A 144,179-nucleotide genomic window follows, 5' to 3' on the forward strand; every position below is an offset into this window, starting at 1 on the left:
GCCACAGCCACAGCACAGCCACAGCACAGCCACAGCTACAGCCACAGCCACAGCCACAGCACAGCCACAGCCACAGCCACAGCCACAGCCACAGCCACAGCCACAGCCACAGCACAGCCACAGCTACAGCACAGCCACAGCCACAGCACAGCCACAGCACAGCCACAGCACAGCCACAGCCACAGCCACAGCACAGCCACAGCACAGCCACAGCACAGCCACAGCCACAGCCACAGCACAGCCACAGCCACAGCACAGCCACAGCCACAGGCACAGCCACAGCCACAGCCACAGCTACAGCACAGCCACAGCCACAGCACAGCCACAGCTACAGCCACAGCCACAGCCACAGCACAGCCACAGCACAGCCACAGCACAGCCACAGCCACAGCACAGCCACAGCACAGCCACAGCTACAGCACAGCCACAGCACAGCCACAGCCACAGCACAGCCACAGCACAGCCACAGCACAGCCACAGCCACAGCACAGCCACAGCACAGCCACAGCACAGCCACAGCCACAGCCACAGCACAACCACAGCCACAGCCACAGCCACAGCACAGCCACAGCCACAGCACAGCCACAGCCACAGCACAGCCACAGCCACAGCCACAGCCACGGCCACAGCCACAGCCACAGCTACAGCACAGCCACAGCCACAGCCACAGGCACAGCCACAGCCACAGCCACAGCACAGCCACAGCCACAGCCACAGCACAGCCACAGCACAGCCACAGCACAGCCACAGCCACAGCACAGCCACAGCCACAGCCACAGCACAGCCACAGCCACAGCCACAGCCACAGCACAGCCACAGCCACAGCCACAGCTACAGCACAGCCACAGCACAGCCACAGCCACAGCACAGCCACAGCACAGCCACAGCCTGGGACCCCTCTCACCACCTATGTCCACGCTGGCTCCAGTACAATACAGAAAAAACAGCCATGTGGTCTCTGTTACTCGATTATCAAACTCCCATTTCTACTCTCCCACATAAACAGCACTGATGGTCTGGGGCTGTTTCATCACAGGAGCCTGAAGAAGTCCCAGGGTAACAGAGACTCAGACATCCACCCTTTCAAGGATTATTCTTCCATTTAATGTGGGATCTTAACACAAGTACATTATATACACACACGTCTTGTTTCTTCTACCAAGCCATCAAATTACTGCCTTGATAGGTGTGGAGCCTTCCCAGTTCAAATAATTGCACTATCATGGATTATAACAAACATTTATCAAGGAATTTTATTTTTAAATGGTAACTTTGCATACTTTTAAGCCGGCCAAAAGGCATAATCTTTATACTCTCTGTAAATGTGAACAATTTTCTGTGTGAGTTTTATCTTGTGGCATTATCTGCATAAGAAAACTTGAATATTTAACATTTGATGGGCTTGCATGGAGGCTACCAGGACCATCTTGCTCAGACTGACAATAATGAATGTCTGTATTGGCAATTTTCAGAATTAGTCCACCCCCTACAATGTCCTGGTGTAAATGAATGGCCTGACCAAGGTTCCAGTGTGGATCCATGGGGGTGAGAGGACACTCCCACGTTTGCCTCAGCATGCAGCTCTGAGAACAGCTGCCTAGAAGAGATCAGACCAGCTTTCCTAACTTTACAAACCTTGTCTTGATATCCTCCTATTGCTGAGGGTGATAAGGAAACGCATACCAAACCCCCTGGAGAACAGAGAGGGAGGTGAGGAGTGTCATTAAATCAAAGAACTCTCCAGGATCCTCTCTAGGACTGGCTGATAGTTTTCAGCCTCAGCAGTCTCTGTTGATTCACTTGCTCCCCCAGCTGAGTTTTCAGATTACTCAAAACCCCTTCAGGTCAGCAGAGTTCCTCTGCTGGTCATGTTCTGTAGTCTTGGACGAATGCTTGGTTGACTATCCCAGTTGACCATCCTCATTTTAGAATAAAGTCAGTTAATTCAATCTGAAGGTGAAAAATCCCCTTGTGCCCTAACTCCCTGATTCTGTGAATACCCTGAGGATTTGTTTCTTATCCTTCAGAGATAACTGCATTTAAATAAATCACTGAACAGGAATAAAATTTGCTTATGATGCAGTTCCAGGGGGTTTTCTTAACCCACTGCAGACTGGCTGTTCTGCTTCCTGAGAAATGTGCAGGTATTGTAACAATTGAGAGATCTTCTATTAGAAAGGGAACATCATCCAGGTATCTTCAGTAGGCAGTTGGCACATCTTTGAAAGTGAACCTGGTTTTGTTTGCATTAGCCCAATACTGATGCTACTGAACAGGGGGCTGATTCTTGTCCAACTTCAAAAACCATTGAAGATCAGCTGAAAACAAGGTTGAAACAAGAGAGAGTGAGCTGTGATGTGAACTGATAACTGTGGAACAGTGAGGAGCTGCTCCTAAAACAAAATGTAATTAAGTAAATTTGGCTATTTGTGTTTCTGAGAATGTGTTTTATCGAGGGCTAGGTTGGTTGTATTTTTTTGATCCTGAAATCTTTCCCTTTCCTGTTGCATTTATGTCTTTTGTTCTTTTTTTTCTGCAGGTGCAGAATTTGTTAAGAGGTGTTCAGAGGTGAATAATGTTATATAGAGAAAAGTCCTGTGGCATTTCCAAGCCAGGTATCTGTCATATCTGTCACATGCCTCAATAACTCCAGCCTTCTGCCTTGCCATGATTTTAAATGCACTATATTTATTAAATGAACAAACAATCACAAATACTGGAAATGTTTTGGAGAAGAATGTGTTGAGGACCTTTTCCTTTTCCTCTGTCAAATGCTTCCGGTGGGTTAATAACTCCATCTACAGTTCATCACTGAAATAGTTCCAGAAGTACTGGAAATATGTATATAAATACCTGATCCAAGTCCCTAATAAGATACAGCCCAGCTTCTGTTCATGTTTTAAGCAATGGGCAGTGAGGAGGATGCAGCAGTGTGAGGGTAAAAGTGCCCAGTTTTGGTGAGCTTTGCTGAAGCTGCTTTTCAGAGGCACCATGTAGGAGCTGTTCATACACAGCTGCAGCTGTTCTGCAGAGGTTTTGGGGCAGCCTGGTTTGGCTTTGGAGACTTCAGGGCCTTCAGGCCCATGGGAATGGGCTAATGGGCTTTCTCCAGGGGAATATGAACTCCCTGAGCCCCTACTCAGGATGGCAAGAGGTGCACAGGTCTCATCCCAGAGCCCAGGGGCAAAGCTGGAGGGGGAAAAAAGTGTGAAAGAAGCTCTGCTCAGCTGCAGACAGACACATATCTGTCTTCTCCATGCCCTGAGAGACCAGACAAGCTGGTTTCTCTCTGGCAAGGCCTCCTTCTCACCAGCCAGCTCAGGACACACTGAAGGCACTTGTCCGAGCTTGAGGCATTGATACAGCTCCAGGCACTGGGGTCCAGTGGAAGATGAGCTCCAGAGGATCTGAAAAGGGTCAGGGATGTTCCCATCGTACAGAAAAATCAATTTTCACTGATTATTCTTCTGTTTCTGCTGGTGTTACTTGTGGCAATAGAGCTGGGTAGCAGTAAACAAGCATTCAGTCCTTGTGCATGAGCTACAAAGACAGCCTGTGTTGAGTACTTTCATGTCAGTGTGCTCAGCTGTTTGTGACCTGCTTTGCCCTTACAAAACAGGCACATTAAAAATTACTATTGTCTATTAGTCTAAAATAAAGGGGCAATGGCAATGAACTCCAAAAAGGAGCTTAACTACCAATCAGTTATCATGACAGAGGTTATAAACCTTGTGGGCATCAGTTTTAACATGCATGTCCACATGTGGGCAGAGGAATTGAAACAGCTCTGCTTTCAGAGCTTTCACTTCTTCTTGGGAAGCTGTAGGGGCTCTGTGCTTCTGTGATTATTACTTTCTAGGAATTTAAATAGGCATTCTGGTGTATTCATTACTTCACATTCCCACATAATGCTTTTAAAAAAAATTATCAGCCATAAATTTGTTTACAACAGGTTTATCTGGTAAGTTGCTTTAAAAAAAAAAAAAAAAAAAAAAACCAAAAAAAACCCCAAAAAAACCTGTTAAAAAAAATAAGAAAATAAAGACAGAAATAAAAATAATTGTTTTCTAAGCCCAAAAAGTAAGTAGGAAAAAGAACCAGGGTATCATGGTACTCACAGTATTTTCAGCATGTTACAAATATAAATGTATTTTCTGGCACAGTAGAACTCTGATATATGAACCATATTGTAGGCGTGGAGGTTAGATTCCTGCAAAAACCATGATCCAATGCCTTTCATCTTTGTCACTGGTGAATTCTGACTGTGGCACCATCTTCTTCCTGTGTGATTGTCATTCCACACTGTTTTCTGGCACCTTTTACAAAATCTTCTGTCAAAATAACTCTAAAAACAGTATTTGAGCTAGGCATTTAAGAAAATAATGTGGTTTATTCTCAGTGATCACGATAGCTAAACATTTCTTTGTGAATCAATTTTTTCCTAGTGATATTTGTTCTTGAAATCCTTGGAGATGATATTCTAGTGACATCTGTTAACACTGCCACACTTAACATGTAATTGGGAAGGGAGAAATAAGAGAAAACAGAAAACAAAAGCCCATGCCAATCTAAATGTGCTTGAAAGGTGCCAGATTGATAACTCTGGAGAGTTGAGTCCTCTGTTTATCCTCTGAATTAGTGCAGCAAAATCAATGGCAGCATAAACTCTCTCCTGTCACCCTGAAATGTCTGGTGCTGGCTGGGCTGTGAGCGCAGCGTGGCTGTTTCCCCGCAGCAGGGATGGGAAGGCTGCTGTCCCGAGCTGGAGGGACTGCACTGAGAACCCCAAACTCATCCCAAACCACTTCCTGGCCCCATCCATCCCAGCTCAAACTTCAGGTTGCACTTCACAGCTCTGGCATAGATCACAAATGGTGATTTTGAATTAAAAGGCTTGGTGGTGCATTTCCAGTCTCTTAACTCTGTAATCCCCTGGTGTGTTTTATTTAATGCACAAACTGCCTGTGGCATGACAGAGCCAGAGGCATTACAATCTATCATGTCAAGCCTTCATACATTAGCAGCACTTGTTAGCACCCCCTGGCACAGTGCAGGGAAGAGCTCTGAGTTATGCTAATGATCCATGGCTAATGGGGCACGGGGGGAGCTCTGGACCCACCTTTCAGGATGTGTCAGGGTGCGCGCAGGCTTGGCACCGCAACGCGCTCTAATGCGTCTTCAGAGCACCTTATCTTGTATGCTCTGCTTTAATTGAGATTAAATGGCTTTGAAGGTCCAAACACAATTTCAAGGACAATGCAATATCTCATATTCTCAGTGAAAGGTTTTTAATGTATTTCCTTAAAGCCAAGACAAATATACCATACAAATACATTACACCAGGCTGATGTTAAAGGTCTGTCTCAAACTTGGAGGAGCCAATACGGTTTGAATTTAAAACACAGCTTAGTATTGCCAAGGCAGAGGCTGGGACAGGGTGGCAGAATTGCAGAGGAACTCGGGCTCTGCAAGAGCACCAAAGTAACAACAGAAGCTACATTTTTTAAAGGAAAGTAGAAGAGCCTGGATGCTGTGGAAATTCGGATAGAATTTGCTCCAGGGAAGGCTTGTGAGAGTATTCTTCTGGGAGTACATACTCTGAATTCTTTGCACAATGTCAAGGCACAAGTAAAACCATCCTGAAAATTTGGGATAGTTTGTCCCCCTTGTCTTTACAGCATTGCTGTAATAGTGGTTTAAGGAAACTTAAACTGATGTCATGTGAAAAGAGAAATAACAAAAAGGAGACTTAGCCTCCTCCCCTTTTTATGTAGGTTCAGTTTAATACTTAGCATTTTCTTTAGTTGCAAACTTGTTCTCTCTGCCTTGCTTCAGTGATGATATAAAGGTGCTGCAGTACCTTGGAAGATGTTGCTGCATTCCAATAATGATAACTGTGTAGTTTCATGACCCTCCTGAGCTTACATTTGAGGCCTCATTGGAAAATCTGCCATCATTTCACAAGGATATGAAGTCTAATACTGCCAATTTTGTGAATTATTCATTAGTCTGAAGGAAAAAGAAGCAACAAAGACACAGGCAGCTTCTTTTTATTTATGGTTTTACTACTCTTCATATTTTTTTAGTGAAGGGAATACAATTCTTCCATCTTTTCCACAACAACAACAACAGAAAAAAAAAAATAAAATGTGTATGCTTGAAAAGTTGGGATTTCTGGGAATACATTTTCCTTCTTTAGCTAGCATTTTAACATAAGGTAAAACATTTTTTTGACAAGGTAAGTAGAGTAAACAAAGATCAGTGAGAAAGCAGAAATTATTGAAGTACTGGAAAAACTGCTGCAGGCTACTTTTTCACACATTGCTGCTCAAGTCAGGATTATGCTATGACAGTTCTAACTCTCCTGCTGACATCCTTATAGACTCTATTACATTATTTACTTCTTGTAAAATAACATTCTATTACAGCTCCTTCATGTCCTGCTGCTAGTCTAAGTTCAAGAGGAAGAAATTCTGCTCTCCTCACTTCCAGCTCGTTAATACAGCTCTGAGGAGATCATTATTAAACAGACTGATCTGCAGCCCCTATTTCATGCCCCATTTTCTATTGCACTAACAACTGTATTTCCAGAGTGCTGGTCTTCACTTACATCAGCAGCACAGGTAAAATGTGTCTGGAAGGAGCAAGTGAAGCATCCCCACCCTGTGCTGAGGATGTAATGTCATTTTTATGTCCCTAAGGGGGAAAGCTTTCAGATATTTCTCTTGCTCTTCCACTGCAGAGAAAAGTGAAGTCAGACATGCAGTCATACCTGATTCCAAAAGGAAAATAGTAGATTTTCAGCAGGGTTGCAGGAACATCTGTGGACAAAACAGAGTTAACAGCAGACAGGTTGTTCAAACACCCTCTGAAAAACAGCTCAGGTCTCTTTTTCAGTGTCAGGAGATATTCAAACACATATCATTGAGTCCCACGTCAGGATTCTGCTGAAACTTGTTTGCTGGGAAGACATTTAGGACCTAGAAAATTAATTTACCTGTCTCTGAATTATCACTCTAAGCCAAGTTAGGAGTGCCACTAGCAAAATATTCCCTCAATCTGACAGAATGCTCCCAAAGCACCAGCCTTTGAAAAGTCCTGCTTTCATCAGTGCCCGAAATCACCCTGGCAAGTCAATCACCAGCCCTGCTCCTTGCAGAGGGATTCTTGAAAGCAGCACTCAGCACTTGAAGGACTGGCATCAAACCAGACAGCAGTGGCCACACGCTTTGAGATGGTCAGGGGACAGGCAGCCCCTGGCACTGCTCACACAGCTCTGAGCAGTGCACTCCACCAGCCTGCTAAACCTGCTTGAACACCCCCAACGAAACAGAGGTAGCATTTCAGCACTAATGATACAGGAAATGTGATAATTTTCTAATTATTCAGCCCTTGAGAAGAGATTGGTGCTAAATTTCCCAGCAAAAAAAAAAAATCATATGTGCTCTTTCTTGAAGGCAAACAGTGAAACTACTGGAGAATCAGCGCTGGATAGAAAGCGAATTAATGGAGCCCCATTCCTTCAACTTTCCAAGCTGAGTTTATTTTCTTTAAAAAGCAGCAGTATTTCCTTATGGAGGTGGTGGGTCCTGATAAGAGCAAAGCATTTGGCCACTGATCCCTGAACTGGCTGTGTGGGAATTAAGGGTGACTTTTGCTGCTTGCCCCTGTGTGAACCAGGACTTGAGCCACTGTCTCCAGCATTTTCACAGTTTGCTGTTCAGTCATGCACTGAAATCAGGGAAGAATTTGCATACCAGAGTGTGCTGTGGCAGAAGCTGCTGATTGTTAACTCTGTGTCATGGCAATGGACATGGCTAATTAAATATATCATTCCTCAGGGCAAGGTTCTGTGATATCTTCCACAGAGGCAAGAGGTGAAAGTGGCAGGAGGTCCAATTTAAAAGGTGCAGTTACTAATTCTACCAGAGCAATCAAACAGGATAGATAATTGATATTTCTTTCATTTATGGGGATATTGGTCAATCTAAAAGAATTATTTTGATTCTTGGTGCCCTTTGATTTCCTGATAATTTGTTCTACAGCCTTGGGGGGTTGGACTGTGGATGGGTCCCACAGGCACTGCGATTGCACTCAGTTGTTACTGGCAAAGGGAAAATCGGGTTGTTCACTAGTGCTGCAAAATTTCACGTCCCTTAGGCATGAGAGATGATCCCCTTCTTCATCCTCTTACTCCTCTATCTCCCCACCCTGACCTGCTTTTTCTATAAGAAGTGTTGATTATTCCCTGGAAAACATGTTTTCAAGGAATTTCAATAAAAATACCATGAATATCTGACCAGCTGTTGAAGTCATTTAGATCAAGTGCCTGTGGAATGTTTTTAAGACTCGGTGTCCTAGCTCAGTTTGTTAGGACTGCTAATTCAATCTTTGAACCAGGGAGTCATTATATTTATCTGTTTGCATTTGGTTTTTACAGACCACCAATTACTGTTATCAAAATATGTCAGATTAACTGTGTTCTAGGAAAGCAGATAATTTCTGTGTAGACTGGTAAATATCCGATTATAAATGAAGCTACCTTTTATTTATTGCAAAGGCTAGCACATTCATCAGCATTCCTAATTAAAATTTAACAATTAATAAGCAGTGGCAAACCCAGTACGAAGGTCAGTAGCAACCTAAGCAAACTTATCAAAAATGCAAAGGGGTTTAGAGTTTTTAAAAAGTTCATTCTGTCCTTAATTAACAGATCTAATTACAGCTCTGCCATAGCAAAATGCAAAATGATCTCTTCAAAAGACAAGGAGTCAAAGGTTTAATAGTGCAGATAACCTTCTTCTTCAGTACACACCGACCCAAGTGTAGAAGAGAATTTTACCAAGCAGTCAACAGAGTTGATTGGACGGCTTTGAGAGAAATTTAAGCTAAGCAATACATAGAAATCCCCAAACAACAAAGGAATTGAGAGGAAATAAAAACTCTCTTGTGTCTTGGGATTTGAAATAACACCAAGTCAAGACTTTGGGTAATCTCCTTTCTTAGCAAGTTGTCAATGTATTTATTCCATGACCTTTGCTGGTTAGTTTTGAATAACACTTTCTGTTCTATGGACTGCATGTGTTTAATTATCACCTCATTCAACAAAAATGGACAGTGCAAAAATCAAGGATAATCTAGCAGAGCAGGGCTAAATACAATTGAGAAAAACACTTAAAATTCTTGCAGTTAATATTCAACATTTAGGCACTGAAGGGCAATTTCCCAAGTTTTACTGAAGGGTTTAGATGTACATTACTTCTTCAAGAAGTCCAAGAAAAAACCGGAGTGTTCTGCTCTGAGTTTTGCAGGAAGAGGCTGGAAATGAACAGAACTGGGTTCATCAGTAAGCGAATTAAATCTTCCTGGCTGATTTATGTGGGCAAGGGTCATTACACGTGGGTAATAGAAAGTGGCTGATAGAAAAACTAGACTGCTTAAAATTAATAATACATGGCTGAAGTGAATTGTTACTATTCATCTTTACGTTTGGATTAGCAGAAGGAGCACAGGTATGAGAGGCAAGATCTCTTCAGGGAAACCTGACCTGCGTGAATCTCCTCAGTGTTCCCTTTCATACCCTGCCAGTGGCAGAGGCAGTGCAGCCCCATGAGCACAGGTGGATCAAGGAGAAGCAGTGGAATCACAGTAATTATCTTGGAGAGGCTCAAAAACACAGGAGCCATATTCATCTTGTGCTGGAATTGAAGTGCAGCATAGCAAATTTTTCAACCAAATGGCTCATTAAATGCAACATGAAAACAGAGAGGCTGTTCTGAGCAATCTCCATGAATTGGCCTCTAGCTTTACCATGGCACGATTATGACCTGAATTAATTTGCTATGGCATGATCATTTCCTCTTGGCTGTAGGAGGGAAAAAAACTAAGCCTGCTGAGTCTGATGAGCATTTTAAGACTTCTCTTTAATTCCTTTTCTTAAAAAGAATATCACCTTCTGTTTTTAAAGTGCCTGGCTTGAACTGATGGGCATCATCACCCATCAATAACATCAATAACCAATAACATCAATAACCAAGGTGGTCTCGTGCCACTCCAGTGCTGCAGAGTTGGAAGCAGAAATGGTGAGGCTTCTAAATGTCACAAACACACTCTTTCTCTACTCAAAGGAGCCAAACATCCTCTGTGGCTGTGACATGACCCCTACCTCACCTTTAAAGGGGTGCTCTGTCTAAAATGTGGGTGCTCAAGAACAGCTTTGTCTGATATTTGTTCCTTCCCTGCCTCTGTACAGCAGAAGAAACCGGTCCTGATACTTTGCTTAAAAACACAGACAAGCAGCAAACACCACATTATCACATTCCTCTCTTTGGTGGCACTTGCTTTAAGATAAGAAATGAACATAATTACTTGTGTTCTGCTGATGGGAAGTGAGCCATCAGAGGCAGGCATTATTACTGTTACTGCTGTTATTATTACCCAAGTAGCAGGAAGTGTGGTGCCATAAAAACTCTTCTAAGCAGTCACTCCCTCTTACAGACCATTAAAGGTTCACTTCACACTTACATCTCTTTCTTCAAGACTCAATCCTGAATCATTAATTTTGCACTTGGCATTCCTAAAAGAAAGCTTTTTTTGAAGCAAAACCTTCTCTTGATGTCTGAGTGCACCCTGAAGACGTTAATCACCAGAGACATACACTCGAGACAAAAAGGTTCCTTGGATTTACTGAAACTTGAAAGCAGCAAGATGCAAAGATTTTTGGTTTCTTTGGTTTGTTTTCCAGCACCATACAGTGTCCAAGCTTTAGAAAATATCCTTTTCTGACAGCAAAGAGCAGTTGTTAAAATAATGTGTGACCCAAGACACTCTGAAAGTGTGACAGATCAGATTGGAAACCAAACCAAACCCTTCCTCACCTCCCTTGCCAAAGTGTCACTTTACAGATCAACGGGCTCTAAAGTAAAGAACTTATGGAGGGACTCCACAGTAAGGGAAAGTACAATCTTTTTGTTGTGCAGGTATGATACCTCTAATGGAGAGAGATTTTTTTGATGCTACCTATTTCTATAATTTTCATTTTCCTTTTCTTCTCCCTTTCTTTCTCTTTTTCATTTTTCCTGCTTTGCCTTTTCCCTCTTCTGTCTGTTTAAAGAGATTTTTTGCTGTCAGTGATTCAGTACAACTCAAAACAAATTCAGGAATTTTAAAATGTCCCTTAATATATTGTTTGGAAGAGACACCCCTCCCCTGCATGCAGATCTCCTTCCCAAAAAGGTTCCTCACTTTCTTTTAAGAATACCACAGCACTGTGAAAGTAAGTGATTGCTAATTTTGGGGTTTCTGTGAAGCTTTTTCTTCTTTTCCTACCCCAGCACAAGTCCTTCCTTAATTAAAGAAAACACATGAAGCAAACGATGAATTAACAAATGGGGAGCAGCCATGTCAGATATTCTCAGGCTCAGAAATCCTGAATATCTCATGCATTATTGCCCTCTAGTGTTACTTCAGAATCCATGGAGAAGATTCTTCTGTGAAATTGAACAACTACTGCACGTTCCAAAGGGACAGGGCCAGAGCTGGCCCTGAGAAGAAGTGGCCATGCATCATAAAAGAGGCATTTTGCAGTCCCTTGATTTATCCAAGGGCTTTACTGAGAGCCAGTGCTTGGAATAGTTGTATCCATACAAAGGGAATGGGCGGAGCACAGGGATCTTTGCTCTCCACATCTCTATTTGTATTCCACCAAGGACACCCCTGATGCCCCATGGACATTTTGATCTAATCCCAGTTCTCCTGTGGCCAAAAGTTTTTCAGGGAGTTTAAAATGTTTGGTTTAGCAACGGACCAATAAAAATAAAATACATGGCAGTGTAAGTTCAGAACAACATTGCTGTAGAATGGCATGAACAAATTGAAATGTGACCTGTTACAAAAGGGTAAATTAACAGATTTTTTAAATCCTCTCCAATCTCACATTAGCTGTTCAGAAAAGTTCTCTGAACTTCCTGAAAGTCTGGAACCTGGATGAGCAGGTAAAGGCACTTTCCAAAATCCGTGCACCACATTCATTGCACTGCCATTTAGGGTGTGGTTGGAAGGAAAAATCCAGAGAACTCAAATCCAGAGTCCTGAAGTGATCCATGGAAAGTACAACATCCAGTCTGTTCTCTCACAGCTCCTTTCATCCTGCTCCCAAGCAGGAGCTCATGTGCACCTCTGGCAAAGATTTTTGCTGGGAACTTGCTGGTGAAAGATAGCAAATGATTCTGCTTATTCCTTACTCAAAGCCCCAGGAAAGGTGGCTCATGACATCCCAGCAAGTTTGCAAACAAGAAATGTTACTATGGCTTTTACATATTTATGTTGGGCCAGATTTTTGTCTCATCCTGATTTCACAGCTGCTTCCTACAGTCAGCTTTGATCATACAATATGATCTATCCTAATAAAAGGAGCAGAGTCAGAACAGTGCAAAATATCCCATTACACTATGTGATCTATTTATCTGTTGCTTTAAATCCATAAGAGGTCTGTTCTACGTGTTCTTTTGCCAGCCATCTGCAGGCACTGATGATCAGACTTTTAAAGTCATTTGGGCATTTGCCATGCTCAGTAACTCCTGGAATTTTCAAAACAGCTGAGATGTTTCTGAGTTTTAAAGGACTTTGACAAGAGTGAATAATAAAGTTTTTCAAAACTGTTGTTAGGTATTTATCTGCATATTTTAAAATGAAATGTTTATCAAAGTGTGACCCTAATCCTCTTCTGAGAAGAGAGGACCACGACATGCCAGTGCTGGGTGTGTTACATCACACTTTTGAAACACATTTGCCAACATTTCTTCACATCTACTTGACCTGCCTGTGAGAAGTTGACATTCAGACAACTTAGAGAGGATGATCTAAAATCTGATCTTGAACAAGACACTATTTTTCTAAAATATTGCAAATGTCTGTAACATTTCATGCTCTGAAGCTCATTTTTTAATGATCCTCATAACTAGGTTTTTATGATGAATCTTTATGATTCAAAGAATTCAAATCCCAGAGTGATTTGTATCTTCCCCCCCTTAGATATGGATATTGCTTGATAGGATGTGCATTGGTTGTTTTTTATATTCAAAGCCTTTTAAGGGACTTTTTTCTGAAGGTATTGAAATTTTTTCTCTGTTACATTAACAATAGAGTTTTAACTAAGACACCACTTCAGGAGAGCAGCAATGAAAGGAGAACACAGCTGTGACTTTCAGAGTTTGCAGGGATGTCAGCAAGAGAAAATGCATCTTTTCCTGTAAAGTGAGCAAATTTATTCTGCAAGACTTGGAGAGAAAATAAATTTGGAGCTTCACAATGCTATTTATTCAGAGTCACTTTCCAGCATAAAACCACTGCTGAAAGTTCTCATAATAGAGGGTAGGAATCTCATAAGCATCTCAATACACCTTACACTCCTGCCTCTGTCAAGAGTCAGCAGCCAAGTTGATAACAAGACCTATCTTCTTTTATTTTGCTGGAGAGACTCTTAATCAGTCCACAGTTGCCTGGTATGTGTCTAATTTTATATAGCAAGGAAAAGATGAGCAGATCCACACCGACTTAGCAAGTTCAGAGGTATTTTGCTTTGGAATTTACAAACAGATGGGATCCATGACTGGAATTACAAACGTAGATGAGCATAAAAGATTTACAATTGCATTTCTTTCCTCCTAAACTGTTTCCCTGCAGCTTGTCCTTGCTTGTGTAACACAGCAGCAGGCTCAGCACAAGGAACAGCACCCTGAGTGTCACGGGGTCACAGTCAGAGCAGGATGCACACTCTGTTTTCATACATGTAAATACATATTTAAAGACTGTTCACATTTGAAAAGAAAGCTGTGTGTGAGACACATGGGAGAATAACAAGAAACAAGTTCAACTTTAAATGTATTCTGACCGCTATGTGTGGAAAATCTTTGCTGCATTATGTGGAGTTGAAACTTGTACTGAGAAGAAAATTTGGCCCTGGAAATAGCACAGAGCAGTGTGTAGGTCTAGCGAGGAGCATGCTGAGCTAGAAGAAGTATTGGGTCTTTGTGGTCTGAGATGATATTTTGTGCCTTGAGTCCCATAAAGCAGAATGACAGAGAAAAGCCTATTTTAAGTGTCATTCTGTAGCTCAGGAGATAATGTAAGGGTGGTGGTGGTATTATATATAACTCCAAGCAGATCCTTAGCACTTAATGGATTTCAATGGAAACATTTTGATTCAGGACTTTAAATGTTAAGTGATATCCTATATAGGGCTTTGAAATAACTTAAACCTTTCTGGGTTTGGTACCTGGAGTTAAATTCCTCCTCATGTTCTCAGAGCCATCTATTCTTGCTGCCTGCAAGGGCTGAGAAAAGTGTGAGCTGATCTCCTGGCACTGGGTGTCCTCTCACTGGACACAAGGGAAGGCTCCACGTGTAGGATGCTCCTCTCACAGCAGAGTCAGGGCTCTCATCCCCTGAGCATCAGGGCTTGCAGCTGGCAGGACATGCAATAGCTAGTAGGCACTCAAGCTTATTTAGGATCTGGACCTCAAATGTTGGCACTAATCAGCTCCTTAAATCACTCCTGAATGAAAGTGAAAATAAAAAAAAAACCCAAATATTTTCCCCTCAACGTGGTCCCTTCCAAATTAGGCTGAGATGTTTGCTGAGGGTAGATAACATCTTCACCATGCAGCACTTGCACTGCACCCTGTTCTTAGCTATGCAGAGAACGGGCAGTTCTGGCATCTCTCCCGGACTCTGCAGCATGCTCACTTTCATTTTTGACCACTTTAATAGTAAAAGATCCTTCCTTGGCAGTGGCTACAAATATCAGAATTCCCACTGTGAGGAAAAGTTTAAATATTCAGAATTCACCTTCAAAGCATTAGTTGAAAATCACTGTAAGAAATTCTGCTCTTGTCTTTGCCTTTTATCTTGTGAAGAAAAGCAAAACCATAAAACCTTAAGGAACAAAGCCTGTCTCCGACCTTGCCCTTGCCTGGATCAGGTGTACACGTGTGGAACAAGAGCTTTGTTAGTCAGCAGCTGAATGTGTTTGCAAGTTTAATGTGTCCAGCCTATTCAATTACACTACTACAGCTTATCACACTAATAACCAGCTCTTAGAGATCTGGGAGCCAGGTTCTGCTCACACTTGCTGCTTTTCTTTCTATCTATTGCAGTGTACTTGGACATCTGCTAGTTCTGGCAAATTCAGGTTCATGCTGTCTTAGAGGGGCAAGAGAAGAGCACAGCTGTGTGCCCTGCTGGTAATTCCCTGAGAGCCTGAGTTGGGCCAGACATGGAAAACTTGGTCCAGTACAAAAAAGGGTCTGATAAGTGCTGGTTGAATCTTTTTGTGATGTAGGAGAGGCTTTGGCGGAAAGCCTTTAGGCAAAAAAAACATTATAAAAAATTTTCCAGATATTTTCAAGCTCTGTGTTGTGATTGTCAATTACATTCCTTCAGCAATCAGGCTGAAGAGAATTGTCCCTTTGTTCTGTGAGTTTAGAATAAAGGAAATATTCTTGTCTTTCTAACAGGCTGTAACTGTGGGCTTGGAAACGGTAGTTGAAATGTTCTTGACTTGCTGACTTTGCTTTATCCTCTTAACAGAATAAATGTTCTCATGTAATAACAAACCTGACAGATCTTCATAATTGATCCCTATCCCTGACATATGAAGGGCACAGGATGCAAAGAGAATGAAGCACTGTAAGTACCCTGCAATGGAAGTATTGATTCTCTCAATTGCAGCACTGCCTTTCTCTGTAAGTGCCCACCTCAGCAAGAAGAAATTATGGGGGAAAATGGACAGGGGAAGTAAAATTAGATCTAAATAAAAAAAATAAAAAATAAAAAGTGTAACTGATAAGTCAGTGAGAGCCTGCCAAGGAGTCTCATTGCCTAAGGGTTCAGTTTTACACAGGGCCCTTAACTAGATCAATAGATTCCTTTTGGACTACCAGAGGTTAAAAGAAGTATAAGTGGGAGAGGGCTAATAAATCAACCCTGCTTGTACCAGACACAGATTAGTCGTGTCCAAGCCCCTTTGTACAATTAGAATGATTCACACAGGAGTGGTTGGCATGGGCTGAGAGGTGCTGTGGGTAATGGGTAAAGTGCTGTGAGGAGGGCTGCTCACACCTCTCACTGCCACTTTATAATCAAGCAAGTTGTTCTTTCAAAGCATGATGTCCTTGATAAACAAGGAATGGCAAGGCTTATTAAAGTGCAGGCCAATCATTGTTATACCCTGATACTGGAAGAGATAGGTGTCAGCTTCTGTTACTGCTGAAGTTATCACAGCACCCAAATGATCTCCTGGGAGGAGTGTGAGGAGGCACATTGGCACTTGATACGCACACACCTATTCCCAAACCTGCAAAACCACTGCAGGAACCCTTTAACCTGCTCTCTCATCCTCTTTTATCCATCACTGTTGTCTCACAATCTGCTCCCACTGAGCATGCTGCAGTTGTCTAACAAATTTCACATTCAGATGGTTGAGTCACATTACACTCCACAGGGTCATATAAATGCTCTGAAGCTGACAGTTGTGATTACAAGTTAGTTGGGGAAGAAGAGGACCCCTGGGCACAAATCTCTGATGTACCTGAAAATTTTTTTGGCAGCAGTGGCTAAATCTATCCCAAGCCTACAAGGTCAATTTGCAGCTCAGTTGCCATCCATATTTATCTGCCTCACACATTGAAATTTTGCTATGACAGCAATAAGATTTCTCTAGGAAATACCTCAAGTAGATTGTTTCCATGGGTTGCCTGTAACTCTCATTCTTTTGAAACAATCTTCCAGGATATGGCATTCTCATGATGATGTCATCTTATGGTAAGTTAAAATAAAAAAATAAAATAAGAAAACCAATGCCCAAAATAAAACATGTTCTTATAGCCATGGAATTCCCCTTCATTTCAAATCTGGCTCATAAAGTGGCAAGCTTTGGTTGCACCTCTGTCACCAAATGTAGGCACTGCTCTACCAAACAATAAAGGGAAAAGGCTGGTTGCTGGAATGGACAAAGAATGCAATGTAACTTAAATTTCTCACGTTAACTCATATTATGGAGGGACTTATGAATAGAAAAAATGCAGAAAACATGGAAAATCCTGTTTGTATATACAGCCTCTTGGCCCCTGAGCACTTCCAGTGCTTGAGGATCTCTCAGTCAGAGTTCCTGCTCAGAACTAATGCATTTAATCACAGAACTGGTGTGACAAAACACCAGATCAGAAAACTGCAGCCACAAAAGGAATCAGTCCTACTTGTATCATGCCTGTTTTAGAATTACAATTTTAAACACATGTCTTGGTGGTGGGAAATCAGTTGAAACTGCTTTTAAAGTATTCAGCATTTAGCAACTTTAAAGGTATTTAAAATGATAGGTGATATTGGGACATTTTCAGCTGAGTCTCTGGAGAGAACTGCTGCTCTTGGTCCATGATCAAGGCAGTTCATGGTCTTGTGTGATTACAGGGACAAGCTTGAAATGGAAACAGGTTTTAACTAGGATTTTGTCATTCACTAAATGAAATGGTTGACTCTTTTCATGTCTCAACACAATCCACTTCTGAAGCCCTAAGTATTGGAAGAAATAAGGCAGTCCTTGTCTGCAGTGGCTGTTTAATATTGAGACAACACAGCTGATATTTTTGTCTGACTTTTTTTTCCAGGAACAAAAGAATGTAAAAGCAAGGAAGGTTGCTCAATGGAGAACCTGACAGGGGTTTTTTGTCACAGACTGCAATATGAGCACTGAAAGGGAAGGAAAATAGCTCTGTCTTTTATGTGTTCCTTAAGTTGTGAAATATCCACATTGTTCAAGACCTTGGGCATTCAAACACTGCCAGTGCCCCTCACTGCACCAAGGGCCAGCACACCCTGAGCTCAACAGGAGTCCTTCCATCAGCTGGGATGGGTTGGGCCAGGCTCAGCACAGCACAGAAATGCAAACACTGCAGCCCTGGCTCTCAGAAGAGCTCTTCACTACGTCAGCTGAATAAACCCTGCACTGGCTGCGTTGGTTTTGTCATCTGTGCTACCAAACACATAAAGGGTCCTGCCAAACCAACCAAAGTGTGGCCATGGGCAGGAGATGCAGGTCAGAACATCACTTCAGAAACACCATCCCTGTGCTGTAGCTCCTGCTCAGCAGAATTAGTGTCTTCAGGATTTAATTTCGATATTAAATCAAAGGCCTTATTTTATAGTTACTGAACAGGGTGTTCCCTAGGATATGCACTGATCTCCCTTGAGACCCAAGGCAAAGTTGCTGTAGCTTTATCCATCATCATCCAATTGCTAAAATAGCCAGAAAGTGCTATCAGTGTTCTACTGTAAATGTGCCCTCTTGCCATTCACAACCTGCAATATTAGTTCTGCAAAATTTCCTTTTTATTTACAGCCCTCTAAGTACATTTCCAGAGCTAGATGATACAGTCTTTGTCAGCAATACAAGCAATAAAATATTACTGTATAGCTGGCACCTCTGGAGCTGGAATACAACCCAATCAAACTGACATAACTGATAAAATTCAGTGCTGCAATTCTTGCAAAGTCTGAAATGCTTGAGTACAGAATGCTCTGGAAATCAGTATGGTTTTGCCATAAAAAACCTCTACGTCAGTGCCAAGGAACAGTGTCCTTTGTTGCACTGATTTAGTGCTCCATGCCAACTCCATTCTCATTAAGAACTGCTCACCAGGGACAGCTCAGAAGTATTTTGCTGCTTTTAAGTAAGAAATCGAAATTAGTGGGAGCTTGAAGTGGAGGTGTGTGCTTTCTTTTGCTACCAAAAATCCCTCTGTCCCTTGCATCAATAAAACCCATTGATTCTAAATTTGCTAATCCTGTTGGAAATGGTTTTCCCATACTCTCCCTGAGCCTGGCAAAGGGGGATGGAAGGTGGGAGCTACAGCAGGGGCAGGGTGATGTAGATGGAGAGGCAGAGCTCCTGAGGTGCAGCATGTTGGGGCTGTTTGGTTTTGTGGAAGCAGCCCAGGCCAGCATTATAAATGTCCCTTCAGCCCTAAGGATGCTTTGTCAATCACTCATCTCTTCAAGAACTAACATTATATTAAGTAGCAGAGTATTTATTGCTGTGCAGAGGAAGATAAAGTTTTGCTCTCATGCTATCCCTGAACATTTGATAACAGAAGCAAATATTTATCCTCTGTATCTTTGCAATATCTGCGGTGATGTGGTACACAGAAAACCTGTAACAGAATTTCACTGACTCTTGCAGTCTATCAAGCCTGGAAACTCATTCACTACCATGCTTTAAAACACTTAGGGGTGTTTTTTCCTCCCTTCTGCCCCACAGGAGCAATTTAAATGAAAGATGATTTACAAGGTTTCAAGATAACATAGTATATGTAAACATGCAAGTGTCAAATATCACCAGACATGATGGGAAGGATGATAAAGCCTGTGCTCTGTGCCATGCAAAAATGTTCTGTTTGGAAGGGAGACTTGCAGCCAGACTCCCTCCCCAGCACATCCCCTACTGCTCCCCACTATTGCTGCAGGGAATGCTGGAGAGTGGGACAAAAAGAAACACATTTTACTGTTTCAAAGCTTCATCTTTCCTTCTTTCATCTCTGCTTATCACTCAATGTTCTTCAGACCCTCCTTTAAGGGACAGATTAAAGAACAACATGGGAAAACAAAGGAAACACAAGGATGTTTTATTTTAAAGAAATCTTTCTCAAGAGTGTCTGCTCTCAAATGCTTCCCTTCAGATTTTCATTTTGTTGTTTTGGTTTTTTTGTGTGTTTAAACCCATTCCCTTGAACATAGACATTCCTTGTGCCATTTCCAGTGTCAGGAAGGGAGAGCTGGTTTTGTAAAGGTAGAGTTATAAGGAGAAGCAGACAGAAGATAAAATGCTGGGTGAGATTTTCTCTCTGTCTAGTCACTGGCTCATTTATTGTCCCTTTCCATCTGTCTTTGCCTGCCTTCCAAGATTGCATTGTGTACTTCTCTCACTGCTGCTAAGTGCCAGAGATTTAACTGAGCACCACACTCAGCTGGCTACAGAGCTTACATCAACAAGAAATAGTATTTAGTTATACTGGATTGGGCTCATGTTCAGTGTTTCTTATTGGATTTTTTTAAAATATAGTTGTTCATGGGTTTTGTAGAAGGCTTTTATGACAGGTTTACTGCGTAGTCCATCTTAACCAAAGATATGTTACCCACTGCCTGCTTCAGAGGGTTTTTTCTTCAGTGCTCGTATCTTAACGTTTTGCAAGTTTTTAATCCTCATTCTCACTTTTCAGCTGGCTTGCCTCTCGCTACTTTTTCATTATTTTCCTTAATAGGATTGTAGACAGGTTTTAAGGTGACTTTGCTGAATTCTAAGCAGATCATCCTAAAGTGATGTTACTTCAGGAGGGACATAAACTCCTTGCCTCTGCCCAGCTGGGGCACGGAGATGCCAGTGCTGCCTTCCTGACTGCAAGTGGCTGTGGAAAAGGACAATTAAACAGCGAGAGCTGCTGGCTGCTTTACACACCATGCCGAGAGTTTTAAAGTGCTGCAGTCTCAGAAAAGCATATAAAACTGGTGGGTTTAAGCTCTCTTGACATTTTTTTTTCACATAAACACCGGTATTTTCCATGTAAGGGGAAAATCTGTGTGGGTGTGTGTAAATCAGAATGCAAAGTCTGTTGCTGGGTTTACCGGCAGCCCTAGGTTAAAGGATTGAAATGGCCCAGAGCAAAACCACTAAAATGTCCTAGAATCCTGCTTAGAATAATGATGGAAATGTCCAGTGAACTGCACGATGTGATGCTAACAATTCCTGCTTATGGAAAAGGAGTTGTGACTGCTGTAAAGGCAAGAGACAGCCTGAGGTGATGAGCAGGTGCTGGTGTCAGGAGCTTTTAGGAAAGGCTTTGGAAAATGACCCAGGTCAGCTCTGCAGCTGAGAGGAGATGTGTGTTTTGATAAAAGATCGGGAGATGGAGATAAGGGTGCTTTTCTCCCCATGGTCAAGGCAAGATGGTCATTTAAAAAATTTAAAATACAAATCCCAACATCTTTCAACACCTAGATGGGGTTCCTGGTTTGTTCTCAGCGTGGTTCTTTTTTAACTGTTCTTCCATTCATTCAGCCTTTCTCTGATTTATTGTCCTGATATAACAATTGTGTGAATTGGCTCCTGGAAGCTATATGAGATTTTAACAGATTCTCAGCCTTGGGGGGTGGAATCCTTCTTCCTCTCTGTTTCCATCATCCTTGTGCTCTCTCCCCTCAAGGGCAGGTGCACTCATTTCCTCTGTTTGCTCTTTTTGTGGAACAGTTAAAGGCTCCAGGCATTGAACCAGCTCACCTGTGATATGCCACACAACCCTTGCAGCAGCTGCAATGCTGGTGAGGAAAAAAAACATTCATATGCAAGTTATTTCTCAAGACAAACCTCTCATTTACCATCTCAAGACAAATCTATTTCTTTGTGAAGCATAAATTGTGTTACTAGCTTTTTTATTATTATTTTTCACTCACTTAAGAAGGTTTCTTTATGCGACAGACTTCAGTGAAGCCATTTGTGTAAGAATTATGGGAACAAAAAATGCAGGATTAGAAATTTTCTTGCTAAAAAAAAAATTGCTGGGTTTGTTGTTTTGGTTTTTTGGTTGGATTTTTTTCCTCTCTAAGCAATTATTTTATTGGAGTACAACTGGAAGTTCCTCAAAACTTTTTTCTGGAAAGAGTAATTCCATCATGATCATTCCCATATGTTTTGTAAAAAGAAATAGCTGTCTGTACTCGATTTGTTTCAACAATGTGCATTTAAATATTCATTATATATTTAGAGTGGACACAGGTACAACATGTGTCTTCATCTCTTGTAAATAAATACTTTTCCTGTTTTCTGGCCAATTCCATGCTCTAAGCCTTTCTGAGCTACCATCCTGTTGAAATCTTAGCTGACATGTTTTCTTTCCTGCCTTTTTATAACATTTCAGTGGCCTGGCTCCTGAATTATAACACATTCCTCAGCCTGATTTATTTTGTTATTTTATTTTTTAAAATTGTATCATCACCACAGTGCTGCTAATATGTACAGAGTGAAAAAGAAAGGGACCTGGAGCTTTTCTTCAAGCTGTCTTCCAAACCTGGCAGCACCAGGCAGGAGATTGGCATTGGCACATGCTGCTCTCCAAATATTCCCCAGGGTATGCCCTGTCTGAGGAGCCCCTGCTCTGTGTAAAAATGCCACAACCAGCTCCTTTGGCATATTCCCTGAGGGAATCTGAGGAAATTTTATCCAAATAGGGAAATTTTGTCCAAATTCTGCTGCACTTTTGACCATGTGGGAATGGGGATGTGCTGTTGGAGCCACCCTCTCTGGGTCACACCGGCTGCTTTGGCTCCCCTCCTGTGAAGGGCCAAATGTCTCATTGCCACGTGGTGAGACTCAGCTCACGGCTCCTTTTTCAGAGAAGGGAATGTTTCTGTTCTGAGAAATGCACTGGATTTTCCTTCAAGTGTTTCTGAAAGAGGAGGACAAAGGCATTACACTGTCATGTAGGCTGATTTCCCAAGCCCACGCTTATCTGGCAATAAATACTTGGATAGGAGTAAGATGATGTTGTGAAATTGAATCTTGATACCTCAACAGATGGTAATAAGCAGCCTAAATATGAGGTGAGTGCATCAGATGTTTGACTTGACTCTGAGAAGAAGATTTATGCAGTTATATTCTGCTTGAAAAGGAAATACCTAAATACCTTTGCTAATCTAGATCTGTGCCACATTAACTTTCAAAGGCAGGCAAGATCTCTGCTGCACTCTGACGTAGATTATTGGTTCTCCTGAGCCAGGAGGCATGTAAAAAGTGACAAAAGGGAATAGGCTCCTATTGAATTTACCAGACAAGTTGATAAATTTTATGTGAAAAGGGAGGTTGGAAGTATAAATATGTTCTACATCCTTTCCATGACAGGCTATGGAATATTTATTATAAATGGAGTCATAAAGCAGGAATAATCTTCCCCATGACCTCACTGTGACAAACTGGCTTTCTAATTCTTGCTGAGTGCTGATTATTACTTGGCTAACACTCTGAGCTGAAGATGAAGCATGTGCTAAGTTGCAAGAATTCTTACAAATAGGCTGAGCTAATTCCAGAAGGGCGATTTTAAGGACACATTCATGTTTTTACTTGCTGGAGTATTTTTTCCTGAGGGCACACAAGTAGATCCACACATGCAGAAAACCTTCAGGCAAACAGTATGAATGCAATTGCTCATTTATGCATTGTGCAGTGCCTGGTCCAGGGCAGCAGTGGGATTACTGGGATTGGTCACAGGCTAGGAAAGGCACTCTCATTAAACACCTTTTGGAGGTGATAACACTTATAAACTTGCTTCAGGTTTTATTAACTCAGAGAGGATGCTGCTGGTGAAGGCAGCTCACAAAGGCATGGGTATAATATGAAAGAGTAGAGTTAAGGGGTTCCTTGTTGAGTTTTATCACCTGCTGGAAACATTTGAACCACGTTTATGGAGACTTTGCTCATGGAAGGAGACGAGGATCCAGCTTCTCATAGCAGAGCAGCTGCTGTGTGTGCATCTACAGTGCTTTCAGAGCCTCAGGGAGAGCTACTGTGATCTCACAGGCAGAAATTGAAAGTCATTAATTGAAGAGTTGTGCCATCCTTCATGCAAGGTTTCCCCTATGGATCATCCTGATTATTCCACCATGAGCTGAATTAAGCCAAAGGTGCCTCTGGTGTGTATTTGCCCTTCAGCAAAGAGTCCCCAGCAGTGTCTGACTGTAACCAGAGCATCTCCTCTCCAGACCAGAGCCACAGCCAGCCCTCCTGGACTCTGCACTGCTGGGGCTTACCCTGGCACATTTTAGTCCAGCAGGCAGCTCATGCCACTCAGACCTACCTGAACAGTTGTCTCGTGGTTCCACACCTCCCTCACATCCCATGATGTGCTTTTCCAACCCCACCTTTCCCCTCCAGATGTGCAACAAGGGGAAAAAAGGTAAAAACTTTCCAGGTAGCTGCTACTGAGCAGCAAGGATAATACACTTCTGGGTGTTATAAAACTAATAGTTTTCTGGTAGTTATAAAACTAATGTTTATAGGATTTCTTCTAATAGTGTCCAAATAATGTACAAAGGAAGGATTTGTCATTCCTTTTGTAATAACCTGAATACCTGTCACTTGCTTTCAAAGGTTTTCCATAGGACATAAGATTTTCTCCAGTTATTGTCCATCTCCCCACACAGCTGGCTTCTGTGATACAACAATTCACTCCTGAAATTAGAACCACTGGGGGATATCAGCGGAGGGAATTGTCTCACATGGAGAGTGTAAAACATCAATGGAATGAGCAAATACCTCTTTTAAATTCTAGATGAGCTGTGGGAAGTTTTTCTTCTATGAAATTTCACAGAGAGCCTGAATTTAAATCTCCTAAATCTGTGAGAACACAGAGAGGTTGGGCTTTTTTTTACCTTACCAAAAATATGAGACTTTCTTCAAAACTAGATAGGCTCAGCATTGAGCAACACTGACAGAAATGCTGTCTGCAGGCTCAGTAGTGGGGCTCATTGGCTCTGTCCTCTGAGCACTGAATTTTTATCAATGCCAGCACACCACTCATGCAGGCAGGGGGAGTGAGCAGCAGCTCTAACCGAGCTCCTCAGGTGGGTCAGCCTTCCTCCTGTTTTACAAAAACTGTGACAACTTCATGTCTCAGTGGTTATTTTCATGAAAATGGAACAAATCAGGTTTTTCCTAGCAAGTCATCCAGCAAATGTAAGGGTTTATTTCTCGTGTTCTTGATATGGCTTTGCCCCTTGGGCATGTCCTGCCTGCAGAGCACCTCTTGCCAGCCCATGCTGCATTGGTGTGGTTGGTGCAGCTCAGCTGAATTTGTCAAAAAACTCGGGAAAATCTTAATTAAATTTGTGTTCTTGTGTATCTCGTGCTCACAGGAAAACACAAACTTAAAAAACATAACCATATGCTTTTCTGCTACCATTGGTTACTCTGCCACATGCTGTCAGCATGTCAGATTTGAAAAATTAAACCACAGTAATATAATTTCCAGTAAATGTTTAATTTCATAGGCCTGGGAGTGTTCTGTCAGTGCACAATGTGACTCCTGTGAAAAGGCTTCACTCTGACATCAGAGGTGAATTTCAGGTATTTCCATGCTTCAAGTTCCCAGCAGCTTCAGCTGTATTTCTGTGTTCTTGCCTGCCCTAAAAATTAAAGAATAAACCTGCAGTTAGTTAATCAATCAGGGATAGAAACAGAAATATAATCCAAACTCGGGGTTATGAAAGGTCAATGAAGACTTATAAAGGAATCTTGTGTAGTTAAAGATCTGGGTAGCAATAAAATCCACCAAACTGTCCTGTGCAAGAGAATTCATGGCTATAGTTTTGCCAGTCTGCTCAGGGTATTTTCCAGAGGCTTTGGGGATACCAAATTTCACTTTACAGGGGTTGTTCACAGGAGATGATGGAGCACTTCCCTCTAAATTAGAAGACCCTGAAGAGATATTTTTGCTCTGAATCATTAGAGGTTAAACCCATAATCACAAAGATATTCAATCAAGTCCTGCCCTTATTTTCAAACCACAGAAAGATGGATGCAGTGTAATGGTTATTCATATGAGAAGTCTGCTATTTTTCCAGGGGTACAGAAAGCTGGTTAGCTTTCAGTTCCTTGGATCCTTTCCCTCCCTGACAAGATCTTTCACTTCATACAGCAGAGCAGTGGAATTGAACAAATTGTCAAATGAACAGAACTGCAGCTATGCCCAAACCTATCACCACTGCTTCCATAAGCTTCAATTCTGCAAAATCTTGCAAATTGTCTTAAATTCTTGTAATTCTGACATGTTTTATGGCCATTAAGGGGCACTCCATGAGGTGATTCTGGTGCCAAGGTTGTGTCAGAACAGAAGGTCATAGAGGAAGAAACCAGCAAGCTCTGAATGGAGCTTCACAGAGAGATGCTCCACCAGAGCAGATGTCTGTAAACAGGAGCAGGGCTCACACATACTTCAGATGTATAGTATATACTATCTAGATGTATAATGGGAACAGAAAGACACACTACTCCAGGGCTCAGGTACTTGGGAAGATTTTTCTAGGGATCATCACTGAAAAGATTTGAAATACACAGTGTAGAAATTAGTGTCATACAGGTATTACCTGAGAGAAAAAACATATTTGCACACTTAACATAGAGAACATATATTCCATACAACCCCAAGAAGCAATACCTTCTTCATGGTCTGACAGGGATGAATTTTACTTGTGTTTCAGGTGAATAACAGCAAGAATGATCCATGCAGGCAGGAATCTCAGTAGAGTCATGGCTTCAGAGCCAGAGGAACTGCTGCAGGTCTGAGAGCTTTGATACCTGTGATCACTTGTATGCCAGCAGCACTGAGCAGCTCTGCCTCTTTGGACGAATTAAATACAACTCTTAATCTAATTTCATTGGGTTTCTCATAAATAAAGTCTTGTGAATTTTACTAATAAGTTCTGTGTGGATATCTGTACTGAACTGGAGGAATCATGGAAGCTGCGGAGACTGTCCATTTAAAGAACCTTGTGTGTAATTAAACAATAGCTGGATGCAGATTGCTGGATAAAATTCCTTGCTGTACTAGAAATAGGATAAAAAATAAGCAGAATTCCCCAGCATGTGGAAAGAGAACTCCCAGCACAGAGCTAGAAACCTCAGAGGCTGTGGAAGTGACTGGCAGAAGTTCAGGCACAAATGTCACAGGCAGCACCTGCAAGTGCTGAATTCCAGCAGCAGGAGAATCTGGGAAGCAGTGGCCATTTGGGGAACACTTGTGGGTCACCTCAGGTGGAGGAGAAGGATGACACTGCAGTGGAGATATTGTTTCAGAAGGTCTATGGGATGTGTTGTCTGTCCAACAGCTGGAATTTATTATTGTAAATTACAATTTGCCAGACTCCCTGATCTGGCATTTAAAAACCAACCAACAAACAAAAAAAACCCATTCAAAAGTTATTGCAAGATCTAGAATGACCTCTTGAGATGTCAGATAAACACTGCAGTGAGCACAGGCCATTCAGGGCCAGGTTGAGGCTTGTGACACTTAATGCTGATTAAACCCATAGCACACACATAAAAAAAAAATATCAAATCAAGAGCCCAGGCTTAAAAATGCTCAGGGTCAGGAAAGAAGAAATCCCACAAGAAAGAACTGCAGGACTTTGCTAACTATGACAACCAATATCTGTTATGCAGAAGTGGATTAAATAATTCTAGTATTTGTGAAAACTCCTTAGAACAAACTGGATGTCCATATAATTTCAATTCTCAAGGAGTACAAATTTTACTGTTAACTCGTAATGGCTGTGGCTGGGGAATGGGGAGGTGGAAGACTGTGCTTTAGGGATGCCCCAATTCTTTAGTGGCAAAGCCTCAAATACCTGAGGCCCTGAGAAGTGCCTGTCCCTCCTGTCTGGGCACTGTCACAGCACAGGGCAGCAGCAAACCCCTCCCTGGGGACAGAAGAGAGGAAGAAGGAGGTCCTGTGGAGGCAGCAGCCTGAATTTGTCAGGATCTCTGCAGCTGGGGTGGACCCAGCTTCCCTCTGGGAATGTCCTTGGGCTGAGCTGCCAGCAGGATTTGGCCCCTCCAAGGAAGGCAGAGAGATCTGAGTTCACTCGCCACTTGTGGGACAATAGCAGACCTGCTGCTGGCTGTGGCAGGATAGAGGGCTGGAAGTCTCCTCTGGAATGGATAAATAAATAAATACTGTTTCTGCTCCTCCTCCACAGATCTGGAAGCTCTGTGCATATGTTCAGCCTCTTCACAGAATCACACCATATGTGCAGAGCAGCTCTGGGGGAATGGAAAGGAAGAAATCAGCAAATGGCCCCAGCCCCACGTCTGGGGCATTCTGAGGGCTGGAGGACAGCAAATGCTCAAGGAAGAGGGAGAAGCTGGGAACAGGAGCAGTAACCAGTGTGAAAGGGAAAGGAGGGGAGCACAGCACGAAGTCTCAGTGTGACCCAGTGTTTTATTGAGAGCTGAGCCATGTGGGCAGAGGAAGATTTTGAGTGAGACCTAATTAAAATCATCTGGCCCTCATGAGAGAGGTTTCTTTCCCTTGCAATTATTTTTTGTGTGTGTCAAGGATATTTAATTAGGCATGTAGAGCTGATGTTTCTAAGAGGAATTCAAAGCACATTCATAGCTATTTTTAATATGTTATTACATTGTTAGACTTGGGGATTACAAACACTGCAAGACCATGAGAACAAAGAAACTGCATGGCCAAGTCTACAGCAGTGGATCAGGACTGACATGAGCTGCAGCCCAGGCAATTCTCTGTTTTGGTAGAGTTTTGGGAGGCAATAAATATCAAAGTAGAAATTCTACAGCATCCCAAACAGACTATCATCATCAGAGTTTAATTGTATCCTCACCCCCCTGCAGCCAATCTGTGGAGTACTGAAACTGGATAGAACTTTGGAGAACCACGGTTTTGATAAGGTTTTCCACTAGTATCTTAATATTTTTTTGTTTCAGATTTTTTATTTTTTTAATTTTCCTTTCAGTGATCCCATTTATAACTAGAGACCATCTGGGAACTTCATAGCAAAAGGCAATTTAGCGAGCAGTGGTTAATAGGTAACCATTGGACTGATGAGGTGCTGACTCTGGCTGCTTCATTATAATTCCACACATTCTGTGTCCTTCTAGCACAGGGATAAAGTTGCATGTTGTGGCTCTGAGTGCCCAGAGCATGAGACAGTAAGTGTGCAGCTGTGTCAGACACCTCCCTGGGGTAACTTTGCAAAGGCAAACTCCAAAAAATCATACCTGAATGTTTTTTCTGTATATCCTTATGGTTGAGGGCTTTTTTTTCTCCCTTTTTTTCTCATAGGGCTGGAATTCAGACACAGCTAGAAAATACAAATGCTGGTTTTGAGGTGAGCTGGGCTCCTGGGTTCTCTTTTCTTTCTCAAAAGACTTCCTACTAATTTCACAGCCACAGACAACTTTAGCAGAAATGCCCAACACACCACAGCAGTGAGGCAGGCTCTCTGTGCCAGTCCCCAGGGACACTGGTGGAGCCACCAGCCCTGGAAGGCTTCAAAAGCCTGTGGATACAGCACTGGAGGACACAGTTTGATGGTGAACATGGTGGTGGTGCTGGGCTGAAAGAAGGAGTTGGTGTTCTTAGAGGTCTTTTCCAACACTAATGATTGTATGAATCTCTCTATCCGTCCAGACTTTGCCCCTTTTTTTATGTATGATGTCCATGAGGTTCTCTTTTCAGTCAACAGAAATGTTTTGATTTAGCAATGGGTGTGTAAGAAAAAGGTGAGGTGTGTAAATATTATATGTATGTGTGTGTGTGTGTGTGTATGTATATAAATAAAATTATATACATATGCTTGTTCCTGAAAAAAATCTGAAATCCACTTAAAACTCAGACATCTTTTTCAATACTTGAACTCTCCCCCTTGATTCTTGAAACATTGCCTTCAAGAATCACAGAGGGGTGATAAATCTTGTCTCACAGCTCAGTAACTGAAGCACCCTTTGCTCTGCTGTGTCAAAGCCCCTGTGCACTCGTGGTAAAGTTGGGCAGTGTTTAGCACTGTTTGAGTACTGTTTGAGCACTGTGTTTGTAGTGTAACTCCAGCCTCTGTGAGAATTTCCTTGCAGCTCTGGATTCCTCGCTAAGCTCACTAGGTGGCTGTCTAAGAACACACATGGTCTGTGCTCTGTTCCTGCTCCCTTGCCCACTGCAGAGCATCCTCTCCCCAGCCACTGCCAGCGCAGGGAAATCCAGCCCCACACACCCTGGGCACCAGACCCCTTTGGTTAAACCAGTTTTGTTCTCCAAGGCAGAATAATGTATTTATATCAACCGAGTCCAAGCCTTGCTTGAATGAGTTCCTCACAGTTTTTCAAATTCTATGAGGTATTCCTAGGAGTCAGGTGAAAATAGGGAATAAGGTGCGTAATGAAGGCTGTTTTTTCCTTCCAGCAAACTAGGGCAGCGAGGCAAATCAGCTTGCAGAATCTGGAAATTCTGGTTTGTATGTGAGGGGACAGACTGAGAAAAAATCTGTGCTGTTCACTGAACATTCTTCATGCTCAAGCCCTTGCCAGATGTGGCTTGAGTCTGGCCTGTGTGCACTGGTGCTGTGTGATTATGAATCCTTTAACCTAAGGGAAATTATTTCTGATTAAGATGAAAATTGGACCCCAAAGCTCAAGCTGAGCTGAACTTTGGGCATGTGTCTCAGTTTTCCAGTGCTTTTCATTGGAAACCCTGACTTACGAAGGAAAGTATGCACGGATCTATCTCCAGTCCATGTGTCATCCCATTGTCTTCAGTTCTGCAGAATGTAGAGCAGGGAATTGGACCACACAGCAATGAATGCATCTCTCCAGAGCACCTCTGGATCTGACTTGCATGGTTTGTGCTCCTCTGGACTACCCCAGGAAGAGGAGGCAGGGAATTGGCAGTGTCTCTGTCTCCTTGCCTTACTGGGATTGCAGCAAAGCTGAATTGGCACATGGGAATGATCTTAATTGCTTATGCATGGAGAAATGAGGGAGAGCACAGGAGAATAGAAAGGAATATAAATGTTATCTGTACTTAATCAGTGTTTTCCCATCACTGTGTTTTCAACAGGATACTTACATTCCACGAAACAATAATTTTTCTTTTAGTTCAGCCTTGTTGAAAAACCCGGATTTACCTGACACTTTAACAGTTTTCAGTTGGAAATGGTGACATGAGATACTCAGTCTGAGGGCTGGGTCAGCTCTGTATCTTCCAGAAAATCTCAGACTGTGAAATAGTTTGTTTCCTGTCATCAGGACACCAAATGCTGATGTACAACCCTCCAGTGCCTTCTGGGAGTTGTAATTCGCTTGTTCTCTGCCCAGCTCTGGTATTTTTTGGCACCTTGCAGCTACAGGATACCTTTTCCACGTGGAGATAAATGCACAGTTTTAAGCCCTCATTTGCCATAAATCTTAATTTGCATATTGCAAGTTTAGCTGAAATAATAACAAATTGCCAAAATGTTTTTGCCTGGCCATCAAGGCAAGTTTGAAAGTTAAATTCTTGGCTCAGAGTGGGCTGGATTAATATGAAACGCTAAAACACGATACTGGAGCTGATCAAACCGTGCAACCTACACCTGAGGGGAATTTTTCTCATGGAATTCATAAAAATGTCCTTATTTTCTCTTGATTAGATCTGACTGTTAAGGTTTAAATAGAAAGCAGCAACTTTTACATGGACAGCAGTGGGAGCTTCACCGTTCCAAAGCCATAAGTTTTAATCAGCGCAGTTCCCTGTCAAAGTGGATTATCCCAGGATAATCCACAGCCCACTCTGCTCCCAGCCCCCAGTGGCTTCAGGGGGCAGCCCTGGAACAGGAGGAGGGAAGCAGTGAAAAAGGGGATGCAATTGTCCGAGAGAGACAGAGCTATGTGCCAAAATGTCTGAAGGTTTCAGGACAGTATGATTCTCACGTTATTGGTACTTTATTTTTTAATCAACTGCTGTTTTTAAAAAGGCAAATCCACTGCTTGCCTTCCTCTCCTGTGTAGTTAGTGTGCCACAGTAAATCAATTTGGAACCTGAGGTGTAAACTCTCCTTTCAGAGTCCTTTGGTAGTGGAGGACGCTGGCTGGGATCCATCCAGTAGGCATGAGGCTCAGAAGGTTAATGAGAAGTTCAGGGAAGAGCATTTACAAAAGCCAGCACCAAGAACAACCCAGTTCTGCAGCACTGTCTTATTGGGCAAAGTGGGATTGTGCAATCTACTACTTCAGGGTGGCAGTTTCCTGGTAAGACAGCACATACAGAGTAATTTGGGTGTTTTTTCCACTTTAATTATGTTCCTTACATAAAACAAGATCTATATAAACAGTCTGTAAATATACAATATATCTTGTGTGTATATATGTGGATAAGAAGGGTTTGGGTAGAAGTTTCTACAACTGGCCTGATTAGAGGAATCTCTGAACTAAAAGAGTTTTAGTCTCCCTCTAAGTGATGATCTCCCAGCAGATCAGGGCTGCTAGCAGGAGGAGGACACATTAACACCAGGACCCCACCTCCTACAGCCATGAGGTGTGAGCTGTTCCTGCCCTAAACAAAATGAACCATTTAACCAAAGGGGATGCTGGATATAGTGATCTAGAGAGAGGTGGCTGAAGGGCTGAAAGTGATCACTGGTTTTAGTAAATCCAGTCTCTGACCACAGCAGGCTGCTATGTCACAGGTGTAGAATTACAAATTAATCCAAATAGGATCCACTTCTCTGTTCCACTTCTCCTTTTCCTTCCTCAGGACAAGCAAAGAACTTGCAAAAACACCACCTGCCACCTTACAGCAGAGTCAATACAGCAGGTGAAAGCTTCCCATTCACAGGAGATTGTAGAAGAGGTTAAAATACGTGCACCAATACCCAGAATCTCTCCCTTTTGAGGCTTTCCAGTACCTAAAGGGCTACAAGAGAGCTGGAGGGGCACTTTGGACAAGGGCCTGGAGTGACAGGACACGGGAATGCCAGAGGGCAGGGATAGCACTTCAGTGAATTTCTGCATGCTCAGATGAAGGTGTTTGTTTTGGGGTTTTTGTTGTTGTTGTCGTTCTGTTTGGTTTTTTTCCCCAGTGCTCTCACCCAGCCTGCCCTGAGGCATGAGGGCACAGGTGCTTTAGCTCTGCCCTACTGTCCACACCACTTCCTTACTATCACCTTACTCTGCCCTGCTCTCCAGCAGCAAGGCTGGTGGAACTGGGCAGGATTGTCAAGGATGTGCAGGTTCTAGGGTGGAATCACCGTGCTGAGGAACAGATGGAATGGCTGATGGGTGGGACAGATGTACAGCGTGTTTTGGAGAGCTCAGTGCTTGTTCCAGGCTGTGGGAGCTGCTCTGCTCCCCTGCCCGTGTGCCAAATGTCACACAGCCCTGCTGGAGCTGGAGATTAGCAGGCTAATCCTGACACTCCATTGTACCTGAACAATAACCTTACACCAAGTTCATGGTTTTCATTAACCACTAGAACTGAGAAACAACAAAATAAAAAGGCAGCATCAGCTGTTAAGTGGCCACTGGACAGGAGGCCAGCTCAGGTTTGTGTACCATGGTCAGTGGATATCACAGCCCCTTACACTGCCTGACAGCCTCAATCAATAGCTGGATGCTTTTCAAATGAGATGTTCCAGTTTGTTTATGCACAATTTTGGGTTTGCAACTAGTATTTTGGAAGTGGACACCAAACCCCTCTGAATGAAGCTGTGGGAAATGAAACATTTTGAAGAAGTATATCCTATATTTAATGGAGAGAGCTGTGTTTACAGCCTGTTATTGTCTCTGTTGGTTGATTTTTCCCCACACATCAGCAAAGCCCAGTCTCATGGAAGTTCTGGGCAACTTGGCATCTGTAGTTTATTTATACAAAGCCTGAGCTTTCTGCTGACAGGCAATATCTCTCTAAGAGTGAAATGTTCTGGTCCACTTCAAATATCTATGGAAAGAGCTGTGCAGTTAAGGTCTTTGAAAATGAAAATTCCTTTAATAGATATCCTAATCTAAGATATCAACTAATAGATAGTCGATATCAACTATCAACTAATCTAAGCAGAGACTAGATATCAACCTAGATATCAACTAATGTAAGCAGAGACAGTAGAGGACCATTATTTCCATGGAAGCAGAGTGTTGGTAGGGCATTCCTGTTTTGGGGAGAATCCCTTCAGTTTGTCCTATCAGACAGACCAAATTCAGATGTTGTGGTGATTTGAAAAGGTCCCAAAGAAGATCCCAAAAAAATAAATTCTTGTGTATGCTTTCCTCCAAAATCTCTTTGGCCTCCACAGGTAAGAACTTCACAAGCAAACATTTCCCATGAAAACCCATTCAGAGTCCTCTTGAATGAGCCTTTTTTGTCAGCTTTGCTATGTTATTATGAAAGGATTAGTGAAAATTATCACAACAGAACATAATGAATTAATGTTTGGCAGCCCAAGGGATACTAAAGATCTGTCATTATTTGCAGCAGGCACACAGCAGCATTGAGGCTGACATGTATGGTGACAATAGCTTGATTTAATGCTTACAAAGTAAGCCTGGAAGTTAGAACTTAGCTGAAGGCTCCTGCCTCCATTGGCAGCATCCAGAAATTAAGACAGATTCTGTTCATGACTGAATAATTATTGAACAGAAAGTACATAAAATATTTAGTAGCTTGAAGCATAGGCCCCATAATAGATGTCTTTTCTTCAGGGAACATAAGGAAAACTGCTTTTGATGTTACTACATTATATTGTGAATCGAGGAATTCAGGTTTTGTCTCTGGCTCAGCCCTGCTGGCAGATGTTTGTCCCTCTTCCCTCAGCCCTGCCTGGTGTGTGCTGGCTGCTGGAAGGCCAGAGTGTGTTTCTGGCTCCCTGTGCTCCAGCAGAGGCTGTGGCTGCCCCTGGGCACTGCCAGGCAGATGCTGTCAGCAGCCTCCTGCACCAGAGCCCTCTGCAGGGCTGAGCTCAGGCCAGCCCCTCTGCCACTGACTCGTGGGAAGCTCAAGGTGAAGGACTCCAGAGTGTGACCTACATCAAAGGGCATGTCCCAGCCCAGCCTGGACCTGGATTTGTCCTGATGAGCAGGGAATGAAGCATCTGCACACTGATGGGGCACAGTGGGCAGGAAGCAGGCAGGAGGTCAGCTTGGTTTGGCTGGTGCCCATACAGTAGTGCCTGGGGAGGAATTTAAAGCATCTCCTGGAAGCTGTATCTCCTTATTTCAGGACTTTTTTGATGAGGAGTCTTACTGCTTTGCCAAATCCTCACTCCTCAGCCCCAAAAACTGGCAGGTGAGTGACCCATATGGATTGCCCTCCTCTTGGGACAGTCCCTATCTTGGTTAGGGCTCAGCACTGAGCACACCTCGTTTCTGCTTTCAAAGCAGTGTCAAGATAAAGTTCCTCCATTGCTTCTTCAGATCTCACCTGCACAGAGGAGATGCCCTGCACAGACAGGGAGCCACCAGCAGCACTTTTCCTCCTAATCACCATCAGCTCCCTAATAACATGATCTTTTCTCAGGACCCTGAGCCCCTCATGACCTGTGTACACAGCCCTGAACACAATGGCATCCCAGTGACTCTCTAAGGCTGCACTTCAATTACAATAGAAATAATAATGTTAATTTATTTTCTTGATGTGTTTGAATAGGATCTGCTGAAAAATAAAGGAAATATGGGATATGGATCGTGTTACCATAAAACCACATGCAGTGAAACATTCATCTGTCTCCAGCGTTTCATGTCTTCTGGGCATCTGAGAGAGTTGAGTTTGATTTACACAATCAAGCTATTCATTAAATATCTGTTTGAGTTTTGGGCAGATGCATCCTTTACCTGAGTGATGAAATCTGACCAGAGGAAATTGAGCTACTCCTTTGTGAAAAGACCCCATTCTGCTTTATAAAGCGAGCCTTGCAGCAATACACTTCCAGAAAACTGCCAAGCTTTGTGTACCAAATACCGTTGTAAGGGCTCAGCAATAAAACAGTTGTGGACTTGGGGGGGATCCAAGCACACAATCACACATCTTTATGCAGTATTTCCTCTTTCAACATCCCCCTCCAACACTGTAATTCACTGACAACCATCGGTTCATTTTAATTCCAAAATTCTAGCCCCAAACACTAGGCAGTTTATAGTCTGAATTCCTGTGTGGGCATATTAATTATTCAAATCACTAATCCAAATCCCATTCCAAAGAGCTCTTGCTGGGAGTCCTTCAGGAGCAGACTGATCTGTTATTGCCTACTGGATTGTGCTGTGTGTCAGAGGCATCTCAGTACTTCCATCAACAGCCCTCTGGATATCTGGCTCTTGTGAGAGCACTGAGTGATTGTGAATGAAGGGAAAAGCACCGATATATGTTGGAGAATATATCTGAAACCATGGGTGCAATGATACCCTCCCTCCTAGGGACTGGCTTGGAAAGTTCTCAGCCAGTTTTAGAAAAATGAAATTTTTTCTTCTCCCAGGGAGACGGGAGAGGCTGGAACACGTCCTGCTGTGCTGAGTGGGGCTCCTTATCTTGAATAACACCTTGCAGATAAGGACAGGCGAGAATCCTGCTGGTTCTCGGGTACACCACCTCCCTCTGTCCTTGCTGAGAGGAGCCAGCTCAGGTTTGTCTTGCAGATGTATTGTGTATTTTCGCTTTTGTGTTGTCACACAAATAAAATCCTGGAGTTTTGCCCCATTTTGCTTTTTTGGGCCAAATTTCCCAATTACACAGCAGCAGAAAACCAGGATCACCTTCCCCTTATGGGACAATCAACAAAGATGCAAGGGAATGCACATAACACTTACAACACTTGATATTTACTTATAACCTCCATATTTTATTCATGAATTTTACAATTCCAAATATAATGAAACAGTTAGAGTACTTTATTACAAAGCTTATAAAATAATTAAATATTACACTTATAGTTTTTGCTTTTTTTACACCATAATTCATACTTTGTGACACTACTATTTTCTTTCCTCAGTTCTCACTTAAGGAAGTGAGCAAAGAAATATAAAGGAAAAGCTATGCATTAATAAATTAATTATTTTACATCAAATAATAAAAAGGACACAAATATAGAAAAAAATAAAAAAAAACAAAACAACCCTTGTAGTTTTCCTAGAAAAAACGTTATAATTACACAATGTCCAATATCAAGACAGAGCAGTGTAGGTTGAGATATGTTTCCAATCATTTCCTAAAGTATCACAGAATACATGTTTTTAATTTAAATTGTTTCAGAAGGAACTGCTAATTTTAAGTGACCACTGTCTGGCATTAGTGCTGAGCTGGCTAATCCTACACTCAAACCATACTTTAAAAAGCACTCAAACTGAACTACGCTCATCAAAAATGTGGGATTGGGTGGAATTAGATAAATGTGTCCCTCAAAGGCACTCCCCAGAAAATTACAGGAGGACACAGCTCTGTCTCGGAATGGGTTTGGCAAATAAGTTGGGGTTTTTCCAATGCAGAAACCTTCTGAATGGCACCATTGATACACGGGGCCACCGAACAGCTCCATACTGAACAACCACAAATACCAGCATGCTCACCATTCTTTTGTTTGCTGGTGGATTCTGAACTAAATACAAGTACTAGGAGAGTGTATAAAAATAGAATTGACTTTTATTTGGTAAGAGTACATAATCCACTTATCTTTTCATGCTTTTTTTTTTTGTGTAACATTTGAATAAATAACTGTTTAGAGAAGTTCAGCATGAATTAATGGACTGTAATATTCTTATTATTTCCTTTGGGTAATGGATGAACTAAAATTTGCAGAGAGATTTGAGATTAGAAGGAAGACATTCTTCAGTATCTTGGCATTCAAACAACCTACCTTCTGAAACAAAACTACTTAAAAATATCAAGTTTAAATTTTAAAATTATATATCTAATGAGCTTAGAAAGTTGAAAACATAACCATTGAGAAATTCATTTCATTCTGAAAGCAGAACCACTGAGTTCCTTGAGTTAGTTGAAATATGAAATTCTATTTTACTTTTAACACAGCAATATTAAAAGTCCAAATATTCTAACGCTGCATATTTCTAGGAATACATTTCAAGTTACTAGTTAACCACCTCTGAGTTTCTACACGAAGCAGAAAATGAATTCTTCAAAAAAAATTATAAAAACATTAGCATGATGCACAACTTGCTTTTCCAGCAGCAAGTCTGGTAGAGAAGCACCATTATATCTTTGTAGTGCACTATTTACTTCTGGTGGCCACACGTGTGACGCTGCCTTCTCCAGCCCTCAGCCACGGATGTCCCTCTGGGACAGCAAACAGCTTCCTCACCCTGGGACAAGAGTCACAAAAACCAGGAAAGGACACATTTCTGATGGTGTGATCTGTCCTGCTGCCACGCTGCAGCCTTCCTCCTCCAGCCCCAAGCTCTCCTGCTTTGCATTCTGGTAAATCAGCCAGAAAAGGCTCCCTTGCCTTAATTTCTTCCTCGTTAACATGTGACAGTGCAAAATGACACATTTAAAGAAAGAAGAACTTCCCCTCGAGTCTCAGTGTTCAAGTGATCCATAGTACCCTGTGCTTTAGTGAGGTCAGCAAATTTAGAAAAAATAAGAAAGAAACATTCCTTTTTCAACATATATCCAACAATTACTGTACCTCAGACATTCCCTTAGAAAAAATGTCTCTTCCATCAGTGGTTTATGTGGCACCATGTCTTGCCTCAAAGCAGAGATAATTCCAACATAAATTGAAGAAGAGAATCCTGTCACTGAAGGGTTCAGATAACACGCTGCTATCAGTTCTTCTTTGTACATGATTTACAACATTGCTTGCCATAAAATTTGTGGTTACAGACACCATGCTGGGGCACCAGATGACACCAAGTGAAGAAATCCACACAAGAAGGATCATCTGAAGGAGAGAAACCCAAGCAATGTGGTAAGACTGTGTTTTAGCAAGTCTGCAAGTCAGGCAATAGTCCCACACCCTTCCATGCCTTTGGTAATATTAAAACACCGTGGGTAACTCAATTCAAAGGAGAGGAGACATCAATGAGCTTTCATCTCAAAAAATACTGTTTTCTTGCTTCATTTTAAGAGCCATTAAATTTTTGTTAAGAGATTTGTTAACTTGATTGAGATAGAGTTAATATTATAGAGGGGTCAGAAGCAGAAGGAATTAAAAAATTTGGAGCACACTGCATAGCTCAGGAAGACAAGAGGAAGTTCCACATTAGAGGATAAAAAAGCCATCTGCATTTAGATCTCTGATTACAAATGTTGTTCCAAAGCCAGGTACTCATACAAATGAACCTATTCCATATTTGATACCAGTTGTTGGTTGCCATCATCATCATCATCATCATCATCACCACCACATGGAGTTTCCTGCACACAGACCTCAGGAACTCAGAATGTCGGGGCCCTGCACAAGGTGCTCTGCTCCATGCTTGCATTCCAGCACTTTCTGGAGAGACTTCTTTCTCTCCCTTCCACTCTGCAGGGAACCTCAGAAATCTCTTTTCTCATACACTTCAGTGAGGTATCACAAGTCAGGCTTTTAGGACTTTGACTATTCCATGTTGGTAAAATCTTAATTAACTACAATGGGAGAAGAGACTTGCTAACCATGGTTAGTTCTCAAAAGCCCAGCTTTTAATTACATATACAGCCAAATTATATTTTTAATATATTTTTATACTTTAATATAAATATATAAAATATATTTTATATATTATATTGATATCTTAATAAATATAAATATAAATGTAAAATTTTAATAATTTTTATATTTTAATGGAAATCCTATTACTCTTCAATTTATGTACAGATATTGTTTATACACACATCTCCATTGGTTTAAAATATAGCTGCTCCTCTCTCCAGTTTTGCAGTGGATGCTTTGTTTCTTTAAAAGAGGAGAGTGATGATTCATATGGGTGATTTATAAACAAATTCACCATGTCTGAGAGAGTAGTAAGACTCAATGGGGTTTAGCAAAATTTATAGCTAAACTGAAATCTCCTGAGAGCATGGGAAAAGATTTTGTTCAACTCTCAGAACTACTGTTTACATGGTCAATAAAAGGAATTTACAAGGAGACTGAACAAAAATCTAGCCACCACTGTCTGCATTCCTGGCTCAGTTACTGAGTCACAGCAGATAAATGCTCCCTCAAAGAGCACAGACAACTTCTGCACCTTCCATGGGCCAGGAGGCATCTCCACCTCTCTAAGGCAACTTCTTTGGTTTAATCACCACTGCTGTCTTTTTATTCCCTTTTCTATGATGGCAAAGGTGATTTTTTAATGCCTTTATCACCCTTAAATTTATGTGAGCAAAAAATAATTTAATAATAATAATTCTTTTAAAATATGCCATTTTCCCCTCAGGTTTTAGAAACATGAGCTTGTCTTTAAATTCTAGTAGTACGGAAAGAAAATACTGTTCTTGAAGAGGAGCTGGGGAGCTCAGCAGTGAACTGCAGCCCTCCCACTCCACAGCACTTTGTGTCCTGCATGGAGCATCAGGAGGGATCCAGATGGGAGCCCAGCACCAGCCTCCCGTTCCCTCACCTGCTGCCACCAGACAGAATTTGGGAGGACCCAAGACAGACAAGAGATGAAAAGCACACACCACACAGAGGAAGGAAAGCTGTTCTGATGAAGACAGGAAGGAGCTCTCCTGCCATGAAAGGGTAAATTAAAAAAAAAAATTAGAAATTACTGCTTAAAAAAAAAAAGCATAAGCACTGAGGAAGCCATGCTAATAAATCTTTATGCCCCCTTTGAAGTTCAGAGGGCAATGCTAATATTGCAGAGCTATGGCTAAAATTGGGACCTAATCCAAGGACTATTGGAAGGAACACAAAGAGTCCCACAAAATTCACTGGACAGGGATCAGGCAGTCAGGTCCTTACTTCTATTTACCCAAGTATTTATAAGTTGTTTAGATTTTCATTCATTTGAAGCAGCTGAATTTACTACGAGTTACGGTGACCGTAACTACATCTAGAGAGGGATGGAAATGACCCAGTTTGTCTAGGAAAGTGTGCAAACTCTCCCTGAAACATTAATTTCTTGCCTGTGATCACTGAGCTGGAGCTGCATGGCTGATAATAGAGACTGATTTGCTTCAATGTGATTCCAGCACAGCTGGTTTCCTCTCTTTTTGCTGCTTTAGACAGAAAGTTAGAGAGCAGCAAGGAGATAATTGATCTCCAGAGCCTGACGACCCAGGTACAATAAAGGGGAAAGGGCTCCTGCAGATGTGAGGAGAGAGAGAAACAGGCCAAGGCCAAAATTAATAACAGACAGTACTTCAGACATGAAATATAGCAGGAGAAAACAGGGGTGAAAGAGAAGTCTTTGCTATATCCTAGCAAGAAAGAAGTTATACAGCAACTCCCAAGTACAGCAGAACCTTTTAGGAATGTTAACTTGAAGTGTTAGGAACATTTACTGATAAAAACAGCAGAACTATTTACTTATCCCTTTTAGGAGCATTTCATCTCCATATCCTTGTTTGGATTCAGGTCCCCTGATAGATGGGGCTGATACCCTGATACCGAGGTGATGCAGCAGAAAGGTCTGTTAGGAACTCGCTGGGTTTCACAGGGGTTTTGTGCACAGGGAATGCCAGGAATTGGGGCAGATATGAGGGTGGTTGGCTAATGTCAGCTCACGAGATGCAGGGCCAGAGCTTGACCTCTGCTCCCAGCTCCATTACCACCTTCCTCATGCAATCCAGCCTAGGTTTTATTGAGGTTGCTTTCAGCTCCCAGTTTTCAAGAGGTAACAAGTCAATTGATGTGCAGTGTTTTGAAAGTCACTGTTTAAAGTGCTTTAGCATACCTAGATAACCAGATTATGTGGGACAAATGTGGACCTCCATGAGTTTTGTTTTTTTTCACAAACAGTAACCATCCTGTGAGCGAATCTCTGGAACAGGGAATGCACCAACTCTCTGTCTGTGGTGGTGCTGAGGGACCTCCCCTTCCACCATTCCATCTGGCACAAAACCACTACTGCCCCCTCCCTTCTCACACTGAAGAGGTGGAAGGATGGAGTGGACATGAAAGTGGAGAGGGACCCTAATTTTGTGTTCCCTGACTGCATGGCACACACTGGTCAGAAGCAGTAAGAAGGACATTATAGGTAAAGCAATTTTGGAATCCCAGGAGTTGGGTGCAGTCTGGAAGACTAAAAATTCTTACTATTTAGCTCCAAAGTTGCTGTTATTCCTAAAAAGCATTACCAGCATGGAATTCTTGTGTTTTTCAACTAGAGAGCATAAAGGTGCAGCTCAGAACCAAACAGCACAATTTTTTCACATACTTCTTTTAACATATGCCTGTTTTTATCTCCAGTGCCAGTTGTACTCCCAAGCCTGCTTTAAGAGGGCTCACTTGGTGAAGAAGAGATGCTATTAATATCAGAGAGTTACTTTAAATCTGGAAGTCAGGGAATAAAACATTTATGAAGGAACAGGACAGGTCAGTGGTGTAGCAAAAAGGTGACATTTGCTGGGTATAAGAACTCTAAGCCTTGCTGCAGCACCTCGAGCTGAGTTTTACCTCTTTTCACGGGGACTGGGCAGAAGTTGGTGTTGCAGGCTCTCAGGACAGCTGGTTTCTGCTGGGGCAGGCAGCCAGCAGCTGGCCTGCCCTGGCGCAGGCACTGCACGCTCCGGGTCTGCACTCCCCCGCCGCAGGTCACCGTGCACTGGGCAGAGGGAAAACAAAACCTCGTCTCTCATTGCAGAGACTCCCAGAGCCCCTGCAAGCCAAAGGGGGAGCTTTCAAGGGCCTTGGATGAGACTTTCAAAGCAAGAGAGGTCAGGATCAGGTGTGCTGCTGTTCACCAATCCCCATCAGGACCAACTTTTCAAAGACCTGTGTGTCTTTTGGTTATTTAAGGACTCAGCTAAAAATCTGGCTCCTTACTTAGGCATCGAGACAGAAACTGAATGTTTCAGAAACCTGTTCCTGATTGTCTGCATGGATTTCTTTTGATCTCTAAGCCTCTGGGCCCAACCATGCTGCCTGAACGCAGATAAAGCTCCCATCAGAACCATAATTATGGCAGTATCTGGGGAAAACCACTATGAGCTTGCAGGAAGAGCTATGAAGTATTTTTAAATTAATAAGCCTTTTACTTGTATGTGTTTCATGAAAAGTTGTCTTTAAGATAAATGTGATCATTTTCATCTGATTGCAATTGTCAGGCATACATTGTTTCATGTAAATATTATTAAATGAGTGCGTGTCTCATTGATATATGACTCATAAAGCAGATAAGTTCCAGAAATACAGAAGCTTGTTTGCAAGAATGTAGAAACAAATACAGACTGATCCCACAATTAATCATAGTGTTTAGGGAATTCCAGGCAATCTGTGCAGATGCTCAAATACATTGTGCATAGAGACATGCAGTAGTTCAACCACAGTGCACTTTGAAGAAGACTCGAGAAGAAAGTGTTGGAAAATGAGTGTGGAATGTAGTGCCTCTCAAGCATGAATAACATTTTTAGGTGACATTTTGCAGTTTCAGGACAAAGAACTGAGCTGCACCGAAGCACATGATGGATGTGGACCAGCTGCATCCCATCTCAGTGGCTGAGTGGTGTGGTGGTCCTCAGGGAATGGCTCCGTGCAGGAGGCACCTGGGGCCTGTCAGCGCTGGAGGCAGCTCCTCTGTGCCATCCCACCTCTCATTTCCCAATCCTACCTGCTGCCAGGGCGAGGAATACCAGCCAGACACCGTGCTGTACAACGTCTGCGAAGGACAGGCTCCCTTGTTACAAGCTTCCTCCAGGTTGGTGTTTGGTTTCTTGATGTTCCTGCACCTCCTCTGAGGGAAGGTGAGCAGCTTCCCCTGGACGCTCTTCTCGCCGCACTTGAGTTCTCGCTGCCGCAGGCCGGGCCCGCAGGAGGCTGAGCACTGCAGAGGCAAAGCACAGCTGCTCCAGCCTCACAAACACATGCACATAAAGGGGAAGGTGTGTGTGGGGCAGACACCCCAAACTGTGCCTTATAAAAGCATCGCAGAAATGATCCCAGAAAGCCCCTGCTCCACAAAGTGTAACTGAGGTATGACCCCCAGGCGGTGATTAACAAAGACAATGGGGTTCATCTATCTACATCTGGGGCTTACTCTGATTCCCACAGCACAGCTCAGCTTGCTTTCCTCCCCACGGTTTGTGTGTGCCCCTGAGCCAGCATTCCCAAGAGCAGCCAGGGCAGGCAGTGAGCCATGAAACTGCAGCACTTTACCTCACTCCAGGAAGAAATCACCCACTGGAGCCGCTCATTTTTGGGACAGCGTCCGAGCACACAGGTCTGCTGGGACTCAGGCTTGGGGTCTGTGCTGCACATGCTTTCAGGCAAGAATTTCACCTTGGGAGAACCAGTACTCTTGCAGTGGACATCCCGTTTCTTAATACCTCTCCCACAAGTCTTGGAGCACTGTGATGGAAAGAAACACTTATTTGAACTGGAGGAAATGAAAATTTGCATTATTTGTATTTTCCAGCAGAGCACAGAATGCACAGCTAATGTGCTTTACAGCTGCCATCATGATGTAAGTAAACTTGACATTCTATTGGTAAATAAGTAACAGTAACATCTGTGTGTCACTTCTGAAACATTGTCCTCAGTGCTTTCTTAATGTAAGCTCTGAACTCTCTCAGCCCCCATGTAGAACAGACAAGTAATATCTCTTTTCCATAGATGAGGTAAGTTGGACTTGTGAGCAAAATGCTTTTGTGAGCAAAATGCTTTTTTCCCTGCTCAGCATAGTTGAAAGCTGCTCCTAAGCTCCCATCAGAGAATCTCCCATGGCAAGGTGCTCTCAGCTATTTGTCATTTTGTCCTCACCTTGGCCTAGAGGGATGGGATCCAGGCAGAGGAAACTGCCCAGGGAATCGATACATAACTCCTTCACCAAAGGAATCTCACCACAAGACAGAATCTGATACAGACAATGGTTAAGGAGATATTTTAGTTGCCAACTGCAGCTTAGGACGAGTCACCAGAATAAATATGCATTGCTGAGCTGAGGTTCAGGGGAACAGGCAGGCTGTGGTTTGCACTGCCTTACACACAACAAAATGCCTGAATGAGCCATTTGTGATGAAATGAAGCAAAGAGCCCTGAAATAAAGCTGCCAGCTTCCTACCTTCTTGCATCCTCTTCTAACTGTTCGTTCTACTAATAATTATGGGGCTTGTTCCAAGGCAGAATCACTCCATGTATCACATTACAAGTGTTTGTAAAAGATTTCATGAAAGCACAGCTGTGCTGAGGATGTAACAGAAATATCTGCATGTTGAAAATCAGTGGGTTTAATCCTTCCCCAAACAAAGAAAATTATTTTTTCGTTTAAAACGACACTGATTTGTGCAGAGAGGCTGGGTTTAGATTAGATGTTAGGGAGAAATTCCTCCCTGGCAGGGTGGGCAGGCCCTGGCACAGGGTGCCCAGAGCAGCTGGGGCTGCCCCTGGATCCCTGGCAGTGCCCAAGGCCAGGCTGGACATTGGGGCTGGGAGCACCTGGGACACTGGGAGCTGTCCCTGCCATGGCTGGGGTGGAATGGATGAGCTTTGAGGTCCCTTCCAACCTAAACTATCCTGTGATTCTTTAATTTTACATTTTTTTACTCTTAGCACCTTTAAACCTGCAATATAACAGCTTTTAGCTGAATCCTAAAACCTTTATTAACTTGTTCAATAGGCCTGTTCTCTGCTTTTCAGCAGGACTGATGAACTTATTTTTTGTGGGCTTACTTGAAAATCCCAACTTGGACTTTACACCTCTTAAAGAAGAGGAAAAACAGATTTTTCATAATTGTCTTATTTATTTGTTTGTTTATTTATTTATTTGTCTTAGAGGAAAGAAAGTTTGAAAGTGTGACTGCATTTGAAGACCTGGTTTATATAATCTGCCACACTCAGGCTTCCTTCAGACACACTGGAAGAAAAGGCTCATTTCTGAGTTGTGCTGGACTATTGAATAGCTCTCATCTGTTACAGTATGTTACAGGGCTCTCCCTGGAGGGGCAGTTCGTGCTCAGCTGGGAGTGCTGGGGTCAAGGAGTCCTTGAGCACCTAAAGAGTAACAGTACCAAGAACAGAACACCTAAGTAATACATTTTTCAGCTAATTGAAATCCATCTTGAATCTCACTAAGTGAAGATGGGAAAATAAAATGAATGTGGATCCTTTTATGGATATCATGGATACCCTTTTTATTAAGGGTACTGTTGGCTCTCTCAAACCCCAGATGTGTCAGTACTTCATCTATCCTTACATGAACAACACCAATTGCAGAGAAAGATGGAGTAGAGCCGAATTTCTTGTGTTTTTAGCTCAGCTGTTTCAGTGTCAGGTGTGTAAAGCAGGAATTGTATGCACAAAGGAATTTGCCCTCATGGCAATACCTGCAGCAGAACTGCTTGCAGGAGAGTTACTCTAACAAAGACAAAAGCACAGAAGTGAGTGTAAAACACAAATTTATCAACTCACAATCCACAGACACGTGTGCATTATATGCAGCTCTAACCCCAAATATTTCATCATTCCTTGACTGCCTGCCATCTCTGAGAGAAGTTAATACTGCCTGGGAAGTAGTCTCTCAGTCTCTTTGGTTTGAAGAATTCACAGAGCCTTAAATCATGAATCCAGAAAGAATTATCCATTTGTTTGTATGTACCTAAAAGAACACCATGTGCCCACTTCTGGCAAGTCCTTGTGTGCCAGCTCTTCTGAGAGGTGGTTGCAATGCACATTTAGTTTACATGGTTTATATATTCAAGAAAAAAGCCACTTGCAAAACACTGAACTCCACAAAGTTTGCACTGTTCTTCTTTTCGAGGAGAATTTTTCGCAGTATTTTCATGATGCCAGCAGACAAAAACATGAGTTTTTCTCCAAATTACCTGAGACCATGGGCCAGGGCTCCATTCAGGTGGGCAGTCCTGACTACTGCACAGCTGCACCTGTGCTGGGGTGCTGACAGGACACAGGGAATGGGCCACCTCCTCCTCTCTTTGGAAAGCCCTTTTCTGGACACACCGAACGAGACGACTTTGCTGTCCCCCTCCACAGGACTTGCTGCACGTGCTCCATTCACCTGCTGACCAGCTTAGGGGAGGAAACGTGTGTTAGAAACACAGGAGTGCAATTAGCTTTAGACAATCAAATGTGAGTTATCCAGGGATCCTGCTCAGCCTGTCTCCTGGGGGACTGGTATCTGTGCAAGCAATCAAAAAGCTGCAGTTGCATAATCTATTTTCAAAGCATAGAACTTTCTGCTAGAGATGAAATGTAAGTCACTCAACTAGAAAAACAAGTATTGTTTATTTATATCTTTTATCCACTAGAACCAGCTTGCCTATGAATCTGACCTGGAATCTGGAATTCCACAGGGACTGAAAGAAGTGCTGCCATTGAGGCTGGTGGAGTATTTAGATGTAATTGGAAGATACAATTAGATAAGATAGAATTTATCCCAGTATGTACTGACTATGTTTGTGCTGAGATAAGCTCCACTCACACAGGGTGACAAATGTTGGCATTTCTGTCAAACCCTACTGTTCATCAAAAAGAATCTGATTGCTAAAAGCAGCAGTCCTGTCACTGGTGTCTGGGGGAAATGGAAAGGCTCTGAAAGGCTGAGAGAGCTGGAGCTGTTCAGCCTGGAAAAACAAAGGCTCCAGGGTGACCTAAGTGCAGCCTTCCAGTACCTGAGGGAAGCCTGGAGAAGAGCTGGAGAGAGACTCTTCTCAAGGGAATGCACATGGAAAAGGGGGAATGGCTTTAAGCTGAAGGAGGGCAGGGCTGGATGGGATCTTGGGCAGGAATTGTTCCCTGGCAGGGTGGGCAGGCCCTGGCACAGGGTGCCCAGAGCAGCTGGGGCTGCCCCTGGATCCCTGGCAGTGCCCAAGGCCAGGCTGGACATTGGGGCTGGGAGCACCTGGGACACTGGGAGCTGTCCCTGCCATGGCTGGGGTGGGAATGGGATGAGCTTTAAGGGCTCTTCCAACCAAAGCACGCTGTGACTTTATGATTCTCTCAGTGATTTACATACCCTCAGACTTAATAAATCTTTCAGACAGCTGATGCAGAATCTAAATAAAACAGAGGCAATTTAACCAGCACAAGCTGTTGGGCAAAGAGTGCTCAGGCATGGGGACACTGCAGTTACACGTCATGTCCCTCAAGTGACACAAAGTCTGAGGGGTTATTGCCAATTGCTTGGGCTAAGTTCAGTTTTGAAATGCCTGGAGCTGCTCACTAGTTCTATTCTTGAAGCTCTGAGTGGGTCCCCAGGCCTTGTGAGACACTTTGCAAACATGCAACCAAATGTCTTTGTCCTTGAAGGCTTCCAATGTGAGACCATAATCACAGCCAGATAGGAAAACAGAAGTGAAAAAGCAGAAGAAATTATGAATGACTCATTGAGAACTCTTATTCAAAGACCCAGCACTGAAATTAAACTAAAGATTTTTAAATAGTTTGACAAATTTTTAGTAATTTATGAAATGGAAAAGGTTCTTGTCTCACGTCTGACCACTTGGCCTATCCTGCTTCCACAGTTTCTCACAGCATCAATCCTGTGGCCACTGGAATAGCTGCTTACATGAAGTTTTAATGACAAGAAAGGTTTTTTCATCCTGTGTGAAACACACACAGCATCCCATCTGCCTGTCTATTCACAGCTGCCTGAAAACAGAGCTAATTTTAATTTTTAAAAAATTCATAAAAAAGCCTGGTTTTGAAAAATGTCTTTGGGAATAGAAGAAATCTCAGCTCTCAGTGTCTAGCAACTTCAGGAACTGCCAAAAGTAGTGAGAAATGTAAAAGGCACAAATTTAAGGACAAAGAAATATTAATGTGAAAAGTCAGTCGTTATGTAATTCCAGAACACGTCAGAAGTTTCCTTTATGTCTGATTTATAAATATTTGGGCCACTGAACTACAAACTTCTGAGAAAAGAGTTTTAATCCATTTTACAACTTTTAATTAGTTTGCCTTGATGTTTCTGACAATGGACATTGGTAGAGCGACCAAAAATGTTCATTTTAAGGGTTTATTCACCATAACTGCCCAGAAAATTCCCCTCTTCACAGAGGGCAGTAAACCTACTTTAATGTCCTCTAGTAACCTTCCATTTTCCAAGATTATCTGGGCTGTGATCCAAGAGTATCTTTCATTAGTTCAAATAACTAAATAATTATGACCAGATTTGGCAGCTCTGAAATCCAACAACAGCAGTGTGCAGCGCTGGTGCCTTTCTGTGTGGGACAGTAGTGTGGTCCCACTCAGCCTAATCAGCCTTTGCTCTTATGCAGCAATTATTCCTCACTGACCTTTCCAAGTCTGGAGCCTCTTTTATGTCCCCAGACTGACACACTTGTACCTCAGCTGTCACCTCCTTCCCCTGCCTGTTCTGCCTGGTGTTATTCGGTGTTACTGCTTTATTTGCTGGCTATTCAACATTCTTTTGTTTCCTCCATGGTATTTAATAATCCTACTTTTTTTATTCTTTTTTTTTTTTTTTTTCTGTTGGCAGTCTTGGGTTTATGGGAAATATTACATGCTGTGAGTTTCTGGACAGATTCCTCAGCAGAGATATCCTGGCACAGTTTCACTCAGCTGAATGGCAACCTGTTAATTTAAGGCATGGTCCTACATGTAGATCCTCCATGCATTAATATATCCTAAAGATTTTAAGAATAATTAATTAGAGAGTTGAACTGTTTTTCCCTAGAGGTGCTTGGGGCTTTTACATCTTTTCTTTTTGTACTCTTTTTAGGGTTCAACTCATTAATTTTGTTTTAAAGTAGTAAATCATAGAGTAACTGTCATTTCAGTACGAAAACACTGCACTGTGTGTCAAAAATGGATATCCAGCATTTTCATGGTAAATATTATCAGTGGATGTTCAAAATACATCAGGATCTCAGGTTATCAGAAATAGAAATTTTGTGTGTGGTCAATATAAAGAAATCTGATTTGGATGGAGATTTATAGCATAATGATGCCACATCAAAACAAAGGTAAGCAGAAAGAGCTTAGACAGACTCCTGGAGACATCACAGACAATACATTTCTGTGCTCATTGGATAAAAGTAGTCCTGGCAGAAGATAAGTTGCACATGAAAAGATTGCATTTGGCTACAGAGATTACTTAAAATTGGTATTGAGAAAACCATGTGGCTAAACGCAGTCTAAAGAAACTGCTGAAGCAGTAACATGGGGCTCTCACGTCACAAGGTACCATTATTTAAACCTTATCTCTATCGTTCTGTGGTCATAGTGTGTAATTTGGCATTTGGATTTTGTGTACTCTGCTGCACTCTTTAAATCTGCAGGAAATTCCAAACTATTACTGGACTATTTTTCAGTATGTTCAACATATTGCAAGGTATGGATTTTTAAGTAAAACCAAAGTCACTTCAGAACATATGCATCTTTTTGCTTTGCCCCACCATCCTCTCCTAGACTAGGGGAAGGAGGAATGCTTCCTATTAAACATCATTAAATGGGATATTTTATGAAGTATGGGAGCAGGCTTAGCCAACTGCTTTTAGTGTTGCTTTTATCACCCCAGAGTAAAACCAGCAGATGATGCCAGGTCTGGACCCATTTCCTCTGCTTCAATGCACCTTCAGGTGTATTTATTTACCACTGACTAAAACACTCTTCATTTTTTTAACATATTCCTTCAGAAAATCTGTTCTGGAGGTTTAAATGTCTTGTCCAACATAATACAGCTTTTCTGATCTTTAATATAAAATTAAAATAATGCTGAGGTTGCAAAGCCAAGAATCCAGAAGTGAAATAACCAGCAGAAGAAAGATGGCCACTGTATCCTTTAATCTATCCATTTATATCCTAAGCCACATAATACTGTGTTTAATTATATGAGCACACAACTCGTTTTTTTCCAAAGGACCCCTACTTCAGCTACTATAAAGCAGCATAACTCCCTTGGTTTTTAAATTGATTTAGACCAGCTGGGTTCTAAGTGCTTATCTACATGTCAATGTCTTTCTTTGCATCTCACCTTTCTTAACTTCTTTTAGAAAATAAGATTGTTCACAAAGACAATGCCTTCATATATACATTTGTGGGCACCAAGAGCTTTTCTGACAACTCATTTAGCTCAGAGAGTTCTCTCTGCGGCATCACAATACTCTGTGAGACATTTTGTCCAAAAATCACTAATTACACTTCACAAGACTCTTTTAACCTAATCTAATATGCGGAATGCGAGTGGTGGGGCCGAGATTCCACACAGGGAGTAGCACTTTACTCAGGAAATGGGCTTAGTGATTCAAGATGAGGAAAGGTGGCAGAAGGAGCCCCTGAGAAAGCTGGATTTGCTCTGTGTCACCCCAGCACAGGGACAGAGCCCTTAGCAGCCCTTGCTTTAGGCATCAAACCCAAAACTCCACTGGGAGCCTTGGGTAGAACAACTTAAACAATTCCTGGTTCCCATTTACAGAGCACAAGGGGTTCATCCCACAGGCAAACAATTCCCCCCAAGAGGATTCCCTCCGTGGCACAGCCAGCAGGCACAAAACCCCAGAGGACTCACTAGGCTGGGCAGGGATTTGTGTTGCACAGTTTTGTTTCAGCCAAAGGCTTCGTCCTTGGGCCACAGAAGGAGATGTTGACTCGTGTTCGATGGTCTTCCAAACAAATTGCTTTTGCAGTAATGTGTCCTGTGGAAGTATTAGAACAGAATACACTGTAATAAATTTGTATTTGAAATGTAAGAGAAAAAAGTAGCAGGGAACAATTTTAACTAAACAAGCCTCATCCTCATCCACTGATTCAAACTAAATAAAATATGGGTTTATGCAGCAACATGTTTTTAACATTGATTTCCTTCTCTGTAGCATACTGAAGTCAGATAAAACATTTTAGCTATAAACAACTGACTTGCAGACAGTTCCCCCAGCAAAAATCAGTAATTATTCAAATCCTAATTCCCTGCAGACAATAGCAGTGCTCGCTTAGAGCCCTCCTCACAGACTTGAAAACTACAAATACACATTCTGTAAACTTTTTACAGTGAATCTCTACAGACTCCAGAGTTCTGCAGGTGCCTGTACCTTAGACTCAATCAAGTGTCAGCAGCAGGACAATTACAGAAATGCCTTAAGTGATTTTATAGATTTATCTCTTAACTGAGATCTACCATTCACCTCACACACGGTTCATTGGGCACAGTGAATCAAATTTGGGAACAAGACTGTTTTCATCATTTTTATATCCATTCTGCAGCCTTTTAAAGGGAAGGAAGAAAATACAGCTGTCATATTTTATGGCTGCAGTGCTCCTGGTGGATCTTTCTTCCATAAACCATTTGCTGAGATGCTGTGAGGTTCTGACAATGCACCAGCAAGGTATTCCTGAACATCACCTGAACATTTTTGCCAATACAGGAGCATTTCCCTCAGTGCCCAATCGTATCCCTTCGATATTACAGACTTCCCACATGCCAGCTTTTTGCTTTCATTACATCTCAGATTTACTTTCACTGACAAAACATGCAGGATTTATAAAAACAAATAGGTGTCTGTGCAAGAAAAGAGGAAATCAAAGTGTATAATCAACTTCCACATTACTTCAACAGGAAGATAGGATATGCATATGGGTTGACCTAAACAAAAAAGGGTAACTCGCTGGCATGATTATTTTTTACTCCAAAGGCAATACAAAGTTATTTCCTCTGTGTCCTAAGTTATCAGATAAAAAAATAAGGACCAGGTGTTCAGTGTAACCCCCTGTATGTATCAATATATATTTGCAAAATTAAAGGCAGTTGAAAACATTTGAGATGGTTTAAAAAGAAATTAAAAAGAAGAGGTTTGGCAATGGGAAAGTCACCTACCACCACCACAGGTCGCTGAGCACTCAGACTGCACTGTCACCCAGGAGTAGCTGTGTTTTCTCACAGATGTCTTGTTTTCAATGCTGGCTTTGGCAAATGTATATTCCCAAGAAATCCCAGGATTTTTGCCTTGTAACAGGATCTGTAGAGGGATATTCAGGATTTGTTTTAAAAAAAAAGGTGGGGAGTAGGTAAAAAAAAGGATTCTGTCAGTCTGAAAGAAGATGAACTAAACAAGATACACACAGATGATATGGACACACAGCATGCTTGTGAGAGCATTTTCAGGAGACCCAAAGGAAAGACAATCAAAGCAATTCCTAAACAGCAAAGCATTGCCTGGACCAACACCTGCAGGGCTGTAAGAGAGGGTGCAGAAACAGTCCCCCCTGAAAATCAGGTATCTGCCCAGCTCAGAGGAGCAGCACTGCCTCCAGCAGAGGTGGAAGAGCAGCCCCAGAGCCCCTGACCCAGCAGGTCCCTGCACCCACTGGGACCCCCCCAGCAGGGGCTGGACTGTGCCTGGAGCACTGCAGGGCACGGATTTGGGATCTGGGGATGGGAGACATCTCCTCTCTTCAGTAAGCAAAGCCCAGGCTGATCCTTCTAGCTGTGGGTGAGTCCCCAGGCAGGTACAAAGGAGAGCCACTTTATTGCAGAAACCCAGCCTTTTTAAGCAGTTAGGCCTTTATCAGTTACATAGCTTGAAATCATAACAAACATAAAACAACCAACCACGATGTAACTTGGTTTTCTACCTCTAATTCAGCTGGGTCACTGTCCCACAGTTCTTTTCTGCTTAGCCAAAGTAGCAGCCCTGAGCCATGGTTCTACAAGGCCTTCCCTTTGTAAGGTTTTACCTATATGCAACATCTAGCTCAAATGCTTTCCTGACACAAGTCTCTTTCCTGTAAAAAAACTCTTTTCTATGGAGACTGGTGATAAATGTTGTTTGTAAGACCCTCAGCTGGAATTTTTCTCATGGTTATTGAAACTGGTAAGGCTTCATTAAAGGAGAGAACCTGTCCTTGGGTGTCTACACAAGGAAAAAAGGATTGGAAGAAACTTTTGTTCACTATTTCAGCATAATGTGTTAGAAAATTTATAGAAAGTGTGATTACTGACTGTAATAACAATCTCTGTCATCTAACTCAGGTAGCCCAGCTCCCAAGGGTGTACTATTTTAGTGGTGAGTTATATTGCAGTTTTCATTCACTGTATTCATTTCAATACTGAATTATAATCACTGCAAGATGCATGAACATCTGACACATACCTAAATTTGGGGAGAAATTTCTACTTAACATTTTTTTTAGAAACTTTTGGCAGCAAAGTGCATTTATATCCACGCTTAGCAGAACAGTGTGGGAGTTTACAGTTACAGAGCTCTAATGAGTTTTAACTCTTTACCAATATGGATCTTGTCACAGTAACACAAAGAGCAGGTGCAGTTAATATCAGTACCTAAATATGCTTTTTGATAAGCATTAGCATTTCAAGTACTGTTCAACTATATGTTAACAATTCAAGATACTAATAACTTATCAATTAAGTTCACATAACATCTGACCTGAGCACTTAAGCAATCCATACCAGTAGAACTGATCTCTGTAGAGACTGGCTCCATAAAATAGCAACAAACTCACATTTATGTTGTTTAAGACCAAGGAATATAATAACATTTTGAAATGTGGACAAGGGTTTTAAGGTATTCTGAAAATGTACCTATTGGAAAACAGAAATTTCCCATGACAGTGAAAATTCAGACCAAATTTACATGACCTGCAGCTCAATAATGTTGAACACATGAAGGATCTGGACTGCACAGTGTTTACTTTTCGAGGAGAAAGAAAAATGGATGCTATCATTTCCATTCTTAGCAGCCAAAGATTTTATTTATGTCAGGGAACCTCAGAAATGATCCACACTGAGAGTGCAGCAATGAGGGCTGCAAAAGGTAAATACTTCCAAGTGAATCGTAGAGTATGCACCTTCTCCCAGGAGGATTCAGATTAGAAACTCCTTTAAGCACAGGTAAATCCAGTATTTCATGTGAATTTTTTCAGCCATCCAAGTTAAATTCATGAACACCTTACAATACCTGTGAAGTTATGGAAGAAATAGATCTGAGAGTGATTATTGACCTCTATTTTGAACAAAAATTCTTGGTAGAAATAGAATTACCAGATCTGATTTAGGGGTGAGTAACAGGTGCAAGTATATATCACAACTATTTTACAACAGGATAAAAAGGAATACTCTGAAATTAGAAAACACAAGAATTGAGACTACTGTGCAACTCCTCTCTGCCCTGCAGATCTCAGGATCTCTTACTGCCTCCCCAGGAAACCTCCACAGTGCTAAGCACTCCCAGCACATAGGGCTCGCTAATAAGCTCTCACAAAGCTTCTGTATTTCACTTTAGGCTCCTTCCTCCATGTGTGTTTCTGTGTCTTCCTCTTTGCTGTACCCTGTTCAAACCATTCCCAGTGAAACTTTTTTCAGGACTTTACTTTTTCCCTTGGTTACTCATCATCATCTGATGTAAATGTGACAAAATTTAACAGCCTCTTCAGATGAAGGAAAACACCTCTTCTGAAAAATAGTACAGGATGTATAACGTTTAACGGAGTGTTCATCAGGAAATACTCCTTTAAGCACAGGTAAAGATTTGCAATACTATTGCAAAGCTGCAACTTTGCCAAAGTAACATTTTTGTTTTTACAAATTTATCAGACTGCTGACAGCAAAAAGTCCATCTGTTAAAACAGCTGTTCTAGAGTTTGAATACTGAACCACAAGTCCGCTGGCATTACAGATAAAATGGGTTGCAACAATGTGCTCACTCTACTCTTCTTCTCTCAAGGACAAATTGAGACAAATACCTGAAACATAAAGTTTCAGAACATGTGCTTCAGAAAAAAAAATGCAGTGTGGTAACTGTAGTAAAAACTGAGCCCTCTAATACAGTTCTTCATTTAAAACAATGCCTTCCCTGGTTCTTCTTGCAGACCAGACCTCAAAATATTTTAATTTACATTTACTCATCCTCCAAGTCTAAGTATCAGCATAGATCTCGGCATTTTAGACAGCCAGAAACACTTTCTCCCATTTCAGTAGGTGCTCTGTGTTCCTTCAAGCTCAGAGGCTGAAATTCTGTCTGGCCTTTTCATAAGTTGTGTTAAAGGAGGAGGAGGTTTTGTCCCTACCAGAAGACCTTGTGTAAGGGTTAGTCCTCATCTCATTTGATTCTGACAACTGTCATAAAACTGTGCTGTGCCAGTGGCCAAAAAGCAGCAAAGTTTAAAACTTTTCTCATAAAAGTATCTTGAAGTATTAGACCAAACATTTGTCTTCTCAAAGTGTTCTTTGTGACAGTGGAGGCAAGGAACAGATGGAATGCATTCTGAGCACAGAGTTCAGAACAGGAAAGGGGGAGGATGAGAAGGTAAAAGGGGCAGTTTTACTCCTGTTAGAGCAATGTTCTCCCACTTCTTTCCCTAAATGCCGAAGTACCACAAGCAGAGTGAAGGGAATGAGCTGGGACGAGTCAGAACCAGAGCCATGAGAATCCATCCCTTCAGAGAACAGCCACACCATGCTGCAAGGGGCTCACAGCTGGATCAGTGCTTGGGGGTAAATCCTGTACACCAGCCAAGCTGGGCCATTCACAGTTTAAAACCTTGGGCTACAGCCCCTCCTTGCACATTGGGAAGTAGCCACAATTCTAACAGGCAGGAGAAGGGAACTTCCTCTCCATTTTCTGGCCGGCAGCCAAAGCCAGAGCCCCTTCCCACCCAGCAGGAATGTTTATCAAGCAGGAGCTGCACCAACTGTCAGGTGTCTCTCCTCCTGCATCATCTGCATCAGAAAAGGGGGCAAAATCAAACTATGGACCAGTACTGGAGACAAAAATATTGCAGGGCACAAAAAAGCACATATGCTTTGAAGTCCCTGGCTCTCAGCTGAAAAATAGTACACGACGTATAATGTCCGACCGAGTTTTCATCAGGAATGCAATGCTATTGCAAAGTTGCAATTTTGCCAAAGTAACGAGCATATAAAAAGTTTTCTATCGTATTTTCAAACACTCATTATAAAGCCCCTTCTTAACAACCCAATAACTGAGGTCTGCATATTCAGCCAAGTTATCAGACCTACAAATTTGGAAAGACCTCCAGTGCTAGTCTACTTAACTGGATGCATTCCAGCATCTTTTCAGCCAACTGGCATTTGCTCCCAAATTTACAGCTGGCAAACAACCTCCTTAAACATTTCCAGTTTCTCAACAGAACTGTTTAATGTCTACCTTTAACACACCAACCACCTGACTTCAGACACAACACTCAGCAGCTCTGACCGCAGGGCGCAGAGTTATAAAATTTACAGCTTCTTGAGTTCGAAAACCACAGGCTCTACGGCTGGAATCTGCTGGATCTATTCCGGAGAAAAAGAGCTGTGGCTTTAGCTTACGGCACAAAATGTTAAAACAATGGATAAATTGAACTCTCCTGAGTAAAGAACCTTTTCCTTTTGCTGCTAATTTTGATGTGAAAGCTAAACCAATAAATTCTCTAAACTAGCTGTGCATCTGCTCCTTTGTTTGAGATTTTTTTTTTTCTCTCTCATGGCCATCCTAAGTTTCCAGTATAATACTCTATTTTGCAGGTCAAATTTGTAAAGAGTCTACTAACATTGCTTTGTTATGATTGATTCAGTGCTTTCCAGTATTTCTTTATTGTAAGATGTGTACGTGAAATTACTTGCAGCACACTGAATTAAAAGAGATTAACTGATACAAGCTACCTTCCTATTCCTTCCACAATGTTTTGTTCAATGTATAGGAAAGAATACTAATGCCTGCTTTGTAGCATGCTGAAAAATAGACTTGTTATCTCTGTAGAGGACTGACAGACATTTACAAATCACTTACAGAGTGAAGCTGAGCATAGAGGAAAAAATCCAGGTAAAAAGGACTATTTTCATCTGCACACATTCTGCATGTGTCCAATTCAGAAAATGGGCACGAGCCCAGACTCTGAATGCCAGCATCCACATCCCAGCACCCACAGAGCCTTTGATCTGCATCTACACTGCAAAGATCACCTGCATTTCCTGGGCCATCCCTGTGCTTTGGAGTCTGTGACAGTTTCTTTAGGGGCACGTACCAGCCTGCAGAGAGGGCAGACAGAGAAGTCTGTGTGAAGGCAAGTGCCTGGCTGGGCTCTGCTAGGGACCTGCAGCTCTCATCCACTGGGGATTTACATGCTGTTTAATAAATATTGTAACATCCAACATCCTCAGCCACATTCTGATTTCGCTGTTCAATCAACATTAATTCCTTCTGTGAATTTATTCTGGTATATCTAAGCATGCAGCATATGGCTCTGGCGGAAAGGTGTTTAAAAGAAGTTTTGAAACCAGTGTGTTGTCTTGAATGGGCAGTTATTGGATGGGATCCTTGAGAGTGGCAGCACCAGGGCTTCAAAGGAAAGTGGGAGAACACCTGTTTGGAAAGCAGTAAAGGAAGAATTACCCACTGCTACTTAAGGCAAACCTTAAAACAAAAGGGGTTTTATCTCTTCAATACTTCTAAAATAACTTTAAACACAGTCCTAACTAAAAGCTTATGACAAATTACTGTTTTTCAAGTCCACTAAGGTCATTAAAAGGAAAAAAAAAAGTATCCTTGAAAGGGTCCTATATGATCTCATTTCTACTTCAGCTGTTTCAAATTTATCTTCCATTGTTATTGTGCTCCATTTTTTCACTGTTCACATGCTAAATGTACAACCTTCAGGGATGCTGTCCAGCTAATCTCTCCTCACTACAGGAGAACCCTTTTATCCATTGTATTGAGTCAACATCTGTATCTTATAAGTACATCTTAGGTCTCTTTAGCCTACTTTCTCTTCAGGGGAAATCAGTACAAATTTATCATCTAGTAGCTAATAATAAATGTAATCCTTTATAACTGCAACTTGGCTTTCTCCCAGTAGCAGCTACATCATCAGTAGAGCCATTCCACCTCTCCTGTTTTCCCCTATTGATAAAGAGGAAGTTATTCACTGGATTAAATAAGACTTATTCCTGCCTTGAAGCTCCATTCACCTTCTCTTCCTGTGGATGTCTGCCTCCTTACAAAGCATCCTTTCCATCTGTAACTTATTGATGGTAAAACAGACTCTGTTTCACAAAGATGTCACAATTTCTTGATTTAATGTTTCACCAAGTTTAAGGTAAACTACAGTGAGGGTACTCATCCTGTCTCACCCCAGAAAACTTTGCTTTCTTCAGTTGTATTTGACTTCTCAAAGCAGTCAAATCTTCATCTGCTTATTGATAGAAGGGAACACAAAATTACAAAACTCTCATGTTTTTAAATTAGTTCTTCAATCCCTGGCCTTGCAGCCTTTTTCATGCCCACATAAAGTTTTGTTTCTCGTGCTCTTCCAGAATCTCTCCCAGCATTTGAGTGAGTAGTGGAGGGTGACTGAATACTTCACCAAATGAATGTCCTCGGTGAGCCTCCCTTGTTTGCAAAGCTATATAATTAATGATAAATATACTGTTTCTCCTCAAGTTATATATCTTTTAGTTAACAGAAAAACCACTGAAAAGGTCCTTAAACTGGAAGAACTGACCTTGGATTACCTAGGTCCAAATAACAGATACATGAGCTGAAGGTATTCAGCTACATTTAAAAGAAATAATTATATATATATAAAATACACATTTTTCTAGCAGGTTTCTATTTAAGATGAGACAAATATGCTATGAAAACTGTATTTTAAAAAGCTGGTATCAGTTTCTCATCCTAGATTAGCATCTATTATATTTCTACCCCTCTGACCACTGACCTTTATTTCATGTAATCTAAATTGGGCTATTTCAGCAACTGTCTTCTGAATCATTTCAGCTTTTACTGGGTTTTGAAAACCCATAATCACCAAAAATACCAGTAATGTTAACTTCAGAAGGACACTGATACACAAATTCTGAAGGATGTCTGTTTGCTGGGTTTTCCCTTCCCCTCTCTGTGAAATGAATTCCTGAACAATCCTGAAGGGATCCTGATGAATCCTAAAACCTCACCCTTCAGCAGTTGTGCTCAGGAAATACTAGTCATACACATTAATTCCACATTCATCTCACAATGTTCTCCTCTTCAGAAAATATCTGGCCACTACAGTTTGTACTTTTTCTCCCACAACCCAGCTAAATTACAGAGTCACTACTCTTTGTCTTTTTTAGTATGATTCATTCCCATAATTACATATCTATGATATATAGAAGTATAGATATGGAGGGGAGGGTCTGGTGAAAATTTAGGGTAAATAAGAAAATCACTTCATGTCTTTTTTGACATAAATGTCTGACCTATTTTTGAATAGTGTTGAGGATGGCAATGTCTAATGCAATGATACGTGCTCAGCTGAACTATTGAAAAGCCTGACAGAAAAGCAGATGCACAGGAACACACTGCACAATGAAATATAAATATAACACATCTCACAGAACTGCAAGGCTGAACTTGTGGTGTGCAAGACCATGGGAAATTTAAAGATTTATTTTCTTATTTGCATCTCCTTCTGCTCTCTCAATACATGCTTCAGATGTCTCTTTCAAGAAAATATTTTGGAGGATGACTGCATTTCAAAGGAAGTGATTGCCTTGAGCACAGACTTGCCAGACCTGTCTGGTCCCATCTCTCCTGGGAATGTTGCTCAGAGGACGTGCACAGCCTGAGATTTCTGGATACCTGCAGCCTGCTTTGCATGCAGAAACAAAGGCAAAAACCTGGACCATTTCAGTCACCACACAAATCTCTACCAAAATTGTAACTACAGAACGAAGTGGGCACAAACTGTGTTAATCTGGCATTCAGTCATAGGTGAATGGCAATAAATAAAGCTGCAAAACCTTCTATTTTCTGCCCACATGAATAATAAAAGCTCCTGTAGTATACATACAATTTATCCAAGTCCTCAGAACCTGCAGTGCACCATTTTACAAGAGTTCACACTGAATTATTCTGGAAGAAAAACAACAGCCCAAATCTAGAAAATAAGTATTAAATAACATTTGAATAAAGCCTAATTTTTTTTTTTTAAAAAAAGAAAAAAATCTAAAGATTACAGGAAGAAGTTGAGGTACAAAACCCTGGAAAACCTCATCTTATATGACATTTTAGTTGAATGAAAAATTGCAGCAGAAAAGCTTTGTGTGCTTCTTTGAAAATTATTGATGAGATAAAAATGAAAATGAAGCTACACTATAGTATGCCTAAACACTCTTTTTTTCAGCCTGCTATCAGTTTTTGGTATTTAGAGCTGAAGCAGGATTTGTTTCACTATTATGGCTGCAAGCAGACATTCAGCAATACGTTTCTCAAAACATATTTCTTCAGTTTTCTGGCATTTTTGCTTCTTCAAGTTACTGGTAAGTTATAATAATGTATAAATTATTATACAATTAATTATATAAATTTATATAATGAATTTATTATTCTATTTATTTATATTTATTATTCATAAAAATAATATTTTTATTGTATAGTTATAAATAAAGTAAATTAAATAATGCAGATCTCTGAACAGAAAATTCTGCAGTTTTGTTCAGAATTCAGCTTGTTGAATGTTTCTTAAATTATTAAAGGGGCAAATAAATCATCAATCCATTTCATAGAGATGTGTAATTGGGGAACATGTAACATTTTTAGTCATTAGAATCCCCAGCTACCAATGCCAGTGATGGAGGTATTTCAATAAAAACACAAGGGAAGCTTAAATAAGCTCTGAAAGGAGCAACAGCCTCCAGTTAAATGTTACATCTTAATAAAACTGTTTAGCATAATTTGAAAGGATGAAAATAGAAGTGTTATTTGGCATTAATTTCTTTTCTTTAATCTTTATTCTGCAAAGTATGTGCATAATATGCAGCCAAGTCTTTCTGCAGGCCATTTATTATTCATACTTCAGCTCTATAATAATAATGCAGCTCAAATTTACTTTGGGTTATGACAAATAATATTCCTGGGAGTTCAGCTTAGCACTTCATTTGTAAGTGTGGTTGTTTTGGTGTAAGGCAGGTGATCTGCAGAGAGGGGAGCATGAATATAGCTTGTAGACCAAACTGACTGGACTAAATGAAGATCCCTATGAACACACATACCCAAAATGAAAATTCTTCGGTTTTCAATGGACAAAGATGCTGCAAAAGGCACTGTGAATTGTGATGGCAATTTGGGGAAAGACAGAGCCTTAGCCCATGTCAAACTGCCTGTTCTAAAACTTGTGTTCACCCTAAAGAGCTTTAACCCAGGGTCCAGGGCCTTCCGTGGTTCTGAAGGACACGCTTCAGTCCATTACTCAGCCAGCAGGAAGAGCAGCAAAGCTCTTCAGTATTCCAAATACACACTTCACTGGACACTTGTGAAAGCTGTAATAACCCTTGGAGGATATACCTCATGTCCCAGGCTGTGCTTGCTCTTTCTTGGTTCAACAGGCCCAAGCTGGGCCAGGGAGTGGATTCCAGAGGCTGGAAGAGGGGATGGGGCAAGGACAGCAGGATTCTGCCTCAGACAGGGGCACAGCACTCACTGCCCTGCTCCCCAGGGGAACAGCACCTTCCAGAGAGCTGCTGGAAGGTGTGGGAAGGAACTGAATCCCTGCTGGGGAGGGATCCTTCCTTCTCACAGGGATGGAAGGATTCATTGAAACAGACTTAACAGCTGAGTTACAAAGCCAAAGACCTGCTAGAGCTAAAAAAGGTAAGCTAATGGAGCTAAGAGGAAGCAAGAACCTTGATGATTCATCCAGAAATGGCCCCTCAGACATTCTGATGCATTTTACAAGAAAATCTAGTTAAGCAGCCTAATGCAGAAGGAGATTTTTCTTAGAACAGCAGTAGCAGAGGCCAATTTCAAAACTGTAAAACTTGAACTAACCATGTAAGCACCAAGTTTTCTTTCTGCTTACAATAGTTCCAACACAGGACATCTGGCAAACAAAGTGGGTCACACAAGTTTGATTGTTAGATAAACATATATAATAGAAAAACTGAACCAACAGAAATTCATACTAGAGGAACCTGTGTGTGGTGTTTTGACTGCATTCCACGGTGGATGTGAAAACGGTTCCACTCACCTTCAGTTTCAGAAGCATTATCTGAACCCGTAACCATTGAGCATTGACACAATGGTACCTTCAGTTTTTACATTATTGGATTTTATTGCATGCCATGTACGGGAGGCATTTATAATCTCCATCTCCCCTGAGCAACTCAGAGATTATGCTGTAGGGTGCTTTTTTCACTGAACTTGTGACAGTTTACTAAACTTCAGACCTCGATAAAGCAGCGGAAGGCCTTTCAATCCAGCACAACCACACAATGAAGTCTGAACACTATCATGACTCAACACTACTCTTTAATCTCTCTGAGAGCCCCAGCGCAGAGCTGAAGCTGTCGTTGCCAATTCTGTAATGGACATCAGGACAAGAACAAACAGAAGCCAGGCTTACTTCAAAGACCAGCGTCTCATTAGTGGGTCCTGCCGCGTAGAGACTCTCGGGGTGGTCGAAGGAGCGCTGATAATCAAACACTGTCCCGGCAAAAGGGAACTTCCCTGGCCAGTCGATGGTCCAGTCCCCTGTCAGGTAGTACCTGCTGGCCAGGCTGCGCACAGCCAGGTAGCTGGGGGACACGTGCATCTCCTGGAGCTGGATGCTGCGCGCGCCCGCCGGCACCGTCACCACCGCGTAGTAGTCTGTGAGGAGAGGAGGCAGCAGCGCGTTGGCAGCTGGCACACGGACAGAGCTGGCCCATCTTTCTGAGCCAGTCTGAAAGTTATCACAGTTCAGAAGATAACGTGGCTGTTCTGACCCGCCAAGGTGCTCTGTTTTCACCAGGAGAAACCCATTCTGATTTTAACAGGCCGCCCCCACCCCGCCCATGTGGCCTGTAATCTGAGTAACTGAGGTATTTCAATTCCTGAAATTTTTCCTTGTGATTAAAGGCAAGAAAAAGCAAATTCACCTTAGAAAAATGCAGAATACACTAATGGTGACTCCACTGTAGCTTTCCCTGTAGTTCCCTTGGAAGTTACTACTTCTAGAAGGCACTAGTGCCAACCACAAGGGCTTAGAGGTGAGGTGGGATGCAATCTTCACACAGCCCTGGACAGCAGAGGATGTCCCTGCTGCCAGCCAGGGCTGCATCACCACACCCTGGACAACTTCCTGGCCTTCATCACTGCAGTAAGGACATGTCTGATGACCAACAGCAAACAGATCCCCAAAACACCCCTGTGGGCACTGAAATCTTAGCTGTGTTTTATGCCTGAAAAACTGCAGCAGAGTGAGATTATTTCCCAAGAAGCCAGTGACAGTCCACTAAGGGAAAGTCCACCTCCCAGTGCCTGGATCTCCCACTGAAACAGCTGGACAGCTTCCAGACAACTTAATTTGAAAATGGACATGGAAATACTGTCATGTTTGGCATTATGCTGTGTATTATATTGCTTTTTATATGTTCCACAGTCCCATCCCACTCAGAGCTGCTGACAGCTATTTTTTCACTTGCCTGAATCCTACAATCTCTTTTAAGAGGAAATTCACACGTAAAGGGAAAATGTGTCTTAAGAAACAAGAGGATTGTTTAACTGACCAAGACTTATGCTCACAGCCCTCTTGTTACCAAGAAACGGGAGAAATGTGAACTCTCCTCTCACTCTCCCTGTGATTTTCAGCTCACATCTGGACCCTCAGCCACTGCCCAAATGAGCAAGGAGTCAAATATATCACATGGGGACACAGCAGAGCAGTGAGGTGATCATGAGGAAAGGTTTTCCTTACCATTAGCTTTATGCTGGGTCAAGTATTGGCCTTTAAAGAACTTGCACGTTGAATTATCTCCTTTACAAACTCCACAAGCATCCAACACAGCTTTGGAACCAAGTCCATGATCACACCCTACTTGCTGCAACCAAAAGGCACAAGTGAAGGACTCAGACAAAAGGGAATTTGAAGAAACAGCTGCATTTTCCCTAAAGGAGTCAACTGCCCACTAATAAAAAAAAATACAGACATTAGGATTGTAAGAAACTTAATTTTATCTTACTTCACATATTCCATCAATACAAACATCATAATTATTTGGAGAACACAGAGTTCCATCCTTCACTTTGCTGGACATTGCAAAGAAAAAGTCAAAGTCTTCAGCTGTGCAGTACAATTTACATCTGTCTTCCTCTGGGGTGAAAACAAACAAACAAACAAACAAACAAACAAAAAAAGACAAGAAAGCATTAGCAGACCTGCAGTGTTAAAGAGATAAAAAGCATCTTGGCTGTTATTTCTTCCTGTATTCTAGAAGATAAGCTACAAGGATGAACTAAGTTGTCATGGTGACAACTTAGGACAAAAGAATGTAGCTAAATAGAAATATAGCTAAATAGAGTAGCTTATATTATGCTTTTTTAAAACACACGTGGGTTTGCTTATCCACACAAAGAATTAAGAATTCAAACTCGGTGTAGAAGCACTGCCTCAGCTCTGCTGCTCCATCCTGCTTTCAGTTCCTCTGCTTCACGGGCTCAAATTTAATTTTTATTAAGAGAAATGGGAGAAATGAGAGAAATAAGACAATAATCTTACTTGAAGCTTATTTTAAACTTGGGAAAAGGATAACATGGCACAAATGACCAGTTTAGCTAAAAGCTAGAAATGCAGCCAGGGTTCCCCCTAACAAAAGTATTTTCCTCCAACAAATCCCAACCATTGTCAAATTTCTCCTTACAAAGAGGTGGTGTTATAAAGTGCTGATTAATTCTGCATAGACAAAGCCAGTCATGAAATTGTAAATATTGTCACAATCGCTGAAATGCAGAGTTTTAATACAAATTCAAGTGCAACAAATAAAACAGTTTTTAAGAACGTGAAATTGGATTCAAAAGAGTATCCTTTTATTGTTAAATCAGCAGCTGGATTTTCAGTAGTCCCTTCTACAGAATCAAAGCATCTGTAGCAATTCTGAAAACCAGATCATGTTTTCAGAATGATAAATTTAGATCTTGGGGGAGCTTTTACAAAGCAGCTGAGAGGAAGGATGGGCATTTTTAACTTTAGAATCACTTGGGGACATCTTGCTTTTGAAAATTACGCCCCTTGTCCCTAATTTTAAGCCTCTTTTACTAAACACAGTCCCTCCATTTAAAACTAATGTAGGCCACCTTAAATTCTATTTAACAAGATGTATTTTTTTGCCCTATTATACAATATCCACTGGTACATGCTGTGAAGCCATAGATCACTTCTTTCCTCTGTTCACACTGGCCTGTTAGGACACTTTTAAATACCTATGAAAATGTCCACAAAGACTCTTGAAGAAAATATAATCATGCTAAAAAGGAAAGTTACATGTATGTGCATATATATTTTTAATTATACACATTATCATCAAAAGCAAATTTGTACACGTGCTAAACAAAGCAGCTTCAATGTGAGAAAATACAGACACTTTTATTCAAGTAGTGCTTCCAAACTGGAGGAATTGTTTTAGCTAATAAAATGAGTACTGATTCAAAATATTTGCAAAATTAAGATGCATAAAGTAAAAATAAACTTGCTTGTACAAAATAACAGAAATAGTTAGTGAGACCTGAACTTGATAAAGATCTCTCAGTAAAAGATGACTTTGAAAAATGCATGCCAGTACATTGTTTGCATTTCCACTTCTCATGGGACCATACCAGCAGAAAAGTCAAAAGGTTGATTTACTGTTGCATTTTGAAATCTGAGAACATTCCAAAAGAAGGATGATTCTGGTAGAGCTATTGTGGAAGCTTACATTTCCCATGCTGAAAATTCCATGGAAATTGTTTTGCTTGGGTTTCAGACTAAGCAATATGGAATATAAAATGAGAGAGGGGAGACAACAACCGGGGAGTCACGGTGAGGACAAGGACTCGAATTCCCAAGGCAAATCAATCCTGCATGTCCATGCAGGCAGGATCACAGGGGAGGCTGGCTCCAGCTCTGCCACAACACAAACACCTCTCAGCCAGAGCCAGTGAGCCTGCCTCTGCCCAGAGCACAGGGTGAATTGGTGCTCTGAGCTCCCTCCCCTGCCCCTGAGAGCAGGACCACTCTCACCTTCCACTTTGGTGTAGGGCTTCCACTTGTAGAACCAGCCCCGGAAGGGTTTGCTGTTGTACTCTGCACACTGCAGGGCTCGGAAGTCCAGGCTGTCTGCTGGGCAAGGCTGCTTATTGCAGAGCTGATAAACTCGACCAGAACCTTGGCAGAACTTCCCACCGTACTGCGGCCTACGGAAAAAAAAAGAGGAAAAGATGATTTTGCAAAATCTCCCTTTCTTGTGATTGGCATGTTACACGTGTGTGAGAATACAGGGAATGGGAGAGGACACTCTGCCCCAGGAGATCAGTATTTCTTATATGGGCCATTAAATTTCATGGTTCCTAAAACCAAGCAAAGCAGTTGACATGAGTTATCTACTTGGATCACTGCAGACTCAGCAAAGATGCAACCATCTAGAGGTGAGTCATGTTTGCACTAATTTAAATTTATAGGGCTATTTGGTACTGGCTGGGTTCAACCTTGTTATACAGCTATTTTTACCCTGCTGTAACCAAGGAATGAACATGTGCAAAGAATTACCTATCACAATTAGAGTTAATAAAGGATAACATAACACTGATCAAACAAAAAGAGAATGAATGATTACATTTGCTCGTTCATTTCTTTTGTAAATCATTTTGAAAAAATGTGCTTTTAAATAGTCAGAGGAAGCAGGGACCACGCATAGTTGTCTTGCTCTAAGAAAATGCTGGAATTCAGGGGTAATTTTAACCATGTCACATCCACTTCAGCAAACCTCACCTGGGCATTTCCCTTCATCTTGGCCAGAATAGAAAGAGCATATTCTGTTGCTTTGTTCATACCTCACATTATCAGAATATTAACTTTTTAACCATTTGCGCTGTGCACAGACATTGTAAAACAATGCAAAATGCAAGAGTTGCTCTTTTTAACTTAGCAATTCACTGATGTCATTTGTGCAGTTTCACAATGCTCAGATAAACATCTGCAAGCACTGAGCCAAGTCTTGAAAATAACAGATTCTAAGAACTCTTTGTTGTATTGGTACATTTCTTGCATCAAGCGAAAAGAAACATACCAATATTACACTTGCACTCATTTACATAATGTTTTTTTTTTAAATTAGGGAACTTACTTGAGGGACAAGATAATTTTGAGTGGACAGCTTAGCCCATATTACAAACACATTAAGAAAAAAACCCAGAGTATTACACAAGATACTGAATAACAGTAATATATTAATTAATAGCAAAAAATTAAAATTCTAAGAGTATAGAATCTGCAATTGAAACATATTGTTGAAATCCCTGAACACTATGCTGTAACTATTCCCCACATCCAAGGATCCCATGCAACTCCTGACTGGCTGATGCCTGGAGTAACATGGAGAGAGCTCAGTGCAACATGGAGGAGAAAATCCAGGTGCTTCTTCTGTTTGCTCTGGTATAAATTTTAACTCCCTTATGTCTAACCCTCTAACCAAGCTAGGACCTGCCTTTTTTTATGTTTGACTTACACAGTATCTGCCTATTCCAGGACTCTGTGCTGCAAAAGTCTTTCACAGAAAGAGATGGAAACCCACCTGTTACTGTATTTAAAACCACAACTTCCACTGACTTATTCCTGAGGTCACCTGCCAGCTACACTGACACTGGGTATAAAGGTGAAGGTCTTAAAGTCAAATTTTCTGTTCCAGTTGGTGGCAATCCAGCCTGTGAAGGGCAGGGAGGATATGGAACATCAGGGAAATCAGGGAGTGTTTATGTTGACTTTGTGCAATTGGTGAGAGCTTTGAGTTAAGGCAGCCAAGCTGTTGGGTGCTGACTCAATTCCCTACAGACTTTCTTTACAGCTTCAGCACATGGAGGATTTTTGACCTCCTTCAACCCCTGAAAACAATTCTGCTGTAGTGTAAGGAAAAGATGCAACCTCCTTCCAAGTAAATGCCACCAAATAAGAAATATAATAGAATTATTTATGGCTAGATTGTGATTTCCAGCCGCACTCTTGTATTTGAGGATGGGATAAAATTCCTCCAAACTAAGGGAGCTCTGAAAGAAGCATTCTGTTTCCCAGCTCTATTACAGCATTTTAATATTACAGTACATTCCCATTACTGAAACTGTTGGCTTGAGAGTGATGGAAACTTCTCCACCTTCATTTTTAGCAACAAGATTTCAGTAGGAGTTAAGTGATTCACAGGAAATGAGATGGGAAATCTACAAATGCAAATTTTTGATGAAACACTATTATCCACACTGAGAAAATCATGCTTTTCTTGGGGATGTCTGTAACACCAGTAGATTTTGGGTTGAGTGTCCCCAGAAGCTGTTGGTGGATCCACACTTAGAGAGGAATGCCCTGCACCAAGGGATTCCAGTATTTCTGTAGTGGTACAGTTCCACCAACACAGATACAGCCTAAATCTTCCATCCCTCTGTGACCCCCCAGCACTGACACAAACAGGCTGACCTGCAGCAGCTCTTGATGAGGATATCTGGAAAAGGGACACATTTGGTGAGAAAAGACAGCAAGAAAAAGTCTCCCAAGGTGGATCTGGAAAAGGAGTCTGAGTGCAAAAAGGTAAGTACTCCACTCCATATAAGACTCAAATATTAAAATGCTATAAGAGTAGCTTAAACAAATTAATTAATCAATTAATTAAATCAATTCTGGAGTACCCTTGTAAGGGTATATTCCCTAAACCATTATATTCACTGCAACACAACACAGAGAATGAGAAATCCTGGAATTCATGTCATCAAGGAAAGTATTTCATGCAATAACAAATGAATTAAGACTCCAAAATTCTGGGCTCCTATTTTTCACTTTCTGTAATCATTTCATTTCATGTAAGAACACTTCTGCTCATCTTGTGGCCATATTATGATAGTATCACAAAGCTTTATTATTCTGCATGAATCTGAAAGGTTTACAGTATCTTTCACAGTCTTTCTCTTTTAGAAGTATTTTAAATGGCATCATTAATATTCATCAGTTTACACCTCACATTTTCTGTAATCACTGTTACAGATACTGTACACAAAAGATTTTAAAAAGAATGTTCAAGCAGTTTTGATTCAGTCTTTTGACTGCACACATGCCTACAACTCCATTCTGTTCTGCTGAACAATGCACTATTGTCAAGTGTAGGATGCAGTCCCACAGATATGATTTAGGTATTAATTTAAATCTCTCAGGCACTCTTCAGATTCTTTCCCAGCTAAACTATTAAATTATGCAATCGATTTCTAGCTTGGAAAAGTACCTCAACTGTAAAGTGCTGTGGTGTATGAAAACCAGATCCATGAAATTACACTGTGACAATTTACAGGAACATAATAACTTTAGCAAATCTGCCCAGCTCTGTGGACTACAGGTGATCCCCATGGGTGTTTGTCAATGGGAATTTGTGCACAGCTCCAGTGGGAATTCCAAAGCCATGCCCAGAGCTCTCTGAGTGTGGTCACAAGGGCTGTCTGAAAATTGGCAATTGGAGGAAGGTTGGATGTTATTTGCAAGAGGAAAATTTCACAAACTCACACAGGTAACAAGATTTTCAAACACAGCAGCCTGATGCTGAAGTCTTCACTTGCCCTTAAATTTCTACTAAGGTGGTCACCTTTAAAATCACCATAAACTGAGACATTTCCCTCAATATTCATAAAAAGTCAATCATTCTGACTTCATTTTAGAGTCCAGTCAGTTTTTCATAGATCTACACCCCTTGTTCTACTCTCTTACAGAAATGTCATTCTTTGTCATTTTCAATATTTTGCTATCCAAAATCATCTATTGAACTTTTGAACAAAACAAGCATTACCTCCTGCACAAATCTGGATTAGGAAAAGTGAAATAAATATATCACATATAAAATAACATACATATATGAACCAAAATATATAAACATCTGAAATGTGTTTCAGAAATTCAGAAAGAAAGGAAACATTATTCTGAGTTGCTGTGTATTTTTAGAGGTGAACAATGAACAGGGACTAGTCCTTAAATCATTTTGTGTGGTGCAGCATTGAAAATAGATGATATTATTTTTCTTCTGATTCCACAAAATGCTGTGATGGCAAATATGGCTACCTGGACATTTGTGCACTGTTGTGTGGCTTATTTACACTCCTGTCATTCCATCAATGTCACTCTGAGAGCGATTTATACCATCTTCTCTTTGCCCTAACTGGGTTACCACTAATACAATGGAATTAAATCTAGTGTGAACACAATCCAGCTCTGGTACCAAGTATGACTTGGTTATATCAAATCTTACTTTATTAGAACAGACAGTTCAGTCTGGAGGAAAGTTCTAAGTGCTACAGCAACTGACACACTTCATGTTGAAGAGATTCTGTTTGAAAACCCCAGAAATCTTTATCAATCACACCAGTGCACCAACTGGAACCATCTCCACCACTGGACATTCTCCTGTCACACAGGGAGAGCAAGGGGGAGCTTACGCATAAATGCAAAGAACAATCTGCAGCCATATAAATTCAGCAAGAAAAACAGGGACCAAAGCAGGAAAACCAAAATATATACATATGGCCTCTAACTGAGACCCTGCATTCTTTTGCTAAACCATTTAACAAAGGACAATATCCAAGTCATTTTATTTATTAAAATGAACTAAGAAACAACAGAAAACATTGACAAAACGCTCTGCCATGGCTCTACAAAAATTGGCTTGGCTGAGGGTGATAAAGACTATTTTAACTAACTCACATTCTCCTATAACACAGTATATGAAGCGTGGATATTATTACTGCAGCACTGTATAGTATATGAGAGGCTTCTTTACAGCCTCATATAAACTGTGTCATATTTTCTCTGTTTTTTATTACTGCAGTTTAAATGCTGCTTTTATTGTGTGCAATGAGGGATACATGTGTCTGTGCCTGCTGAATATGTGTATGAAATAAAATAGGGAAATCATTTTTTTCTTGTAAGTTGCAGTGAGTTGAGTACTTGGGAAAGATGCTTGGTCAGTTAACACTTTTAATCTACTTTGAAATACTTATAATGAATAGTATTTAGAGAGCTAAGGTATTAATTAGAGGCAAATAAAAAAATGTTTCATGAGCTAGCACACAATTCTAGGCTTCAGCAACCTTAGTTTGACTCAGGAAATATAAAAGAATGCAAAGAACATGACAGACATGCACAGACATCTGTCCTTATCATCCTGGATAATATGTTCTCAGCAGAAGTCTTAACAGCTTTTAAGATCTTTTTGTCCTGCTCTGAGGCTGTTAGGTGTAAAAATGTCTGTATGGTGCTTCCTTAAATGCAAAATTAAAAAATGAAAAATGTAGAAATGTCTGTATGGTGCTTCCTTAAATGTAAAATTAGAAAATGAAAAATGTAGAAATGTCTGTATGGTGCTTCCTTAAATGTTAAATTAATAAATGCAAAATGTGAAGAGGTCTGTATGGTGCTTCCTTACTTCTGCAGGTATTTGATAAACTGTAGTGTCCCAAACTGAAAGGAGCAAGATGGGCTGGAGGTGTTGTGGCACTCCAGCAGCCTGCAGCCAGTCTCTGCTCCCTGGTGTCAGGACACAGCTCTGACTGCTCATTCTGGACATCTCACAAACGTTCCCACACACATCATCATTTCCCTGCAGAAATGGACTCTGCTCATTTGCTGTTCTAGTAACACAAATAGTATAAAAATGCTACCTTTCCATCTCTGTGTCTTACTTTGGGTTATTGCAGTGTCTCTCTTGATAGGTGACCCCCCCTCCACAGGTGCGAGTGCACTCGGACCACTCGGACCAGGCTGACCACTGGCCATTGACAGGCTTGGGCCCGTGGTCCCCGTACTGGACACACTGTCCCCTGCGACACCACTGCAAAACAGACACAGAAAACACCGTTAGCAGCACCCAGGGGATGCAGAGAAAGAAAAAAAAATCCCTACATTTAAAAGCTCCAGTGCTTGATCCTAATAAATATAAAGTCACCCATTGAACAGGTCCCAGCAGGACGAGGACTCTGGAGTGGGACATTGATCTCTACAGTGGCACAGGTAAGTTATGTTCTGATAACTGTCCAAGTTCTGAGTCGAAGATCCCTCAGGTAACAAATTTTCAAAACTGTTCTCTTGAAGAGTGCTTTTTTTACCTTACTCCTCCCCCAAAAATCCATCTGACTTTATGGGCCTGTGGTGCAGAGCCTCAACACTGCCTGTGTAATTTACAAACAGCCTGCAAGAATTCTGCTAACATCTCCTTTATTATTCAATTAGGAAATACTGCACAAAGAGAAAAAGCAATATAGAATATTTGTCCGTAACTTGAAAATCAAAACAATGTTCTGCTGGAAGAACCTTATAGGAAAAGAAAATATTTTGCATAACTAAAGATGAGAGTAAATTAGAAGGTTCAACTCAAATAAAAGCAAACAAATGAGGGTAAATAAAAATAAGATGAGTGTAAATTAGAAGGGTTGACTCAGACAAATAAGCTCTTTTAGTGGTGATCGCTGATGAAAATATGACCTTAGTCTGTATAGCAAATATTATGACTTAAGGTGTGCTCATATCAGAGTGGACTTTGAGGCATGGACCTAGCTCCTGTTACAATTCATGTATTTTCTTACTGATGTAGATTTGCCAGAGATACCTGATGCCACAGCTGGAGAGGCAGCAGGCCCTGCCATCAGACAGGTACCACAGGGAGGCCACATCCTGGATATGCATCAGTGCAATCATTTACAAAGCAATCTCAAAGTCCAGGATGGAAAATCTGGAGGGATCTGGCCAAAACTGGTTTTGATGGGTGCTTGTATTTGATCACACACAGTCTAAACTCAAGTTAGGATGAAAATATTTTATAAATAAAACAACTTACCATACTTATACCACAAGCTGTTCCTTCTGCTGCGGGCATGAACTTCGTCTCACACCTGTGACCCACTTTGTGACACCAGAGAGATTTACAGATATCCTGAAAAGGAAACAGTACTCCCTACAGTGCTCATCATTTCCATTATTTCCTGGTGTTTAAAAAGAGTAATCAATGAAACATGCTTTTACATGCAAATATAAATTTCTACGTTAAAAGATGTATAAATAAACTCTTTTCTGAATTTAGAAAAGCCTGGGTTAAAGTTTCCTAGCACAGCCATACTCTGTATATTGCCTTTTTGTTTATGCACCATTTCACTATATATTTCTTAAAATTATATTGAGTGTGAGATTATAATAGAACACAAACAGTGCTAAAAAGTCCATGGCTAGAATTTCATCATGTCTGCAGGGACTACAATACTGTGAAGAGACAAGATTCTTCTAAACCACAGAAGATCTCTGGAAAGGCAGTCTGTGCACAGTGCTGTTCACTCCCTCTTCCTTGTCTATGAGCTGTGGAAGAAACACAGCTGCCACCACTTGAATAATGTGGTTAGTATATAATAAATCAAAATACTCCAGGATAATAACAGGAGTAAAAGAAGTTACCATACGTTTTTTCAGAACGAGCACTCCAGATTATTTTAAAAATGCCTTCTCTGAAGAGACCAGTAAGGAGTGTACCAGTCATTAAAACAAGAGGTTTATCTAAATTAATCATTCATCATGAAGTCAAGAGTATAAGTTACATTTCATTGCTCTAGAATAACCCTATAGATCTCTCCCAGACTTTTTGTTGTCATAAAAGTAAAACACAAGAAACTGAGTCCTTCTTACCCCACACCAGCTTTGATCAAAACTCTGCTGCCTGCTAATTTCCCACAGCATAGCAGGCAAGGGCTCATGGCCCATGAGGATTCAAGTGCTCCCCTTATGACTCCTGGAAGGAACACATTTCCTTCTGAAACTCCCCTGGGGCTGGGATATTCCTCCAAAGATGCCAATACCTTCAAAGCAAATGGCCAGGACAGATAAGGCAGAGAAATAGCCCAGGCCCCTGAAGAACCCCGTACTACTTGTACTTATTCAGTGTACTGCAGTTCTCTCATGTCATTGTAAGCTCTCAAAAGTGCATCAATGGGTACCTTTACAAAGCTGAGGTTGCAGAGTTTTGCTTTCATTCCAAATTGCCATTTGCACTGGGTATCAGCATCATAGATCTGCCCTGGCAGTTTGTCAGGGTATTTGTACTGTCCTGTTTGTTTAGGTTCATCAATCAGGCAGGCAGCTTGAGCTGTACTATAATGAGAAGGTAAATTAGTCACAACTATGATCTTTATAACAAAATGCTTTCATTTCCTACAGACCAGCACAAATACATAACATGGTATACACAGTACCTTTAACTAGTTTTAGAGGTATGCTCTGAAACAGGAATATCTGTGTGCAGGAACCAAAAGTTCTTGACATCTTGTTGGTAGCCTGACCTGCAAGGTTTTAAGGAAGCAGGAATTTCCAGGCTTTGGGACTGTTGTGACAGGAAGAAAGAATGATGTCAAATTCTTTTCCTCCCTGTATTCCTGGGTAATCAAGAGCAAGGTGACCTCATCTGCTTCTTTCCCTTCAGTGGATTCCCCAAACCAGGGGAATCAGAGTTTTGATCAGCAGAAGCACAGTGTCCATTCCAGCAGCTGCCAGGAGGCTGCTGCAGGGTGTGTGCTTTGGGCTGGCTGTGTCCAGAGCACAGCTCCCAGCTCCACCTTTTCCCCTCCTCTGCCTGAGAACCCCTGCCAGGTCACTCTTAATGGATTTGCCCTCCAGTGTCAGTCTCTGGGGCCATATGGCAGGTTGGAGGGCTCAGGTGACTTTTTATCTTGCTATTTGCTTCTCTACACAAAATATATTGCATCACTGCAGCATTAAAAAGAACCAAAACAAACCACAACTCCATTACCTTTCCTGGCTGCTACTCAAAGATATTGACTGGGATTTCAAGGATCAGATCCACATATCTACCAAGGTGTCTGCTTCTCACTGTAAGGAATGAACATCTAAAATGCCTGTGTTGCTCTAGCTCAAAATACCTCCTACACATTTTTTAGTGCTTCTGTATAGTCTACACATGAATGACAAAAAAAAATAAGGGAAAGATTAATGCAATCATGAATTAAACAGTGATTGAAGAACAGTTCTTCTAAAGGCATCACTGAGTAATGACAACACGCTGGGAAAAAACCTGACATCTTTCTCCTTTTTTCTTTCTCCCAGAAACAGGATGTGAAAAATGTAGAATGTCCTTTACTCATGCCATGAGCTAGATCAAGAGAGAAACTCCAGTGAGAAAGGCCACTGATGTTAATTCACATTTTGTAATGATTTTGGTACCACTGTGTCTGCTCTCTTTTGTGTACACTTCCTACTCATTCTCTAATAAACCCAGCTGCTGACAGGAATGCCTGGGAAAGAATGATATGCCAGTCATTACTGCAGGGTATTCCTGGAGGGTGAACCTCATGCTTTTGAAACAAGGCAGGACACAAAAGCCCTTCCAGGCCACACCACCTCAATGCTCCAGCAGCCCAAGTGTGTGGGCTCACACACTGCAAGGGTTGGAGCACATTTTAAAGCAGGAGAATTTCACACTTCAGTAATTTTTATGCTGTTCAGGAATTCAGGCCCAGTTACTAAAGCTGCATTCCCTGGCACTGGCCCAGATTTACATCTGACCTACCTGAGAAATTTGTTGAGATACTGCCTGCTGCACACAGACCAAGAAAACACTCCATTGTTTCCAGTGAGTGTGGGAGACATGATATTTCCCTCAGCTTTTCTACAAGCATTTCCTTCTCCATCATGAATCATCCCAAAGCTGAAAAGAGAACCAGGTCAGGGAGTGAAAGCCTAGATTAAACACAAGCAAGACAAAATTTGGGAGAAAAGAAACACTTTCTCGGTAACAGCTCTATGCTTGAACTCCATAGGGAAGGTGGAGTTCATCCCTTTCACTCCAGAGGGATGAAAACTTATGCACCACACTAATTGGTGTTGGTATGAGTCAGGTTCCAATTAATGGCAGTTTTTGTCATCACACACTCGTGTGATGGGAAGGGATGGTCAGGTTCCAGGGAAGAGCACACTGGTGCTGCACAGGAGCCAGTGACAGGGCACTGCACAGAGGCACTGGAGCTGCAGGCTGTGCCCAAAGCGTCCCAGTTTTCCCATTCCTCACTCCCAAAAGAGAGCAGTTCCATGGTGAGGTGGATGGACATCACAGATCCCATGTTCAGCCACACTTCTCCTTTCCTGTGAATCTGTCAGCTCCAAACCTGCAAGCACTGTGAGCCTGTCTCTGCCCAGGGATGATTCCTGTTAACATGAATGTTGTGGAGCTCAGGATCCAGGGAAATACCACCCTCAGGAATGAAACACACACACCAGAACTGCCTTCCCAGTCAGAGGGAAGAGCTACAGAGCTCCGTTTGTAACAAAGGAAATGGGTGTGAATGAACAGATCACAGAAGTATGAATATAAAAACGTTACTATTTTTTTTAATTTTGGCCACTAACTTGCTGTATTATCTCAGGGAAATCACTTTGCTTTCCTCACCTTTGTTATACAGTGTCATTTTGTCTAGACTGTAACTCTTTAATGGGAATAGTGCCTCTTACTGGGAAAACTGACTCTTATGGGGTGTTTTGCTCAGACTGAGCATCAGGAAGCCCTACTTTCACTAGGAGAAGTGCTAGGATGATATAAAGAATATTAAGCAATAATAAAAAATATCACATTATAATTACAAATTATGGGGATTTTATTGATACAATAAAGCTAATTTTTAGAGGTTTTCCTTTCACTGTTCTGTATTTACTGACTGTATGGGACATCTGTGAATTTCAATGCGTTTGGGATAAAGATTTCATCATCTGTTACTTCAATATTGTAGAACACTGGTGACTTTATAAATGTAATCTGTGCATGTGCAGGGAATATCTCATTTACTGGACTCAAGCCTCTACTGCTATAAATCATTACAGGCTCATCAGTTACTGCATGTGTTGCCACCAGCTGAGCTTCCAAACTTCCTAAAATATATGGCTCTTCCTATAAATGAACAAAAAAAGTACCAATTGAGCCAGTGTTTTAGAACCCTTCATAAAATATTGTGTTCCCCTGCACTGCAGCCAGAGAACCCTTAGTTTATATCCCACTGACACAACAGGCTCTGAACACCATGGGGAACTGTTAAGATTTCAGGTAAAAACACAAACTTTAGAAAATTATTAAAATGTCTAAGAAAACACTAAAATGTTTAACCACTGAAGCTTTCACACTCTGTGATATTCCCCTCCTGTGAAACCTTTGGTTAATACACTCACAATGGACCTCAGCACCTCCAAAGCTGTCACAGGGTTTTTTTTTTTCCTTCCAAGGATCTCTGTATCACAGAAACCAAGTTCTGTTGTCTTACATCATGTATCAGATAGTCTCAGGACCATGAACACAACAAATGATCATAAAGACATTTGGTGTCTGGCACAGACTTTTTCAGGAGATAAGAAGCATGGAAGTACACCAAAGGAAGGTTGAATAATATGTGAATCAAAGGCAGTGGTGAAAAAGGTAAAAAAAAAAAAAAAAAGGAAAAAAAACCTCCAAGCTGAATCTCTCAAAGCAAAAAAGAAAATAATAAGGGAGGAGAACATTAAGAGACTAAATGGGATAATTCTTGAAAAATAAGACATGGGCCTAATACTGATCGAAAGGCAATAAAAATGTACTGAGGTCAGTGAAACTGCATTAGTTTGACAGGAGGATCAAACAATATTCATATTATATATCTGTTCCTTTGAATGCTTTGGCACAATTCCCACAGGACACACTGGCAGCTGGATTACTCTTTAATTCCTTGCTTCCCTTCAGATGTACAGAAACCTGTGAGAGGGTCGCTCGTGTAGACATTAGGTCACAGTGTGCACTGCAGAAATGAAAACTGAATAGTCCTCATGCAGTCAGGCAGAATGGGAAGGTTTCATGCCTTGACCAATCAGCAGAATACAGTAGAATACATTACCACTGCTTTCCAAAGGTTTTCTGTGCATTAATGTTGCTGCAAAATAAAGACCTTTTAACTAAGCCTTGATGTTAGGTTTGTACCACCCAGAGAAACTCTGCTTCTCTACTGCCAGTGGTGAGACAGATTCCAGCTTGAGCTGTGCTAAACTGGAAATCAAAACCATGCACAAAGTTGTGGAAAAGTAATTTAAAATAATTGGGGAAAAAAACCAGAACAAAACCTGATCATCTTTAGATTTAACTCAACAATCTGCAGCATAGCTTCAGCTCCACAAAAGATCATTATTGGTTTTGTATGAGACACCAGGTTCTAAGAAAATGTCAATCCTTCTACAATAGAAATCAAATGGAAATCAAATGGACATAAATACAGAAAGGCAGAAACCATTACAAAGGTGGGTTTTACCCAAATCACTCATTAAACAGGTAGAGAGAACAAAGGACAGGTTCCAAGTTTCTAGGAAACACTGTGTTTTCTGGGAAAAGGAGACCTCCAAGAGACTCAGAGACATCTCCTCTGCAGAGAAGCTGCAGTAACCTGCAGCAACCCCTCCCTCTTTGGAGCAACCACATGGATACCAGAAGGGATTTGTCTACCAGAACATGGGAGCAGTGTGGGAAGCTCCAAGGTATTAAAGAGGAGTGGCCAGTTCTGAGCCCAGCAGAACACCAGGGGTGACCAGCTGGATGGAGCCCTGTTCACCACCACACCTTGGGCCCCCAAATGATTTCTATTTAAAATGTGCCAATCCAAATGATCTGTATTTAACTGATTTGTATTAAATAGGCTATGTTTCCATTCAGTTACATATTTGTTCATAGAAGAAGAAACTTACTTGTGTCCAGATTCATGAGCAATTGTAAAAGCCAGTCCAAGGCCTGTATCTTCATTAATGGTGCAACTGCGGTATTTGCTGCACATGCCACTGATGGGTGCAAATCCTGAAGGAAGGAAGCAGTAAAATAGCTTGTTCCTCTACAGAACTCCAAACACACATATCATCTGCACTGGTCCTAATGAGCCAGTTTATTTTGGCACATGGAGACACTTGTCTACTTTATCAGGTTTATCACGGAGGAATTACAGCAGACTTTTATTTGACAATAAAGGAACTCCTATACAAAAAGTATAAATCAAACCTAACCTCTCTCCAACTACACTTTATTTGTAAAGATTATTCTCCCCCCAGCCCACCTCCCCATGCCTTTACTGCTCTCAAATTAGGGGGGGAATCCCATTCAAAAAAGGCAAGCAGTCACAAAAGAAAAATAGAGCAGCTCAGAAACATTCTCAAAATCAAAAATATTCCTTGAAGAGGTGACAATCTGAAAACAATACTGCCCTGCCCTCTTCAAGAAGACTAACAGCACGTGCAAAAAATGGACTCTTTAATTTGAAACCAACTCAGCTCCTGCTGTGGACATGCCCAGGTTTGCCAGGCCGTGCTCTGGGGTCATACCCAAAGTGTCACAGGGCTCGTTCTTCCAGGAGCAGATGTCAAAGCCTGTCAGAAGGATGGCGTGGTCATGGCGCTTCCCGTTCTTCCCAACCAGGGCAGACTGCCACTGGCAGAAGCTGTTCAGGGACTGGTCAGCGTGGTGGTTGATCAATAACCCGCCCTGCAGGGAGTGCACAGACACACACACAAGGTGGACGTGAGAAAGGAGATGGAAAGAGTGAGAGTTGCTTTGGGAAAAGGGAGTTAATATTTCATATTTGTTCTACATCAGCTCATGTATTCCCATGTTAACTGTCTGTGATGGCTGAGTCAGCTGATGAGTGAATCTCTTACAACTGTAAAATAAAACTGGGCCTCTCCCCAGACACACAGATATTTCCAAAGCTGGTGGTTGGAATTACAGTGTAGAAATATATTTAATTTCTGAGAATGCTGAACACCAAGCCATATACAATACTGTGATTATAATGTATTGTAATTGATGGGGAAGAAAAGTATTATCCAAGTAGATCAACCCATCACACATTTCTTTTCAGCAAAAGGGATTTTTGTCTTCTTTTGCCTCAGCACCCTTGACACAAGAATTGGCTCCACTCCCACCTTTTGTTACATGTTTTCTTCAGTTTGGGACTTCTGACTCCTTACCACTTCTGATCATCAGACCTTGGACAGCCCAGTTCAAATTTTTTTCTATTTATTTAAATACTCATTAAGTAGATTTCTCACTCCAGGCATTTCTCCTCAAGGAAACACTGGAAAATGTTAGGTTTTATCTTCCTGGAATCATTTCAATGTTTCTAAAGAATATTTATATGAAATGACGAATTTAGACTCAAAACCCAAGAAGCAGTGAAAAGTAGAAAGTGTCATTTTGGAGATTTTGGCAGTTTTAATCTTCTTCTCACACTTTGTGTCTTAAGAAACCTCCCTGCTCATAACATGGGAGCACCCAATGCTCCCAATGAACAGCAGAAAATGAAGTAGCTCAGACAAAAACTCTGACACAACTTACAGGCTCTTGTTCCAAAAGAAGCAGGCTCACAACAATAATGTTTATATCACTTCCAATTGTTCCATCCTTAAACAGACTAGAGACCTGCAATGATTATTGGAGAGGAAATATCACCTACACGCATAATCCCTTTTTAATAAATTAAACATATGTACTGAGTTATTGCCTTGGACTTCAGTTTTCAGTACTAACTCATGGAGTTATATCCCTTGTAGGATTAACCCAAAAGAGCTCAAAGCAGAAGAATTATGCCCCAAACTACACTTAGTAAAAAACTTAAAAATCTTCTATTGACTTCACTGGACTTTGACCTGTCCTTGGTCTCCTGGATCAAGTGCAATTAAAGCCAAAGTTCAAGCTCAAGTTTTGCAGTACAAAACTAAAGAGTAAGGCCATGCAGAAAAACATATTTCTAGCCAAATTATATCAATTTTATGTAAATGTATTTGTGTTTTCTCAATAAGTGTTTCTGAGATGTGAGATGAAACAGATAAAGCTTCATAATACTAAATGAAAGTTTCAATTTGAGTACCTGCCTTTTTTGTACTACACAGGCAGTAGTACAAAAATTTTAAAATTTAACATTTTAAATACTTTCTAATATTTTTTTTCACTCTGCAGTACTATTGCCAGAGCTGTGATGTTCTAAAGATCTGCATTTAAAGGCTTTTTTATATAAGTACTACATCAGATGAAGTTTGCATAAGGTGTCTCTGCTCTTTTCGTTATCAATATTTGTCTAATGAAAGATCCTACCCTGACACAATATTCCCCAGAGAAAAGACACTTCACTGGCATCACACCTTACCATGTTCATGACTGTTAAGATATATGTTGTTACATTTTCCTTGCCATGTTTCTCCAACATTTTTTTATCCGCCACAACAAGGGTTTCAACATTTAGACTTCCATTTTTCTGAATTTTAGCAGATGATCTTTTGAACCTCGCAGAAGTCCCATACTCGTCTGAGCGAATGTAGGTCTCTTCTGTGGGTGGCTTGGGTGCATCTAAAAGGAAATAAAACTGTTTTGGAAAGAGTTCAGATCACCCATGAACAGTTTCATCAGAAAATGAAGTATCACAGGTTTAAAGCCTTAGATTATTTTTATAGCATGTGATTTAATACTTCTGGCTAAGTTCTTCCATATTTATTAAAAAAGACCTGATTCATTCCTGAGGGAAAGACTGCTACAGGGAGAGAAGGAAATGGGAGAACCACATTCGTATTCAATAAGCAGCTTAAAATAAGGAATTAATCTAATAAAATGGTAGCATCTGTGCAAAAAAATACAACAGAATTTTTAACAGAGTATCTGCATTTTTCCTGTCCTTTTGATAACTTCCTGAGGTGTTTGGCATGTGCTACTTACATAGCAGTTGGCAAAAAAGTCCTTTCCACAACAGATGTCCACGGGCAGTACAGAAATCAGATACACACCACAAGTAAATTCCTGCCAGCCTGGTATTGGGACTGACACTGGCCTTCCATGCCAAACTGCCAGCCAGGTTTTTCCTGCTGGGAATGTATTTATTGAGTACAGAGAAATGTCAGGCAGCACCAAGGAGGGCTTGACAACAGCAGTGCATATCCAACTTCAGGGTGCATTTTCTCCCTCTGTGCTGGGGCAGCACAGGATGTGGCACAGCTGGAAAATGGTTTCTACTCCAGTTCTTCAGGGAATCAGAAAGAGAAATCCATCTCCCACATCCTACAGTGCTCTTGCTATCCACAGGTTCTTCTGCATAAACCTACACTGCCTTTGCATCAAGAATTAACTCAAAGGCCACTTTTACAAACTTTTTGGATAACAACGGCATTTTTTTTAATAATGGGATGTAACAACACAAGTGAGGGAGCCTCAGGTTATGGAAAAAATCCTGCCTGTGCCTCATCAGAAAGCAATTCCAAAGAGCTACAATAAACCCTACTTTCTTCCATGCCAAACTGGGATATCAAGAACACCACAGAACACACAACAGTGCTCTGCTTTTAAGAATTCAGCACTCTGACGTGCATTTAACAAAGGACCAGGTTATGGTGATTTTCAAATGTATCACTCAAAATACACAACCATCCTTTTCAAGCTCAAAGAACTTTCCTGGAAGCACATCAAGACACAAGGACAGGCTTCACCCAGGAGGGAAGTGCTCAGTTCAAGGCACACCAGTGCCCAGGTACAATTTTGAAGGCAATGCAGCTCCAATGCTTTGGACACCTATATCCACAAGCAGAGAAGTTTTGCTCTTGAATTTATTTCACTGCTACTCATAAAACCTAAGCAGCAGCAGTTTCATGCATGTTTTACAAACTGTAGTCCAGTAAATTCTCATGATCTAAAATCATTTAGGTTGTGACAAAGAGTTTGGAAGATGATTAACTGACTTTTCTAGTGCTTACAAACTGCCTGCACATGAAATTTTAAAAGATGGTGTGTGGGACAAGTTATTTTTATGACACCCAAGTGGCAATGTGCTCTTCCCTCTTACTGCTCAGCAAGTTTGATTTCATTCTTAGGTTAGGATAAATTAACCCTGACCTAGGCAAGGTTAATAGCAGAGGACCACCTTTTGTCAGCCTGAATTCTCTACCCCTTTGCTCATTTGAGCTGAAACTCTATTCCAGGTGACCAGATTGGATTTCACTGAAAATTTCAAATTGATATGACTCCAGATCTCAGAATAGGACCAGAAAAACAATGTAAAAATTAAAAAGAAAAAGAAAAAAATAAAATAAAAAGGCAAGAAAAAAAAAAGTACCAAATACTCATAGGAAAGGGATTCCCTTTACTGGGGTAATTTCTTCTGCATCCTGTATTTTCCTCTACTCAATTAAACAATGACATGCGATTTTACTTGTGTTTCATTTAGTGAACACAAGATTGATTTATTCTATAAATTAACCAAGACTGAGTCTGAAAATAAGTTGTTATTTTTCAGAACTCCTCCCTTTCTCTCAGAAGGTTACAGGTATGAACTGCACAAGGTGAAAGACCACAGGGTGTGAAAAGAAAGAATTTTGTAGTTTCGTACTTAAATGACATCTTGCTGAATCAGATCCTAAGAGTGTGTCTGATATCAACTTCCTAAACAATGATGGGTAACTCACTTTCACTAAACTCATCACAGTTGGATGCTAATTGCATGTTTTTCATTTAACATAAAACCTGCTTAAATATGCAGCTAAGAGCTCGTGTCTGTAAGTGAAATTATTGAATAGATAGATATACATGTAGACTTCAAAAAGCACAAAGTATTTTAAGGAAAAATTCAGTTTCTCAATTTGGTTCCCAGAATCACTGATCACTTCTGACCTCTCCTTTGTCTCTGAGTCCCATTTATAAGACAGGAGTAACAGTAATATCCTCTCCAGGAGGTCATGCAAATACCGTGTTCAAAATGCTCTCATCTACTATAGGGATAAGCACTGTGTAAAAGCTCAAGAGGACATGGATAAATCTCACTTTGGACAAGGCACACACTCACAGCAGACAATCCAAACAGAACAGGCCAGTGTAGAGCACAGGAGATAACAGCACCATCAACCCTGCCCTGCAGCAGGAGAAGCAGACAGGGGGGAAAGGGAGGATGTAATGAGGCAGTTTTGGATTCCATTAGAGGCAAATGTTTACAGGTTGAACCACAGCCTTGTGCATCTGCCATTTGAGGGTTGGCTTTTAAACCTGGAGGGAAGGATTTCTGAAATTTTAACAAGCCATTTGTTTTCAGGCCTCAGTCTCAGCCAGCCACCTTTCCCATTAACTCCCTTCTCATTCCTTTCCTTCTATATATTTTGTCCTTCTTCCTTACACACCTTTGGAAAAGGAAGCTGCTCATTTTCTCAGAACTTCAGTAGGAAGTTGGAAGAATATAAGTGGACTGAGGCACTGTTTTCAATATTGCTTGCTGTTCTGGAGACCCTCATTAAGAAACTCAGCTCAAAAGCTGATCAGCTTTCAAAAAGACTCAACTGAATGCTAAAAGTACAAGATACAAGGTCCAAGGGGGCTCTAAAATGTTCTGCAATTTGAGGGCCTAATGAAGGACTCAGAATGGATCTTGGCAGGATAACATACTTCAATATATTTTTTAAGACATGGCTCCAAAATCTTATTTAAACAATTTACATGGGTGGTGCTTTTAGAAGATCTCAGTTGCTGAAAATTTCATTATCAAATATTGAGTTCTGAAAGACTTTTCCTCTATCCTCTCAGAAATTAATGATTTTGAAGCTTTTTTCCTCCATCTTCAAGTCTAATTCATTTTTTATCCCAAATCTAAGAGAGAAGTTCAGGAACTTGGCATCCATCACTTTGCAGAACTGCTTACTGAAAACTAAGTCAATGTGAAAAAAACCACCACAGGGATCTTTTAATCTAGGCAAAGCACAAGAAAGCTGAACAGTGATTCTGATGGCTTAATAAAAGAGATGATTCCACGAACGTAGAGGAAAACTCGAGTTTCTCTTACGCGTTTCATGTTAGAAATAGATAATTTAAAGTTATTACGTCTCCATCCCAAAGGGATGCAAAGAGATGTGAAGCACACCTCGGGACCACCACACAGCCTGAAACAGCCACTACCTCAAGAAAGGAGAGAAAGTTTCCTTACATACATTTCTTGCGACGTCCACAAAAATGCTGCTTTTGAAACCTTCCGTGGCGGTAACCGCTCGCCCGCGCGTGATCCTTGTGGGAAGCGCGCGTTCTGCGACGGCCAAAAGGGGAGGATTTGGGAGGGGGCTGCCCTGGGGACTGGTGCACCTTCCCCTCGGCAGTCCTCTTGTACAGCACGTGCGGGTGGTGCCCGGCGGGGGACGTGTAGTTGTGCCGCCGTGCCAGCCGCTGCGGTAACGGAGAGATCAGCAACTCCATCTGCCGCGTCCGGATCAAACCCGACTGCAAAAACAAACGGCACCACAGTCAGACAGCAGCCTGGCACAGCTCACCGTGACCCTCCTGCAGAGCCCACACTGACCACAATGTGCACCTGGACACCGGTTAGCTACTCAACTTATGGATTACTCAACTTCTTCCCGTTTGAACGCGCATCGTTTCCCTTTGCAGATGACCGGGTTTCCCACTGGGAAAAGCACAGTGGGACGGGCAGCACAACACCTTCACGCAAGAGCATGGACAGTTTCACAAGCAATATTAACCCATTCTTCACAGCACAGGTTTGTTTCTGTGGGTGTTTGTGGCCAGGATATATATTGAAAGGAAATGCTTTTGGAAAATACAACTCCTCATAAGTGTACACATCATAGAAGAAAATATTTGAATTAAAGTTCACATCTTTTTCACAACAAGGTATTACCAAATAGGAATTCCAGACGTAAGGGCACTCCAAGTAGAAAATTACAGGTCAGCAGCAGAAACCTGAAGCATCTGAGCATTTAAGCACCATCATTTAGTAATCAACTCTCTGCAATTCAATCATAATTTAAGCACAGTGTAAAATTTATACCCTTCTACAAGGGAAAGCTAATCACTAAAGGCAAGTACTTGATTGTTTTCCTTTTTGGATCTCCAAAAGACACAAGTATGGGAAAACTACACTGTAGTTTTCACATAGGCTCTGTGTATAAAACTGCACATGTGATGAAGTGTTTCCAGGATCAGGGCCAGGGAAATGTGGGTGGCACTGAGGAAGTATTTCCATGCAGCTCATTAATCAGTTATGATTTTATTTCATTTATTGGTTTTGTAAAACATGTTGTAATAAACACCCCTTTTTACCAAGTCAAAAACCAAAAAGAAGTTTCATCAGGTAATTCTATTACATTATATACGTAATACTAGATACAGATTTTTGGTTTGGATCAGTGAGGCTCTACCATGTGCCAACACCCTCCTGCCAAAACTGACATCCCATGAGGACTGCATATCTCCTAGGCTTCAGAAAAATATGTGCAGCAAACAAATGTCAATTGCAAACCATCTTGCCCCACATCTTGAGTCTTCCAAGACCATGATTCCACCTCCTTCCTCAAAAAAGCCTTTGAAAATACAGACATGTCATATGCATCACCTCTTCCCCTCTGAAATGGATGTTCTCCTTCAGCACAGCCTCCCAGGGCTTGAATGCCTAACGTAAGCATTGTATTTTTTAAGGATCTGTGGAATTTTCTACGCTTTAAGAACTGTTTCCCATGAGGAAAACACAACACAGTGAAAAGCAAGTGAAAATTGAAAGTTACATATGAATCTTCACAGTTTTAACCGTTAACTAAACTAATGCTGAATTGATTTTAAGTCTATTGCAGCTGGAAAGTTTTATCAAAGACCTACAGGTCCTCAACAGACTACAGTCATCCACTGTGCTCTTTTCATAGAAATTCTCTTCTGTTGATCCAAATCAAAGGCAGCATTGAAGTACTCCCCAATATAAGCACCTTTCACAGGGGCCAAATAACAGTGCTGATAAAGTCACACCATGTTCTCAATTTTGGCAATAGAAGAGATTCCACAATATGAACTGAGAGGGTCTAATTGCCCTCTGAATAATAACAGCAAAACACATAAATTATATTCTGAACCACAGTTTTCCCATTCTCCTCTCTTCAACATAAATTCATAATTATGTATCTCAGCCTGTATCTACTTAAAGTTCTAAAAGAAGGTTAAAATTGCATCCATCAATAAAAGACAGGTTTTAAATAATTGATAGGAATTTAACTCGCCTGCTCACTGCAATAAGTTGGCATATTTCAAATGTCAGATCACATTTGCTCATGACAAAGTACTCTCCTGTAGGGAAGATGACTAATATTTTAATCCTTATGATGTATGTCATCACACAATTTACAAGTGGTTCTGAGAGGCAATCTTTATCTAGAATGCACTGATAATTGGGCACTGCTAAGCAATTTATTTTTTTTCAGCTGGAAAACAGAAATGTAGTGAATCTGGTTCTTATTTCCCCATTTTAAAGGTTTCCACATCTGAAATTATTCCTGTAGGATTCATTTTGTAAATGATTCAAACCATATGGAAAAAAAGGGGGTTCTACATTTTCCTGTAAGAAACTGTCCCTGATGCACATGAAGTCTCAGCCCCAAACATCATTTCTATATTTAAAGTTATAAGGGTGGATTGAGAATTCATGGTGGAGGGGAAGAAGTGACTGAATTCTGGGCCCTGCTTGTATTTTGCTGCACCTTTGCAGAGGCTGCAGCTGACTGAGTGCCTTACAACTGTATCCACTTTTTTTCCAACAGAAATGACCCTAAATCTCCAATAAGACATTTTACCTTTGGGTTTTACGTCAGACTCATCCTCCAAGCTGAAAAATGCTGTGTGAATGAGAGATGCCTTCTTTTTGATAACATCCAGTTTTAGGAAGTTGTGAAGTTGTCAAGAAGAAAGGGGAAGTGCCACAGAGAAGTCTGGACACTCATTCAATCACACACCATTTGCCATTTTTTCCGGCCATGGGATGGTTTCAAGGATTTATATTGAATTAATCACTTTGGGGATTCCAAAGCCATGCAGAGAATGCTGACCTGGCTTCAGACAGAGCTGCAGTCCTGTGGAGCACTGCAAGGGGGGAAATGGGACAACAACTGCCAGGTACTTTTGCTACAGGTTCTTAAACTGCAGTGCTGGGTAAGGGACAGTGGCTCCACTGTGCTGGCTGCCAAACACGGCACAGAGGCAGGAAAATGGCACAGATTCATCTCTCCCAGCCTTACACCATGAAGGAACTCCAGTTTTTGAAGGCCAGATTTTGGCTGCTGTGTACTCCTGGGTGTCCTGGGAATTTTTTTTTCTACAAGTACATGAAACATTTCCATAACTGAGTTAGATTCAATGTTTTCATCCAGCTCAAATACTTCGGAACATACACTGTCAAAACTATCATGGAAATTTATGCATTGGGTTTTCTACTTTCAGCACAGCTTTACACATTACATGTTACCTTCCCTGAATCAAGGATGACTTTATATTAACCTTGATGGGTTTAGGACACAATGAGGAGAAGGTCAGATAGGTCAAAATTCCATTTTTATTTCAGATTCTCTGCAATTATAACACCACAAGAGGAAGCAGGATGACAAAATCTAACATTCTTGTAAGTCTAGACAACACAGCATGAAAAAGGCCAGGGACTCCTGTCTATTCCTTCTGTATCCCACTGTGGCTATCACTAATAATAGCAATAATTGTGAGAATATGGTGGGAAGGAACACCCAAGAGATTGCTCAGCTGGAATTCGCTGTTTTCTTCTTCCCTCACAACTCATATTTGCTATCCTTCTGGAAGGGATATTCCATGCCATTGCAAAGAAAACAGAAAGGCATAGGTTGACCTGTGTGGTTAGCAAATGATTTTGAATCAATAATTTAGAGGAACTTGCAGTTTCCTTGCAGAAGTGCTGAGAAGAGATAAAAAGGCAACATTTTTCCCCCTCTTGTTATTTGTTATGGAACATTTGCTTAGCTCTGGGCTAAAGGAATTTTCAGATCCAATAAGCCTCTGTGAAATTCCTCAGTATCTGGGTGTAATCACCAAGGCAAGGCACTTGCTCTGTTTTCTTGGTGTGCATCAAAAGGAAGAATTTCAAAAAGAGACTTGGACAAGGGCAATGACAACATGGTATCTGCTTTAAGACTTTCTCAATTGAACATAGACTATAAATTGAAAAATAAAATTTTTCTAAACCACTAAAAAAGATCACCTTAACTATACAAAATCAGGTAGATCATCCACTGATTTTCAGTCCACATGGAAGAAATTTCAGAGTCACACACTCGCATATCTGTCCCTAACAAATCTCATTGGCTTTTACTGGAACAGCAGAGGCTGCTCCCATTTGCTCCTGTGTTCTTAGACTCTGAGTGGAGCCATTGGCAGCTTACCAGCCTGTAAACCTAATTCACTTCAGGGTTTCAGCATCTCCAGAAAAACCAGACCCTCCATAAAAAGCAGAGCAGTGACAATGAGTGAAGGATCTGCAGAACTTCTGCTTCTCTCCCATACTTTAACAAAGCTGAGTGCTGAGGGAGCAGACAAATCCTCACTGCAGACTAGACAGGCCTCGTGGCTATGGCTTCTGTTTGCACACAAGGCACTTTCATTACATGCTAATTAAACTGAAAGCAACAGCTTTATACATATTAAAGTTAGAGGAGTTTCAGAAACCAGATGTAAATAACGAGGTAAAAGCCTAACAAAATGAAACTGAGAATTAAAACAGATGAATAATTGAACTGCAGTGTCTCTGCTGAACGTAACTACTCAATACTGACTGATGTAAAGTTAAATTACAGTTTGCACAAGAACAAGAGTATCTCAACTAAATGAAGTTCTAAAAAGCATGCACATATTTCCTAAGGAATACTACTCATACCCAGAATGCCTTTTTCAGTGTTAGGAGCAGATACATAAAATAAGGTGTTAAAAACCCACTGTGTCTGAAGTAAAACAATGGCCAAAGAAATCAATGAAATTTATACCATTATGTGGGTGTGAGTGTGTTCAAGATGAAAAATCACTAAAAAGGAAGAGTTAAATGTCATTTCACACCCATTAAAATAGTTCCAAATATTCATGAAAAGTTTTAAAAGACTTGACAAAAGGCCAACTGAAATTGGCATAAAGCTTTCCACAGACTTCAGTGGACATTGATCCAAGACTTCTGTTATTTCCCAACTGACCAGATCCTAAAAAACCCAAATCATTGATTTAAACACATCCCAACAAAAATTACAGAACGTGAAGTGCAGAGACATAAAGTACAGTTTTTAGTTCTACTTAAAACACATAAAAATGTAAACCAAGAACTTCCCTGAAAAACAAAGACTAAGGAGAGCAGATGACCCATGAACTATGGTTGCTGGTTATTTAAAACCATCTGAGGCCAAAGATTCCTAGAAATCTAATATGCACATCACAGTGGTTGGAGCCATCTCACGTTACATATTGGAGTCTTTTCTCATTCGTTTTGCAGAGAGAAAACTCATGAAATTACCTTATCCACAGTTCATTTTCATCAAACTTGTTTCCTGCCCTGATGCTCTCTTAAGTCTTTGGTGCTTTGGCACCACAAAGGAAACACAAAAGGCTCTGTCACCAAAGCTGTCCCTTGCTGGAGGAGACATTTCCCTCACTCAGCTGTCCCACCTGGGGTTCTGCCTGCCAGACCATTTCCACATGGAACCACGGGCAGCTGGGAAGCCAAAAGAGGGTACAGCAGAGACCCAGAGAACACAAAGCTGCTCACACAGCTTAGAGCTCCCTGACAAGAGCCAGAAGCTGCCTTTTGGCCCAGACTGGTCTCTGGAATTGGGCAAAGTCAATTGTTAGACACCAACATAGAGCAGCATGTGCTAGAAGGGCAGAGGTTTCTCCACAGCTCCTGAACCTCTGCTCAGACTCCACCCAGACCAAGGGGAGATGAGGGAGGCCTTTCCCTTGTGTTCTATGAGCAGATCGTGGCTGTGCCCTCACAAAGTACAGAAACCACCTTGACATTTGCCACCATCCCTCCATTCCTGCCTGGAACACAGAGCAGAGCAAGCCAGCCCAGCCCAGGAGCCACAGGTCTGCTCAGAGCCTGGTTACTGAGGGAAGCACAGCACAACATCCATACTGAACACAGCATTCCAGAACAGTGAGTTCACAGCTGCAGCGACTTCAGAAACGTTTCAAATGTCCCCACAGAGAAACCTGTGAGGAGGTGGCAGTCCCTGAGCACCAGCAGAGACAAAACTCTGCCAAGACAGCAGGGAAAGTGCCAGCTGCTTAGAACAGGTTTTGTGTTAAGCCTTGAAAATCTGGTAAATATATAATTTTCTCACTCATGCCAAGGAATCCCAGGAAGAATAAAGTCCTTTTAAGTTTGCCAACATTCATTTTATGAATTCCTCTTTCCTTCAGACCAAGGGTATTCAACCAATACCATCACAAGGCTGTTCAAAGCAATCCTGCACCATGTAAGCAGTTTAAATCAATGATTGTTTCTTTAGGGAATGTGTAATGAAGTAGTCTCACCTCTTGGGATGGGTTAAGTTGGTAGTCTGAAAAATATGTGAGACTATAACCTAACTACAGTCATAAGCAAAAGTACTTCCAAGAATTACAGCCAGCAGGGCAGTACAGCCTGACCTGGAACTGCAGACACACGATAGCACTGAGTGACTTTTTGAGAGATGGCTTATTGAGCCCCTCTCGAGTTAGGGTCAACAATGTCAATGCTCTGGAAAATATAATCAAAATGAGCAAATTAAGATGTGAAATTAGGTAGAAAAAAATGACAAGCAGCATATCTGGAAAGGAGAAAGGGGCTGAATTGCAGAAAGTGTTGCTGAGGTGAAAGATATTTTTACCCTCGGGAAGCATCAGGAGCAAACAGCCAAGCCAAAGGCAGTAAATCATGGTAATTAAGGGAGTTCCTTCCCTCTCCACTCTGACCCACAGCCCCTTTTCTGGGAGGGAGCTGCAGAGGGGACAGCAGCAGCCACAAGGCTGAGGGGCACTTTGCCTCTTTGTGTCCCCCTGAGAAGGGCACTTACACAACTGCACCCACGGTACTGAGGCATGGGGAAAATGGAACAAGTCTGAGTCACTGTGACAGGGACACGATCCACGATCCACCAACAAAAAGTGAAAAGTCTGGACCCTAAATCCATACACAGATTGTTAAATTAATGACAGCCTTTTACAGAGTGTTAAGCACCCAGGAGCTCCCATTGAGCTGAACATTGTCTGTGCAAGCATTTCCAGAGTGCTTTCATACCAATTTGGGAAAGAAAATGTTCTGGGAAACTAGTAAGAATGGACTCTCATGAGGTTTCCAATAATACACATGTATTATTGAAGTCAGAAATCCCACGAGTAAAACTCAGAGCATGTTCATTTTTGATCCTATCCCAAACCAGGCAGCACAAAGGCATGTGAACACACTGAAGGGAAGAGAGAATTTAAGCTAACTAAACTTTTCCCTAGCTTTTATGTTTGCCAAAAAAATTCACCCGTCCTCCCAAAAAGTATCAAGCCTGTAAATGGGCAGTTCCTGATGATGGTCCCAGAATCAAGGAAATACAAAGTGATGTTTTATGGGACTGGGTCCCTGGCTGATGAGAATAACCTCAGCAGACCTTTACTGATTTTCACCAGACTGGAATACCTGGCTCTGTACCACAGCAAATGTTTAGGTTAAGTTAATGGCCCTTATACACATGAAAATATTTTTTATCATGAAAGAAGCATTACAATCATTGGTTGCCTTTTCTGACTTGAAAATTGTCAGCTGATAGCACTTTTCTTTAGAATCTGACTCAGAAAAGTAACTCTATTATTCCATCTTCTGACATAATATAGATTTCTTGCAAATGTAAAATGTTAAGGGTTCTTAACAATACAGCATTTTATTACCTGACGATCTGACAGAAGGAGGGTACAAGGTTTAAATTGCCAGTCTGAGTTAGCCATGAAAGACTACTCTGTTTGGTTGCTCAAAAGAAGTGCTATGCAGAACAGTCAGCAATTAAAACAAGGTAACAAAATTGCATGTATTTAATTATTCCTATATGAACAAAGCCAGCGTTATCTCTGAATAGTGCCTTTGTATTTCTGCAGTTGACTGAGCTTGTTTCAAACATCTTTATGCAACCCCCTGTCAGCATATGGCAAATAAGGAAATATTCTTATTTGTTCCTCCAACTTAGGCTAATTGAACCAGTCACATTGGTATTTAAATGTATTAAATTGGTATTTATTGCAGGGTAATGAGATATTCTAGAGCTAACACAAAGTTGATTGCTTTGCCACAGATTAAATACTTGCTTGTCAGTATGTGAGCTCACTCATTTCTCATGTTTTGGGCTTTAAAAAAAAAAGGAAAAAAAAAAAAAACACCCCAGGACTAGGCATGATAAATGAATAGAAGAAAAATACTAATGCAAACTATAGCATAACCACACTAACTATACACCAATAATACTTCAGTGAAGTGCCAGAGGTTTACCAAGTTACAGTCAGGATCACTTCATTTACAATTCCATCAGTAGGGCTCTTTGGCTCCCTATAAAGGTTTTGGAAGGCAATTAGCTAAAACCAACAGCTCAAATTTAGCCTTGGTAGCTGTACAAGCACTTGGGTATGGCCTGTTTAAGCAAATCCCTGCAACTCTAAGATAAAATCTAGAGCTTTTATTAGTTATGACAGTTCTAAAATCCATCACAAAGCAAACAGGAAACAGCAGGATTATTTAATGAGTGCATTTATGCTTCACTTTTCCTAAAAAGAGGCAGCCCACTATTTGTCATGTGCTGACAGTTCATTAGTTACTTAGGGTACCTCAAGAATAACAGAAAAACTGGCTTGAGAGAGTAGCTCAGTGTGTCCCCTGAGCTACATCCCATGTACCCAGGTGCACAGCTTCAGAGAAACCCCAGGTGAGAGCAGGTTCATCTTCAGAAACCTTCAAAAGCACAGGAGTGCAGCTCCCTCTGTCCTGACACTCTCTGTAACAAACAACACAAAACAAAACCACCATTTACATCCCTTTTAAATATCTGAAATGTCCCTCCAAGATGCCCAGATCTCCAGACAGGGCAGTGCTTCCCCCTAAGGTGGGTTTGCTGTGAAGTATTCCTGCTGCTCAAAGGATTAGGTGAAATGAAAGTGTTCTGGCAAGATTCTCTTCCCCCTTTGTGTACAGCTAATCAATTTTACAGGGCTGGAGTTCAGATGTACCAATATTCTGGGGGAACTGCATGCCTCCTTAATGAAGCTGCTGCTCCTAGAGTGGTAATAAAGGCAAAACCAGTAAGATTAGGGCAGAGTGACAAAGAAAATGAACAGCTTAAAAAAACACAAACAAAACCAAAAAGCTAATGATATATAAATAAAATCAGTACTTGGAAATTCCTTTTCCATAGGTACTTAGCATTAACAGATGCTTGCTTGAGTGTTTCTGATCAGCAGCATTCCTCCCTATCAGACAGGCAACTCCAAACATTAAAAGCCATGAATCAGACTTTGCAGGAAACAACTCTATAAATTATGAAATTTCTAAAAATAATGACAAAGGGCTTCAGTGTTTTATTTTCTTTTTAACTTTAGAGTTAAAAACTCTAAAATAGGAGTTTTTATTTTCTATTTCTTGAACCATTTTCAGCTGAGTTTTTAAGAGGCTTTTTTTATCCTTTAAAATCACATATACTAGAATCAAAGTTGAGTGGGGTTGGAGGTTTTTTTAGTGAAAACATAGCTTTTCCTGTGATGATGGGACCTTGGCAGCTGGACCCTTCAGCACATTTCATATTGTAAATGAGAATTAGGCAAGGCTTAATCCTCCCTCTCCTTTACAGGACACCTCAGTGAGGTTGTAGACAATGGAGAGAGACATTTGCCCAAGCACTGGGACACCACTCAGAGCTACCTGATGGCAGAACCTCCACTCTGGTCAGGGCTCTGGGCTGCAATGAGTTACACCCAACTGCATCAAAGCCCCAAGCAAATGCTCCCCACATCTGGTGGTTCCCTACCCATACCCACATTTCCCCAGTGCAGATCCTCCAGATATGAGCTTTGCCCTGCCAGAGCTGCTGCAAATGAATTTGAGGGGGCAGAAGATCTGAGCCTGTCTGACCTGGGATAATTTGCATTCAAACAAAATAAATCCAGCTCAATTCCCATAGCAATTTTGCTCTGCTATGAATAGCTTGGGCAGCTCCAATAACGAGGAGCTCGGGTTACATCTGATTGCCAGCTGTATTGCTTACTAAGAAGTTAGGTCAGTGGTTCCCAACCTTTTAATTTTCCTTGTTGGAGTATACATTGCTATGGATTAGTTACATGAGAGAGTGGTCACAAGGAACTCTGTAGGGAGCAAAGTATCAGCTTTGCTGATATTCCACATACACAGACACATCCATATGTTGAAATATCTACGTGGGAAGGAGAAAGGGAGTGGAACAAAAGAGCTTAGGCCATTAAGGGAATGGAAAACAAGAAGCAAAGATGGCCCAAGAGTGAGAATGTCAGGCTGGCGCCTGGGTTATCTGGATTAAACTCCCTGCTCCTCAGCATTTCAGCTTCTCTGCTCCTTATTTATCAGTTTAATAAGCAAGATTTCTTAATCAATGCAGAAAATGCTCCTGAGAGACTCGTGAAGGCTCACATTTGACTCAGGCTGGGTTGTTCTGTTGAAGTGCTTCCACCTTCTCTGCTCAAAGCTGCAGCCTCAGCTTTCAGGACACCGTCCCACAGCCAGAGCTGTGACCCAGGAGCTGCGCTGAGCACAGCATCAGAGCACAGCCAGATGTGTGCCACCCTGCTCAAAGACACCCTGACATGGCCCTGGCCCTCAGCACATCCCAGACAGGCTCCTGCCAGCCAGCCCCACTCACAGGGACAACACCACTGGCCCAGAAACACACAGAGCAGCCAGCTGGGGAGGGCTGGGAGCCCTGCCCATCACCAGCAACTCCTGTGCTACAAGGCTTGCTACTTGGTACATGCCTGTAGGGAAAGGGTTACATGGTGTGATGGTGTTAAACCCAGCTGGGGATGAAAGGGTTACGTGGTGTGATGGTGTTAAACCCAGCTGGGGATGAAAGGGTTACGTGGTGTGATGGTGTTAAACCCAGCTGGGGATGAAAGGGTTACGTGGTGTGATGGTGTTAAACCCAGCTGGGGATGAAAGGGTTACGTGGTGTGATGGTGTTAAACCCAGCTGGGGATGAAACACCACACAGCCCCTCCCTCAAGCACCCCTGTGCACTCCATTTCAGCGGGTGGCACCTCTGTGAAAGGCAGAGCAGGGGAGAAGCAGTGGCATCCTCTGCTCTTCACTGCAGTCATCTCTTGGGAGCAGATCAGCAGCCTTAGGTGTGTCTGACTCTCTTCTCACCACCAAGAGGAGAGAAAACAGCAACACACTGACTGTAATTCACACAATTTAACCCAAAACACAAGGCAGCAGCACCCCAGAAATCCACCAAGTTGAAACAAGACCTCATCCTTTTCTCAGTTTTCTGTAACATTAAAAACCTGCACAGTGGCAACTCCACGTAACACTTCCATGATCCTTCAAACACCCCCAGCATGCAGAGCTTACTTTACATGGGCATTTAAATAGTTATTTACTAAAAATGTAGTAAGTTACATCTACATTCCACGGCATGAAAAAGCCTCATATTTGCAGGCCCTGTTTACAGTCACAAAACCTGCCTTCACCGTATTACACTGCCAAGTATACCCTGAGTCCAGACAATCTGTTTTCCTGCTTGTAGCCAAATGCCACCAATCTGCACTGCTCAGCCATCCTACACCCACCCTGGGCCTGCTGTAAAGCTGTGCACTCATTCACTCCTCTCCCACAAATTAGCCTCAGCTTCTATTTTAAGGGAATGATGCCCAAGGGTGAACATGCTATAACTGATCTGCTGGAGTAAATGAAAAACTTTGCTACAGTGCTTGTGACAAATCATATTTCCTGGTTTTAATAATATTACAAATGAAAGTTCAATGAGAAATAATTTGCAGTACTATTTTCTAAATCTCTGTAGTTAAAATAACTGTGACGACACACAAAACCCACCACAAAGAGGTACTGGTTTGGTATAAAATAGAACATAATGCCACAACTGTCTTTAAATGGGCACAGAAATATTACCTTAATACTGGTCCAGGTTGTGGTAAGGTGAAGCAAATCCAGTTTTCAAGCCAGTGCATCAGTTTACACCTCCTGACACGCTGTCTGTGCCAAGGTCAGAGCCCAACACACCTGGGCAGCATCTGGAGTTAACCAGTGGGTTCCAGGCACTCAGCCCCACGCTTGCTTTGTACCCCTGAACAGCCCTGCAGAACTAAACTCCTCATGAAAGGTTACACTGATTTTGCCACCACCAGACTTTAGTACAAGCATCTGAATTACACAACTGTTTAGCAGGGATGAGTGTTACAAAAACAGTGGGAAAAAGACAGCATGGGAGCCTTTACTTGTGTCTTCTCATTAAAGAAAGCTGTTTAATTATGTGTTACGTCAGCAAACATCATTGGCCAGGGTTTTCATGCAAGGGAACAGCATTTCTGCACAAAAGCATCTGTAGAGTGTTTTCAGCACAATACCTTACATACCAGGCTCTCAAAAGTATAGTCTGTGGATCAAAGCTCAAAGCAACCCTGTGATGTTCTCTGAGATCTCAGCAAACAGAAAAATTTAAGTGGAAAAGGTAAAGTAGTGCCTGAAAGCAACTTTTTATTCTATGAGATACTCCTTATATTAAATTGGTCCAAGATAACCAGATATCTATTGAACAGATGTTGCCACTATGTTAAACACTACAGGCCTTCTGACTGAAATAAAGATGCAGTGAAGACAAGGGAGATATTTGTTGACAGCTCAGCATGCTGCAAAGTTATAAAGGGACGGTAAAAAAAACATTGCATTAGCAGAAGATTTAGGAGGCAAAATTTCCGAAGCAGCCCGACCTTGTTTCTGCAATGAATCTACTGAACAGTAGGTTAAGCAAAGGTCAGGTTAAGCACAGGTTAAGAAAAAAGCTCCAAGAGGAATGTGCTGCCAGGGTCACAGAGGCTCTGGGACATCAGGGGAGTGTGTGAGAGCCACAGACACTCCAGTCTCCAATGCAGCTCCCACTCCCTGCTCCATCCTGGCACCACAGCACCTGAGCTGGCTGCACAGCAGGGACAGAAGCGCTGCCCAGCTCAGCTGCTCTTGCCCCTTGAGCCCAGGAACTGGGACACACTCTGCTCAGAAGTACCACATGAGTGGAATAATCTGTACATCAAAGCACCCACCTCCCATAAACAGGAGATAATTTGTCTGCTTTTATAGGCAAGAACTAGGGAAAAAAGTGAACGTGGAAAGTGATAAATGTGGTCATCCCACTCCAAGTCTCTCTGAAGCTCCGTGTGCCCTGCACAACACCTCTGATTTATTATATTCAGATGGTATCTGCTCTGCTGGAGCCTGTCCTCAACCCCCATCCCTCACACTGGCACATCCCCAACATTTCCCCAAAATAATCTGTCTGCTCAGTGGCCTGTGAAGGGACACAGCCTGGCCCAAGGTTACTGGCTGATGGTAGCTCAGCACTCTTCATGCCTAAACACCTTCCTAGAGGAGGTTCCATGTGCTTCAGGAGCTCAAGTGCAATCCTGCCACCTCCCAGTGTGAATTTCCCCAGCTTAACACATCTGACCACAGCAGTGACTGTTCCTGCAATCCATCTGGATCATCAGTCAGTCCCTCCACCTTTTCTTCTTTCCAGGTGGTAAGGCAAACAGAGGAAAAGCCAGAAGGAGCTCTTGTGAAACATTTCCTCTCCTCACAGCATGTCACAGCACACACTCCTCCCCTCTGCAGAAAACCAGCAGTGTTAATGTGCTAGGGAAGTAAATTAGGCACAAATAGAACCGTAGGGAACTTAAATATTTTGAGTGTATACCATATAATCAGGAAATGCCCACCCTCTTTATCTGTTAGGAACAAGGAAACCGAAAGCTTTGTAATTTTAAACTGCCCATCAGTTGCTGTGAATCAGTCAGGCATCTTGCTGGGGAGAGGCAGCACACACAAGAGCACTGGCAAGATAAGAGAGGGTTTAAGCTACACTCCCCATCCTGTCAGAATAGTTTCAGCCCAAGGTTTCACATTTGATCATCCCTGTCCAGGGCTCCTCTGTATATACCTCCACTGAGCCCCTCAAAAAGACTAAAATAGGACACTGAACATAGTTTTTCAGATTATTTATACTAATTCTTACAAGATTCACCGAGCTGAAATAAAATTTGTTTTGTTTTCTACAGCAAATAAATTTTAAAAAATACTTTACAAATTTACAGGGACTTACTCCTTTAGCATATTTTAACAAATAATAAAGGAAGTCATGTGAGACACATTCACGTACATCTTCCACATTATAATTTTTTGCAATAAAACTATACCCTCCACTTACTACAAAAATTAAAGGCAAACTACAACAACCTCCTCTTTAAAATGCAATCCCTTTCCTGAAACAAGCACAACAGTGTGGCTTTACATCATAATAATGATTGAACAAGTTATTGAACAGCAAAGGACACTACAGCCACAAACAGCATTGCCATGTGCACCTTCATAGAAAAACAAATGTATTCATATTTCAGATACAATGGACACTGAATTGCACTGTCCTTTGCAAAATAAAGATTTAATAAAGAATAGGCACCAATTCAGTGCATTGGTATAGAAAGGTATGTATCAATATATAAAATCCTCTTTACTGACAATTAGGTGCAAAGGCTGAGCTGTCATTAAAGGATGTGGAGTATCCATGGAGTTATTTTGGAGCATATGGGCACCAGTCTGAGCAGGCTGATGGTGATTTCCCAATGGGAAATACTCCCCATCTTCTGCTAATCCTAACACAGGAGTAGGGCTGTGGAGGCAGAGCAACCTTGGCTGTGCACAAATGCTGGTTTGCAGAAGACAGACCTTCATTCTGGATAAATAACATTTCCTTCTGGTTTGTTTCTCACATTAGAGTGGGCTCCTGACTTTCCCAAACTGTAGTCTTTCAAATGACTAAATAAATCATGTGAACAGCCACAACAAAAAAAATATACTATTCCCTTAGCCCTCAAGCTATTTGCAACTAAATTAGTGTTGTGGTGATGTTCTGTGCACCAGAAAGCTAATTTTCAAGAAATGCTTGGGAAATTGAAACAAAAATAAGCTTCTGATGGAACTATAACCCAAAAGCTGAGAACCTGTAAAGAGAACCAGTGCAGTACTCAGAGGCCAAGACCACAGGCTGGCACATGTTTGTTCCTAGTTTTAACTGGTAATATATGAGAATATATCAGCCCTCTCTGATTCAGCTGCTGGTACAAATGGTCCTTTCCTTGGTATTTTATCTGTCCCACTGATGGAAAACACAAGCCTTTGTCACCACAGCATTATCCTGATGCTCACAGCACCACCTGCACCCTGGGATCACGCATGGTCTTCATTATGTGAGACCTGCAGGGCTCTGTGCCTCAGGCAGCTCAAGTGACCACCCAGCTCTCTCTGGTAAACACAGGAGTCAATTAACCATTTCTGTAACAGGCTCCCCTCTCTGCATTACTCAGCTCTCCTATCATGAGCAGATGAATGAGGTCTTATCCCCTACAGGTGTTCTGTGATGACATTTGGTAATATTCCTGCACATTTTCACAACTCAAAACTTGCCAAGTCTATGTTCTGTATAACAAGGACAACAGGCCTCAAAAGGTACCATCCTCTTTTATCCCCATCACAAGACCTGACCTTATCAGGACTGGATTTGGGTTAGGCTAAATAACCTCTTTACATTTACTCGTGGCTTTGCATTTTTTGGTGGCCACTGCGCTTCCTTTACTCCTTCACTGTCAGGATGCTCCAGCAGCAGAGTGGAATGACAACACTTGGCACCAGGGCACTGAAACCCATCTGGAAACTGCAGGCACTACATGCCAAGCACTTGGGTGCATTTTCTAGCAGCAGGAGCAGCAGCTGATTCCTAGAACCTGCCTGAGCTCCTGCCATGTTGCACTCCCGGCTGTTCTGGTCTGAGCAGTCCATGTGAACAGCAAGGCTGCACACAGGGTCTGCCCTTCAGCACACTGTTTGCCTCCATCTAACTGATCCAGTGAAATCTCATTGTACAGCACCACCCTGGATTATGTCCAGCATGCATTTTGGGGCCCACCAGGAGCAACAGACACATTTCACTTTCTCGATGAGCCAGTGGTGCCTCCCTGTTTTTAAAATATCTTTCTAAACCAAACAAATTGCAGCAGTGTATCCCAAAAAAGTGGTGTGACTACAGACTGAAGGGCCAAGATGATGTAGGAAGGAATAAAAGACCCTTCCCAAGGCCAGGTTCAGATCCAAAGCAGTCAGCAGAAAACTTTTTACTCACCACAAGAAGCTATATATGAAGCCCATCAACCAGCAAACACCTGCCAAGGAGAGTGACAATACTGGGCTGCAGGAATCAGCAGACATCAGCAGCTCACTGCTGTCTCAGCCTGGAAATTCCTTTTTTCTGCACCTTTACTCAAGCTTTTGCTGCTTGGGGTAGGATAACAATCCCACCAGCAGTATGTGATGTCAGTACTGCAGAATAACATCCATATGGCCTCCAGCACAGCTTCCAGCATGAGGAGGAGCAGCTGACAGAGCGAGCCTGGAGCTCCTGTTGTGGCAGACTGGTCTCCACAGGGCTTGCAGAGGTGTTCATACAAACAATGAAATGTAGAGCAGACTACAAGGAGTTATTTTTTACCAGAAAAAGTAACAAAAAAGTGCAAGTGCGACAGAAGGATTTTTTCTTGTATATGCCACAATCATCCACAGTGGACTGCAAAACAAAAATCATCTCTGCCCTAGCCCAAGATTGTTATTTTAACATTTAATTTATATTTGCATCTAGCAAAACAAGTATCATAACTTCCTGTCAAGTGTTAACAAGAAATTACACTGGGTGTCCACATTTTTAGAGCATTTACACCTATCCCTCACCATGACCAGCTTACACTTTTACAGCAATATTAATCTGAAATATTTCTTGAGTTTAATCTAGCCTAATTTTAAGGCCTACTGTTTTGAGGACTCCTTCCTAAAAACACAAAATGAGTGTGTTGCATAAGACAGACCTGGTCAAGAAAGAATTACTTTTAAAATCTTTTCACTGAAGTGCAGTAATTCACACAAAGAAAAAGAAACCATGTTTATAATTTCATGATTTAAAAATAACTAATTACATTCTGGTGTTATATAAATTCCATATCTCATGGCAAGGGAACTGCAGGTCTGAAGAGTAATCCATGTTTCATTAGTTTGTGTACTCTGCCATAGAATATAATATTACGTTCTTAAATTAGTCAGAAGCCACACTGTGCTGCAGCGTAAAAACAAAAGTGAGGGCTCAAGCTAGGTCAAGCATATTTTGTATAGGTCCATTAAAATTCTCATTCCATTAATATTAATAAAGATGCTGAGACACAAAAGTCCTTCAATTAACATATATTAGGCAGGCAGGCACAAGCATTCAAGTGATCCCACTGTGAACAGCAAGAATCCAGCCCTGAAAGAATAAAGCCCAAGTGTGCTGTGTACAGAGTGGGGCAGCCTGAAATGCGAATGCCCAGGGGAGTGAAAAGGCAACACCCCATTGTCTCTGCAAGCAAACATCACTTTATTGCCTCAGCTTCCTCTTCTCTTAACCAGGTTTGTGCTGGGCCTTGTTACTGCAGTAGGAATAACTTCAAGACCCATTATCTTTGTCATCCAACTTTTGTCTTTTCCCATTTTTTGGCAGACACTAGCTGGGCAGCCACATATGAGATTCAGGAAAAGGGTTTTCATCTGACTGTATAAGTTGTTTGCAGATTTCCCCAGCTTATGGACTAACATTGTGAAAAAAGAAATTAACTTGCATGTTCCAGAAATTACTCTGGACAATAATGGTTCCCACGGTACCAAGCTTCAACCATCAAGACTCATTCACTTGCATCTGACCTGATTATTTGACATTTCTTCACCCTCATTCTTGGTGACTTCCGAGCATGATAAACAATAAAAGGTTACTGATGTCAACCCATTGTGTGCCAGGATGTTGTTCTCATCTAACACAGAGCAGAGCCAGCACTGAAGCTTAATTAATACATGTTTGTAAACTGTGCTGAGCTGCAAGGCATTATGATTTCAGGTTTCTTCTGTAAATGTTTACCTCAGAGCTTTAGTCAATGCTCCACTGTCTGAACCCAAGATAAGTTCTGCTTCCATCAGCTATTCACATAGCTGGTCAAATCACTGTCAGAGCAAATCAATAGGAAATTCCTTTAGCATACAGTAATTTATGGTAGACCTGCAGCAACAGAATTGGGATTAAAATGGGATAAGAAAAGGCAAGAAAGAACCAACATTTCTGCTCCCAGTGACATGATCAAAAAGACAGAAGAAAACCTTGTTTGCAATGGAATTATCCATTAAAATTCAATTCAGATAACACTTAAGGGCTAGTCAAAGCCTTCCTTGCACAAAATGAGTGTTTTTTAGAAAAAAAAAACCAAAATTGAAGTCTGGATTTCAGCTGTTAAAGCTCACTGGAGGTCCACTGCCAGCTCTCACTGCAGAGATAATTAAGTTTAACCCCTCTCCTGCCAGCTCACTGGGAGAAGACCATGACAAAGTGAGGCACACAGAACTCCTGGAAAGCAGGTATTTCCTATGAAATTCCTAGCAAGATCTATCTCTGTAAGTCAACAACGGTGCTAATGCTCAGGGGAGAATGAAATCAGATGCAAAATAGCTCTGAAATGCTCTTGAGGAATTGACAGAGATATATTATAGGCATCACCAGCCTGGATGCCTTTGTCTAGCATAGCTACAGCTTTTACCTTGATCCATGCACTGCAAATTTCCAAACCAAAGATCCTTAGACCTCCAGTCTTCCCTCCTGTTGCAGTACAAGACAGCAGCCCCAGTGATCCTCTCCTTCAAAGGGTCAAGAACCTGCTCTACACCACGAAGACAAACCCATCCCTAAGAAGCTGCAAACTAGAACACATTACCATAAATATCTTGTGGGCTTAAACACAGTACCATAACAAACAAAAATTTGAGGAGCCAAAACATTTGAGGGACTTGTGGAGCTGGTGACAGAACTGCCAGTGACCATCCAGAGCAGTTCTACTGAGCAGCCTACATCACATCAAAGTTCCATTGTGATCAGGGCTCTGGCTCTGCACAGGGCAAGAAGAGAATGAGCTTGAGGAAAAAAGCAATGTTTAAGAACAGTTTTGATAGCACCATTTGCTCAAATTAAGTGAATTCTGTGGAAGCCAAGGAACAACCAAGGCATTTCTGTGCTTCCCACTCCTCTGCCGTGTGTCAGGTACAAATGTCCAGGAGTGAGCTGCTTGAGCTGGACTTGAGCTCCAGTTTCACGGACTGTCATTGTGTTTTGGGTAAACAAAAGCCTTTACACAGCAGGTCTGCCAACCTGGTATCCCCCTCAAACACTTCCAACGTAGAGGAAGAAAAGGGGAAAGACAGTAGTAAAGCCCTGTTTAGTTTAATTAGTGACTAAAAGTTGCTATTAGTTATTGAAATCTGCCTCTAAAAAGAGCTATTTGTGATGTGCAGCAGTTCCCAGCTGTGCAGAAGAGAACACACTGCCTCTCAGCAGCAGAGATGGTGCAGCCCACATGAAAATAGTGGCGCTGAAAATAAAAATCCTCACGACATCAAAGACATCCTGTTATGAAGGGGTCACGTCTGTGCAGGCAGGTCATCCACTCCTGACCCTCACGAGGGCATTTGTCTGTAGGCTCCTCTCTAATGGACTAGGCAAAGTGTGGGAACTGGGTTTAGTGGAAGGGCTTTGCCACAACAAGAAAAAAGCTGATGTTTCAAGCACAGACAGCGACTACTGATTCCTTTGGAAGTGATGATAAGATTCCTGCTTAACAAGGAGGGCCAGGATGAATTAGCTCTGTAGAAAGGGATAGTCCCTGTTTCTGGACAACCACTCCAAGGGTTCAAGCAGGGGTGCCCACAGCAGCCTGAAGTTTGGTTGGAAATACACCAATGAACCATTTCATTGCTGCCAAGTGAGCAATGACAGAGCAGGCACAAGTGAGAGAGGAGCAGCTCCTGTGGGCACTCAAGAGCAGTCGTGCAGCCACAGCCCACTGTGCTCAGCTTCCCCTACGTACATCCTGGGTTTTGAACATAAAACCAGGAAGAAATGCAACTTATTACTTTTTTTGCCAAGCAGAAGCAGATTCTCTCTCATCACTAATCTTCTTTAATTCCACTTCTTACCTATCAGGAATCAGTAGTGCCAAAACACCTGGGATAACACTGCCTTTGTCTTGCAGAGCTGAAGGCAGAGTTAAACAGAAAGCTTATCAGACAGATAGGGAGAAGGTTGATCAATAACCTAATCACACAATTCATCACCAGTCAGGGCAATGCTGAGCCCAGAATCACTGCCTTGTATTTTTGTAGTACAACCTAAAGTATCCTCAAGAATATGACTATTTCCCATTGTCATCTCATTTTCCTGTGGAGACTTTTCTTATTTTCATATTTAGCATATTATGGAGTAATGGAATAATAATGGGAAAATGTTCACCAAAACAGTGGACAAAAGGATGATCCTGTTACAACTGTGTTATAAAACACAGCTGGTGTTTAATAAAGGATGGAGATGCAATGATGCATGAATACAAAGAAAATCACAGAACTCCCATGCAAGATGCTGGTCATGTTGTGCTGGTTCAATGTCAGAAAATACAGGATTTGTGTACTGGCTTCTGGACGGACTAAAAACACCTTTAAGAATGATAAAAATCACCAGCTCTTTACTTAGCTTCTCCTCAAGGTCCCACTGGGCCAAATTTAGTTGTATTTTTACAGCTGTAGATTTCTAAAGGACTGTCACTGCAGCCAGCAATTATTCTGTACTCTCACCAGCAGTCTGGCTCACCGAGTTTGATGGCAGTTTGTCTGCATAAGAACCTTGGGATTTGTCTCAACATACTTAACTGGACTTAAAAGTGTAAGCTTTAGGAATAGGAGGCTGCTGTTAGCACCAAGTTGAATAAGGCTAATACCAGGTGCAATTAAATGACTACAAAGAGTGGGTACTGAGCTGCCTGGCCTGCCTGCCTCTTAGGTGGTCAGACTGCATCAAGATTTAATTTTGTGGCTTCTTTGATACTTTGAGCAAAGCCCTGCCCCTCAGACACATACCCTGCAGAGAATTAATACATCTCCTGTTTATCTCTCAGTGCTACATCTATAACCCTTCTTGTCTAGAATCCTCTGACAGCTCAACGAGTGTAACATGAGTCATCCCTCCCTCCCCTTTCTCTTCCTTTGACTAGACACTAATAAACATAACACAACTTGAGACAAGAGGCTCCTTATAATGACAGATTCAACCACATCTCGCCAAAACCAGAGGAGGGCACCACTCCTTCTAAATGAGGTACATAAATCAAAGGGAGAGAATGGCCAAACCCACCTCTGGTGTGAGCAGGTGCAGCCTCTCAGGCCTCCAAGCCAGGACTAAATGTGGCCTGGATGATAAAACTATGTTTTATCATATGTGTCCATAGTTTTAAAGGACCTGGACTGTTCCACTGAACTGAACTTGCTTTTTCTGACCCAGAATACACACAAATCCTGTCTGTGATGGAATGGCAAGAGAGCTCCTCATGGTGGATAAACAGTTCTCTCCTCTGGGCAAGAGTACTTGCTCTAGACCCTTCACCTGTCTCCTGTACCCCACAAATGCTGCATAACAAACCCTCATTCATTAGGGCCAACAACAATTCCTGTGTTGTGTACTGGATTATAAACTTGTTTGACTTTGCCAGAGTTCATGTTCACAAGGGGAATGTGACTTCTGCTTCCAAAAGCAGTTATAAATTACTTTTGAGAATGTCTCTACAATACAACCAGGGACCTCTGAGGTTCTCTTGTATTCTGTCCTGATTTACTGTGTGACTGCAAACAACTCACTTTATACAGGAGATTCTGTACACATAAACCTAAGGTAAGGAGACAAAAACTGGCCTATAAAGAGAGGCAAACAACACCATGATACAGGCTAGGAAGGCAGCAGTAAATGTCATCATGGAAGTGGAGTTAAAGATGGTGAACTTACAATGGATCTCATTTTTAATGCAGATTAAATCACACAAAGTGGGTGAGAATGGGAAAGAGGGAAAGAGGTAGGCATTAGTCAACCACACTGAGTAGGTCTCAAAAAACCAATTTCTTATTCTAACAGTGGCCAGCATAATCTCATTCAGAAAAACCTGAAAAACCACAGTAGTCTGTGTATTTGGCATAGTCTGCCTCCCAATGAGCTAGCTAAAGGTAATTTTAAATAATAATAAATTGCTAAATAATAGTAATAAAAATATAATCAGAAAAAATAAGAATTAGCTCAAATCAGGATTTTGGGGAAAAAAAGGTTGAATGTGAAAGAACAGTTTGAATTGGAGAATGTAAACAGAGGATGAAGCAGCAAGACAAACCAGTAGCCTGGATATACCAACTGGGAGAGCACAAGGCATTGAAGGAAACTCCAAAAAGTCATGCAGGAATAACACAAGATCCATTATTGATTTATTAAATCAATATTAAAAATCAGTGAAGAGTAAAAAAAAATCACATTACTTTCTATTTGGGATTGACATTAAGATGATGATAAAGAGAGAAACTAGCTTTGCATTTACTAGCATAAACTCACTGTCCCAAAGTTGTAAGAGAAAAAAAATTATCGCTGGGAGTGAGAATGCATTAAAAAAATACATGAAAAAATTATTGCAGCTTCTGTGGAAGGAATGTATCATGTTCTCCATAGAAGATCCAGAACAGAGTTTTTATTTACAAAACAAGTAAAAGCACAGGTTTTTTTGCCGTGTAATAGATGCTCTAGCAAGCAAAGGATGCTGATTGAAATAGAAAAAGGGCAGAAGACAGAAAAAGGCAAGTTTCCAGTTGAAAGCTGAAGGACTTTGATGATGAAAAGAGGCAGTACTCACAGTAAACTTGTGCACATTCTCCTGAAATGCTCACTTACTGTATTAGAGACTTGTTCAGATAAAGATCCAGCTCTGCCTTCTGACACACCAAGAAAATTGTGTTGACTGATAGAAACATTTGGTCTCAAATCAACAAATCAGCATAAAAACGTGGGGCCTTCCTGTCAACTAAGCCATTAAAACATAATATACACACATCTCTTAACAGATCTAGACCAAAGCAACAAATTCTTGCTCCTTTCCAGTGTTAAGTTAAGGTCATCCTGCCTAACAAACCATTTCATATAGACTCTCCCCAAAGTCTCCTCTGCAGACACTGGCAGATAACAGACAGCTGAATGACTGAATACTCTAGGTCATCCAAAAAATTAGATCAAAGAGTCCTCGTAGTCTATTGAAATGCAATTGCTTCCAAATCACATTGTGGTGTTCCAGGCTTGAAAGAATGGGTCACTGCAGCTTTATTGTAGAGAAGCTATTGCTAATGAAAGGAACAATGGAAAGATTAGTGCTACCAACCATAGAGAAGAAACACCACTTTCGGTTTAATTGCAGTGAACAAAGCAAATAGGAAAGAAGGGCATCCAAGTGACAAAAGTAGTTGGTGAAAAAGGATATAGAAGCTATTCACAAGGTTCTCTTGATCAGAGCACAGCGTCCAGACTTAACATATGATTACTGAATTTGGATCCCAGTGAAAAGTGACGTGGGTGTCATTACAGACAGCTGACGACATCTTTAAGAGGGCAGCCTTGCAAACTGAAAGACTCAGAATCCTGTTGGTAATTTGCCTGGGATTCATTAGGTGTACTGAAATTAATGGATGGGCAGGGAGAGAAAGGAACAATAATACTTTGGGGTACCTAACCTACAGGAGATCATTGTAAGTAAAGATTTACTTCATTTACCAGTTCAAAACAACAGTCGAAGGCAAAACCTATTGAACCTTGAAATTAATTTTAAAAAGAGATTCTATTTGTTGATAAACTAGGTACTTCCATAATTCCATAATAAGTTTGTTCATACCACAATATTTATTCTCTTTTGATCAGTTCCTGGATCTTTTCTAAGTGAAGCTTACCAGTCATAACAACCTCTGTGTCGAGACAGTGGTAAAAGATCCATTTCACTCTCAGTTAAGATCACCACGTTCTGTTCCTCTGTGACCTGAGGCAGGCTTGAACCTTCCTTCTCCAGACAAGACTTGACAAGCCCAACTTCACTTAGCTCAGAAAGCATGTTAAAAAAAACCAAAATGTGGCCAAACAGGAGAGATCTCTCAAACTGTACCTGCTGTGTGTAGGTAGAGCACTTCCCGTAGCAAAAGACAAAACACTGCAGCAAGTGAAAACAGGGTATTTTTCTGAGTAAATCTAATAAAAAGGTAGCAGTTGTGAACATGAGGCTTCCATGAAAACAACTGAGCACATTTGATATTAACAGTTTAGCATCACAAATACAACTTTAAAAGCAAAAGAAAGCTTCAACCCAGCTCCTGGCACCTGCTCCAAACTCACATTTGCTACTGTTCAAATGAACTGTTAAGACTCCTCTAATTTGATGAGGTAAAAAAAAAAAAGTTAAAAAAAACCAGGTACAGCATTCAAAATATAAGCCAGACCACTTCAAGCAGTTATCAACAGCCCTTCCTAATGAACAGGCTTCTCAAGTCACTGATTCCAGTTTCAAAGGAAACACTGGCTGTCTCAAGTGCTCCTTCTTTGGTCCCGTCACACAGCTTAACAGCCCTCAGAGACAAGTACCTTTGCAAAACAGAGTTCTAGAGGGTGACCCAACATATCCTCTGGACCTTCAGTCAACCACAGAGCACACAGATGACTTCATACACTTCCCACTCAATGTCACTGCCTTCCTCTGCAGCCACAGCAGACTGCTTTGCAAGTGCAAGGGGGGATTAAGCCTAAAAAACATCCTTAACTATTAATTTTGTAGATGATTCTGCTAAATTACATCAGGAAAGCCTTCTCTGCAGGCAATGAGCACTGTCAAACGTATTTTGAAAAAATCACCTGTGAATAATGATTTTTCATGAACTTGGCTGACAGCCATAAATGGAAAATACACAATGATAATATTTAATACACTCATAAGAGATCAACTGATCAAGACTTGTAAACTCAAATAAGGCTTGAATTATCAAAGGAAACAAAGGGAAATTTGTTCATAACTCCTGCCAAGCTAGGAAATTCACCCTTCCTTAAAGTAGTTGACGAACCTAGATAAAATGTTTTTTTTTTCACAGGCTTCTGGATTGATTTTTATTTTTTTCCTTTATTCATCACAGTTCACAAAGGCAGGAAGAACTTTTACTTTAGAGCAGAGATGTATAAACTATCACAAACTGTAACAAATTGCTATGGGATAATTGCTAGGACTACCAGTCAGTCTTCTGGTTTTTTTTCCTGAAAGACTGTCACCAAAAAAAATACAAAGGTGTTGATGCAGTTCATTTGCTATAACAAAATCTCTTCCATTAAATATAGTAACAACTAGTGATACTAGAAAAATCACAAAAGGGTGTATGGTGTCCTGTATACAAAAGGGTATATGAACTACATTCCTTCAGCTACTATTCCACATTTGAAAATACTTTTAATGATTTGTTTTAAATAGACACTTACCAAGCCTACACACGTAGATATTGCTACCGAAGAGGTGCTATCATTCCTTATAAATCCCTGGTAGAAACACTGCTCAATTTCATGTTCCTGAGAATTTGACACTCCATCTTTCCCGAGTACCTGGACAATAAAACTGTTGCTTAAAATGGTCGAAGGTTTAAGCTCTAAGTGAAGTTCCTGTCCAAATGCTGAAAATTTGTAGTGCAAGGAACTCTTTGAACTCTGAGTTGATCTCTTTCTCCTAGTACTGTGCAAAACATCATGTGAAATGTACGATCCGCTGGCATCCACTCTGACAGGTGTCACAAACACATAATCTGTAACGATAAAGAGTTGCCCATCAGCTCTGGCATCCCACAAACAAGGGTATCACTCTGACAGGGTATCAGGCATTCCCTGTGGCATGGAGCATCCCCTCGCTTTGGGGCTGGCCTGCAGGCTCTGCAGCCTCGGTGTGCGCTGTCTCGCCTGCACGGATTCAGCCCCGTAACTCACACAGGCTCTGTGTTTGTTTCCTTTCTGCCCCACTGAGAGGCACAGACTAACTAGCATAGCTGTGAACATTCCCACAACTGCTCCTCTGAAGACATTTGTCATCACCAGCAGATCTGTAGATTTTCCCCTCCCCCTGTATTAATTGCTGTCAAATGTGAAAGCTGCTCTGGTTTGAGAGGCTATTCCCCAAAAATGCAGCAAGTTTTGTATCACTGTAGGGGTAGCCATGACTGAGACCTTGCAGAAATGTACCACTTGTTCAAATGGATTAAAGGATTAATTTATTAATGCCTTAACTGAGTAAGACCTCATCTCTTTGTAGTGACTTGATTAGACTGGGTTTCAAATTGTACCTGACCTCCAGCAGAAAGAGATTACATCCTACCTAATAACCTTTACTCAGCCATTACTAATTGCATGTCAAAGGAGTTTATTGTTTTGAATAAAACATGCAAAAAATTAGAAAACTATTTTTGAGGAGAACACTCAGATCTACTCAGAACCACCTAAAAAAGGGAGTGGGGGGAAGGGGGAAAGAGGCCATAATTCAGCTGGCTGTACAAACAGGTGCCTCATAGTGCATCACCACTGGTGTTAACCTAGCCATGCAGGGATTACCTGTGTCCTCCTGAAACCAGGGTCTGAGTTTTGGCTGTTTCCTGAACTATGATCTTTGAATCTATTCCTGGTAGTCTAAGTAATTGTGCTGGAAAAACTACTTCCCAACCCCATTTAATTTGTGAGCTGTGTTTCTCTGTGGATACTTGGAGATGTCCATGCACTTGACAATTAATTTCTCTTCCTAAACTGAAATAACACCATTAAAAAAGAAGAAAACCCCCTCCTTCCTGTGTTGTAACAGATGTTACAAATAGTCTCAATCAATCTCTTTGCCTGAATAGACTTTATTGGACACACATTAGGCTGAAAACGTGACCACTGATAGGTCGCTTTTCCTTAGACAGTGGAAACAATACATCAGGAGCTTTCACTTTCCTCGAGTGGTGTTAATCAACGGCAGAAGCTGAGGACGCTAAAGCAGGCTGGTGGCCAAAAAATGCAAGCAGCTGCTGGAGAGAGGGAATCCCCCAGTGAGCAGAGTAGGGTGCAAGAGGGCTTTCCTTTCTGCACCCTGGTGTGGTTCTCTGTTGTACTTTGTTTCTACTCACACACAATACAAAGCATATCCTGCACTTCAAAAGTCCCAAAGTCATCAGCATCTACGTGTTAGTCACTCCAACCTGGGAACAAACGGCTCCTGAGCTCCCACTCACACAAGCCCTTTCTCTCCAGGATTTTTTACCCCCTCAGCCTGCATTGCACAGCTCCTCCTGCTCTCCCACGCGAACCTTTTCATTACTTTTGTCTCACTGCTTCCACAACAGACACATGAGGCTTTGCTGTTGTGGCTACACACGCATTCATCTTTCTAAGCGCACATGGAAAGGCGGATGCATTAACCATCTCATTCATTCTCTTTGCTGCTACATATTGTTCCTTTCAGCTGTAACACACAGGGTTTAACAAGTTAATCCCTGCCCAGGGCTCACCATCCCGCAGTAGCCAGCCTGCTTGCACTTAATGCTCCCCAGACAGCGTGACTACTTCCCTCTAAATATTCACTCCAAGATAAATAAATAAACAAATAAACAAACAAATAAATAAATAAAACATCCGTGCAAACGTTCGCATACACAGAAAGAGCTATACAAACCGTGAGTCAATTCACTGATGCTGTCACCGGTTAAAGTTGCTGCATGAGACATGCAACAGAGGCAACACAGCTGAAGGGTCTGCAAGAGAAAAAAAATAAGAGAGAGAGAAAAGGAGTATTGGGCGAGATTCCCTTGACAAGGCACCAGAAACTGCAGTAACCTGGTATGAAAGTACACTAGGCGACCGCAAAAGAAAGTGCTCTCGACCTGCCTTTACAGCGCTTCCGAGCCACGGGAGAGTCTGGAATTGCATGGAGCTGCCGCCGAGGATCGCAGCAGGTAAAGTCCAGCCGGCCAGCAGGAGCCAGTCCATGTTCTGCCGCGGCCCTGGCGGGTGCTAGCTGCTCCCCGGAGCCCGCATGGTCACCTGGGCGCTGCCCCGCTGCGGCGGAGCGCGGGGAGCGGCGCCCAGGTGAGCGCGGCCGCGGCCGCCCGAGCGCGCTTTGAGCGCAGCCTCCGGCACCGCCAGCGCCGCGGCCGCGCCCGGGGCGAGCGGGGCGGGCGGCAGCGGCAGCGGCGGGGCGGAGCGGGGCCGGGCCGGGCGGGACCGCCGCCGGGAGGCACCTGGGGCCGGCCGCGGCGGGCGGGGGGAGCCGGGCGGGGCGGGAGCACCTGCGGGGGTGTGCGGCCGGCGGGGGAGCGGGTGGGAGCGCGGGATGCTCGGAGGGATGGCGGCGGATCGGCTGGTCCAACCGCGGTCGTCGCAGAGCACCGGGCGCAGGGTTGTTGTCTCCAGACGGTCCGGGAATGTCCCCAGCGAGGGAGACTCCACAGCCTCTCTGGACAATCTGTCCCAGTGCTCAGCCGCTGCACAGGGAAGAAGTCCTTCTTCACGTCCAGGAGGAACTTCCTGGGCATCGGTTTCTGCTCATGGCCTCTCGTCCCATTGCTGGGCACCTCCAAGTTTCACCTGGCTCCATCCCCTTGGCACTCCTCCATCAGACGCTTCCCATAGTTGGCACTATGCCTTCACACATTGATGAGATCCCCTCTCTTCACAAAGAGCAGAGATCTGTGAGGATGCTGGGGGATCTGAGGATGCTGGGGGAGCTGAGGATGCTGGGGGAGCACAGCCCAGGACAACCCGTGCAGCTTCCACCACTCGATTGGAGACAATGTGCTGTTATTTTCTGCTCTTTTCAAAAGTCACATCATTGGGACAACAAAGAAACAAATCACACAAATATCAAGGTGCCTAGGAAGCGAACACAGCTGTGACAGGTACTGGAAACTGAACACTGATGTCCATCCAGGAGCTTTTCACACAGTGACTCAAACAAATTGAGCCAAACATAGCACCAGATTCTGGTCCCAACCAATGTAGTTGTGCTGTTACACACTCCTTTTTGCAGAAAACTTCAGGAAAGGATCAAAGATCCAAATAATCTAAAAGCAAACAAGTATTGAAGTGGATGGGACTGGTCCAGGCTGGAAATCTATGCAGAACTTGTTTCTGATGATTTTGGCTGCACTTGGAAGAAGTGTCTCTCACCTCATGATCTCCCTTTTGCACCAGAGAGTTTTCCAGTATGTGTCTTGGTTCAATCTCACTCAAAATCTCCCTTGTCCCACAGTCCCACAGTGAAAATAAACAGTAACTCTGTCAGCTTAAGGTGCCTCTTTGCTCCAGTTGGCACAGGAGCTGGCGAGCATGATGGAAGCTGAGGTGAGATGGAGGTCATCTCCTCTACCTGCCCCCTTCACCAGGGGTATTGCACTAACTAGTCTGGGGCAGTGGATTAGACAGATCTGAGATATTTTTGCTTCCAAAGCATTTCCTGTCTTTAAACATTAAATAAGTTCCCAGGCGTGGAATTTCTCCTCCACCTCTCTTCACTTTCCAGCAGGTTTTACATTATCAGCTTGCTGAATATATTATGATAAAGTTTCAAGATCTTTTTGTAGCAGTGCACCTGCCACCTCCCACCGAGTATATTCAAATGAAAGAGCTGGCCACAGGTTTATGGTGGTCCCACTGGAGTAGAACACATAAAACATGCTGTGCATGTGTGCAGATAATAGGAGAAAAATATAAAATTACTGGGCTGAAATTTTATTATCAGCCCTCAACACCCTGAACAGACAGACCCAATTGTTTTCAGTAGACTACCTGACCATGAAAACTGACATTTAATTTGCTGTGAGGGGAGAGAAACAAATACAGTTCTCCAGAAATTACAAGAATTGTTTAAGAAATAAAAACACAACTTTCACCATGAACTTTGCATCACAGAAAGGGGGTTTTCTCTGGGTTTCTGTAGAGTTAAGATTTCACCCTGGGGATTTACAGTTTCTGGGTACGATCAAAGAAAAAGAAAAAAACATGACCCTGTTTTGCATGACTATAAATGACATGCATCTAAATTTGAGTTGGCATTAGACAGGGGACCCCAACCTTTCCTGGTCTGTAGGCAGCAACACTGATCAGTTAACATGCTTAGACAACATCATCCTTTGCTCCCCGAGCCAATCAAGATCCTAGCCGTGGTGGTCATAAACATCAGAGAATCCTGCAAGGCAGCTGGTTCCATGTGCAAACACACCATGCAAAACATCAGAGAAAACTAAAGCTGCACAGCCAGCAGTGGAGTAAACAATGCAGTCAGAGGGGGGCTTTCCTCCCCCTGCCCCAGCAAGTCCCACCTCAGATGAGCACAAGACAGACATTACCACACCACAGTCTCATTCGGCTCTGTCCTCCCTAAGGTCTCAGGCTGGATGCTCCCACTGATTTTTTATGCTGGTTAGTTTTGTCAGTGTCTTTATAGGTCGTTTTTTTCCCCTGCTGGTTTGTATCCACCAGTTCTAATTGTGTTCTACCCATGTGAGAAACTCCTCTATTACCAAGGAATACAAGGAACTGTGCAGACCCAGTAGAGGTTGTCACCCTGGAGCAGCATCGCCCTGCAGGTAACAATAACCTTCTTGGGGAGGGATCTCCAGCCTAGAGATCAGCTACAGACCCTGACTCAGGAGGTCAGGATTCCTCTCAGAGCTGCAAGGCAGAGTAGGAGGTTGTTGTTCCACACCAGCAGTGAGTTACTGCTCCACTTTACCCACACCAAGCTCACAAGAGGAGAGCCAAGTTTCACCAGGATGTCTCAGCTTCCTCTCCAGACAGACCACACCTGCATGCAAATTGTCTGTCCACTGTCCTGATGTCTGCATGCAGAGATGTTGGATGTTCTTGTTTCGACTCGTGAGCATGTCAGACAAAATTGATTACAGTTTTTCAGGATTTTATTCTAATTCTGAATCCTTTTCCAATAAACTTTCCTAGATATTTTTTTTTTCCCCAAGAGCTATGCTGTCATGGCCATCATGATAGAATCAAGCTGCACACAGAACTCACACGGTTGTGGCTGCCCCATCTCTGGAATTACCCAAGGCCAGGTTGGATGGGGCTTGAATCAACCCTGTCTAAAGGAAGGTGTCCCTGCCCATGGCTTTGGGTCCCTTCCAACCCAAACTTTTCTGTGGTTCTATGGTTCTGTGCTTACTGTTTACATGACTGACAGGCATGCAGGAGAACAATGCTACCATGTTTCTTTTGCCATCTTTGTTAGAGCAAACTCTTCATCATGTGGGACATTTGTGGCCACTGAGATGAGTGAAGGATCCACAGAGGATGGAGAGCTGTCAATCTAGATTATCTTCCAGATTAATTTCTGTTTAAAATGAATTTGTATAATTTATAACATAGTCAAGCTGCATATGGACTGGGGGCAGACTACTTCCAACGGGAAATGGTGCAGGGAGGGCTCATTTTAATCGATATTCAGTGAATGTGCATAGTGGAATCAGAGCAGAATTTTCCTTTGCTAACTCAGCATCCAGCTTCCTCAACCGTCCATTCCTGCTGACCATTTCTGGGACCATTTCTTGCCAAATTCCACACTTGTTGGGTTACTCAGGATACATACAAGCCTTCCATAGGATTCTTCCAGCTCAATCTTTATGCTCTCTATGTTTATCCTCACGAAGAAGTTTCCCTCTTGTGAGGCACAGGAGCGCTTTGCCTTCATTTCCAGTGAGGGATGATTAACCACATGCTGGGTGAAACTCTTTGCAGAGAAGTCTTCTTAGAAGCCCCTTTACAAATGACCCTCTTTAGAATGAGCTGGTAGTTTTTAAAACCCACCAGGTTCATCTTTGTCACAAGTTGAAGAGGCCCCGGAGTGAAATTATGTTCCAAAGTCAGTTTTGCTCCATACACAATACAACTGCTAAGGAGGCTTTTCTTTCTCATTACACTTTTCATTCAATAACCTCAAGGCATTTTGTGAATTCATATAATTTGTCTAAAGAGTTCAGCAGCTGTTACTCAGTTGCAGCAGGATAAGACCACTGGTTGAACAAAATATGAACAACTTAAAAAAGACCTTGGGTAAGGGTTCCTATAGACTCAGTGGAGTTGGAGGGATGTGCTCAGCTGGTACCAAATCCCGTTGGTACATCCATCTGTACATTATCTAAACCCATGCAAAACTGCACAATTTGAGGCCAAATCCTTTCAGCTGGCATGCCTGACCACAGCTCCTTTCTCTGGTTGGGTTAGAGGACCTGTGAGGATAATCTTTGTATCCTCCCTGCCAGAAAGATCCTTTGTGTGGAGAGGAGGCTGTGAACAGGGAGAGTTGATGTCTCTCAGATTTGGGATGAGGGACATCGTGGCACACTGACAGTCTGAGGACACTGCTCAGCTTCCCCACAGCTGCAGCACCTTCTGCACCTGCTCTGACTTCCACAGAGCAGGGTTATAAAGTACCAGACAGCGCTGGAATGGCAGCTGACAGCAGATCCACTCCTGCACCATCCTCTTCCCCTTCCTCCCCAAATTTTAAAAGGCTACTCTCATAAATAGAAACTCCAAGGACTCCTTTGTCTACTTCCACAAAATCTGAAGCTGACTACAGTGTTCTGAGGAATGGAAAATGCTAGTCTAGCATGTTCCCAAAAGCATGTTTCTGCATTTCTAACCAGTGTTCAGTTTACCATAGGAGCTACTGGAATAGAGTTGCTTTTGCATGATGGTTAATTGCATTTTTCAGTGACACATGGCACAGGCTATACCATGTCACTGGTTATTCTGTTTATGGGTAACTATATTTCAGCTGACATGAAAACTCATAAGTAACAAGAACACGTACTGGTTGACTTAGTGTAGTTCCTCCATTAATTCCTGATCCTTAAGGACCTGAAAGTTCACAAAATAAAATTCCAGTGTCTCACCAGTTTCTCTATTAAATTCTGCTTTCTGCAGAAGCCTTAAAACATGGTGTTAGGACAAAAGTCATATCCTCAGCTTGTCTCTAAACCCACAGTTTTCAGTTTGCATCCTATAAATTCTGGCAAACTCCTTGCAATAAAAAGTAATCGTTGTGGAATAAGTTTCCACCACCATTTACAGTAATATTTTCTGTCAATAAGCCCCTAAATTCATTTCACGTAGCTTTTTAATCACAGCCCCTGGAAAAGGAGCTCCATCCAGCATTCCTTCTGCACCCTAACTCTGTGAAATCAAAGAAACAATGTTTACATTTTTTCCTCACCCAATTTGCACGTAGCGCCGGGCTGTTATAGTCCCAAATAAATGCTTTTGATTACAAATATTAAACACAATTTTCTGCTTACATGCATTTCTCTGTATTGCACAGCATGTCCATCCTAATTTGATTAGTTCTACACATTTATTTGTGCTAGCTGGACATCCCATTTTCTGGCATGGAGTATGAAGTTCCAGCTATCCTGCTGACTTGTTACCATTGTCCTTGCTCTGTCCTGCGACACAAGAGATTTGGGCTCAGGAGCGGAACTAAACCCACCTTCCAAGCAATGTTCTGCATTTCTCCGGCCGTCTCTGCTGTAGGCTGGTGCTTAGATTTTAGAACAGATTAACTGACTTGCATTTCTGGTGTCACCAGCAATTTTTGAAAGGGGGAGGGGAGACCAAGGAAGCAAGACAGACAACCTAAAAAACTTCTCAAACAGCGTTCGCTTGGCTCCTGTCCAAACGTCACAAGTTGCTGCCACGGTGTCCCGACCACTCTGTGGCTGAAAAGTGAACAGGAGGAAGCTGCAGCTCTGTACACGGGGGCTCTGTCACACACCCAGACCGAAATTAAATGAAAATGTCCATCACTAATAGAGGAAAAATAAAAGCTGTCATTGTGGGTGGCCCGACGAAGGCTTTGCAAGCACTACATTTTAGAAGAGTTTTCCTGGAAATGTGCCAAGGGTAATTAAAGCACAGGTACCTCCAAACTCACAGAACTCTAATAAAAACAATTACGCAGTTTATAAAGTTGTGCACGTGCCAAAATTTGTATTTATACAATGGATCAAAAATGGCACGGGAGAAACTGTGCAGTCCAGCAGGTTCAAAGATCCACTTTGAAAATGCTTTTTATAAATAGTGATTTGCACCCTACCCGGAAGGCTGGGCAGCCTACAGAGTCACAAAGACACAGCTAAAACCCCTGCAAATTATTTCTAAGACACTAGGATTGGTTTCAGACGTAGTCTGGCATCACGTGCAGGAAGGAAAGCTCAGTCCCTGTTACAGTCAGCCAGCATCTGCACCCCAGAAAAGGATAAACCAGGCCAAGAAACAAAATCCATATGGAAGTTTCAACCTCTGTCTTCCATGTTAGGAATGTATGAGATTATTCCACCCCCAAAACAAATGGCATTGGGATGAAATGGTTCCTCATTCATTTCTTGTTCTTCTTTTCATGTCTGTAAACAACAAGTATTTATTTCATCCAACAGAGACTAAAAGTTGTGATTTTTCTCCCCCATTCCTGGTAGTGTCGCTTCATTACACCCAAGCCTGAAATATTATCTTGCTTTTTCATTTTATTACTGGACTGGAAAGGTGACTTCTGCTGATGTGACTAGTTCCCACAAGTGCTGGCAGCACTTTGAAGATAAGATCTCTGGTAACAATTCTCCTGCTTGTATCCAGTTAGTTTCAGGGTGAGAGTCTAAGTTCTGGGATGAAAATTTTGGGACTTGATTTTCCACAGTACCAAGAATTCACAGCTCCAGTTGGGATCAAGAGGAACTGAACTTCCCTGAGCATTTCTTAGCATGGATCTCTGTGTGCTTTTGAGCAGCACACCCCAAGAAGAATGTTGCTGGGAAGATTTAGTCTCCAGTCTTTTATAAACGTGTTTCTTTTATTTGCTACTCATTTCATGGGCCAGGCAAAGAAAATTGGCTTCTCTTTTCTCTGAATTTCATTATTTGCAGATTTTTTTAATACAAGATAATGCTTCTTTGGCTGGCTCCTGGGATTCCTCTATTAAAAACTTCCCTTCCTTCTCACATCAATGAGCCTTTGTTGCTTCAGCCTTCTTGCTGGGAACACAGATTGCAAAGGAGCTCAGGAGCCTTTTCAGTCCCTTCTGTGGAACAGTTGCAGCGTACTCACAAATCCTTTGTTTTGCCATTCTCAATTAAGTATCAGCCCATTTCCTATGAAAATGAGGTGGTTTTACTTCTGGTACAGTGTGTGTTCATCTTCCCTTGGTAGGTGCCTGCCCAGACCCACCACCTTCATGTCCTTCTTACCCGAGCTGGACCTCTCTGGGGGAATTTTAACTACAGCTTGGCAAACAAACAGGAAAAGGTCTCCCACAGAATTATGGAGCTGTTCCATATTTGCTTCTATAAGAAAGGGCTTGCAGCACCATGCAATACTGTACAAAGAAGGTGTTGTCTAAAAGATCTGCACAGATACTCTGTTTGCTGTGCACTGAGAGACTCTAAACCCTTGTTCCATAACAAGAGTGGGATTTGTGTCTGACACTGGAACGTGGTGTCTTTTGAGGGCCAGAGCTCATTACTTGAGGACTACACTGCACCACAATGGCAGTGAGCAATCACAGCTTTGGATGAGGGCATTAACTTCCTTCAAATTGCTTTATACTCTTTATATATATATATATTATTTATTTATTTATTTATATTTATATATTTAAGAATATAGTAGCAGTAGCTCTAGAGGATTCCTTGAGCTAGGTGCTGAAGACCTGCAGAACATAAAACTGGTCCCTATCCCAAGAGCTCTGTTTACAATTTTTAATTTACCACAATCTGCTTTGCAGAATTTGCAAACAAAACTATTCCCTGACTGTGCTGTTGATTTCCAAAGTGATTTCAGTTTGTTGAGGAATCAAACAGCTGTTTCACAAACTCAGTGTTGCTGTGACAACATTTAATAATATCTCACTGTGTGTACCGAGTGAAAAGTGTTTGATTTTTGCCTGTTTTCAATACAGCAGGATGTTGTGAAGGAAAAGGAATTCGATCATTTTATGTTGTACGCCTGTAACACTGAAATTAACAGCTCTTCTTAAACTGGATTTAGTAAGACAAGAGTTGGGCCTTTATGGTGGCATATTAGGAAAAGTGCTGCAGTGGAGCATGGATGAAAGGTAGCTGGGAGGGTGATTTTTACTCCTATTATAATAAGAGAAATGTAGAATAGAATATTAATGAAAATTGGTGTCCTGAAGGTTGAGGCTTTCCTCTGCAAACCCTTATGTACAAGTCTAATTCCAGCTATGTTTATGGTTGCTGGAAGGTACCTTATAATCAAAATCCTTCCCTTCCTCCCCTTTAAGGAATACCAGATACTGTGATAGTTTTGCTCCATGGATGAACTCTTTAAGACTTTAACATCAATAAAAGTGATTAACAGCCGTTTCAATCATTTTACTTTTAATGAGAGCAGGAGCTTTTTAGGTTGAATTTAAATGAGATTTAAACCTCCTTGGCAGGGCAGACACAGCAACATTGTGCTAGAGCTTCATAACAGAAACTCAAACTGATTAGTCTGTTTGAGGGTAGCTTGATTAGTTTTTCCCCATGCTTCCAGGATAATTGTACTGAATCTAGCAGGAAGAAGCTCGCTGGCTCCAGCTCTGCCCTTCCAGCCAGCCACTCTCATGGAATGAAACTGCAGTCCCATGGCAGGACATGCACAGGATCTTCCAGAGAAATATGGAAGGCAGCAAGTCAAGGACCCAGTCAGGGTCAGGCAAAATTCTACAGTCAGAATTCTACAACTGACATTCAGAACTTGAGTTATCTTGGCCTATTTTCATGATCCAGTATAAAATAAAATTAAAGGTAAACAGAAGAATGTAACAGGTAAAATATTCATTAGATTGACAATGCAGTTTTATTTTTTATGGCCTATCATAATCTAAGCCTCGAGATTTATTTATTTTTTCAGTATCTATCTTTTGCTTCCCCTTGATTATATATACACTTGTGCCTTGTTTATCTGTAATCCCACACTCAGGGTGTCATGAGCAGCAAGACATCAATGCAGCTCTCATGAGTCAGATTTTCTCACTGCAAACAGAGGAAAATGGGCAGTTAATTGTTAAGTCTCTGTTTTCCAGATACATTTTTTCCTGCAGCCTGTCTCATGACAGTATAGAGACAAGAAGAGCTGAAAGCAGATGGGTCTGGACGAGTGCCAGCCATCTGGGAATCCTTCACAAGTACCTGAAATAGAAGCAAGGTAGGGCATATTGAGGTGAGCAGCTTCCAGATTCTACCTGAAAGCTCTGTAGGTGGCCTAAGGCCACTTGAATCTAATCCAAAACAGGCACCTGGCTCTAGCCTGGATGCCTGCCAGTTCCATAGCATATTCTATCCCTGAATTATGGTGTCTGGACTTATTTCATGGCTTATTGTTGTATGTCTTTTAAAACTAATTCCTCACTGAAAGATGTTTGAAATTCAAAGCTTTCTTCAGTTTCCCACTTTATTCTGGAGCTGCAGACACTTGCATAATTGGGTCCAGGACAAACCTGCTCTAAGGATTCCCTAAATAGAACTTAATGCTTTGGTAGCTGCTGGTTGTTGTTTTTGGGAGGAGGAAGGAAAGGGGAATGGAGGCTTGTGTTATGGCTTTATCTTGCTGATAACTGTGAGGAGGTATGACTTCTGTAATGCCAGAGGTGTCACTGAGTGCCTGTGTAACTTTCAAAGCACTTTTTAATAGGTGAAAAGGGATCCATCTCCTTGCAGTGATTAAAGCTTGGTTGTTTGCTAACCACAAATGTGGCTTGTAGATGCTAGCCCCTGAATTATCACAGTGCTCTTGTTAAAGCTCAGTTTCCCATATTTCAGTGAGATTCTTCTCACTTCTTCCTTATGGGCTGCCAGAAGTGACTCTGCTATGGAGCTCCATAACTATTGGACTTCTCTGGAATACTAAGTCTGGCTTACTCATACTCCAAAACTCCAAAAGGAGAAAAAAAATCTCCTAAAACCCAAATGTGAGTAGTATGGTCAATATTTCCTCCACAGACAAGTAAAATACTTAAGGGAAAATTTAGCAATGGGTGATACAACTCCTCCCTGAGAGTCAAATGTTTAGCTTTTGATGTTGAAATATTTTAAGTGGACAGCACTACAGGATTTCTCAGTGCTACAAGGGCAGCTTAGATGGTAATGTATTCGTCTTTCTTCTTTCTATCAGATCTGTCAGAATGGTTTGTATCTTCATGATTTTGTATAACCAGCAAATTTAATCCTTACCAGATGCCTGGACTTTATACTGCAGCGTTGCATATTCTTAATTATGCTGCTATCTGCCCACCTCAGTACTTGGTTATCATTATCTCACTAAGCAGTCTACTTAGTTAAACTTTGAAAGAAACAGAAAGGCAGACTTTTGCAAACTCTTTTCCTAAGTTAGGCAAAAAACATGTTGCTGTTTAAACAGCCCAGAAAGGAATTACCTGACCAGAATAAGTAACAACTGCCTGAGGGTATGTTCCCTCTCAAATGTTGATTTGAAATTGCTGATCAAGTGTTAGATTAAGTGAATTACTTACAACTCTCAATTAATAAATACCAAAGCAACTTGGCTAAGAAAACAACTGAGAACATGAAACAAAGAGAACAATGCCCACGTCTGCAAAAATCACTCAGAGTAGTTTGTTAGAGAGCAGGGCATTACAGAGAGAGGAGATTTCTCCTGAATCAGCCTGAGAGCTAAACCAAGGGTTGTCTGTTATTTCCCACCTAAAACTCTAATAAGCAACTCAGAAGGATTTAAAGACTGTTGGGCCTATTGGAAAAAGGCAAATAACTGCAAAGTCAGGAGAACACTTAACCTGAGATTTATGTGTTGTATCAACAATAATGGAAAGCCCGAGAGAGACCAAGGGTTCAAGACATGAACCTATTATGTGTGTGTGTGGAGTGTGGAATGTGGGAAGCTTAGGGCTACCATATTTCTGTCCAGGTTTTCCCAGACAAAATGAAATGCAGTGAGACTAATGTGTCTGGGATGCATCCTTGATTTATACCCGTACAGTAAGCTCAGAGTGAATTGGATTTACTGTGCTCACACAGATCACCTACTCTGCACACACGTTAGATCCCATGGCATCCCAAATGCATGAGATCCATTGTCCACGTGCCACAGAACAGATCTGACCCTGTGCCATGGAGCTGCCTGCAAATGGCCTTCATCTGCTCATCAGGTGACTAAACCTTGGCTTTTCCTAGACAAAACATCTAGGTAGAAAAAGAGAACCTTCCTGCAAAAAGTCAGATGGAGTCCTAGGTAAACTGCCTAAGGAGATGTTTCCTTTAATGTGCTTAATGGTATCTTTAGAGAAACATCTGAAGATATCATTAGTATCAGAACTTTTTTTAAAAGAATAGTATCCAGGGATACTGGAGATTTTATTGTGTGAGTATCCACAGAGTGAGATTAGTAAAATATGCCATTGTCCACCCTTGTTTACAAGAAATAAGTGCTGCTGCTCAAGAGGGAGAGATCTTCCTTGAAACATTAAAAGTCTAATGAGACATTTTCTTTCCAGCCTAATATATGTGTATTGTTAATATACACTAAAAATTCTGGTCTTAACCATAGATTTTAAGGACTTTCAGTGCTGTGGGAAATGCACTTCAATGTATTTGCATTCTGAAGAGGCTCTGCAGTCCTCAGGTGGGGACAGTCCTCCGTATTCAGAAATTTTTGGAACTCCAAAATGTGCACTTGCTGTGCATCCCCACATTCTCTGTCTCAGACTATAAAACTGGAAAGTTGAATGAAGAAGTAATTCTATCCTCAGCAATGTACCATCAATATTTCAGTAGAGCAAAGGCAAGAACAGGATGAGGAGCAGCTAGTGCAGCATGTTCCAGTGTGGCTGAGCACAACCCAACCAGACACACTGTCACCTCTTCACCACTGTCACCTCCTCCTTGGACCAGGACCCAAGTTCTGCATGTACTGGCAGCTACAGAAACTCTCTAAGACATAATCTTATTTCACTTTCCAATGTACACTGATGGCCAGGAAGCTACAGTATATTATCTGGCTCCTATTTCTTTGATTTAAAAAAAAAAATAAAAAAATAAAAAAAAAGACCACTTTTCCCTAAAATTCTGCCACATTACAGCACACAATGCCAGAGAGACACATCCTGTTCAATTTGAAGCTTTTCTAAGTATCCTAACTCAAAACATACCCACAAGGATTCTTGTAAACAGTATGAAAATAATGCTAAGCATTTTTTTCTAAATCCATGGGGTAAGAAGCAGGCAATGACAAACCCAGGAGCACTTTTCCATCCAGTGCCTGTGCATGCTCCAGCCTGAAAAGCAGTCGGTGTGGGAATGGTGGGACCCAGAGCATCCAAAGGTTATGCTAGACCTACTGTGTGCATAAAGGAATTTCTCTGTTGTATACCACCATAACATTTTACATCCTGACTCCACTGCAGCCAAGGAGCAAGTCAAGACAAAATTACCTTTGCCAGTAAACCTGAAATTCCACTCAGCAGATGTCAGCAGCGAGACTTGCACACACATCCTCAGGTTACACACTCTGCTGTTGTTCCTTTCAGGGCATTTACTGAATTCAATTTATACCAAAAAAAAGTGAAGACAAAGTCATTGACATATGAATCAAGAAGGAAATACATTATTGTATTAAAAACATCAGTGAATATTTCCTTTGCAGGGGTGATTATGTGAGAGGCCTTTTGCCTTTTTAAACATCTCTGGCTTTCACCTTTTGACTCTCAAACTGAAAGATGCTATTTAAAAACTACAATTTCATCTTTCTCCCTTCCTGTTGGAGAGAGGTGAGTGCTCTCACAGAAAGCTTTGGACACCTGATGTTCACAGAGTTATTCCAGTGGTTCCTGGGGAGTCACTGTGTAATTACAGCGATGCTTTTGGGGACATCTTCCAGAAAGGCTCACAAGTAGAAGTGAAGGCAATTCCTCTTAGCCAGTAAGAGTTAATATCTGAGTAGCTACAACATCTGCAATCGCTGCCTGAACTCACTTTTCTAACTTCATGGGAAGACTTGGCTGAAAAAACAATGAGGTTCATTGGGACTAGATGATCTTTAAGGTCCCTTCCAACTCTTAGCATTCCATTATTTGGGAAGACTTCTAGATGTAGGACTACTCTGGAATGCCCCCTAAATTGAAGATTACTCTGGAATGCCTCTTATCAAAGCCTAAAGTTCTCATCCCAGTAGCCATCTATAATTCTGGGGAGGATGATGGCCCTCCAGGGGTGCTTCAAAGGAGGTCTAACGCAGACAGCATTTCAGAAAGAGCCAAAAACTGTGTTTGTCTGTCCCAGTAAATGCATACACAGAGGTTTAAATCTAGCAGTGGCCTCAAAATCAGCTACACAAGGTCTGTTGAAACCTTTAAATAGCATCAAGCCCACATGTTGAACCCTCTGAGAGCCCTGCTCGAATACATGAGTGGGTGACATTAATTGTACTAAAGGGGTTGAATTTTTTCAGGGCCTGTAATGTCAAAGAATTCTGGTTGCTCGTTTTGTTTAACATTTCATTTTAAATCTCATTTCAAATTTTCATCTCTAATTGTCTGCTGTAACTCTTCAGAATAAACTTATAATTTTAATTCAAGAGACTTTAAAACTGTCTGGAAAAATTAGATGTACTTAGAATACTGGCAGTTCTCCAACACAAACAGTGTCTGTTGTTATCAGCAGTGCTAATGTTACCAGAATAACTAGGAAGCTTTACAAATCAGTGTGACAAATTAAAAAGAGGAAAAACAAAAATCTCCAAAGGCAAGGAGGTTTTAGCACTCATTTAAATTTAATCTTCACAGCTAGATTTGCTTCCACAAACATAGGTTTGTTGTAATTAGCTACCAAGACTGGAGCTTAATGAGTTTAATAAATATTTCAGGCTGTTAAGAGATGGAAGTGGCACTGTGGTGACTGGAGATTTTCTGCAGTACAATGAAATATAAATGAAGAGTAGAAATTAATAATTAAAAGGGAATTGGAATGACTGAATCACACATTTCCTAAGGGCACCACTCGACTTTCTGTGGAGTGGAAAAAGTTATTAGGAGCTGGGCATGGACCATAAGCTTCTAAACAATTGTCCAGCATAAAGAACAGCTCAGTCTGCTGGAGTTATCCACTTAGGAAACCCAAACAATTATTTTCTCCAAACAGAAACTGAGGAGGGCAGTGGAGGTATTGCCATTTGATTCCAAACTGTTTTCACTGCAGCTCCTGTGAACATCACAGAGTTTGAGGATGTCCTGTGAGGAAAGAACAGGAGCCACACACAGAATTACAGAGCTCATGGAGCTTCAGACACCTTTCTTCATTTAAACCTCTGGCTGACAAAACATCTTCCCTCTTCTTGTTCCCTTATTTTAGAATATTTGGGTCTGAGATGTTAGAGGAAACAATTTTCACACTGTTTGGATTTTGCAGTCTTGAGTATAAATGCAAGGACTTGTGTGTGATCCTGGGGCTATTTAGGCACAGGTTTAGACCACATCTCACTCCCCAGATGTCCATGCACCAGTGCAGAGATCAAGGCACCGTTCCAGCCCTGACTCTGGTTTTTCATGTCAAACCAAATGCATCAGAGCTGCCTTAAGAATCACGAGGGGAAATGTACAAACCATTAAATTATCATGTACTGCCATTTGCAGGAGGATTTATGCAGCAGAAATCAATACTGCTCTGCTTACTTACTTTAGTCTTCTGTAGACTTTAGTATTTTTTTGCAACTATAAGATGGAAACTTCTATTTTTTTAGACTAAAGGTTAAAGGTCCTTAAATGACCCCATGTTTTCAAGGATATTGGGACATTTACCTCCTCCTTAATACCATCGCTAAAGTTGATAATGAGCATCAAATATTGGACTGAAAAATCAGAATTTTGGAATTTGGATCTTCCTTCAAGTACTGACTGACTATACTTAGAGCAGTGACAATTTTTGCTTTTAGGTGACAAAATCACACTTCAGAGAGAATAAATTAAATGCTGCTTGTTGTGAAGATTTTAGTTCACACACTGTCTTCAGGTGCTTGTGGCTACAGATGTTTCTTAAAGCCAGACAAGGAAAATTCAGTTCCCTAATCCTGGAGCAAGTACAAAGCCAGACATTGCAGTTTGATGCAGAGTGTTTGCCCAGGCTCTCGAGAATCTGCTGACTGTGTTGCATGGAAAATAATCTATGGATAATCTAGTCCATACTGTATAATAATTCACTACTTCAAAGGACACAGAGAACTGTGCATTTATCAGATAATGGTAATGTAATGAATGGCTGAAGGATGTAAGAATAAGATTAAAGTACAGAGATAGAAAGTAAAGTATTTAGATGTTAATGTGGAGGCACTTGGTGCATACCATAAAATGCATTAAAAAACCTTAAAATAGAAGAACATGCTAACAGTGAAGTAATTACTTCAGGCCAATTCTCACCTGTTATTTCAGTATTTGGGTTATCATTCAATAATTAGCTGTAATGTAGCAAGCAGATAGCACTTTGAAATGAGGCTTTGGAGAACCACCTTACTTTGATTCCCAGCAAATACAGAAGTTACTGTAATGAGGAGTGAAAATATCATGTCAGGGTGAGGCTTTTCCCTTTCTTCCTCTCTGGCTCTTTAAGTGATGATGTTAAATTAGCCTGACTCACTGACAAACAAGTCAAAAATCTAAAATCTAAACTTTTGTCTGCAGCCGGGTTTTTCCCTTATTTCACTCCATCTTTCCCCATGTTATTCAGTGGGCCTGGAAGTGGAGCACTGTCAAACTTGTTTTCCTGGTCTGACTCATGGCTCATTCCTTATGCAGGAGGAATTCTACATGGGCTCAGCATGTCCTAAATTATCCTTATTTTACTCAGACAGGCACTTTCACTGGTTAACATATTTTGCAGAGTACACACGTCTCAAGAAACATAGCAACATATGAATATACCAACCACAAAAATCAGCTTATCTCAAGCTGCTCAGAAAAACAAGAATTATAATGGATGATGAAATTAGGAATCAGCTGTCGTCACTTTGTAATACTCTCAGCCCATATATTTTCATAATTTCACGTGGTTATGTCACAGAGCTCTTTAATGACTGTACAAGTTAGGTCTCATGAGGTGAAAAGATTTAAAACTACTGAGGAAAAAAATGGTAAACTTTTTCTTTCTTTTTTCCTCCTGAATTTGACAAGTTTCTCGTCATCTTTTTACCAGAGGGCTCAGTAGCTGAAAGTTTCTCTGTATGTTCCAAAGAACATGAACATGGTTCAAATAATATTGATTAATAAAAAAAATTGCAACTGCAATTAAAACAAGCTAAACAGAAACATTTGATATTTTTCGAATATATCTTCAAAAATCATGCCCCATGAAAGAATATTCTCATGCACTTGGGTGGAAAAATGTGATCTCAAACCAAATGTTTATTTTTCAAAGAAAGAAAGAAGTAACCAGTCCATTTTATTCCACTGTCTTCATTGTGGTCTAATTAATCAAATCAAAATGAAAGAAAAAAAAAAAAGGTAACAATTTGCCAAACACATAAAAGAGATGTCTAATGCTGATGACTAAAAAAACAACTCCTCCAAACAGTCTGAATTTTTTTTCTAGAGGAAAGAATTTTAGGGGCTTTTGAGCTTTCTGAACTCTTTCTTGTAAGCTTTTTTTGAGAAGATCAAATGCAAATTTACCATTTATCAATCACAGTATATATAAGAATTGTGTGTGTCTTTGAAATTCACTTCAATTTCTTCATCTACTTTAAAAAAAAAAGGGAAAAGAAAAAGAAAAAAAAAGCCTCAGTGGAATTTTTTTTTCTTCTAGAAAAGGCCCCATTTATGAATAGCTCCACTAAAATATCTGTGACTACAAAACCGAGCACAGATGCAGGTGCTTGGTGCATCATTTATAACATGCATTCCTGATGAACTCAAGCAAGTAATTTCTATTCATCTCTCAAGTAAAAAGGAAATACCAATGGTGTTGTGAAGCACCTTCATTGTAAGGATTCAGGGTTGGATAGACTCTCCTTTCTTGCCATATTTCCAGCAGCCTGTGGCCTTAGTGTCTGATGCCAATTTACTGACACCATTTACACCTACAGTAACAGTTGTTTCCAGTGAAATTCTCTATTTTCATGCCCATGCCATGTTTGTGCCCCTCCATCCCAGGGCTGTGGCTCAGCTCAGCAGGATTCCTAGAGCTGAACATCAGATCTATCATCTGCCAAATATAAAATTTCCCTGAGGCAGCAATAAATCTTAATAAACGATGAAGAGAATATAAATCACTGTTATTTTGCTAAGTGGCAAAAGGTTTTAGCTGTTTCCACCCATGCAGGGATACAGAGGGAAGTTATATTTTAGTTATATAGTTCTATCAAAGATAAGAAAGCTGGAGGTTGTACATTGAAGGAGACACTGGGAGACTTTGTGTGTGCCAGCACTCTGGGAATGGCACCCCAGGCTCTTTTGTGCCATTTACACACTATTTTAAGGCCAATTAATCTATGTTTTCATTAATCTGAGTTTTCACACACCCTGCAATCTGTCTCCTGTCCAGTCCAGCCATGCTGCTGATGCTGGGGCTGTGAACACCTTTACTGTGCCATGCCAGAACAATCCACTGAGCAACTGACCATCAGCTCCACCCAGAACTGCTTCATGCACAGGAACAGGAGTTTCATGGACTTCTGCATCACAGCAGACTTCACCTGCTTGAAAACTGACAGCAGCAAAATGATTTCCATGTGCTGTGGCTGCTGCTGTGCCACTGCAGCTACTGCACTTCAGTCAGAGAAATGTAGAATGTTTTTCTATTGCTTTATTTAATACCAGCCTCTATGGAAAACAGGTCAGAGCTCTGAGCACTTTTGTGCCTTTTCAACATCCCAAATCAAATGGAAATCTGGACACTGATGGACAAAAAAACTGTCCAAAGGTCAAAGGAGATTTTCAGCAAGAGCTGTCAGCTGAAAGCACTAAGATGTGAGGAGGATGTAGAAGTTTATCTGAAGGCATGTGCACATTGCCATAATAAACAGCAGCAAATACTCAAAGATGAGAGATGTCCTGAATGTTTGAAACACTGATTAAGTTATTGCTTCTCTGCAGGGAAAGCCCATTTCTGATACCATAACTCTTATCTGTCACTTCCAGATACACATCAACACAGTGAATTTCCTTAGTGATAAATATCACCGGTGTTTTACAGAGAACCTGACACTGAATAATTCATATTTACAGTCTGCTTGATAATAATCACAAGTGTCATCTTTTGATGAGTAAATTGAGTATTCCCCATATTTCCTGCCTAGCAGAAGATCCTTACTAATATTTATATTGCCATCTCTTGCACATTGTCTGACCACAGTACTGCACGTGCTCTGAAGGATCCAGGGACAGTCCATTCCCAAAGGGCTTGGCACAGAGAAGTCTTTCTCAAGAGCTGGACATCAGGCTAGCAAACAAATCAGTTAAGAGAAAGTGGCTTTGCCTAAATAGCTGTTCATCTCAGCATGGTGCAATCTTTCAGGATTCAAAGAGCTGATTCTTAAAACAAAATCCAGAAGCTTTGCTCAGACTACTTTGCAGCCTTGGGTTTTGCCTAAAACTTTTGAAAATTTCATTTTTTGAGTAAGAAAGTAGAAAAGGCTTTTGAAAATTGACTTCTTACCCAGTTGACTGACACAGCCTGAAATAGATCTACCCACAAAGGATTTTCAAAAAACACTGGAATCAAGAGATGCTGTTGGATGGATCTATTGCTGCAACCTGCAAGCATATAAAATATTTCAACAGGCTCTTCATGAAGATATTACTGTAAAATAGAGCTGACCTTAAGGGGCCTGGAAAAAAAGCTCCCTGCATTATTCCCTTCACCCCAGCTACAGTCTCCTGTAGGTTTAAAGTTCATTGATCCTTTAGTAACTGAGCAGACAGCACTGAAATCAGGGGGATCTTTTCCATTCTCACACTTGTTTGTCTGTATTCCTGTGCTGGAACATGGTGTGCTGGTATTGCCTAGAGCATCTGGGGGGTACCAAGAGATGCCTCCTGAGCTCTCTGCCAGCAAATCCCCTCTGTGAGAGCAGCAGGATGAGCACTGGGAACACACACCCTGCAGTGGGGTCGTCCCTGCTGACTGGGGTTTGGGTCAGGGCACTGCATTGCCTCAAAAATACCAAATATTTTACCATTCCTGCAGTCAGGGCTATGGAGCTTTACCAAGGAATGAATTTTCATCTCACTAAGGTCCTCAATTCTTTTATTATTATTGCTTTTGAACTAAAAACGTCTGCTTTAATCAATATGGTTATAGTTGTCTCCCTGCTTTTCTCTGAAGTCAGTAAAGTATCTCCATTAAAGCCCAGCCAAAAACACATTTGTTCTTAAGAAAAGAGAAGCACATTTCATGAAACAATTTATTTAAACAACATCTGCTTGAGTTTTCAGAATGTTGCTGTAGGATATGGTTACACTGAACTGTGAGACAAAATTGTCTGGTCTTACTGTGTTCTGTATCTTGGTTATTAAGTCAATTTATAGGAACACTTATGTAGGCTGAAAGTCTTCCTAATAAATCATTAGAGGATATTTAGGCCTCTCTCTCAGTTTGTGGTCTTTGTTTTCCAGTAACCACAAAACATCTGAATTAAATTATCTAGTAAATTTGATTACTTGTATTCCAGAAGTTGTACATCTTCAAGATATGTGAATGTCATTGCTACATCAGCAACCTCATGTTCTGGCTGCACTTAAAGCACTCCATTCCTCTTCCAGTGCACTGCTACCACAGAGGGGTTAAATCACTTACCAGCAACACAATACAGCCTCAACTTTCTCTAAAGGTGAATACAGAAATTTAAAAAAAACCACATTTTTGCTTGGCTTGCACCACGTGACTTGTTTGACCTTTTTTTAACCACAATTGCTGCCCCTGCAGCTGATGAGGGAAATATAACCTGGCATCTTGCATGGTGCTGTCCAGGCTGGATAGTGTTGGGGAGAATGGTTCAGAAAGGGGCTTTTGGTGATACCCAGGTGATGATGTTGTCCATTCCAACGAACTCCCTAATGAAATCGATACAATTGAAAGCATCTGAATGTTCCACCTAAGATAGACCTGATTTTACTTAAAATTTTGGAACAACTTTTTCAAAATTTAGTGCCTTCAAAGTAATTAACAGACTGTGGTTGTATATTGATGAAAAATGTTTCTTTTCTAAGCAATCTCAATATTTTTTAGGAGGTTAGGCATTTCTGTTCCAATCAGCTGTGTTTGGTTGGTTTGGTGCAGCCATGGTGTGACTGAATTTAGCCCAGAAGAGAGGGCAGACACCTCACTCTGGGACTGCAGACAGAAGAGCCAGCCCCTTTATTTACTATAATTACATCTTCACTTAGACAACACACTTTTTGGGACAATTTAATGCAAAAGTAAAAGATCAATAAATCCCAAAGGTGATACAGTAACTCTTAATTTTCTTTAGCAATGTAAGAAACCACTGGGGTTTTTAAATTTGCTTTTGCTGCTTAAAAGTGACCTCGATTTGTATGTAAAAACTCTTAAATCCAAACCCAAAATAATCATTGAAAAACAGCTCATGTAACCCATGAAATGCCCAGGCAATACGTGGGAGATGTCTTTCCATATCAGCATTCTTCAGCACAGGGAATACAAAAGTTAATTAAATTAGATATTAAATTAAGCATGGTTTTGACACAATACAGTTCATTGGAATTTCATACAATGAGCTCCCAGAATTACTAATGGTCAATAAAGAATTACCTCAGCAACCCCCCATGGCACAGACATTGTCCCATCAGACAGAACAAGAATGTGCCACACATTCCACTGCTCAAACTGGGCTTTTAAGTGTTTAGGTTTTGGGGGTGGCTGATGGAGAGAAAGGAAAGGAAAATGAACAGTCCTGCAGCAAACACTTTGATATAACAGAAAAGGAGCAAAGAGTCTCCTCTGCATTGCTCCCCTGGCCTGCAGGAGCAGACAAGGAGCCTTTCAGATGCTCCATTTGTGTTCCACTCCACATTCCACATTTCCTTGCTTTGGGCACCATCTGTAGTTCACAGATTCCTTTAGGACGCCAAACATCCCTGGGAAATCAACAGCAAAAACCCAAACACACACAATACACAGCCCATTCTCACACAGCAGAAGCCTCAGTTGGAAAATCTAGACAATAAAAGCTTTAAATAAAAAATGCTATCTCTAGGCAGAACTGTATTTTTCTGGTCCCCTAGAGATTTAGTTTCTTGTTTCTGGCTCTGGTTTTTGCCAGTGGGTACCCTGCTTCCCTGTTGTTTGAGGTAAAGAAATCTATAATGATGTCTCTTTCTCCATTAAAATGTCTCTGCAAATGACTAGAGATAAATTCAAAGGATTTTTAAAAGCCTCAGTGGATGCAAAGTTGGAAAACTAGCATGTTTTACTGCCACACTAAGTAGATTACACACTGTCAGTAAACCTGGTGAACTCCAGCCCAAGTCAGGGGTTGGTTCCTTGCCTGCCAGCCAGAGCTGCAGGGCAGGTTTGCTTCCCACATCCCCACATCCCCACATCCCCATATCCCCATATCCCCATATCCCCATATCCCCACATCCCCACATCTCACATCCCCATATCCCACATCCCCACATCCCCACATCCCCACATCCCCACATCCCCACATCCCCACATCCCCACATCCCCATATCCCCACATCCCCACATCTCACATCCCCATATCCCACATCCCCACATCCCCACATCCCCACATCCCCATATCCCCATATCCCCACATCCCCACATCTCCACATCCCACATCCCCACATCTCCACATCCCCACATCCCCACATCTCCACATCCCACATCTCCACATCCCACATCCCCACATCTCCACATCCCACATCTCCACATCCCACATCCCCACATCTCCACATCCCCACATCCCCACATCTCCACATCCCACATCTCCACATCCCACATCCCCACATCTCCACATCCCACATCTCCACATCCCACATCCCCACATCTCCACATCCCCACATCTTCACATCCCCACATCCCACATCTCCACATCCCACATCTCCACATCCCACATCCCCACATCTCCAGAGCCTGTGGAAGCTGGGGCAGCAGGGTGGGGCTCTCCCACCCACACCTTTGCCAGCTGTTTGCTCCTGGAGGGCACCCAGTGTCTGCCCTGTGCTCCCTGGCAGGTCTGAGCCTCCAGGGGCTGCCAGGAGATGCTGCTGTGACCCAGCAGGACTTTGTTCAGAGTGGCACCAGGCTGTGGGATGCTTAAAGGTGGAGTTTGGAGAGCAGCAGAACATTCCATGAGGCCTCAGTTATTCTGTGCTATTGGGGAAGCAGCAGCAAAGCGTGTGGATCTTTCCCAGCAAATCCATGAGAATCTGGAGATACTCAACCCATCCTCTCCCAAGTCATGCTCTTTGAGTGTGGCTCTTCTTCTAAGGGTCTTTATTGAGGCTCCATTTTCCTTAGTGTCACAGAAGAGCATGATCAGGATCTCAGTTCCTTCACTGGCTCCTCTGATATCACTTGTATCAGCTCTTTCTGTGCAAACATATCTCACAACACCACAACACAGCCAGACCTCAGCAAGGGAGTGTGTATTTGACACAAGAGGAATGCACACTTTACAGAGGAGTATATTTTTAACATCCAGGATTTGTGTGGTTTGGCTCTTCTCTTTTCATGAGTGCACATTTTAAATCATGCTTGAAAAGACTGACCTTTTGCTGAAGAGACATAAAGCTGCGGTGAGAAGGATTAGGGGAAGGGGGTAATAGCGCTATAAATTTTTATTTCTTCTGTTGCTAACAAAGGTGAGCACACAGAAGAAAGCAGCCTGAGTGTATTTCTGCCCATCACCTCCCCAAAGCTGTCCATGTTGCACTTAATTCTGAAAGAAGTGAGGCCAAGGAAGGACCAAGGTATCTTTTACTTTGTTGTGCATGTGGTCTGGTTAAAGCAGTAACAGCCCCACAGAAAAAGCCCAGTCCAAGTGCTGCAGACGTGGCTCTCTGTTTACATCTCCATGTGAACATTAGGGGGTTGCTTTGTTGGATTTTCACTGAGTTCACAATCCTCCAGCCCTGAAGCCCACCAACATTGGAATTTCTGTTTTTCAACTTGCACCAGGTTTTCCTGCAGCTCTTTGACTTGTGTGGATTTGTACTTTGTTGTTTTGGTTGGTCAGGAAAAGCACGGCAGGATTTCAGAAGGAAACTTAAGAAGGTCTCAAGAATCTTTGGTTTCAAAGCTATTACTGGGACAGTTCTATTGAATTTTTGGGTGGCTCCAGGCTCAGAGCCCTCCCGTAGTAAGCACCCTATGGTACATTATTGCCTGTTTCCAGTGAACTAGTAGGAGGTGATTTGGTTCTTTAATGTGATACAAATAGTTTTTATTAAAGAAAATAGGACTGTAGAAAGGGATGATGTCTTGTGATGACTAAAGGGTCTTTAACTTGTTCAGTGTCAGTACAAAACTGAGGCTCAGCAATATATGAGCATCTGCTACCACTCTGAATTAACTGCTGCACTTTAGGATTGATATGGGACTGGAGAGATCACTACAGCACATCTCAGAGACACACTTTTCTTTCATTACCTCTTACATGCCTTCTGTACCCACCCATCAAGTATTTCATTAAATGTAAATTACAAGCCCCTTGGTCTAGGACCAAACCCTTTTTATAGGTTTGAGCAGTGCCTAATGCAACAACTCCTACCTCTGGGGAGTTCTACAGTGCAAATTAATGACATCAAGTTTCCCAAACCCTATTTACAGGAGGACATTAAGCTTGTGAAGTAAGGATTTGTGAAGGTATCAGTAGGTACCAGAATGAAGGTTTCGTCCTCAGTTGCCTGCAGTGGTGACAAGCATGGCTATAGTGTTATGGCACAGACTCTCATTACACTGCCAAATTCCCTGCACAGAAACAGGCAGTGCTCACTGCCACCTGTGAGGTGTTTATTTTGTTCCCTGCATTCCCTGCTGAACCTCATCAGGCCCCTGACTCTTCCATAATTGCCAAATGTGCCATCGTGTTTCGGTCGCCTGCTTTAAGGAGCACAGGTCTTGACTTGGTAAAGCAATTACAATGTACAGCACATTTCCACTCAGAACAGATGTTCTGCCACATCTGCAAACCAGAAACATCAGCTTAGATGTCTCAAGTTGGATCCCCAGAAAATGAGGAACACAACATTTCCACCTCCAAGCCCTTGATTCCAATCACTTCCTTCACTGACTGCACTGAAGTGTGTGCCAAAGACATTGTTCAGACATGGATTTCATTGCACAAGCATTGATTTGCCTCAATACTTGAATCCTCTGCCCCTTTTGCTGCAGCCACAACACATCTCCTCTGGATCTCTTTGAGCTGGCACTTATTTAGCAACTTCTCCCTGGGGCTAAAGCTTATTTTAGCCTGTGTTAACTAAGCACCTGGAGGTAGATACAATTTTCAATAGATATCTATCAGGGAGGAGAACTTGGCACACATTTCTATCTTGTCCAAGGTCTTCAAAAGGAGTCCCTGTGTGATCCTGCCAAGTTCCTAATCCAAATAGTTTGGAAAACCATGACCATAGAGCATGCTATGTTACATACCTGTGGCAGGGTCCACCTACAGCCTCAGAGATAAAACCCACTGCAGCACCCATGGAGATTGATTTCTCATAAACATCTATCAGCCAAAATGCACAGCAGCTCCCTTTGCTCACCAGAGGCTGATCTTTCCTAAAATACCACTGATCTAGGACTTTTCTTGTATAGTTGACTTCTTTGACCTGCATCTGCCTCCCTGCCATGCTCCTGTTTCAGGCTGTGAATGGTGCTTTAAGATCAAGTCCTTATCTCACAGAAAGATCTGCAGAGCAATGATCTCCTCCCGTTGTTCCCTAATCAGCCTTGAGACATAATTGACAGCCCCCTGTCCAACAATGACCATTCCCATAAAATCAGCATAGCACTGAGCTGGTTCTAGTACAGAGTCACACCCTCACAAACCCCTTTCTTTCTTTTCTCAGACCTTTTTTTAGCTCTTAATCTCTATCCAAATCTGTGAAGTTCATTGCCCTCTTTGAGGACAAGGAACAAATATCCAGTGACCAACTACTTGGGATTACCCAAAAACACACAAATCAAGCAGTGCTTATGTTTTAAGCTTTACTGCTGTTGGGATGAAGTTCCTTTCTCCCTTTAAGAAGACAGAGATAAGAGTGTCTTCCTCTGAAATTCCTGTACTAATTAAAGAGAAAATAATGCTCCACTGGAACAAATCCCTTGGGTGTTACTTTTTAATCATCAATTTACAAAAAACAGATTTTAAAGCGAAACACTCGAGGGTGGTTCTGAGATAATTATTAACAAGATATAAATCTTCTAATAATCTCAGGGGTATGGCATCTTAGGAAGACTGGTGCTGGTTTCTACACCATTTAGAAGCCTGCTGTGCAGGTAGGCTGGATGCCAGAGCTGCAAAAGGACAGGCTGAATCTTGGCATGGCCAGTGGGCAGCTTCAGCCTGTGAGAGGTCACACTGTGCTCTTCCAGAGCCCTGTCTGCAGCAGTTACCAGAGGAGGGGCTCATGCCCTGTGTGGAGCATTAGCAATGTGGAAATCCAAGTGTTTTCATGCTGCCAGCTGAAGCCAACCTAACCTGGGCTGTGTGTGAAGTGTGTAAATAACCCAGTGAGTTCTCTGCAGTACCACCCTTACAGCAAGGGCTGGGGAGGAAAAAGAGCTGCCCTGTCAGTTTTTGTGGACTCTTTCAATAAAAATATGGGGAGACAGTCTCTGAGGGTGTGCATGTCTGTGATGACAGTAACAGGAGGAAGAACCTGCAGGGGGACCATAATTCTGGATGCACTTTCCCTGCTGGCAGGGAGATCTCAGTGCCTTTCTGACTGGAATGCTAATGCCACCAGGAAGGTAACAGAGGAGATGAAGCATCCAAAATGCCTTATTAGCCTTTGATGGGATGGGAGGAGCTGCCAGCAGAAGCAAAATATAGACGACCTGCTTTTCAGCTGCTTTGTGTATGGAAGTGCAGTGCTGGAGCAATGTGGAGGGTGAGCATACATTAATTCTCCTTCCATGAGGCACAGTAGGTTGAAAAACAGTCAGGGGGAAGAATTATCATAGTCTCCCTTTTATTGTTGTGATTCTATGTGCAGTCAGCTTTGTCCTTTCAGTCAGTTATTTACAATTCTGTTGTTTGTGCTATTTATTGTTACGGGATCTTAGACCTGGCCCACAAAGTCAGCAGTTTTTGCATGAGGACTGAATCATTTTGACATTTCTTTCAGCAGTCTTTTATCTGTTCTAAACTGCTTGCTCTGCCTATCTGGTTTAAATTGCTAATATAGAGTTGGTCTATTCTGCTGGACAGGAGCACGAGGTCAGGGACAGCTTTTGGGGTGTATTACAATGGAAGAGCCCCCAAACAACTGAAGAAAGAGGCTTTGTGTGTGCCCTGCCCCAGCTGACAGGTTGGGACAGCAGCACAGCATGTGCTCAGGCTGCCTCTCTCCTCTCCTTGGCTGCTCTAGGACACAGAACCATTCATTGTTTATGCTCTCCTCCACCCTGGGGATGTGTAGAATGGGAGTCCCAGGACCTGTTTCCACACTCCACAGTGTCCTGCAGTGAGCCAGCCTTCCAGATGTGGCTGCAGTGGTTGAAGCAGTCCCAGGAGCACCTGCCCAGCGAGGAGATGTCAGCAGGAGCTGGCACTGGAAGGCACAGTGCCCATGCTGATGTCTGTCCCAACCCCAGCTGCTAAAGCCAGTGTGAACCAAGCACAGGATCATCAGACTGGGCTTTTAGAGATGATACCTGGAGCCCTCTTTGTCCTCTGACTTCTGATCTCCACAGTTCTGCCAGCTATGGAAGGTAGAAACACAAATCAGTTATGCTCTGCTATTCTTTTCAGACTTACTAGAGATTCTCCAGTCACACCACCAGAAAAGCTTCTTTCAAGGCAAACACAGATTCTGTGGTTTAGTTAAAATACAGTAAGACCTAGAAATAGATGTGAGACTTAAAGCTGAAGGACGTTGAGTTTCAAGGAAGGTGTGACAAATCATATGAATTGCAGCAGTGGTACATAGTACAGATAGAGAGAGCTTATTTTATCAAATTAGGAATCTAAGCCTTAAACTATTAGTGTGGTCTCTTTATTTTCTCAGCAGCTAACAAATATCTTCAAAATATGATTTTTATTATTGCCTGTTATCTGAGGCTATTTACATTCTTATATTTATGTTTAATGGATTAAAAAAGGGTGGACCATAACTCATTTCTATTAAGTGAGCTGGTGAAACTGCCCAGAAATAAACTGCTCCTCTGTTTTGGCTCCTTAAACCTGCCCTAGAAGTGCATTTTCTCACAAGATCTCACCAGCCATGTGGCTCCTGTCCTCCAACTCTGCAGACTTGGAAAATCAGTCATTTCTTGCAGTAAGCAATTTAACCATTTTAGTCACATGTCCTCAAGATAATCTCTTGAACAGGACGTGCAGCGGATTTAGTTTAACACTAAAGTGTTCATAAGGAAGTATTCAGCAATGAGGCATTGCAGGAGTTGACAGAGCCGAATAAAAGGAATAAATGCAGATTTGCTCATATGTATGTAGCTGAGTGATATAGTTCAGCCTATTCTGTATCCATAGAGAATGTCTCAAATTAGATCCTTTTCCCAGACCACACTCATGGCTCTGCTATGTCCACTTTTCATCACTTCAGCACATGGCAGGACAGGTCTGATAGGGCATTGTCTTCAAACTGGTCTTTATCTCAAGTAATTTTCATTTCTTCTTTGCAGATATCCTGCTAGTTTGAGAGAGGACAGAAATAAATAAAAATCATCTTACATTTTAATTTAATTTAATTACAATTTTTTTTTTTCTGTAAAGGAAGAACTTGTAAAAATCATGATTGAAACCCACTTGAAAACTTTCTACAGCAGATGTTGCCATCCCATGGGAAGGAAAGTATGTCAGGAATTCTGTTCCCATCTCATATGATTATGGGACAAGCTTCTAAAGGCATGTCTCACCAAGAACCCTAACTTGAGAGTACACTGCAGCCATTAGTTGTGCCAAACATGCAACACCAAAAAGGTCCTGCCACACTGTCCAGCATTTACTGCAATCACTGCATCTGAGAGCAGATTGCTTTGCACTGCAGGACTTCCCAGAGCATATCCTGGGAACACCATTGTAAACCAAACAGCAGAAAACATTTACAGGGAAGTAAATTTGAAGGTCTAATGCAAGTGCCCAACACCTGGTTACTGGGTGTGAAACACCTTTGTGCCTGGCACCAGCTTGGGTCTGCACAGCATCTTCTGCTGAGAACAGAACCCAAACTGATGCCCATGGTGATGTCCCATGGTGGGACACACTGGGTGAAGGTTGAAGGGAAGGAGCAGATGCCAGCATTTACTGTAAACTGAACTTGACAAAAATGCAAATTCTGTGGTTGCTGAGGTTCAGGGACTCAGACTGTGGTGTGTCTTAGGAGAGCCCCTGTAACCAGAGCTCTCCCAAAGCTGTGGCTGAAAGGGTGGATATGCCCAACATATCCATGGCTTTGGCCTTTATTCAGGCTGCCCTGAGTTATCAGCAATATATCAGAACTGGAAAAGCTCTGGAACCACTGCCACCGAGCTCTCCTCAGCATTGCCTGCTTTGCACTCAGTCTGACATTCCCAGGGTTAACCTGGCCAATGCAGATGAGACCCCAACACCTTCTGCCTGGCACGAGCCTGAATCCAGCCCTTTCCAGCTCCCTCCCTTCTCCATCAGCCAGGCTCCCTGCCTCGTTTTCCCTGCCAGCAGGAAAGCAGGATTGCTTTTCTAACATCCCACAGCCCCCAGACACAGCACTCCTGAGCCTTGGTGCCTCCCAGGACGGAGGGAGCCGTTCCTGCCCATGGCTGCAGCAGGTGGAAGGTGTTTGTAGAGAAATCACCACACCTTGTGCCAAATGCTCAATACCCAGCTGGAGGATTTCACACTGCCCATCCCAATCCACAGGGCTACCAGAGGGCAAATCTTCCTTAGCATCAGGTCAATCTTCATCTGTGCATGAAATTATAAAGGATGGGGTTCTCATAAGTGAATTAAGGATTATTTTATAGGCTTGGAAACTGCAATGATCTATGAAATGCATGTAGTTTTTAATGCCAAATGCTTTAATACCGACGAGAATGCCTTCTTTGATGAAGGATTTTAGCTATATGATCACTACTAAAGCATTTGAAGCAGCAGCTCCTGGGAACATTAATTGACAGGGCTTGTTGTAAGGAATTTTAGCTAAGTAGAATAAGAGATAATGACATGTGGTTAAGCTATTTAGGCAGGATATCAGAAGAAAATTCAAAGTGAGATCTATTAGACAATGAAAATATTGTCCAAAGGAAGTGATAAAAGCCACATCACTTATAATATTTAAAGCTGGTTTGTTTAAAGCTCTAGAGAGGATAATTATATTAAGTCAATCTCCATTCACAGGGAATGGAATCTGCTTCTATTCAGGAGCATGCAATAAATTACTTAACTGGTCATTGTAGTTTCTAACTAAGGTGACTCCATGGGTTTTCTTCTCTTAGGGGGATGCTGCTTCACTCCATACATTTGTTTTCAGAGGAATAACACTTACAAAAAGGAATGAATCTGCAATCCTAGTTTAGACAGTCCCCAAATCCCTGCTGTACTCCAGTGTACATAAATGCAGTGGTGCAGTAAGGCTGAAAAATCAGTAAAATAAACTATCCCAGAATGTCACAGGTCTGCTGGATCCTGTACTCCCCACCAAAATGACCACTATAAAACCAAAATTATTAATAACATGTAACTGAATTTCTACCTCAACTTCAGGCTTTTTTGAAACATAAACAGCTCTTCCACGTGTGGGTTTGTAAAATCCTATTCTGCAATATCTGAGGGACTATCTTTGATATATTCTCTTCAGCACATTCAATCATCTTATCCGAAAGTGCTTGTTTCTTTTCCATAATTTTGAGTATCAGTTCTACTTGGGGATGATTGCATCTTAGGATCCCTGTGAAATTATTACACTGATGGAAAATGTTCACTAAAGTGATTTTTAAGTTTTCAGCTCTGAGCCCCATCTAGATGTGCACTGATTTTTTTTGCAATTGTTCCTTGGAGGAAATATGTAAGGACATCATTAGTGAGGCACTGGTGGGTTCCTGTCTGAGAACAATGACAACTCTAATTGCAGAGCAGGAACTCTGATTCTGCTCTCAGTCCTGGTACTGAGGGCTCTTATCCAAATGGAAGGTTTTGATGCAGACATCCGTTAATAAAATATTTCCTACTTAACTATGATATGGAAATAAACCAGCAAGTCTGATTAAGTCCCTGACAATCCTTAGGGCAAAAAGCAAAACAAAACAACCC

The 144,179-nt window shown here is 41.8% G+C and overlaps 1 protein-coding gene across 1 annotated transcript; it reads right to left on the minus strand.

Moving 5' to 3' along the window:
• Nucleotides 1–36,401: 36,401 nt before the first annotated feature.
• ADAMTS18 (ADAM metallopeptidase with thrombospondin type 1 motif 18) lies at nucleotides 36,402–113,860 on the minus strand. Its single transcript, XM_058846316.1, has 23 exons — nucleotides 113,599–113,860; nucleotides 113,387–113,465; nucleotides 111,178–111,494; nucleotides 85,600–85,882; nucleotides 81,795–81,994; nucleotides 80,987–81,070; nucleotides 79,975–80,134; nucleotides 79,351–79,456; nucleotides 76,172–76,309; nucleotides 74,586–74,739; nucleotides 73,442–73,537; nucleotides 72,291–72,439; nucleotides 66,616–66,788; nucleotides 64,583–64,713; nucleotides 64,318–64,441; nucleotides 62,986–63,230; nucleotides 52,463–52,604; nucleotides 51,161–51,287; nucleotides 46,494–46,698; nucleotides 43,831–44,022; nucleotides 43,286–43,498; nucleotides 42,133–42,280; nucleotides 36,402–38,469 (listed from the first exon to the last, which is right to left on the minus strand). The coding sequence occupies exons 1-23, from the start codon at nucleotides 113,698–113,700 to the stop codon at nucleotides 38,354–38,356; spliced, it is 3,684 nt and encodes a 1,227-aa protein (XP_058702299.1). The 5' UTR covers nucleotides 113,701–113,860; the 3' UTR covers nucleotides 36,402–38,353.
• Between the last annotated feature and the right edge of the window lie 30,319 nt (nucleotides 113,861–144,179).

Source organism: Poecile atricapillus, chromosome 10 (genome assembly GCF_030490865.1).
Source record: "Poecile atricapillus isolate bPoeAtr1 chromosome 10, bPoeAtr1.hap1, whole genome shotgun sequence".
NCBI classification, from domain to species: domain Eukaryota; kingdom Metazoa; phylum Chordata; class Aves; order Passeriformes; family Paridae; genus Poecile; species Poecile atricapillus.

Excerpts from the sequence above, each read along its gene's own strand:
- ADAMTS18 (XM_058846316.1), bottom strand. The coding sequence starts at position 113,700 with ATGGACTGGCTCCTGCTGGCCGGCTGGACTTTACCTGCTGCGATCCTC. Across the intron at positions 81,995-85,599 it reads TTGTGGACGTCGCAAGAAAT|ATGCACCCAAGCCACCCACA; the intron begins GTATGTAAGGAA and ends ATTTCCTTTTAG. Across the intron at positions 72,440-73,441 it reads CAGCTTGTGGTATAAGTATG|TGGTGTCGCAGGGGACAGTG; the intron begins GTAAGTTGTTTT and ends TCTGTTTTGCAG.